The sequence below is a fragment of the Dermacentor silvarum genome, chromosome 8 (genome assembly GCF_013339745.2).
Source record: "Dermacentor silvarum isolate Dsil-2018 chromosome 8, BIME_Dsil_1.4, whole genome shotgun sequence".
NCBI classification, from domain to species: Eukaryota; Metazoa; Arthropoda; class Arachnida; order Ixodida; family Ixodidae; genus Dermacentor; species Dermacentor silvarum.
In genome coordinates, this window is record NC_051161.1 from 74,513,729 (window position 1) to 74,657,907 (window position 144,179).

At 45.7% G+C, this 144,179-nt stretch overlaps 6 protein-coding genes across 8 annotated transcripts in view; 3 read left to right on the forward strand and 3 right to left on the reverse strand.

The window, feature by feature from the left end:
* Positions 1 to 2,690: 2,690 nt before the first annotated feature.
* Positions 2,691 to 46,347, reverse strand: LOC119461461 (tyrosyl-DNA phosphodiesterase 2). Of its 3 annotated transcripts, XM_037722780.2 has the most exons (6): positions 45,958 to 46,344; positions 44,204 to 44,250; positions 36,418 to 36,576; positions 29,259 to 29,469; positions 22,865 to 23,035; positions 2,691 to 8,106 (listed from the first exon to the last, which is right to left on the reverse strand). In XM_037722780.2, exons 1-6 carry the CDS (start codon positions 46,150 to 46,152, stop codon positions 7,822 to 7,824), a joined length of 1,068 nt encoding a protein of 355 aa, XP_037578708.1. In that variant the 5' UTR covers positions 46,153 to 46,344; the 3' UTR covers positions 2,691 to 7,821. The 3 variants fall into 3 exon arrangements, with proteins under 3 accessions (XP_037578708.1, XP_049528622.1, XP_049528623.1); XM_049672665.1 differs by lacking the exon at positions 44,204 to 44,250 and having other exon boundaries at positions 45,958 to 46,347; XM_049672666.1 differs by lacking the exons at positions 44,204 to 44,250; positions 45,958 to 46,344 and adding an exon at positions 37,073 to 37,434.
* Positions 46,348 to 46,585: 238 nt separating this feature from the next.
* LOC125947587 (uncharacterized) lies at positions 46,586 to 54,466 on the forward strand. The gene is made up of 2 exons (XM_049672664.1): positions 46,586 to 47,869; positions 48,617 to 54,466. The coding sequence occupies exons 1-2, from the start codon at positions 46,735 to 46,737 to the stop codon at positions 48,664 to 48,666; spliced, it is 1,185 nt and encodes a 394-aa protein (XP_049528621.1). The 5' UTR covers positions 46,586 to 46,734; the 3' UTR covers positions 48,667 to 54,466.
* A 4,785-nt stretch (positions 54,467 to 59,251) lies between these two features.
* Positions 59,252 to 68,843, reverse strand: LOC125947588 (uncharacterized). The gene is made up of 5 exons (XM_049672667.1): positions 68,708 to 68,843; positions 68,399 to 68,579; positions 65,850 to 65,974; positions 64,505 to 64,640; positions 59,252 to 59,387 (listed from the first exon to the last, which is right to left on the reverse strand). The coding sequence occupies exons 1-4, from the start codon at positions 68,786 to 68,788 to the stop codon at positions 64,614 to 64,616; spliced, it is 414 nt and encodes a 137-aa protein (XP_049528624.1). The 5' UTR covers positions 68,789 to 68,843; the 3' UTR covers positions 59,252 to 59,387; positions 64,505 to 64,613.
* Positions 61,610 to 64,310, forward strand: LOC125947669 (uncharacterized). Its single transcript, XM_049672883.1, has 2 exons — positions 61,610 to 62,668; positions 64,230 to 64,310. The coding sequence occupies exons 1-2, from the start codon at positions 61,610 to 61,612 to the stop codon at positions 64,308 to 64,310; spliced, it is 1,140 nt and encodes a 379-aa protein (XP_049528840.1).
* Positions 68,844 to 89,599: 20,756 nt separating the features above from the next.
* LOC119462710 (uncharacterized) lies at positions 89,600 to 120,056 on the forward strand. Its single transcript, XM_037724005.2, has 8 exons — positions 89,600 to 89,727; positions 95,783 to 95,886; positions 101,007 to 101,214; positions 105,609 to 105,675; positions 111,514 to 111,611; positions 113,810 to 113,895; positions 114,687 to 114,912; positions 120,036 to 120,056. Exons 1-8 carry the CDS (start codon positions 89,632 to 89,634, stop codon positions 120,054 to 120,056), a joined length of 906 nt encoding a protein of 301 aa, XP_037579933.2. The 5' UTR covers positions 89,600 to 89,631.
* A 7,846-nt stretch (positions 120,057 to 127,902) lies between these two features.
* Positions 127,903 to 144,179, reverse strand: part of LOC119462211 (proto-oncogene tyrosine-protein kinase ROS-like) — a 187,641-nt gene continuing 171,364 nt past the window's right edge. Inside the window, 14 exon segments of the mRNA XM_049672884.1 lie at positions 127,903 to 130,045; positions 132,752 to 132,849; positions 134,360 to 134,425; positions 136,408 to 136,568; positions 136,953 to 137,087; positions 137,960 to 138,157; positions 138,725 to 138,822; positions 139,099 to 139,228; positions 139,386 to 139,450; positions 139,567 to 139,729; positions 140,144 to 140,285; positions 140,383 to 140,484; positions 141,710 to 141,933; positions 143,488 to 143,798. Coding sequence (XP_049528841.1) covers positions 129,281 to 130,045; positions 132,752 to 132,849; positions 134,360 to 134,425; positions 136,408 to 136,568; positions 136,953 to 137,087; positions 137,960 to 138,157; positions 138,725 to 138,822; positions 139,099 to 139,228; positions 139,386 to 139,450; positions 139,567 to 139,729; positions 140,144 to 140,285; positions 140,383 to 140,484; positions 141,710 to 141,933; positions 143,488 to 143,798 — 2,658 coding nt within the window. The 3' untranslated portion in view covers positions 127,903 to 129,280.

Genomic DNA, 144,179 nt, shown 5'->3' on the forward strand with positions numbered 1-144,179 from the left:
GGTTCATAGTTGCTATGGCAAAAAAGGATTCTAAATAAAATGAAGGAAAAGACGGGAAAGAGAGTCTCTTTCCTATGTTGTCCTTACTTGACCTTGTGTTGCATACTTTTACACCATAATAAGTCTGACTGATGTCTTCCGCACATGTAACTAGTATGTATATTTATTCATGGGTCTGTGCCCAAAATAAATATGTTGGAAGTGCTGCCTACATTTTGCAATTGTTACCATATCTGCCGACTCTCCTGAATATATCCTACGGTGCATAAATTTCGGCTCGTTCTGTGACTTTAGAATGTTTCAAGTTTTAGGAAAAATATCTTTTGTTTGCAAAATATGTTTTAAAGTTGCTGAAGGATGGGGCGGTGCAAGATTGCAGCATGGGCATACAAAGAAAAAAATTGTGATAACACCTTTGCCACCTTGAGGCCTCCGAGAATGGACGGTGCATGCCTTGCGCCGCCCAACAGATTGTTTTGTGCAAGTTTATTCAGGCATGTGCCTGTAAGTGGCAAAATTGGTAACAGCAATGTCACTGTGAAAGTCTTATCTAAATACAATGCGTTGCTTTTTGGCGTCTGCTGTTCCTAGCTTCCCACTAAACAATGTGCATATGTATACTACAAAAAGATGTGTGCTCAGAGTAAACTTAGAAAATGCGCGCTACGCCATACAAGCGGAGCACGAAGTTATTTTTTTTAAAACACCTTCTTTTCAAATAGAGGCCTCCTCCTCACCTATTTCGAAGCTGCAGGCAACTAGCATATGTCGTCATGTGCAAGAATACCATAAACGGCTATATTGGCCAATAGTTGACAGCAATCAAGAAGCGGGTTTGGATCAGTGCACTTCTTCCTGCTGTTACTAGCATGTATATTAATTGATGCAGCTAACTAAACAGGCTCAAGTAAGCACAAATTTGCATTTCAAATTTCGATAAGAATGATGCACTTCTGGAAGAACCATCATTATCGTCTGCTTACGCTCAGCTGCGCCCGCCCACATAGGAATGAAACTTTGGCCACTCCTTATCAGTGTTGTAGCCACTAGGTCTCACTAATTTCGATTAATTTGAACACTCAACTAGCCTCAAACTACATGAAACTTAAGCTCAAACTACGCCCCGTACACTTTGCCTGCTGCGCCTTACAAGGAATGGCGGTTAGCATCTACAAGTAAAGTGCGCCAGCACGCTCTCACACCTGGCTCCTACTGGCTAGATGCCTCGACAGACATTGCTTTGTATTGTGCTACTGATAGCGCTTCAAGATACGCAATCTGGATTTGCTACTATTTGTGCAAGAACAAAGCTGGTCTGCACCCTGTAGCACGGCCAGACTGGAGTGCACAAGCCAAAGTGCGCATTCCAGCCATGTCGTGCACAATGCAAACATTGTGCTTTACAGGCAATTTGTGCGCTGTTTTCCTGCCACAACTTTCTGCCATGGCTTTCTGATGACGGCGGGGTTGCACAATGAACCAAGTAATGCCCTCTCATTAAAAATGTGCACGTAAGCTTTCTGCTCAAATGAAATAGATGCAAGGTAACTTTTATATTTTATAATCGTTGATCATTGTGTTCCAAAGCAAATTCAGGGCTCCAACACACATTGTGTGTCATTTTCATTTGGTATCGACCACGCCAACGCATGCTACTGCACGAAAACAGCTGTGGAGGTCCCCCTAACAGCTTCCCCGTAAAGGTGTTCTGCATAAAAAATGTGGTTGATCCCTCTTATATAGGAATCGGTATAGAACACGAAAGTGAAACGTGTCTTCACAGAAGTAGTGTAATGTTTATTGCACATTGATATATAATGTCTATTGGTGTTTTGTGGCTAAAGCGCCCTTAGGCGTTGATGCACCCACGCTGACGCCTGGTGGCACGTCTCCTCCATCACGACTACCAACGTCGATGACCATGAGCAACCGTCGTGCATATGGAAGCTGCACTACGCTGCACACGCTAGCACAACGCGAAAGACGAAGCACGTAACTGACACACTAATACAACGCGCAAGACAAAGCACGTAACTGAATCGTCACCGAGTCAAATCAGCGCGTACAGCGCGTCGTAATTGCAGCCTCCGCGATCAACTTCAGAAACATTTTCAGAGCTAATTGCGGAGGCCACGCTCCGCTGTGCTGAGTACGGTGAACGCCACCTAGGTGGCGTTGGTAGTGCTTCTAGATGCCAGCATCCCTTCGAATGCTGGCATCGAGGCGTCGTAGTGCTGAGACCACCGAAGCGTTCACTGTCGGTGCGCGTTAGTGTCATAATGCAGTACTTCTCTTTTCTGCTCGTAGGCGGCGGCACCGCTCCGAGCAAGAGCGCGGGTACACGGAGGAGTGTTAGATATATAAGGCGCGTCTGTGTAGCTCTCTGCAAATGCGTTTGTGGCGCAATGGGTTAAACGCTCGGCGATCTATCGTCGCGGACCGAGAGGTCGTGGGTTCGATTTCCAAATTTGCATGTTTGTGGAACTTTTTCTTCTGGTTTCTTTCTTTGTATTATGTTCGTGTACATTGTAAGCTGACGTATTTCCGTGACGGAAATATGTCAGTGAAGTCTTGGTGGACCCCGGCATAAAACACTTTCGTGTTAAAAAAAACACCTGGTATAGTGAAGGACTGCGAAGGCTTAGGTTTCAGTTTCATAATTTTACACAAAAACTTTTGTGTTGGTTGCTCAAATATTTATTTTGACTATCCACCAAAAACAATATTTTCTCTTTTTTTGATGCAGCCGTGCTTCCACGGCGAGGTAGAGCACTGAATGTGCCATGTGCACCACGTAAAGTGAATGTTGGCATTGTAGCGCCTGTATTTGCGGGCATTCAACATGATCACTCATTGGGAATCCCCCTAAAGCTCATGAGCCATGTTTTGAGGCCCCAACAGCAACTTTCCTCATTGCACTAAGTTCATTTGCCCCTCGTTTCTGCCTCCTGGCTCCCCCCAAAACTTCAGCTTTTTGTTCACTTCAGCTTCGCTTTGCGTACCTCCATTTACGTTTATGATACTTGCTATATTTTTATTGGCTCAAAGCATCACTACAAGATGCTTGCCCAATGCTCTTTTTGAAAAAGAGGAAACGTGACCCTCAAAGTGTTAATGCTGGATTAGCACAGACAATTCAGTGAACCCGTACAGATTTTCTTTTCCCCTGTTCTTACGTTTTACCATGAGACCAGCCAATGTGATTATATTTTGACACGAAATGGCCATTTATGATACATGACCACGAGTTTAAGCACACAGCATAAACACTCATAGGAGTGACATCCTTATGCATTTGGTTCGCGCAAGTGAGCAACAAAATCGGCTCAGATTACGGGATCGTTAATTCAAAGGGCAGGGAGAAACTGAAGTACTTCCGAGTTCATCTACAGGTATAGATGGAAAAGGATGGTTGGAATCTTGCATCGTTGCAGCGTACACTTCTACGTTGACATTCGTCAACATTCACAGGCGCCGTAAGACGCTTGCCTGCTGGCCCTTGCATTCTTCTTGCACATCGAAAACTCGAGTGCTTCACCGCAGTTTTTCCCCTTTATTGACATTTCAGCACCTGAAAAACACTTTTCTTACGACTGTTGTCGACGTCAAACGCGAGCTGATGCAGGCGTACACATGGAAATGTACTAGGGTGTTTCCTATTGGCTGTGACGTGCGAGTTATACCCGGACCACTCTTCTGGTTGAGCTGGTGGCACTAACTTGCAGCACCTTCGAAAAAAAGCAGAGTGTCTAGCCATTCCAGCAATGCTCATACCGCTTATGCTTTCTGTCACCTGCTTTCGTCGGGAAGCGATAATACACTGGCCTACAATGCAGAAAAAAACAAGAACTACACAAAAACTACAGCTAAACCTTGACATCACAAACTTCAATATAGCAAAATTCTCTATATAACGAAGAATGCAACTTTTTATAACTTCCTGCTTATAAAAATTAAATTATGCGGTTTTATGTGCCAAAACCACAACCTGATTAAAAGGCACGCCGTAGTGGTAGACTCTGGAATTTTGACCACCTGGGATTCTTTTACGTTCACCTAAATCTAAGTATACGGGTGTTTTCGCATTTCGCCCCCATCGACATACGGCTGCTGTGGCCGGCATTTGATCCCACGACCTCGTACTTAGCAGCCCAACACCATAGCCATTAAGCAACCCCCACCGGGTTTCTTGTTTATAGAGCACCATGCAAACATTTAGAACCTCAATATAACAAACTGTGTGTATACACGATTTTAATGTACTAATGAAATTTCATTACCACCGTGAAGGAATACAGAGACAATAAATGGCAACTTTCGCGGATGCAGATGGTCAAATGCTTGAATTACAAGCGGCTGCTTGTGAAAGCAACTCTCAAACTGCGCACCGCGTGACGAAGAGTGAATGCCGAAGCCGAGCAGCGTCATGTTCTGTGTAAGGTCCAAGTGTGACAAGATCCCATTGTGCATCATGTGCTGCATGCTTTGGGTGTGAGTGAAAGCATGCGAGGGTGAGCCGAGAAGGATGGTGGCTTGGGATGGTGGAGCCGAGAAGGATGGGGAAGAAGCATGGGGAAAGGGGAGCGAGCTCGCAGTAGCGCAATCAAGTGCACATGACGGGAGAGAGGGGGCAGAAAGTGGGGGCAGGTAGGCACCCGTCTCATTTTCTCGCGCGGCCATGGCTGTGCATGGCTGTCACCGCGGCTGAGTGCATACACAGCCCACGTGCCCTGTTTTAGAGGTAATTTGTCGCTTGTGCAAAGAGGGGGCATGCCGGGATGGCGTGGCATCATGTCCGTTGTCTTCCCGTACATTTGGTACCGGAGGTTGCGTAATCTAAAGTTTCGCAGGTGCGTTAAAGCGAGAAGCAGACTAAGCATTAGCTCCTCGCTGGCGGCGCTTTTCATGATAGCATCGTTCCACTGCGAATGACACTATTAGCCACAGGGGCGGAGTGGACGCAAAAACGTGGCTGGCATTGCTTCGTAGCACTGATGTGAAGATATCGTCAACACGGCATGAAACCATATCCTTTGTCACCGCCTCAAATTCAACAAAATTCATATTTTTTAAATTCAAGTTTGGTTCTTCCAATTGCCCGATAGTTTAGAAAATTTTGTGGTCTGTTCCGTGTAAGAAAAATTAATTAGCCACTGTACTGCCTAAAGTCAAATTTCAATATAACAAAATTTCGATATTATGAAGCAAGTTGCCCACTTTACCGACTTGTTATATCGAGGTTTAACTGTAGAATGGTTATGAAGCTAAGGCAGCGATATGCCTTGACAAAGGATGCTGTGCTAAGGGCTAGGGAAGTTCATGCTGCTCAACGGGCGAGTTTATTATCGATTTGTAAAGAAAGCAGACAACATAAAGCATGGGAGTACGCACATTGCTGGAATGTCGAAAACCTCTTGAATTTTTTCTCGGTAGCGTTGCAATTTAGTGCCACCAGCTTGATTGCAAGAGTGTTCTAGCAACGGCTTGCGCACTGCAGTTCATCGTGAATGCGATAACACATGACGCGCTAGGAAATGCTGTAAAATAAGGTAACGTTGGCGCTGCCACCGCGGTATGCCATTCCCCCTTTAGGTGTTGCATGCTTACTATCGTGTTTGCCCAATTCTATTGCACCCCCGATTGTAAAGCGCAGTTATATATTACCGCGCAAATATTTTCAAAATTAACTTGGTGCCGATTCTACCGCACACATTAAGCAGCGAAACCTGAGTCGACGCGCACCATGTTGAAACACCTTATGGAAAATACAAAGCACACAGCTTAATTTCAGCGGCTAGTCGCTTTTGGAGTACAACGACACCTCCTTTTCGCTGTCTACCGGGGAAAGAAAGTCATCTTCAGTTCCACTCTACGCATTAAAAATGCCACACGCACAGCAAACAGGAAAATGGCGACCACGAACCAAAGCATAAGAAACAAAAAAGAAGCCCATTCGATGGCAGTCTGGCTATAGCTACCTTGCACTGAACCTTTATTTTTGTTAGTAAGAATCATTTCATTTTCGATTTTGAGAAGAATTAGTTACGATTGTAACGTGCATGCAAATTTTAATGCACTTTTTATTTTAAGAAGGAGAGCGTTAGAATCATGCAAATACAGTATATCCATCAAGGTGGAAGCTTGGGCAAGTTGCTGATTCAACATCGACATGTCTGCACAGCGCAAAAAACAAGGACTGAAGGAAGAACACAACACAGGTGCTGTGTTGCGTTCTTCCTTCAGTCCTCGTCTTTTGCATTGTGTAGACATGTCGATATCCAACAAGTTTCCCCTAAAATATTTGTTAATGCAAGGGCCATCATTACAACTCAGTTCATCAATGCAAACAAGAACTCCAACCAATTTCTTCTCGGTTATTATTTGGTGACAATATTCAGTCACCACTGCATACCGTAAAATCAATATCAAATGGTAAAACTTCTGCACACACATGGTGAAGCACACACATGGCTTCACACATAGTGAAGGAGCAAAAAACAAGAGCAACAGGAAACTATGAAACGTGAAACAAAAATTTCTGTGGCAATTTTTTTCATCCTAACACTCTTAATGCTAACTAACGTATTAAAAAATAACACAAACAGACAAGTACAAAGAACTTGGATATCTGAATCCTGTAAGAACTGTAGCTTTGAACTGCACTGGTAAAAATAAGGATGACGAAAGCCCACAATGCAATGGCTTACAAATATAAAGCCTAACACATACTATGTGTACAATGCTTGACCACAAATGCTTACTGCTGCCATCTTCCACAAGATACAACAGCAAAAGGACAATGACAAACGCTTCCGCATACTGGGGGTTGCAATGTCTACAAAAGATCATTTGCTTGCACAGGTAACATACACATTCAAAACGTTCATACAAGATCCCGTGCTGAAGTGCATCAGTCAAGCTAGACTTGCTTCACACGATACAAAGTTTGCCTGCCGCGGCAGTTAACACGCACTTGTGCTTATGGCAGTTTCTTGGTTTCTTTTACATTTATAAACAATCTTTCACAGATAGGCACCATTTTTGCCAATGTAACTGGCTTAATTATGCTCTGCCATACATTCACAGGACTTTTCTGCAAGAATATATAATTTTTTTGTCTGCCTTGCCTGTATAGTGAAACACTGTCTTGTCTTTCAATGTATGCCCTTTTCTTTTTGTGCACATCAGCTGCTGAACTTCACACAAGAGCACTGTTTAAGACTCTTCGTCGTAGTCATCACAACGAAAATATTGCAACATCGTAAAACTACGGGATATCAATTATTCATCAAGGACATGTCTAATGCACTGACTGCACACCCACATGCCTAGGCCAGGTACATGGGGTAGAATGTGACGAAAGTGGAGCCACTTGTCTACTTCCACAGAGTATGAAATTGTCAAGATGGACTTCATCATTTACAGCGAGGTACAAGGCTTTCTACTACAGCATGTTTTCTTTGATAAATTATTAACTACACCACCAGTAACAACCACAATGGTTCTCAACGTAAAATGCCAAAGACAGCCTCCTTCAGGACTGAGCTGCCTGAATTATTTTCTTTCTGCTTTTGTGTATCAGTGGTGTGCAAGAAACCCTGTGGAGCACTGGCTCGCTTTAAAAGGTAAGCATACATTGTTAAACAGCAGCCACAGCCACTTCGTGCCATACTTTGTTGCATGGTTCCTGGTGCTATACAATTGTGCTGGCAACTGCATGAGTGGCTTGTGTGAAAGTAAAAGGACCCTGGTGCTGGTAAAGCGTTTTTCTCACTGACTGTCCAGTAGATAAGGTATTTACAAAAAAAGAGCACGTCCGGGTCACAAACACCTAAACTGGACGGCAATACCCCAGTGGTCACTGGGGAAGCACTGTTCCGTTTCCAGTCTTTTCTGTCCGATAAGTTCGAACGAAACTGGCAATAAGTGAGCTGGCTCCGAGTGTCGAAGATATATGCGGTCAAAGCGTAGGCGGGCAGTGACCTTTTTACCAAAGTCTAAGTTGTCGTTGCATGTCATGTCCCACGTGTAGCACAAGCCTGGGTCTGAACCACACGCTGTCCACACATCCTGGATGTCTTCCGGTAAACCCCCACACGAGTGAACCTGAGAAGATTAAACAGTTTGAGGTTAACTCTTGAAAAGGGTCCCGAAATGCTTTTTAGCACGCTGCAAATACATTCTTAATCTGTAGACAGTGTTGCCATTAACACAGAAAAAAAAACACCGCTGATTCAGTTGGCAGGATTTGCCAGATTTTTGCATGCCCGCGAATCAAACACTCACCCGCTTTTGTTGTGTGCAAAGTACAAAACTAACTTAGAAGTGACATCAAAGTTCATAAACAGATTAGAAATCTAGCGTGCACCCAATTTCTTAGCACGAAAAATGGGCAAAGGTCTAAGGTTGCCAGCAGTCATGTCATGAAGTCAGCTCCACTACAATACAACCATCTTATGTGGTAAACATCGAACGCCACAAAACGGGGTTTTGGTTTGTATCCAGTTGCACCGTGCTGGGAATTTCCAGCCTCATTTCTCAGAAAAAAAAGGACAAGAAAAAAAAAAATCTTCCAGCCTCATTTCTCAGAAAAAAAAGGACAAGAAAAAAAAAAATCTCCTCTCTCCCATAACCCCACGGCCTTTTGCGCGATAGAAGTCGCGTTTGCTCTCCGCTGTGCGTTCGCTCTCCGTGAAGGCGCGCATCCCCCGCGCGCTTTCACTCGCACATACAGCGCGCGACGACGATTTAATCGCCCTTGGACTCATGCTCCATGTCTCATGCTCCTCCTCCGCATCGCCCTCGTTGATCTGCTCTCCCATTGGTGGGCACACCTCGTTGAGAAGCGTGTTAGCTACCGCCCTTGTCAGCGAGATTTTCCTGCAGAAGCCGATTATAACCGGTATTTCGTCTCACACGGCTGCACTGTATGCGGTATGCGTGTACATGGAGTGCTATGGGAAAATTAACGAGAATCTGAAAAGACCGTACTGTATCCGGTCCTGCACTAAAGCTGTTACGTTATAAGTGGTCTATACTGTATCTCCAAAGGATGGGTGCGCCGCCAATTTTTTGTCTTGCGCCTGCTTAAGCAACAGTGTCGCAGATGCAACGGCTCCTCTGTTTTATGTGGAATTAAGACCACTCTACTCCTACTGCTACAAACCCAGCCTGACAGATTTGGTATACTGACTGCTGTATTAATAGGATTGCCAGGTGTGCATGATTCTTCTTGCTAAACTGCTGGCCGATCTCCGCCCATATTTCACACAGAGGTACCAATTTGCGTAACATTTAGTTTATTACCACATTGGCAGGATTTGTATAACAGTTTCGTCTATAATAAATCCGAAGTGGGCGTTGTTTACAGCTATGCCATTCAAAAATTTTGAATTATGCTGCAACAAAACAGTGGCCTTATTTGTCACAGCTACGGCAATAACACGGTGCTCGCCATAGTCCTGACAGATGGCGTCAACATTCAATTGCAGTGCAATCAACATTTTCCGAGTGGCATCGCCACAGAAGACACCCAATTCAAATTTGTTGTGCATGGAGCTGTTGGATAATGCCAGAAAATGTAGTATTAAACTAAACTTCATGTAAAATGGCACCTCTGCGCAAAATATGAGTGGAGGTCAGCTAGCAGTTTAGGAGAAAGAGTTGTGTACATCTGGCAGTCCTATCCATGCAAAAGTCAGTATGACTGAATGGTATAGTATTCTACACCTCTGTCTTCTGATAGCTGTCAATGGCTGTGTGATTGATGCCTTCATGATGAATACGAGCAAGGATAACGATAAAGGTAACAGAGTGCTGGACACCAAGACATGATGACAAAACTAACCTTTCATTTTCCAGCAAAGTATGATATGGATGGCCCAGTGAGATCCCCCCAATGAAATGCCCACAAAAGGAAGTGTTCATACTTCCCTTGAAGTTTTATTAAAGCAAGGTTAAGCTGTATGTATGGTCAGGGTCAAGCTCTTAGACTGGGAAGGCTTAGAAGTGAGGATCAATGGCGAATATCTCAGCAACCTTCGGTTTGCAGGTGACATTGTTCTGTTCAGCAACAATGGGCACGAATTGCAACAAATGATTCAGGACCTTAACCAAGAAAGTGTAAGATTGGGGTTGAAGATTATTATGCAGAAGACAAAAATGCAAGGCAAAAAAAGAAGCAAGGGATAACGAATTCACAATCGCCAATCAGCCTCTAGAGTCTGTAAAGGAGTGCGTTTATCTCGGTCAATTACACACAGGGGACTCTGATCATGAGAAGGAAATTTGCAGAAGAATAATGCAGTGCGCACGGCAGGCATTGTCAAATCCTGACTGGGAGCTTACCACTGTCATTGAAAGAAAAAGTTGTCGCAGTTTCACCTGAAAGGCGAAGCATCAATTGCGATAGCAAATTTGTAGAGAGCTATACGGAGTAATGATATTAGCTTTATCAGCTGTATAAACTTGGACATGCAGCAGCACCGGCAACACGCAGAACTGTTGTCGACGCCGTCGGCATTTTGCCCGCGTTCGCTCAAAATGCGTGCGGCGTTGGTGACTGTTGCCGGAGCCTCTGATATAAATAGGCACTTGGTGCCGCAGCTAAACGTCGCCTCCCTCCCCCTCCCCTCCCCTCCCCTCCCCCACGGCCTCTCGCGTGTCGGAAGAAGGCGCGTTTGCTCTACATATATGGTGATTGTAAAGGAGGAAATAGACGCCTACTTCTGCAGCCCTTAAGGGAGCACGGCACAGAACGCGCGTTTGTTCTCCGCCGTGCGTTCACTCCCCGGGAAAGCGCGCGCGGCTACGATTTCATCTCCATTGACGTCATACGGAACCTCACGGCGACGGCGACGGCAGAAATCTGCTTTTGAGTGTCCATATAATTGCTATCGCAATAAAAGTGTACAATCATTGCATTCAGTGCTAACACATGACAGAAACTTGGAGGTTAACAAAGAAGCTCGAGAACAAGTTAAGGATCGCACAAAGAGTAATAGAACGGAAAATGTTAGGCCTAACGTTGACGGGAAGAGAGCGGTGTGGATCAGAGAGCTAACAGGGATAGCCGATATTCTAATAGACATTAAGAGAAAAAAATGGAGCTGGGCAGGCCATGTATAGTGTATGATGGATAACTGGTGGACCATAAGAGTTACAGAATGGTTACCAAGAGAAGGGAAGCGCAGCCAAGGACGGGAGAAAACTAGGTGGGGTGATGAAGGTAGGAAAGTTGCAGGCACAAGTTGGAATCAGCTAGCGCAAGACAGGGGCAATTGGAGATCGCAGGGAGAGGCCTTCGTCCTGCAGTGGACATAAAAATAGGCTGATAATGATGAAGCTGTATGTTTATAGAGAAATTAAATTGTTATATAATAAAAATTATGCGAATCCCATACACTGTGGGAATCAATGTTATGCGAAGACTTTTGCAGGTACCTGGCTATCCAGCATCATTTGGGGTTCTGGAAAGTGTTACCAGGTAGACCAAATTGTTTGTGTAAGGCGAGCACTCGTGTGTGACGCATAGATGTATGATGACAACAACAAGATGACTAAGGTGAGAACAATTGTATGCTGGTGACTGCATGATTTCTACTCTGGTCATTCAACAAAAGTTTACAAAATGCCTATTGTTGGGTTCAACACCAGTACTGGTCGGACGCAAGTGAGAGAAACACCAATTATGACGTAATTTGCGACTCAATGTTGTACAATCGTACGTACCGATGCCTATGCCATGCGGTCTATCATAAAAAGACAATGACATTTGTACCATGTAAACCCGTGTAAGGGCCACACCCGCAACTTGGCAGCTCCAAATTTGAAACAAAAATGCCAACTGAGAAGCAAGTGCATTCAGTGCACGCGTGCATCCGCATACTTTCACATGCCACTTCTAGATGCCGAGAGCTGCACTTTGACCTGTGACGCCCGGGACGCGGCCACGACCAGCTTCTGTGTTCCTCCATAGGAGTGATAGTGTGGCGACAATAGCAGGGGCAGTGATAGCGAAGACAAGTAGCCAAGTGTGCATCATGCATGAATCAATTAATAAATTCATTATGAAAAGGATAGCATTCGCTTTTGTGGTGGTGGGTGATCACGGAGGGTTACGGCATATTTCATACTCAATAGTCCGAAAAATTAACACAAAATGACCTGCTCCCATGCAAGGGCCTCACCTCGTTAAAATTGTGAAAAATATGTGTGGCCCTTACACGAGTCTATACGGTACTTCAGCGAGGAAATGGTAAAACCTGTTTAACCTGGACTGATTCGAAAGGTGGCAGAATATCGCACAGAATTAAGTTGCTATGAACAAAGGACTGGGGAATGTGGGCTGATCCCGAAGGCGATGCAGTCTAACACAGCATCTCAAAGTGCTAGCTGCCACTAGGGTGAATGCGAGAAACTGGCACGTGACAAACGCACCAAACGTCTCAAAAAGTTAGTTTGCTTTGGTGTGAGAGAAGTGACAGAGAAGGTGTCTAGTATTTAGGTAATGGCCAGGAAAGCTTGTGAATGCTGTGATGTATGGACATGCTCACATGCGATGACAGCAATCTGTATTTCGGCCGCTGTCATGCCGTTGCTATATAGGGTGTTCCAGCTGACAATATCCAAGCTTTTCAATGAAAAAAAAAAAAGACAGATTAAAGAAAAAGCACCGTGCGAGCAAGGTCCAAACACAGTGTTTGGTCGTCAGACCTCTGACGGCCAAGTTTGCACCAAATTTGCATCTCCTGGCAATTGCACATAGTTTGAACGCTTTCCACTTTCATTGTGTGGCACTCCTCTTGCTTCACCATGGCTCGGGTCAACAAAGACAGCGAGCGTAGAGCTAGGTGATGATTCTGGGTGACAAAATTCACGACAGAAGACAACAAAGTCGCGTAAGGCTGATTTACTATTTATTACAATAAGCAAGAAACGTCGGACGTGCAAGACATACACGCTTATGGCATACATGACGGTATACACGCTTATGTGCCAGCTCACCAGCCCCAGCATGGCTTGGCTTGTTCTGATGGCTCGGCCAGAAACTACTGTCATAGATTAGGCAATAGACCACACGCATTCTTTCCGTTTCAGGAAGTGCTGGCAACACAGCAAAACAAAAACATCGCTCTTTCTGCTTGTAGTGGCACCCGAGTTTTCATGGCGTCGTGTAGGCATAATCCATAAGCTCGAATGGTACGCTGTGTAGTGTCTGAAATATCGGTCATTGTTATATATTACAGATATGGAGACTGATGGTGGCATCGTGACTATGTCTGAATAGTCGAGCGCGTCTAAATTTTCGGCATCTGAAAAAACAATATTAGGCGATTGCAACTGACTCAAAAAGTTTAGTGTGTTCATAATCTAAAGAAAAAGAATAAAATAAGCTCATCCTACTAAACATTACAGTGGAACCTCATTGATACGACTCTGCATAATACGTTTTTTGGGATCAAATGTTTTTTTTTCTTTTCCTGATAATACGATTTCGTTGGATAATACGTTGGATGATATGATTTTCGGATGATACGCTTTATTTTCCCGTTCCCCTGAAGATCGTATCAGCGAGATTCCACTGTATCTTCTGGCATATTTCACAACTGATCTCTACCAGCTCATGTTCTATGAGCTGGTAGAGCGTTTTCGTCAAAGCACTCATCCTTGGAATGTCACACCAGGTACTGGATGCGTGGACGCGTGCCGTTTCGCACAAGCGCGAGGCATCGGAAACCAAGAGCGAGCATCACGATGGCGTCGTCGCGACAGTAGAACCCCACTGTTACGTTGCCGGGTGCTGCGTTTTCCCAGCTGTTCCGTCGTTTTCGGCCGGTCCCGGCACAGCTCCTATAGAACCCAATGCATTGGAAACCCCGCTGTTGCGTCGCAACTGTGGGGCCGTTCCCGCATCGTACGTTGCGAACTTCCACCCCACGCCGGCCCGAGTGGCCATTTTGACTTTTCATGTCGCTTGGCTTGGTGGCTTGGAGATGGCATTGGCCGCCCAAAGTGCAGGGGGCGACAACTATGACGTATTTTCGGTTTCTGCCAGCAAAAGTATGGCCCTTGAGATCCGTATTTGCTATCTAAAGATGGTGTCTATGACGCGTTGTGGCCCTAAAATTGGTTTTGGCTCATCGATGTTCCGCAAGGGCGATAACGCAGTCGCCGCGCGCCGTATGCTGTATGTGCGAGTGACGTGCGGGGGGAGCCGACGACCGCGTCCAAATCTCGCGCGCGCACGAAAGAAAAGCAGGGAGGAAGCGCGCCTTCTTCCGTTGCGCTCGAGGCACCGGCGAGGGAGCGGGGGTAGGGGGGGGGGGGGGTAGCGGGCGGCGTTGTACTGTCACGGCCGCCGGGTAGAAAAAAAAAAAAAAAAAAAGCGGCCGTGGTACTGTACTCCGGCATCAAATGCGTACTGCGCGGCGGCGGGCGGGCCTTATCTTGAAAGTGATCTGCGTTGGGGCAGAGTCTAGGCAGTGTAGGTGCGCCGGCGGCTCGTAGCTTTGTGCGTGCTGTGTTTTCTCGGCGCTCAGTTTGCGTTGAAGCGATAGACAACAGCGCAAAGGTCACTTCGCTCGCTTCTGCAGCGGCGCTTCCACACGCCGCCAGCGTTTGACAGCGCGTGTGCGCTCACTGAGTGTGATGTGTCGCAGCGTCTGCCAGCACGTCAGCAACATCAACTGGAAAAGGAGAGTACCGGCTCGGCGGGCTAGGCCAGCTGCAGCAAGCGGCAGGATCAGGTTTGAATGAAGGGAGGGGGAAAGGTCACACCCGCGGCGGCAAGATCGCCGGGTCGAGGGATGCAGGCCCGCCTCGCACACGCTGCACGCACACGTGCGCTCGCTTCGCACTCCGTCGCGGCGGAGAAGGTGCTTCCGGTTGCTGCTCGCGCAAAAATGACAAAATTTGGGGCGAAATCTCTAGGTTGTCGGCGGGGAAAATTCGTTATATCGAGGGGGTCTCCCGCTTCCACTTCGTTACGTAGAGGTCTCAAATACATGTGCTTCTATGGAGTAATGGCGGGGAATAGAAAAACTTCATTATATCCAGGAATTCGTTATATGGAGGTTCGTTATAAGCAGGTTTAACTGTATCCAGGTTTAACTGTATCTGCATTTTAATACGGTGCACCCGACAAACCAGAAAAGATCGGCGGTCGCCTCCCTTGTCGGCAGAACTAACCGCATCTGCACAACGCCACAAAGCCGGGCTGCTGACCTACAAGCGCACCAAAACCTCTCAGCATGCGGCTAACCTGAAGTCGTTTCTGAACTCGGTGGAACACCATCTGTCTCAGCCCCCAAGACCCCAGCCCCCATGGCAGAGCTGTTGTGAGAAAACTATAATAGTGGGGAGGCCAGTGCCCCTTCCCACCACCTTCCTCTATCCAGCTGCAGATTTAGTTGACTCGTTTACTGTAACTCTGCTTCCTGTGAGCTTTGATCGCACGCAACAAGCTATGGCTTTTGGCATTCAAGATTGGCACTGCTATTCACAATGCACATGGTCCTATAGGTGGCACGCAAGGTGATCCATGATGGCAGACAGAGAGAGTAACAGAATTCTCGACTGCGCTGCTTCATAGCACACCGAGTGTATTCTTATTTTTCAGACTTTATTCTCATCGGCTGCAGAATGCCGCTGCCTTTTACAAAGCAGCTATCTATAGGAGCGATTATGGGACACCTTGAAACCTATGAAAAAAGGATCCATTGTCTAATCGAAGGCGAAGAAGTTTTGAATGCTGGCCATCTAATTTGCTGCGATGTCAAGACGTGCAGTGCTCATGCTGTTACAATTCAAGGACTGTGTGTACAGACATCCCACGTCCAAACTTTTTGTTGTGTGTTGCAGCTGCAGTGGCCGCACATGTTGCCACGGCGTGTGCGCCTCGTAAATATCCTCTTCAGCGGCAGTGGCTACGTTTGTGTACACAAATTTGAATCGCCCGTGAGTTCAAGTGAAAGCCTCCGTGGGGAATTTGGATGCCTTCCGCAGTTTCGTAAACGCATCACACGTGAACACCTAGCGCCATCTCGCTTTGGATAGCGAAGCTCAAGCACAAACAATCATTCAAGATGGACGCCTCCGTGTTCTACGGGTCGGCACGTGAGTACCCCCAAAAAGTCTCTTATAGTGCCATTATACGGTTTTAATAGCAAATAATACTTATTGTAAGTTGCTCATTTAGGCTTCTGATGTTTGCTGATAATATTTATTTAGCTTAGCTGGAGCAAGTCTCGTGTTAAGAAGAGAAATATATAAGCATACACAAACGTGTACAACGCGCCTCAATGCCACAATCCTAATAAACATAAGGAGGTTGCTTACGCAACTTATGCGTGTTGTATTGATTCATAGCGCATGTTTTGCGTCTTGTAGGTCTCAAAGATCACTCCCGCTCAAGAAGAAGAGTAGTGAAGACATCAGCTGAGCAATTTTTACTAAACACTGCCAACGGAAATGTGTCGGATGGCGACTTCTCGGACGATGAGCTGGATGAGACTAAACATAACAGTAAGTGTCCGTTTCTCAAGAATTCTGCGTTTCTCGAAAATTCTGCAGCAATACCACTCATTGTGTAATTCTGGTTTGTTTGTTTTTGTAATCCGCCCTAACACAGCCTCAAAAGAGCTAACAACCGGCAACAGGTACTGCTGACAAGGACAGCGAGGACGAAAAGCCCGCGCCACCCCAGCCACCTCAAACTAAGCGCAGAAAGAAAGCATAAGTGAAGTGGATTGACAAGATTTTACACCTACAAGCACTGATTGCACATTCAGTCACCAAGAAGCGACTGCTTCGCTAGAGCCTCTTCAGTACTTTCTGAAGTATTTTAGACAAGAAATCTTTAGCGAGCTAGCCAAATTCACTAACATTTATGCTTTGCAACAAAACGAAGTTAAGCTGCAGACCACAGCTGATGAAATAAAGGTATTCTTCGGAATAATGATGCGAATGGCAGTCCTGAAGTACCCATGAATACGGATCTTTTGGCAAAAGGATGCAAAGGTTCCCACAATTGCTGACATGATGTCATGCAAGCGGTTTTTCAAACTCAGGGCCATGCTCTATGTGACGGATGTTAACAGTCCGAGGGACCCTACACCTGACAAATTTTGGAAAGTAAGACTTCGCTCAACGATGCAAGAACCATGGATGCACTTCGAGGTCCTGAGTTTGCTGTTTCAAGTGTAAAGTCTTTCTTTGCTTGTGTGCTGCAAACGACTGCTTTTACGAATTTCATACCAAAATCTGAAATCCTGCGTCGTAGGGCTCAACTCTTTCCAAAAAATGTTTTATTTGCACAAGCAAATTACCCGAAACAAGCAGTTTCGAACAGTATAAAGCCTTACTCCTAACAAAAGCTGAAAGGTTGCCATTGAGGCGCGATGTGCACAATTGTGCACGCAACAAAAGTTTTTTATATCAACAAAAAAACAATTGCAGGAAAGTTTTTTTTTCATTTCTAGGTGTTTAATAAAGCTCCTTTTGAAAACAATTATAATTTTCTTGCCAGTTTTTCTTAATTCGCACCTGAAGGGGATAAAATGAGCCTTGAATTCACGCCCCGCGTAAATATAGATGACTAGCGTGCATAACCAGAAGTGCGTGCATGCGTGCTTGTTATTTTATGGCGAATGACATCCTTAACCTTACCGAAGGAGGTATGCAACGCAAAGCGTATCTAGAATGAACGCTAAGGCTAGAGTGCAGGGTCATCGGTTTAAGCAAGAAAAAGTACGTCGATCTTGTTTTCAAATTCAGTTTTAATTGAAAAGGGTCAGTGGAAGCAAATATGGCAGACATCTAGCGATGGGCGCGCAGCTGCAAACTCCGATGCAACGAGCCTGACGAGGTCGAGGACGCACTTCAGCTTGCTGCCCAAATTTTGTGTTTGCTTCCTATTTTGCCTGCCACTGAGACAAAAGTGAACATTGGTGGCGGGGGGCATGGAGGGATTTGATGCGCACACTTCGATGATAAAGCAAGCACTGCAAACATTCATTGGCGGCACCTCAGGCTTGCCGATCCGGAGCTTAACCGCCGACTTCTTTTTAAGACACGTGTCCAGGGGAATCTAATGAAGCATTATCTCATCCTTCGCCGCTCGGTTGGTGCACTGAGGCATACAACACATCCCGTTGCTTTTTTTTCCATGGCGCAAATAGAAGCTGCTAACAAAACAGAAACGTGTCTGCGTATACATAGTCTCACAATAACACTGTGCAGATACTCTTTGCAATATTTCTCTTGGTGGCCACCCCACGGCGCGACCGTCTGTGTGCACTGAAAGCGGGGTCACGGACATCAAGTGACATGCGAGCTCCACTGAGGCATCGCTTTTGTGGCCTCAAAAGGGGCCTTTTAAAAAATGCGAGAAGCTTGCCGCGGCAGTCTCTCAGCTTGAGAAATCCAGAAGAAATGCTAGGGCGAGATCGCCACAAGCATCTCGCCACGTACTTCTCACAGGCTTGCCCGAGAAAGCCCCATGTTCGTCAGCCTTGCTTGCTTTAAGCGAAGCTTGCCAACATCCTTATCTCACGAAGGTCCTTCGCAAAAACGAACCCCCTGGAGGGACTGAATCACCTGCAGGATCTCCTGCGAGGACAACGTTGAGGCAGCCTGTCCTACCGCGTCATCGCTGCCTACCGCGCCGTCACTGTCGTCATCGCTATCCGATGCAAGAACGTTCGTGACAATCGCCTCATAGGTTAGAAGCACTTTGTTTCCATATCTATAGAAGTGCGCTTTCTTTTCACTGGCACTGTCATGCATTGCCGATGATCAGCGGGCAGAACGGCCATATTCCGTTTTGGCAGCGAGTCACACGAGCCTGCGAAACGGGCCCTGTGGCCCAGAACGATTTTGACGCAAGCAACAAAGACGAGCACGAGCAAACTTATTCGTCGGCAGAAATGCGCAGCAAGAGCAGCGCTTAGCGCTATCTTCTATCAGTGCAGCTGGCGCAGTCCATTCGTATTCGGAGGGGTGGAAGGGCGACGGGAGAGAGGTGCGTGAGGCTGGCGATGTGGAGAAGGCTGGCAAACAGCACACGGCGATGTGCAGTGGCTCGAATTTCTTTTTTTCTTTAAGGATTTCGCATTCCATTCTCTTTCGGCACGGACACCCAGTAGCCAGACTTCATTGTTATAACCGATAATGTGGCATGGGGGCATTGTAGTAAGTGGATTATTTCACCATAGAAAACGTACGAACGTTGACGGTGCAGCAGCTTCTCATTGTTATAACCAACATACTGTTAAAACCGGTATCGTTATAAGTGGGTTCGACTGTACAACGAAATTTTGATATAATAAAGCAAAAAGCCAATTTTACTGACTTCGTTATACTATTGAGCTTTATCTGTATATATATTCGGACAATTTTGTATTAATATATTTACACACGCTCTATGCAGGGACTGCACTGCTAAATGGCGCAGCGCGCGCTGTCCAGTGGGGAGCGAAAGAGAGCAGCCTGGCTAAATACACGCCTCATACGTGACGCATTTCAGCAGGTGCAATATGATGTGCCGATGCATTGCTTCAATGCTAATCCCATCAGCGTCGACATTCGTTGTGAGAAGGGTTCTGCTGGAATTTTTTATTTGCTACAATTTGCATTGTCGTCTAAAAACTGGATCGTTGGAAACATGGCACTGCTGTCGCCATACTTCCAGTAACTCAACCCATGAATCTCACATATAAGGCAGATAAAGACTTCAAGCGTAAAGATTCTGGAGAAAAATAACTGGCTCTCCCGTAATCGAGAGTAGATGTAAGCATGAAATGGCTACCATACAGCGTCTTTTGCTGCCTGTGGTGCCGCCGCCTTCAACTGCGTTTCTTCTTGCAAAAGTCCAACGCTCTCAGCGTCTGTCGCCACTTTTTCTTATCGCGTCGAAGTGATCGTCTGCAAATGTGCAGCCTTAGGTCCCCTCCTGTATCTGCCTTTTGGAAATGACAAATAAAACTTCAGCGTACTAGAAGTTACAGCTTAAATGATATTGTGAAGAAACATTAGGAAGAACTCGGAAGCAATATTTTTTAAAACTTGTTTGGAGAGTAACTAGCATATGTAATGCGGTCCTGTACAAAGGGTTGGGGGCCAGAACTGCATTTTCTTAAGTTTTTGACTGATGATCTCGTTTATTCTCGCAACTTGCCGGCATGTTCTCGTTTTGAGTGCCCAGATGAGATCGTTTGAGTGCCCAGATAACGGCTCTGGTTTTTTGGCTCAAGGTCTCTTGAAGGTGACCAACAACGGGAGCTAAAAGCATTTCATGCTAAATAAAAATGACTCTCATTAGTCGAATAAGTACAACAGTCCTAGGGGAAAAGAATGAAGTAATCTCACAAGTGCAAACACAGGTCTTACACTGTGACAATAATGATGCAGAGTATTTGAAGTTAACAATGGTTGCAGATAAGGTGGATTCAGCAAATGGCCATGATTCCATGTATTGTAGTAAATTGTAATGTGGCAAGCATTTTGCGCAGTTCAAGAGAACTGTGATAATTGAGAAGTCCTCACAATGTTTCTTGAAGAACATGTGCCTTATTTGCACAAAATACAGACAAGGAAAAACATTATGGTTTTCTAACAGTAGCAGGCTTCCAAAAGAAATAAAAAGTAAAATAAAAATGGAGCTCGTACATCCTGTCCTTGGGTTTCTATGATAACACACTGCATTACATATACCTAAAAGCACTAATGCTGAATTCCAATGGCAGATCTGGAGCACTCATGGATCAAAAGATTTTGCTCTTAGTGAAGCAAGTCTGTTCCAATGGCAGATTGGGAACCTGAATCGCCTATTCCAAAGGCAGATCGAGAGCAGACCTCGATCAGAGATTGCCCTTCGAAGCAGTCCAGACCACTCTACCGAAATCAGAGGATTCAACCAGAAGTCTACATGACATAGTCACTCCAGCAGGCACCGACTGGATCGTCTGGGTTGCAGACGGCATGATGAAGACTGAACTTCTTTATGTGTGAAACTGAACTTCTTCATGTGTTCTCGGACAATACAAAACACGTGTTTACACATGCAACTGCGTACAAGTTCATCTTCTCTGGGTTCCTGGACTTGCATAGAGAATTTTGTGATATTGCTGACTGACAGTTTTTGTGAGAGTTTTGTGCCACATTTTGTTTCACATTTTGTGACAATATTTTTCTTTGCCAAGCTACGAGGAGTAGCCGGTTCCCCCTAAAGGCACCAGCCTCTCCTATTACATCATGTCAAAAAAAAAAAAAAAGGACAGAGCAGGCAATACCAGAGAGCATGCAAGCGATTTCTTGTTCTGCAGTAGTGATCAACAGATGAAAAGGCAATTACGCTGCTTGGAACTTTTCCTTTTTGAGAACATTGCAGCTCACAAAGCGGCTTCTTGGTTTCAAGGGGTGTGGAAGTTGCTTCAGACGACAAAGTAGCACTTGGAAACAGACGTTAGAGGAGCTGTTCTGTTCACTGAATGAAGTCCAAACTACTGAACCTTATAGGGGAAACTACTGCTTAGACGAAAAGGTAGGAGAGACCATAGCTTTTAGTAAGCGCAATCATTCTCAGAGTTCGCATTTGCATATATTTATGCACCAAAATAGTGGCAGTTCCACATGCAAACATGCCACGAGACTGCGACAGCAACCTTTGTCAGTCACAAAACCAGGAAAGCGTCACTTCAGCACGAGCAATGCCGGTACTTCCGCATGTGCTTGTTGTTCCAAACGTTCGAAGTGTTCCAAATGCGGACTCAAAGCGAGTGCGCTCCGTCAGAGGACGGCGCTCTCTGGCAGAGCTTGCAGACTGTTCTGGATCGGCCATTGGAATTCAGCATACGAATTTGGTACTTCTTAAGAAAGGCATTAGGCAAGTAGCTGCAGATGCATACTCAGCTGTTGAGCATACTCAACAAAGTGAAAACAAGCCCACCATTAACTGGAAATTGTTGAGTTGAACAGCAAAGCAATGATGACTCGTTAAACACAAAATAGGTAACTTTAACCTCGACAGCCACTGCCATACTCTTCATGCAAACCCATCTTTGCCTCCAATGAGTCGCTTGCTATGAGAGAGGCCTACAATGCAACAAAGCTTACTTTGTATTCTCACGCACACAATGCCATCCTGCTATTTCCTGCGTTACAGGTGTACTACTTGATTCCGTAAGCTTAAACATTGTACCAATGTTTCTGCACAACAAATCAAGTTATCAAATGAGAATGAGAATTTACATGCATATTTCAAGTTGATTACTCCTCTCACGGTATAAATTATCGCGTCATGACAGCTGACCCAAAAACAAAAGGCATACACTCAAATTAAAACACTAAAATAAAATTATGCAGTTTAATATCCTTAGACTGCACAGTGAGATATGAGGGATGCTTCAGTGGAGGACTCTGAATGACCATATAGGAAGGGTAGAAATTCGGCTTTGTTGGTACCACATACCACAAGTGTACGTATGTATGTACACACATGTCAGTACCACAAGTGTAGGTAGGTACGACATACCACAAAAACCAGGAACCGACGGAGAGAACAACACATGTGCTATATACAGCGCTATGTGCTGTGCATGCGTTGTTCCCACTGTCTGTCCCTGTTTTTTGTGCCTCACTTGCAGTATGACCCAATGGGGTTCTTTAACGTGCACCCAAGGCTCGGTATGTCAGTGTGTTTGCATGCTACACTGATTGGAATCTGGCCAACACGGACAGTTATTGAACTTGCAACTGTGCCCAGCAGGACCCCAATTTAAAAGCAACACAATTGAGTACCTTACCTTAAAAAAATGCACCCGTTTTCCCTCAAAATGCATATTTTTTGAAAACCGATGAAACTCACTTCACTGTCCCTCAGATTCATGTCGCCTCCCAAGATTACTGTCTTTTCCAACGGTTCCTTTTTGCACTGACGAAAACACCTTCGAAGCTGCACTTGTCTGACTTCGCTGGAGTAGCCCATGCTCTCAAGGTGGGTGTTGAGGAGGACGAGATCCTTGTTGTTGAAGGTTGCCTAGGTGAGAATGATAAAAGAGAAGCACACTGAAGTGCTAAAAGGCAGTGGCAGTGAAGCAAAAGTATGACTAAATAAAAGGTAAATAAAAGGTTTTGCAGCACTTAAACACAGAGGCCAAATGGTGCCTGCAAATGTTGTGAACATGACGAAACAGTAGCCAGTACATTTCATAATCTTTTCTTCTACAGTTGAACCTCCTCATAAAAAAAGTCACGTCCAATATGAAAATACCTTCTTTAGATTCAATATCGGTTATAAGCATACATTCATTACACGGTGATATCGGCAACACACATTTTATATATGCTTTGTTAAATCCATGTTAGTCACATCGAGATTCGACTGTAGTAAAAAGTGTAAACAAATTTCACAAGCTGCAAAAGAAAACTGTCCCCCAGTCACCCACTTAAACAATGAAACAATAGGTGGAACACTACATACAATAAATAGACAGCAAGAAGTGCTGATGGAAAAAATGACAGCCAGAACAATAGACTTTCCACAAAACCTCTGGCATCTTCTAGGGCCTTCCTTTTCCTTCATCCAATTCCCTGCAGAGCAGCTTGTAGGCGAAAATACGCTGGCTAAGCATTCCGCTTTTTAAATAAAGAGCTTTCTCTGTCTCTCTGGCATCTAACTGAACAGTAGTAAGGAACATCTTAAGAATGTTGCAGAGGCAGCAGTCCTGTCAAATGCTGACTAAACTGACATTAATAAGAGTCATTATATTGATGGTGACAGCTGACCTCAATGAAGGCTGGTGTTTGCAGTTGACGGTCAAGCTGCTGGTTGGTCAACATGATTACTCCTAGTGATAGCAGTATGCAGTGATGTGTTCTGCGGCAACATGCGTTATGGTAGCCTTGTGTACACCAGGGTTGATCATACACACGAGAACAACAAATCACAAAATCTACATCAAAAACGCGAAATGTACAAATTAATGGTGCAAAGAAAAGCCACAAAGGCGACAGAATAACACTAAATTCAGATAGTGATTCGACTGTCTTCGCTTTTTCTTTACCCTTATTTTACGAGCCTACACTCGTTGAAAAAGTATGAGCAAAAGTTACTGCTTTAGGAGAATAAAGCGAAGTTACCTAGTAGAAAGATAGGAAAATTTCAATATACAGTTCAGACCACTTACAGGTAACCGCTTAGAGTGCAGCACCAGGTATAATGCGCTCTTAATTCATTAATTAATTTCAGGGGTTTTATATGCCAAAACTATGATAAGATTATGAGGCATGCCATAGTGGGGGACTCCGTATTAATTTTTGATCACCTGGGGTTCTCTATCGTGCACCCAATGCACAGTACACAAGCATTTTGCATTTAACCCCCCCCCCCCCACTTGAGATGTGGCCACTGTGGCTGGGATTTGATCCTGCGACCTCGAGTTTACCACTACAATGCCAAAGCCACTATACAACTAAGGCGGTTCTGTAACGCAGTCTCCTTGAATCCTGTTTACCCTCCCATAGAACTCCATGTATACGCATACCACTAATACTAGTCAAGATGAACAAGATGAAATACTGGTTATAATGCCATAAATGTCATAAATGACTGGCAAAACTTGTGTGAAAGAAGTGTGAAGATGTGAAGTAGATGACAATGACGGGCGGCGAAACGAAGAAAGTATAGAGAATATAATATAAGGTGAGAAAAACAAAAGGAAATGAGACCCGTGATGTGTGAAGCATGTGAAACCTGAGCAAGGACGTGAGCGAGGAGAGAAGATGAAGAAAAATATTGGGCTCCAATCCATGCTGTGAACGTGGTTGGCCAGCGAAGCTGTGGTATCACCTGATCCGATAGATCAATGTGATGTAGCCTTAACTGGGCCCTGCTGAGCCTGAGCACGACACCATTGAGCATACTGATATTGCTTCCTGCCGCTGTCATGGTGCTCATGCTGCTCTTTGGTATTCCTAACTATGCATGTGTGGCTTTTATATAGCGCTATCACGACACAAATGAAATCAGTTGCTAGGCAGGTTCTTCGTTTACATATGAAAGTGCTGTGATGTAACCCTGCTTTTTATGCTACAACTGCCACTTCCCAGCAGCTGTACCTATGCAACCGTAATCTTTACCGGGAACCACTTGTGGCAAACGCTATACGTGAAGGCGAGCTTCCTGGTTCTATCTCTTTTTTTTTTCTTTCCCCGCACGGTCGCCGCTGCCGTGGATGCGTGGAGGCGAGCGCCATCTGGTGGTGCTGCAAGGAACTCATCAGCACGCGCAGCACGTGTCTCCCGCTGTAATTAGTGGAGTTTTAGGCTACGGAGATGAAGAAATCCCAGGATCCTAGTCATATACAGCTTCGCTGTGAAAGAAGGCAAAGGCTGCTGAGGGGGGACGTTGCTGACGTGGACTCTGAATAGGGCAGACCTATCTCCTGCTGTGCCCTGGTGACAGGAAGGAGCAGCTTCGGTGACCCGGACCGGAGAGAGGCAACCTGGAGATGGCTGGCGGCGGATCCAAATCCTGAGCTCTGGCTATGTCGTCGTGGCCTTGCTCCCTGGACCCGGTCCAGCCACATGCTTCTGTCATCGGCCACTGTCCAGTGCCACAGGAGCGCAGGCCTGGCCACATATGCGGCATGACGCCCAACGGGCCAAGAGCACGCCACGCTGGTCTCAGACCCTGTCACTCCGATGGAGGTCGGCACCTATGCTGCCTCAGAACCACGGCGGCCGACGTCTTACGCAACGCCGGGCAAATGTCTGTCGCTACTGGTGACGGTCAGAATGTTCGATTCCTAGTAGCTACTTATTTGTTTAGTCGAACTGAAGAACAGTATACAGTTGAAGTCTAGTTTGTTTTATGTATATAGCTAGTTTTGGGAGGTTTTCGTGTGTGTATATGATTTATGGTGTGCGAGATTACTTTGTTGTTCGTGTTTCTTAGTTAGAACCATTTCTTGAGATAATATGTTTTTAATTATGTTTGCATCATGTCTTTATCTGTTTCTGTAATGCAGAAAGTCGTCACAGCGAGCCAGCTCCTCAACAAATTGAGCCGGCCGAGGGTAGACCCAATGAAGAAAACGCTTAGGCAATGCAGAGGAGGAGGAGGCATGAAGCAAACGAAAAAAAGAAAAAGCAAATGGTGGCTGCAGCAGCGTGCTTAAGGGGTGATGCAGGGCTAAAGTTGTGATTTTAGCCAGAAATACACATTTCCTGATTTTCTTCATTTTATATTCCTAAACATATAAAAAGCTCCTCACCAAGTTTGGTTACCATATTTACTCGCGTAAAGAATGCACTTGCATAATAAACGCACCCCCCACTTTAGTAGTCAAAAATTTTCTTTTTCTCCTGCGTAATAAACGCACCCTGAATTTCCTGAACTTGCTGCCGTGAAGTAGGAGAGACACGGTAAGATTCGGCGTCCGATATGGCATCCAGCAGGTACGATTGTATAGAACGCTCTATCAGATGCCAATTCGTACCATGTGTCTCTTACTTTTATTGCGATAGCAGTCATATTGACAATCCAGGCACGTTTTTGCCGTTGCCACCAACGATCGCGGCTCTATCTCCTGCGTTCGAGGAAGGAAAGCAGGGAGGACATGAACCGTATTTCGTCGCACGCATTGTTTTATTCTATGGGGAAGGGAGCAAGGGGGGCGGCGCATCAACTGCGCATTGCGCGGCCGCGCACGCCCTATCTTGAAAGCGAACTTCGCCGGAGGCTGAGTCTAGGTGCAACGGCGGCTTATATCTTTGTGTATGCTCCGTTATCGCCACTTAGTTTGCGTTGAAGCGATACACGGCACGAAGGTCACTTCACTCGCTGTTGCTGCCGCGCTTCCTCACGCCAGCGTTTTGACAGCGAGTGTCCGCGGTCATCGAGTGTGCTTTGTTCAGTTTGCCTGTGCACGCTGACACCATGCTGGTTAAATTGCTTTGCAAGTTTATACGGCCGATAAAACTACTATCCTTACTTCGTATAGCTGTCTACGCATTTGCTATCGTAATCTATTGTTCGCCTTTCGACCAAAACTGTGACATTTTTAGAGGTGGCTGTGGGGAAAAAAAAATCGCTGAAAAATTTACCGCGCATAATAAACGCACCCCCCCCCCAACTTGGCCCATTATTTTCAGGAAAAAAGAGTGCGTTCATTATGCGAGTTAATACGGTATTATCTGCGCAAAGAAAATTTTCTTTTTTTTTACTCGGCAGTGGCATGTGTTTCTAGTCAAAAGTGCCTACGAACGCCACTTCCAGGAAGTGGCCATAGAGTGGGAGAGGAGCCTAATGTGGAGTCAATTCACTCATTAGAAGGTTTGTTTTTCACACTTCTAGTGATCTTGAGAATATTAAAAAGTGCGCGAGAAAAAAAAAAATTCAGAGCCCCTTCCACTACTGTGAAGATGGAAGTCAGCGAAGCTGCGACTATGGTGGATCTGTTATAGTGGATACTGCTATAGTGAATATTGCTACAGTGAATTTATATATTATCATTATTGAATTAATGACTATATTGAGCGTCTTCGGCATGCTCGTCAAAGAGCAAGGACACCGGCGTCTTGTTTTTGCCCGGCGCAACGGCCAAGTAGTGTGTTTGCTGTGCCAAGTCCGCCCCATCGTCATAAGACTAGCACATGAGCCAAAGCGTTCATAGCCGTGGCTCACTGCACGGCATCGTCAGGATCCCGACGTCAGGATCCTGGAAGATGTGGTTAAATGTGCATCCGTCCTATAGCGAGTCCAAAGGGCAACTGCTTATAACAGCGCTAGCGAGACAAAGGCACACAACGTCACGTGGGATGTGCGTCACAGGCAACAGCATCAATCGTGCGCCTTTGTCACTAGACAAAGGCGCACAACTATTGGTGAGATGTGCCGTCGCTGAGTATCGCGACACTTGTGAAAGAAGCATTGGCGGTGGCGAGGGGTATAACAATGGGCCATCCATCATCAGTTTGGACACCTATGCTAAATCACAGCTGGCGGAAAACCGCCCCCCCGCATATGGAGCCAAACTGCCACGGACATGGAGCCCAAATTGTTGATCTACTTCCAGTCTATCTATCTACTTCCATTGGCGGACGTGATCTCCTGAAACCTAGCCCAGAACAGCTTCGGTGTAAAAAGCAACATATTTGGCCACGGTGATTCTGGATTGCTTGCCAAACTGAAACTGATGTTTGGATTGGTGGAAATGCAATGTGAAATTCCATTTTCCCCCCTGCAGGGCTTTTGCGGCCAGCCTTGTTTTTGCTACTAAGAAGACACATCCAAACGAGAGGACACATGAGCCAAGCGACACATAAAAGTGTTGGACAGCTTCAAAGCTGAAAAAAAAAAAAGAATAGAAAGCTTGGAGCAATTGCCGCTGCGCAGCTTTGAGTTAAAGGAGAGGGCCTGACCTATGCCGCAGTTGCCCAAAGAATAAAATGGCATGTTTTAAAATTTTTGAACCAATCTTTCTCAGTTTGAACGTTTTGGCCAATTTAAACTTCTATGAAAACTATAGTTCAGAAAGTGCAATGACAAAAACTGTTGGCTAGATCGTGTTCAGGCTGACAATTTGTGAAGAGCAAGACTATGGACGTCTTGAATTTCTAAACTGCTTCTATCAAAGAAAACGTATAGATTTCTGTTTCTCCGTTAGTGAGCTGTAAGCTACACAGCGGAGAAGCCAGGAGGGCTAAGCCCCGACCAGAAGTTGAGTGTCGCTGCAGCAAAAGGGCTTCTCAAGGCAACCCATTGCAGTCAAGGTAGACACAGCACGCCGCTGCCATCTCAGAGGCCACCCGCACCAGACGCAGCTTCGTGCAGTGCAAGAATTTAATAACTTTTTTCTCTTTTTGAGCTTGCAGACAGGTGTATTTTTCATTTATTTAACTCAAAATTAGAAATTACGTATCAATGAGAATGTTCTTACGCTCACAAAATCAGTCAATAGCGTTGGTCAGCCAAGTACTTTTGATCAGCTTTCGATAACAACATTGCAGATGCAAGAGCAAGCGTCTGTTCACTGCTTTTGATACAGCATTGTAAATTCCTTGCTGCATGCTTTGCAACATTTTTTTTTTACTACGTTCAAAAAGTGTTTTAGCGCCCCTTTAAATGATTTCGAAGTTCTCGTGACATGCACCGTGGTCGTTCATGATGAAGAAAGGTAGATGTTTCTCTGTGGTGTCCCTTCATATTATTGCTGAGGGTGATTGTGTAAAAAGAGAATAAGACCAGCGTCACTCACCTCAGCCTGCACAATGTGTCGTTCCATTTTGGTGGATGAGAATGGAGAAACGGTGTGAGTCTTGCACTTCACGGTGTCCTCCTTCAGCAGTGTCACAACGTAGTAGCCTTGTAAGTCACCAGGTATGTACCGATACCGCGCAAAACTGTCCCTGATCTTAGGCTCGATCTCAGGCACGACCTCTTGCAAATAGACCACATCCGGATCCAACCTGCAATGCAATGATGATCAGCCGTGATTCCTAAACATGTGATGACATCTCCATTGTCTGTTTCGGAGCCGTAGCGGTGAAATTGTGAGTAAAACGGTTTGATCTGGCGAAGGCCTACTATACTGCAACAAGCGTGCAATGCTGACCTATTAACTGCTTGCGAGATTTTCATCATTAATGTACCACACTGTCTGAAGCCACAGTCGGCGCCCACACCATGGCATTGCACAAAAGTGAGAGAGAAGGGGGGACATCGGTCTCTAGGCCTAAATATTACCAAAAAATCGAGCTTTGTAAGATTGCATTTTCGGATTCTGCATATATTCCCTTGATCTACCAAGTTTCTTATCTCGTATGTCAATATTTAAACCCTAATATATTAGTTTTAAAACTATAGCGTAGAAGATTAGTTTGTGTTCTTCATTTTCGCAAAATACTAATTTTGCACACCCAGCAATACATTTACTGTGATACATCAGTAGCTATCACAGATAGAATAATAATTCTTTTTGCAGCATGAAGCTAGATGTTTGGAGCACACAATATAGGAAGCACTTTTCAAGTTTTATTGTTTTAAAATTCGTCTTTTGTGTGACCAAATGTATGGCCATGTTCAAAATATTGACCCAATCATAAAGGTGCTTCCTATGTAGTGAGTCTCGTGCTTTCTGCTATTAATCCATATATCATTTGTATATTTTCGTGTTGCTGTTATTTGTCTATTGTAGTAAGAGCAAAAGACGTTGCTTTCTTAATTATGTAATGAAATAATGAACATACAGAAAAAATAACTGCATTTTTAGAATCAGGAGAAGAAACTAAACAAGCATGCCAACATTTATCAAGTTTGGTTTAAAAATAGGTAAGGATAGCTCTAATCACCATATCCCCCCGTAAAGGTACGGAGGTTTGCTGGCATGAAGTATTCACCTACACGCTACCCCGCAAGGATGGATATGAAGCCGACAGGAAATGAAGCTAAGGAAAGCATAGGGTAAATTATTTGCTGTTTTACTTGCAGTGTGGAAATGATAAGTTAAAGGGGAATGAAAGTGGAGGAAAAAACAACTTACTACGGGTGGAAGCGAACCCACAACCTCCGTGGTTGTGAAGAGGTTGTAGGTCCAGCTCCCACCAGCTTCCTTTATGTTTAAGTGGCTTCACAATGCTGTGACTAACAAAAATCGAGCCCCCCCCCCTCCCCCCTTTTATTTCTCTGCAAAGAAAGGGCAGAGAAAGGCCCTAGAAGAAGGGCAACATGAAAGTGAGCCTTGTGTACTGAAAAAGATGCAAGCAGTTGTGTGGGCACTGCCATTGCTTAGCAAAGTGTCTCGTGGTTTGGTTTCTGGCTTCAAGACCAACAAGGACTGTTGGTTTTCTACCTGTTTCTGTTGCTTGTACAAGTGTTATTAAATTTCTTCTTTGCAGTTGTATTAAGACGTATGTTGTACCCAAATGAAGTTAACAGCTGGAAAAATCTGGCAAATGTGCCCCATCTCATGGAAATGCCAGATCGATCTTGTCAACTAGTAGGCTTCACCAAGCGGAAAAAAATTTTACCTCCTTGGAATTGCACAAAAACTAAGGTTGTCAAGGTTGCAATAAGATTTGTGTGAGTGACAATGAATTTCAGTGTAATGATAGTGCATTGAAAGCACTTCTGGACACACGTACAAAAAAGAAGTGAGACTTGCCAGGTTTTGGAAGTGGCTCTCCTGAAGGTGACAAAAATTGCGACTTCAACACGCAAAGGATATCAATTATATGCTGGAACATTACACAAATCCTTATCTCTCATTACTCAGCCTTCAATTACAATCTGGGAAAACACAAAAACATTCCTCACAACAACAGGACGTAAAAGCATTAATCACTGTACGGCCTGCTGCCCTGCAGTACAATGCGATGACGAACTCTTGCTATGTGGGACATTACAAAAGCGACTAGACCTGCAGCATGGTCAGGGCACATGCCACTTTCATGAACATGGTCATAGTAGTATGTCTAAGGCACTGTGTTTTGTCAGAGTGAGGGACAGTACATTGTAATGACTTGTTTGGCTGGACTCGATCCCTTTTTGATTGATTGATTGATTGATTAGATGGCCAGCGATTTTAATTATAATAAAGGCCATGTGAGTGAGTATGCAGACCTATGTACTGCATTAATCGGGCGCCCGCCAAGAAATGGCACTCGGCGTCTTGCGCACCTCATGTCCCGTATTTCCGGGGATGAACATCCCAGTGCCACATGCCAGTCTTGTGGCCCTGGACCAAAAGTGAAAGCAACTACACACTTCCACGAGAAAAATAAAATCTTGTGCCCACGCAAGCACCTGTACAAGCATAGCATTCTCAATATGATCAGGAATAAGTGAACTTGATTGTTCTAGGCCTTGAATCTGGCCGAGCAGCATTGAAAACAAAGCAGTAATGACGCTGCTGCATGATATGAGATGCGAATATCATGAAGCAGCCATCAAAATGCCATTTATCTTCCACAAGGCAGCAGAACATATCAAATATCTTTTTCTTACTTACTTCCCAAGACTGGAACCGCGTTCCCGCCCTCATCGCTTTGATAACAGGTCACATTCAAGTCTACCATCGAAGAACATTTAAAATGTAACCCACAACTGCTGTACTCATGCCTGCCCCTCATATAATGCCATGCCTGACATCGAAGCATTTGAGGCATAATAAATAAATGAATGAAACCAAATATTGTAAGCAACACTTGACTCTTGCGTTCCCTCATGTTCATCTTCTCTGTACAACATACATGCAATGGTGGAAGAGCAGTGAGAGGAAGTTGCTTTCCTTCTCTGGCTACGGGATGTCGGCCTGTGCAGATGTGTTATGCGGATGGACAACACATTTATCAATGTGCTTTGCGGAAACTATCCCATGGAAGCTTCCTGCTTAGCTTCGAAGCACAGCACTCGCATGGGCAAACATTTGCTCGGTAGCCTTATGTGGACAGTCAAACATGCTCAATATCCTCAGCCTGTCTTATTGAGGAATTATTTCCTGTACCTATTTCTTGTACCAGTATCATAAGAGTACTATTCCTTTCATTGTATTCTATTCCTTCCTTACGATCCATCGATCACGAGTGGCCGATTGCGGTGATAATGTGAACACAGCGCACCTCAGCAAAATAGCAATGGAACAGAATTGTTACGCTATCGCAGCTAGGCTGGCATGACTGTACCCAATGAGCAATAAATGGCCTTGTTTGTATGCTTGCACTTTTGTGTTCTTGTTTCCTTTGTTTCCAAGGGCTTTTCAATGCTACAAGTTGGTCTGAGATAGCCATTCTAAGCAATCTGAGAGGGTCGACAGTCTATGTTAAGAAGGGAGACACTCAAAGTAATCACAAAAATGTGGAGGGATGAACTTGCCAAGAAAATAAAAAGGCAGTAAGGGCCTCCTATGTATTTTTAAGAAGTAATGAAGAAAATGAAGACAGATGCTCTGAATGCCAACTTGTAGGAGAGAGCTTAGTGCTGAAATCTGACTATGGCAACTCAACTCAATTGAGCACTCAGAGCCAGTGGCATGCAGCAGAAACATCGACTGCACTCTCAACCACATTGGACAAGCTAGCTCTGCCGAGCATTCCCAAAACTATTTTGGAAAACCTTAGCTTAGATTGCCTGACCCCTTCCTTTATACAGTATAGACCACTTATAACGTAACCGCTTATAGTGCAGGACCGGATATAGTGCGGTCTTTTCAGACTCCCGTTAATTTTCCCATAGCACTCCAGGTATACACGTATCGCTTATAGTGCAGTTGCGGGAAACGAAATACCGGTTACAGTGCGGCTGCCTGGGAGTACGGAAGTCGGCGGAGACGGCGAACGCTCCCCTCAAACGGGCGCCCCAAGGAGTGCTCGAGGAAGAAAGAGAGACGAAGTGGAGCAGAAGGGCACGTGGTGCGAACAAACAGCCAGTGAGGCTGAAACCAGAATCATTGAGTGCGAGTCGTGAAATATCACGGCGCGCATAGCGAGCGAGGGCCACGAAGCTGCCAATGCCGACCAACGCTCGCTTCACGATAACGGCAGTAAGCGAAACTTCAGGGAGCGGGCGGCGCCGGCACGGCACGGCGAAGGGCGCACGCAGAGACCGTGGAATGTGAGGGAGGCAGGGCAGCAGGTAAGCGGATTTCGCCTCAGCAACTCTGCCGCTTCGGTGGCTCCCCTAGCTCTCTCCCTCACTTTCGACTGTCACCGTACGCGCCCACCGCCGTGCAGGCGCCGCCGCTCCAGCCGGCCCGGCGCCAGCTCCCCGAAGTTTCATTTTCTGCCGTTATCGGGAAGCGGGCGTTTGCCGGGGTGGACAGTTTCGTTGGCTGGCCTGGGACACCGCCACTGCTTCCCTCTGCACCGTAGCCACAGCGTGCAAGGTCAACACGTGACTAGAAAGTAGAGGAAGCATAAAGGAGACAGAAGGGTTCACTGCCACTTTCTACGCGTGGCTACGGTAGCATGGCTGAGACGTCGGCACGTATACGCATGTTCCGGCGCAACGCAGAATTGGCGACCTTGCCATTTGAGAGAGAGTGAAATTTCCGCCACATTTTTTTTCTTTCTTTTTTTTGTTTTGTTCGTGCACGACATTGAGGGGTCTCTCCTAGGCTTTTACTCTATGGCGGTGCCAGAGCAATGCCGGTCGGAGGCGCCGCCGCGTGAATTATTTCGAATTAACGAGATTCGACTGTAAATTGAATGCAAACGTTCTAGCCGCATTCCTCGACTGTCGCATACGCATGGCGGCTCGGTGCACATGTTTTGCATATGTGCGGGCCTTGAAAATTGTTGCTTTGGTTATAGTGCGGTACCGCTTATAGTGCTGATATTTGCGACTCCGGCAACTTATGCTATAAGCGGTCTACACTGTATATAACTTTATACTTTTCTTCTGGAGAACCAATGTAGCTGCGGAATCTTTGTAGATATTTGCGAAGATATTCACGTATGCCTCATGTACTCCTTGATTGTGCGGTGCCTCCATGACTGCTGGTATCTCTACTGCATTAAATGCCTTTTCATAATCTATGAAAGCCATATAGAGAGACTGATTGTACTCCACAGATTTATCAATTACCTTATTGATGACATGGATGCGAACCATTCTAGAATATTATTTCCTGAAGCCAGCCTGTTATCTCAGTTAATAGAAGTTGTGTTGCCCTGATTTTGTTGGAAATTATCTTAGTGAATATTTTACACAATACTGGAAGGAAGCTAATGGATCTATAATTCTTGAATTCTTTAACGTCTCCCTTATTATGGATTAGTATAATGTTGGCATTCCTTCAGCTCTATGGTACACTGAAGTCGTCAGGTGCTGCGTATAAAGGGCCACAAGCTTTTTGAGCATATCTCCTCCATCTTTGATTAAATTGACTATTATTCCATCTTCTCCTGCCGTCTTCCCGGGACACATCTTGCAAGGGGCTTCTAACTTCATTGCTAGTTAGAGAAGAAGCCTCTGTATCCTGTTCATCACTACTTCCAATGAAGGATGTGTGGCTGCTCTGGATACTGTGCAGGTCAGTATAGAATTCTTCTGCAGCTTTTACTATGTCATCGAAATTGATGATGACATTGCCCTGCTCATCTTTCACAGCGTACATCTTGCCCTGTCCTACTAATTTTATGCTGCCGCCATATTTTTTACTGCTTCCTCAATCTTTCTGACGTTATAATGCTGAACATCGCTTACTTTCCTCTTGTTTATCAGCTTTGGCAGTTCGGCGAATAGGTATCTGATCTTTTGAGTTAGACACTCTCATGCTTTGTCATTTCTTCATTAGGTCCTTTGTTACTTGGGATAGCTTACCTACAGGTTGTCCTGGTGCCTTACCTCCCACTTCAATTGCTGCTTCTAAATCAGCCTAGTTACCGTTTGATTCATCACCTCCATGTTATCTTCATCTTCTTGTTCTAAAGCTGCATATTTGTTTGCGACCACCAGCCTGAATTAGTCTGCTTTTACCTTTACTGCATCTAGGTTGGTCTGTTTCTTCTTGACTAATTTTGCTCTTTCCCTCTTCAAATTGAGAGTAATCCTAGACTTCAGTAACATATGATCACTGCCCTTTATCATACCTAAAGTATGTCTGCACTAGTGATAAAAATGCGCTTGGGCAAGTTCACAATCACGTTTTGCGGGGCGCAACATTTGGTTTTGCCGTCCTTGCCACGAGCTCGACTTTTGCGGGCCGTCTTTTTTTCGAGCGCTATGTTGAGCCAGCGGTCATGAAAGCTCTTAAGTTTGGCCGCTGCCTGCTCGCCTGCATGGCATGTATAATCACATTCACCTGCTGGCACATGTTCCTGCAACATGCACAACGTGCAGAAGGCTTCACCAATTTACTCGCCTGTCCTGCCAAACTGTTGTCCTATATAATGTGCCATCGGTTTGCGCTTAACTCCTTGTCCTTGAAATCAACGTTTGATGTGTCATACGAATAGGCATACGCAGACTGTCTCTAAAAAGGCTTCCATTGTGAAGCTACTTCTTTCTCGGCATCTCGGCAGCGGTATGGGAAGGCTTAACGAAAATGGCCTATTGCCTGGACACGGCCTCCGAGAAAGGTGGCGCCACAACTGTGCAGCTCACTTCTGATTGGTGCTCGTTTTGCGGCTGCCACGAAAAATGGGTCTCGTACCCGTTTGAGCAGCTGCCGTGCATTGCTGCTGCTAGTGCGGATGCACCTTAACACTTCTAAACATCAGATATAGAAGGAAAGAAAAAAAAATTTCTTGCGACCCTGATTGGCTAGCACCTGTGCTTCCCTTTCAAAGATATGTACTACCAACAACACATAACTTCATGTTCTGGCACAGCTTATCACATGGTTAATGTCAAATAAAGACAAACAAAGTCGAATAAAGGAGACAGTGAAAGATATCAATGTTGTAAAAGTAAGTTACCTCAAGATTTGATCACAAAGAGCTCTGATTCGCTGATGCAGATATTTCTGGTTCAGTCCATCAACGTTCCAGCTAACCAGTGTCATCATTTCACGTCTTGCTTGAGGTGCCTGAGCTGATACTTCTGCAGCAACCGATGAGGGTATACTCACGCGTCTCCTGAAACACAAATAGAAACAGTTTTTGTCAAATAGGCTTTAGTCTATAAAAAAGTGCTACCTAAAACAACAGCCAGTCATTTTGTTGTGCTATTCTATGTGCTAAAGAACTGCAGCATGCTTGAAAATTTGTTGTGTATCCACTGTGTATATATATCATACACACACACACCCCACGCACAACTTGCAGTGTTTCTGTATGTTCAAACCACACTATATAACATATTTTTTTCATTATTTGATCATGAATTTGTTATGTGCTGTGAATTATGAAGCTAAAGCAAGAGAAAAACTGAGAAATGAAGAGTTAAGCATCTTCGTTTGGCAAAATTGTGCCCAGAAAGGCAAGCAACACTCGTATTATAATAGTGGTGAGCACAGTCATTAAATCTGAACTCACAGGTCAAGTCCATCTCTTATTTATACTAGAGCATTGCACAGGTCATGTTTTCTGGCTGGGGCATGGCCCGTGCCAGAAAGTGTCAGGCGCAGCCCACCTGATCCTGGCCCGATGCTTTGCAAAATTCGGCCTGGTTCGGCCCATTTGCCTTTCAGCCAAAAAGAACCATGGTCCAGTCCTCAGTTATTGTGAAGATACCAGCCAAACAGAGATTATTTGCTAGAGACAGATTTGACTGTGTCAGGTTTTCCACTGGTGTTGTTGCTGAAAAATTAACAGGTAAAAGAAGGATAAGATTATATCCTCTGTTCAGTATACTGTAACAGTATATTGTAATAGTTCACTGTTACAGCATTACTGTAACATTCAAACGTCTGGACCACATTTGTCAAATAGCTGCATAGCAACATAGTTGAACTGGATATAGTATTGATTCTGAAGGGGATCACAAAAAAGTTCGATATATAGGTTGTTCGATATATAAATAAAAATTTTATACTGAAATTTGCATGGGGACTTTACAGCTGCTCCATATACACAATAATTCGTTATATGTGGGTTCGATATATCTGGATTCGACTGTACATATATATACAAAAGAGAAGAAAGGGAACTGAGGGGCTCATTTATCCTACGTCACAACCCCTTAAAGCCAACATACAATGACAAGGAAAGCAAAGGGAAAAATTACTTGTTTAGTTATTTGAAATTTAGAAAGTATAAATCGTGGCAAATGAAAGTGGATGAAAAAAAAACTGGCCGTAGGTGGAATGTGAACCCACGTCTTCGCATTACGCATGTGATGCTCTTACCAATTGAGCTACTGCGGTGTTGTTTTCCCGCCCACTTTCTTGGCTATTTATTTATGTGTACTAGAGTTAACCCTGAAAGCATCGTACGCGTAATGCAAATAAGTGGCTTCGTATCCCACTGCCAGCCAGGTTTTAATGCGTTCACATTCTTAGGGTACCTCACCCACTTTCCAGGGGCTATGTATATCTATCTATGTTTGTATCTAACCATTTTCCCGCCTAGCTGGGCACGCTGGATAGGCAGTGGTCAAGTGGGTAGCACATCAGGATGCTGGCTGAGGTAGCAGAGTTCGAAACCAGGGGCTACGCATATTTATCAATGTTTCTATCTAACCATTTTCCCGCCTAGCTGGGCACGCTGGGTAGTCAGCGGTCAAGTGGGTAGCACATCAGGATGCTGTGCTGAGGTAGCAGGGTTCGAAACCAACCATTGGACCAACTTGGGTAACTGAGCACGTGGCAATGTGTAAATATGTGCCGCTATTCAACGAACTTCTCTCACACCAACATGGGTCATTGTAGATGTGGGACTGGGTAGGTACCGCTGCTCGAAGAAACCCTTTGATGCCGACTTGGAGTAGCGGGTATGTGCCACTCGGCCTGTGCTGGTCTCCAATGCACCTTCTTTTTGATGCCAACTTGGGTCACAGGGTAGGTGCCAGTAGGTGTGCGGCCGCTCTTCAGTGAACTCTTTGATGCCAACTTAGGCAACTAGCTATGAAAGATCCCCTAAATTTCTCCGATGCTGAGCAGAACTGAACCGACGTCACAGGGTTCCTCAAGGGCAGCAACCCGATGGATTAACAGGCTGCGCCACAAATGCACAGCGTATGTGCCGTTTTTCAATGCAGTTTTCGGGCCAGAACTTTAGCGATCTGCGCCAAGAATGCACTGGGTATTTGCCACTCTTCTATAAACCTCTCACCAACATGGGTCACTATGTGCTACTGAGCGTGTAGCAAGGGAGGGAACAATTCTCAGTGATTGCAAGCACTGGCGCGCCACTCTTCGCGTCTCGGAGGCCATGCACGGACTTCACAGCGGTGCCACTAGATGTCACAGTGTGTCCAGAAAGAAGGGCAAGAGAGGAGCCCGGAGGCTGCACGACACATTTTTCAGTGTTCACACGCATTGGCGCGCCATGCATTTCGGAGGCCACAGATGTAATTTTCGGATGTATTTCTCGGGAGCCATTTCGTGAGGCAAAGTCCCCAAAATTGCGTCTACGAAAATGGCGAAGAGTGAAACTGGTATAAACTACCACAACTCCTAGAGCTATAGAACTTTTCAACCAGAGCACCCTCGGCGTCACCATAATGCTTTCGGGGCTGTGGTAATTGCACGTCAAGCCCCTTGCAAAATCACTGCAGACGCAGCCGCGTGTGGCTTTGTACTTCCGCGGCACAGTCCAAAAAGGAGGTTCTCTCTCCTCCCCGATGAAAACGCATATACTTCAGGGGAGGCATGGAGACATGGAGGAAGAAATGTGAAGCACGTCCATTTGTGGATGAAGATGGTAATTCTCTCTTACATTCAAAGGAGCATGGATAAGCTGCATGTATGCGACATGTGAAGCACAGATTATTCTCAATAAAATTTAGGTTTGTGTCTCTCAAGATAGAAGCCAGCATTACATGAAAACCGCTAAAAAACATACTGCCCATAAGGGTAAAATTTTCCTGCTAGGTTGTGCAAAAAAAAAACCACTAAATTTAGCTGCAAGATTGCTAAATTGACAACACTGTCCCACCTACACGCCACTTTTTCCGTCTTGGGACCTTGGCAGAGTCTAGTCAGTGTAGTTCATAGGTTACTAAGACCTCGGATTCCTTGAGGTGAGCTTCGTGCTCACATGACAAACTGACAACCTGACTTTCAAATGCAGCTGGCAAGACGAGTGGCAGCAGCCTCGTCAGACAAGGGGAAGTGGCTGCGATGGACGAATTCAAGAACGGCAAAACATACGTCAGTTGGGACAAAATCATGACGAGTTAATTGTTTGCATTTTGATAGCATTAAAGAGATGGGACACCCGTTTGTATAGTGCAATACTCACAGCCAAAAAAAAGCTCTAGGCTGTCTTCAGTTGCAAAAGGTATTCTTATAGTAGTCACACAGGCAGCGAAATAAATTTTAGTGCCACGGGTTAAATTTTTCAAGAGCAGAAGACTGTGCTTAAAGAGTCAATTTTGCTGCTGCACAAAAATATGTAGACTTTGCAGCAGTGAATAATTTGCTGTCTTACATTGCCTTACCTGTGATTATAGTAATGAAAGAACAAAAAGGAGACAGATTTTAAATGCCTTATTAAAGCAACGAAATAATTCATTAATGCAGTAGCAAATAAATTCTGGAATGTATGTTATCAAATTGTGTTGCGTGCTAAGGGGCATAGTGCAAATCGCTGGTTTTCATTTAATTTCTTCATTCTTTGTTCAAGCAAGTTGAATACTGTGCCAAAGTATAATGCATAATTAGTCCAAAATAGTCTAATTCAGACTTTCAAGTGTTCTTAGATACATACTTAAAACCAATGTGGATGCTGCAACATCTTGCAACATTCATGAACTGGATGTCGAAAATAAAAGAGAATGCAGAAAAATTCAATTTCTCAATGCATTTTTCGTTGACTTTATCGACCTTACCAAGATGGAATAGACATTTTTCTTTGATTCTCTAATATTCAGTCGCACAAAAAAAAACAATTATTTAAGTTAAATTATTGTGTAAGGAAGTTAAATCTTCCACTCCATTATGAAAAAACAAAAATTTTTTTTTTGTTCAGGTTAGTTTTTTTTTACAACTGTATTTTACATAGAGGCAATAAAAAAATGCGGGGTAGCTTGCACTAGTGGCGCAAGGCTAAAGACACAGCGGAGCTGATCGGTTCCTAGCTGGTTGTGGCTATACGAAGTGATGCTAAGTTATACGAAGTGTATAAGCACTTCCTCGTGGTCCGTGGCATCAGCCAACGCCTTGCGAAGCACTTGCAGTCCGAGCACACGTAGGGGAAGTGGGGCGAAAGCTATGCACAGTGTATGGGCAGCGTGCAGCAGATGACACGCCGGGATGATGTCACGGCGCATGCGCAGTAGCTCGCAGCTGGCGAGAGCTCAGCGGAGCCGTGTCTGTGTCCGGCGAAGTGAGATCATCGCTACTGCATCGGCGCATGCGCGACTAGGCGAGCTTGGGCCAGGTGGTGCACAGCTGTGGCTTGGTTGTTGCTAGGCAACGACGCGGAGTTTTCTGCGGACTTGGACATTTCTCCTCCAGCTTTAACAGCTTCACTGTTAAAATAGTCTGAACATGGTTGTGATTGTTGTCAGCATTTAGCCAGTTGTTAGAATATTTTGGGTGCTTGTATCGCGGGTTTTAGAGTTTCTTGGGGTTTTGACTAGTTGTGTTTTTCTTTCTAGTTGGCAACATTGAGGAGGGCACGGGTAGTATCACTTTGACAGAGATCGAGGCATGCCTGTGCTGCCTGCCCGTGCTTTTCCATAGGCTGACAGGCCCTAGCCCAGCCTGGCCCTGCATCAGAACTTACCCAGTCCAAGCTCGTGCAGTACTTTAATTTATACAAGTATCGCTGCACAGTTCCAAAATAATCACTCGTGCTCGTGTACGTTCGAAATATGTACAACACCATTGAACTATGCACACAAAGACAAGTCTCCTTGGCTATGCAATAGACAAAAAATATGCAAGAAATTTCGAATACAGTAGGCACATCTCAAGATGAGCAATAACTTCCAAAGAGCAATAACCCGGTGCACAGTCACCAGCGAAAAACAAAGCAATGTATATATGTCAATATCGATTCATATGAAACTAAAAGAATGAAAAATTGTACTTTGTTATATCTGACCTTGACATTTGTTGATAAAGCCAGATATACAATCCTCGTTTTTGTGCAGTACCATTTCCTTCATTGATAATAGAGTTCAAGTGAGACAAAGCACCTAAGACCTAACATTTAGATATTATCGCAGGGCTTGGTAACAATATCAAAATACAAGCATGACATTATCGGTTGGTGTGAATGCTTTGCCCTAAAGGGCCCAGAGGTGGCCTCTGTGGAAGTACTGGTGGCATTACACTTTCCCTGTCTTGAGCATGTTGAGCGTGCTTGTCTAGGGTTGTACAGGTGGCCATGAAGTTGCGCACTGTTGATGGCCTATTAGCCGCGATGGTGGCAATGACATGTGGCTCTTGAAGATCTCGTAGTAGGTAATCAATTTTCTGGACATCAATAAGGATGACAGGGTAGCTTTCAATCACGCGCAACTTTGCGTAAGCATACTGTTCTCGGCTCTCGTCTGGGCTCTGTCTAATGTTTATGACACGTTCCTGCCACTCGATGAGGGTCAGCTCTGACAAAATTATCTTGTCCAAGGCGGCGCTCCACGTTTTTCAGGTTTTATGATGATTTCCAAAAGCGGGGTGCCAGTACTGAGCTGCGCCTTTCAGTTTACTTGCGGCAATGAGACGGATAGTAGCGTCATCCCATGCGGCATGCTGCTGTACAACACGACAGACACCACTAAGCCAGACATTAACATTCTGTGTTGGAGACATGTCAAAGTAGGCAATCGATGGTGACAAGCCTGGCTGTGTGGTAACTGTAGTCGAGGGACATGGCAGCTATTGAAACAGAAGTGCCAGATTTTCTAGCGTCACGGGATCCAGGGTCAAACTTCAGTTGTCAGTAGTACCCACCTTCTCCCTGCATGACCGCGGCGTTGCCTCAAAACGTTGATGAATTCTGACTTTGAGGGCTGAATGAGCTCTTTTTTTGGAGCCGGTGCTTTCTAACTTGCGTCGGGCCAATTATTCGCGGATAAGGTCAATTCCGAACCGTGACGTTGTCGTTGAGTCAAGCTTACCCCAAATAATTCCTGGCATGATGCACCACAAAGCAACGCTAACGCACAGGAGACTAGGCAAGTGAGCGCTAAGCGCGGGATTCAAGTTAGTTCTGGGCTAGCTGTCAACACTCTTCGAATAATGGCCGTGCTTTTTTTCTGACGTGAACACAGACGAGCAGTAAATGAGAGGAATATCTTCAGGCATGAGTCATTGGCGGCGTGACGGCGTGGGTACAATGACGAATGTGGTTGAAAAGGTGTACGTTCTTGCGCTGATGTGGCTGAGTGGTTTGAGTGATTGCGCCAGATGTGAGGCTTGGGCTGAAGGAAGGCTCGCAATGTACAAAAACAGTTTAATGAGGGTTAAGGTTGCACATTATTGCAAAATGCCGGCTGAACACGCCATAGGCTACGGCTTGAATGACATGTCCATCATGAGGACAGCCAAACAATACGAGGCTCCCAGAAACGGAAGTAGAAGAGTAGCTGACGATGTCAGCACGGCTACTTGCCTGTGCAGGGAACGTTGCACCACCTGCAGCAGACCATACCAACTGGGCGAACCTCACATTACTAACAGTGGCATCAAAAACAGATCCAAGCAACACACACAACATTTGTCACTTGCCGCACTGATTTTGGGGCCTGGCATTGCCGTGAATGAAAATTGCGCAGGCGTGGCAGTCGTATTCGCCAAGTTGATACTTGGCCCATTGACAACATGCTGTCCCACTGTAATCTTCGGAATCCAAAGTGTCTGAGCATAGGCTGCATAGTTTGGTGAGATCGCTTTCCCTTCATGAAGTCAAGTTCACTTCTTGTTTGTCTGAACACAGAGAAATGGTCAAGAAACAATGTTTCTGGCCTCTTTCGCAGTCAGAATTCTCGTCAGAAAAACAACTGCCAGACAACGACGTCATTTTAGAAAGCGGGTTGCCAGTACAATAACATGCTGCTATCAAAATTAGGCATATTGGTCGATGTATCAATTTTATTGTGGTGTCACCTGTCATGCAACATGGGAAAAACATCCAGTGAAGCAGAACTTCTGTTTGCAGGTTTTACTATGGACAAGCCCAGCTTGTCCTCGGTAGGAGCGGTACAAACTTCAACGACTAGCCTGCTTCATCCTCGGTAGGGAAAGGGTAAAATTACTTGACGACGTCTTCAAAGAACATGTGCACAAATCGCAAACGGCCACACTGTGGCATTTCAAAGCCTACTTTGGCCAATGTGGGTGAAGTCTCTGGAGGGCCTCACTGGGCACTTACTGAGTGCTTTGAAGACCATCTACTCAAGGCACCTTCGTAAAGTCTTTGAATTGACAAGCATAGATAGTGAGGCGACTTAAGCTACAAGGTGAACGTGTACATTGTACAGAAATGGGAAAACAAATCAGCTGCCATTGAACAGGCAATGCCACTATAATATTTTAACCAATTTTCGTATTCAGGTGCGATTAGTGTGCCGAAAAAAAGTTCCTCTACAAATTTTGTAGTGCACTGTAAACAGACCAATTAGACATATAAAAATTTCACGAACTACACTTACATGGACGTCACAATGCCTGACAGCTGTGTGTTCCCTGGTTCTTCATCCTATGTGGAATAAAAAGGCTGTTTTTACAAGTCCGAAGGAAAATGCAAATGTACTTTTGTGGTGAAGGTTGCATGCTCGAGGTGTGCATTTAACATGCATGTGCATGGATCTAGGATACAGGTTATAAATTTTCTAATAGCAACACAGAGTATCAAAACAATCTACTCACCTCATTTCTTTAGCCCACTAGAAAATCAGTGGAGCACTTAACCCATTAGCACCCACTGTATTAGAACTAGTACACTTGGTTTCGCATCTCTACCTGTTGAAGAGCTGAATATTTCCTTTTAGTTATTTCTGTTTCTTGTACCCGGAGGGTGCGTATACACAACCTAACACAGGGTAGAATCTATTGTTTCATCCATATGTAATAACTGCGAGCCAATTCCAGCAAAACTGCACTCATGACGAACTGGGGTAAGTACTCGCTTTTCATTTATTTCTGCTCACCTGCTTTATATATTTGCATTGTCCTTTTTACGGTGTTTACTACATAAGTTGAGAGTGTTAGAAACAAACAGTCGAATCTGCGGCTTTATTTCAACGAACAAAACAAGCATTCAAAGTTTGGTGCACTAGATATAGTACACCGGGTGATAGCAATTACAAATCAGCACTTTTTTTTTCAATAGTGTTCCAGCATGAATACAGAGTTTTTCTTCAAAACAAATACATTTTGGCGCTTGAGCGATGTTCTGGACGCAGTTGAACGTGCAGAAAACATAGAAGAAGACATTGATATTGTGATTGTGTCGCTAGAACCTGCTGGAGATACGGATGAGCAGGAAGGCAACGACGACAACACTGATACTTTCACCGTGAAAGATGTCTGCAGTTATTGTAGGTTAGCAAAGTCTGCAACAATATTCCGCCAAAATGGCTTTATCGCAATAACATTATTGAGGACACCTTAGCCGCACTCGCGATGTCGGGGTGGTCGTTGCCGTGCTTGCTGGGTGGTACTATATGTGTGCTTGGACGCTCATGGCGGATAGTCACGGTTCCTACCCCGTAAAATAGCAAAGCAGCTGCGATGCAGCTCTTGTCACGCCCGAGCATCACGGAGATGTGAGAAGTGCATGGTCACTTTGTGCCACGAAAAAGGGTGCTTCCAAAGATTTCTGACAAGGAGGTAGGAGCGCAATGACAAGTGCATTGGCCATTGAAACCTCATGCACCCAGTGTAGCACACCATTGTAACTTGAGAACCAATGGATATTTCTCAAAGATTCTGTTTGCAGACGTGATACTTGTGTCATTTTTTCACAATTTATAAATTTTGATGAAAATCGCACCGGTAGTTTTATTATGGGTCATAATGGGTTAAACACCACGTCATTACTATCAACACAACTTTTCAAAGAGCCGGGGACTCTTGCTTTTTGGACTGTGGCAGCCGCGTGGTCCTTCCCCATTCAGCTTATCTTAGTTCAATCAGCAGATACCCGCCAAAGTTAAATAACACGGCTGCGCCCATGGAACTTTTGCTTTGCTTGCGATAGGAAGGAGGCAGCGCGGCGTCATGTGCGCGTCCAAGAACATGGCGGCGCCTGACATGAGCAAGGAGTCCCCCGAGCAAAAAATGTGTAACGGCAGACCACGCTGTAAGTTCACTAAAAAACGACAAGGCAAGTTTCCAGCTTGTCAAAAACGGGGTGAACAGACGCTGCACTTCACAAACGGAAAAGGCAACACATGTTACTCACGGAGTCCACAATCTCCAGGACAGAGGGATCATTGGCAATAGCAGATGAGTCGTCGATAAGGACTGAAGATTCATCAGCACCATCGGAACACTCGGAGTCACTATCGTGCACTTCGTACACAACGATGTCACCGACCGGATGCTCAGGTTTTCGTTGCATAACTTCAATGATGTCCGGATCCTCGTCAGCCTCCATCACGACACCTGACAGAACTATACTAATATTTCTAGTATAACCGCAGCGGATATAAATAAAGGTTCAAAGGTAGTCGAACTAAAGTTTAAAAGGTTTGAACTGGTGCTATCCTAACCACGGTCGCATACACAAGGCACAAAACCCAAAAGAACGACAGCAAATCCTTGACATGGCTTGGATCGTAACTTGCTCACGCTTGGCTTGCTGCCTCTGCTGAGAGCCAGTTTCCCCCTGGTATCCCGAAAATAATACAAGTGTGCTCCTGAGTTAAGTACTTGAAGTGGTAGACCGCTACTTTTGTAAATGTCACAGTTACACATTTTGAAATCTATGCGAAGAGAAGCTTTCACATAAAGGAAATTGACGCGCGGATACCCGTGTTACGCAATGTGACAACTTTCTTGTGTTATTTATTTTAAATCTACCGTTGCTTCTTGGCCGATACACCGTTAGGTTGGCTTGTACCATAGAGTTAATATAACTATTAACTCTATGTAACGTGTCCTCTAGAGTCAGAGTCAGTATAGTAACTGTATAATTAGAACATCCCGTCGTGGGAGCACGACCTACTCAAATCGTGGGATGGAGCATGGAGATCATCATCGAAATCAACACTCTAGAGATAATTTCCGGTCTCGAAACATGAGCTCCGTACGCTCCAAAGTTAGCGTTCCGTTTTCACCATGGTTTTCACTGAGTTACGAGGTTGTGTTGCCACCTCTGCCTACAGGAAGAGCATTCATAAACTCAGTGTTTCTGCACTGTGGCGTAGAACGAGTACCGTATCGTACTGACGACTTCGCCAAAGAATTCAAGAGTGTCGGCGTTCTCCATGAGATCCGCGAGCTGAAGGCCTGTGGACTGTTTCAGTACAGACACGTCTGGCTTGCTACTCTTAGTTCGCTGCAAATGAAGCAAAGGTTGGTAGACACACGGGAACTATATATCAAAGAAGAACCTTGCTTGGTAATCGACCCTAACGAGACGATAGTGATCAGGCTTAACTGGGTCCCCGGTTGTGTGCCCAATGAAGCGATTTGCAGATCGCTCGGAAGATACGGGATCGTGCATGACATTTCAGGCGGCATGTGGTCTCATGAAAATTGCCTTAGTGTTCAGTCTACAAGTAGGTCTGTACGTATGATCCTACATCCTGGCTGTACGGTGGACACTCTACCTCGCCGAATCAGAGTTGGTTCCAGCGTAGCCCTCCTTGCAGTGCCCGGCCGAGCTCCTCTGCTCAAATTAGCAGGACACATCTGCCAGGAGCGCAAGGTTCCCCGTTGCGAAGTATGTGGAAAATGCGGGCACGCAACAGAAGACTGTGTTAAAACGTACGCAGCTATCACGAACACCTACGCTGTCGCCGAAGATAGTCCGATCGAGGATGACCATTCGCCGTATGCGACGCAAGCTCAGCCCATAGAAACGAAAGGTGAAGTGACTTCTGAGCCTCCCAAAAAGAAACAGATGCTACTTTCTAGTGCTGGACAGGAAGGAGCGCTCGGAGGAGACGGCGGCGTTCAAGCCTCAATAACAATTTCCTTACCAGAGTCATCGGAAGAGGAGGATTCTTTCAGGCAATCTCATCAGCAAGCCAGAAACCTTGTACCAAACATAAGGGATCAGACTCACATCCTAGGAAAGCGACTTCGTGAATGCAGTATCCGAGATCCTGAAGAAAGATCCGAAGAGACAAGAAGGCGTTGGTATCAAGGTATCAAACGTTATTTTTGCCCTAGCCGGCACTGAACCAAAATGTAGCAATTTTTTTCACTCCGGAGCGAAACCAAAAAGAAGGAAGTTTTAATTCAGGTTGGCCACCTTTTGTGGAGCTTTTCATTCATGCATCGCCTGCACTTGTGGCTCAAGTATGCCACCCCATTTGTAAATACACACCATCTACCAGTGATTTTAGAAGTAGCAGCACCGTTAGTATGGGTTTCAGCATATCGCATCGGGGGCAAACTAGATGTTGCACTTACGCTACAGGTTCGCCAGACAGTGTAGCAGATACTTGTTGCTTGCCCCAGTGTAACTGTGAGCGGCATGCATTGACCTCTCTGTTATTGCTAATTAGGAACAGGCCATTGAGTGAAAAAGGGTTACTAGGTCCTTGGCCAGACATGTCAATGAGGGAAGCCATCAAGGCTCTCTTAGAATGTTAAGTTAACACAGGGCTAGATTCCGGGCTGTGAATGCACCCTTCGAACATGAACGTGTATATAACCGCACCCTACTGTCTGTCGATTCTCATCATCACTCCTCACTCTCCAATCTTCCTTCTATTGCCTTTCCTTCTGAGCAGATTAGCAGGCTAGTCTGTCGATTCTCATCACTTCTCACTCTGATTTTCCTTCTATTCCCTTTCCTTCTGAGCAGAGTAGCAGTCCAGAGGACTCACTGCACTTCAATAAATTGTCCTCCCTCCCACTCTCATTAAAGCTCTTCACATTCATTCCAGCATTGGTGCTGTATCTCCATAATCTGTGGCCTGAAGAGCAACACACATAATCTTTATGTGCAGCTTGGCAGCAGCATCAAGGTTTTGTACAAAATAAATTTATGCTATTTTCCTGTAATTATTCTTTGGTTATGCACATGAACTTGATTCAAATCATTATTTTCTTGCTCTGGAGTTTAACCATAACTGGACCGTTTTAGTTAAACATTATGGTTAGTATACAGCCAAGAGGAAAACTTGCGCCTTGTCTAGAGACAAGGATTGCCGTGAATCAGACTGATAACTCTTGCTGTTGGAGCCATGGCTACCCGAAAGATCGCCACGTGCCCATCTCACTTCAGGAGGTGCCACAGATGCAAGAAGTGTTAGCACAAATGCCGGAGAAACACCCTCATTTAGATGCCCCATGTTGCCCTGAAACACATGTTACAGGCTCAACTTGACCGCAAGCACCTCGATGGCATCGCATGTGTGAATACACTGGGCTTCGCGTTGCTACATTTAATTTTTCTTCTTTTTTTGTGGAATTGGAGAGAGGCTAAGCAGCTTGAACATGTTCAGTTGATGCATTACTGAATGAAAATTGTACCAATTTATTTCTATTTACGCACCAAGTGAACCAACCAAACAAAAGAAAATCTTTTCGAGACTCCAACAGTACCTAGACTTGTGAATAAGAATAACTTAAGCAGGATACTTTAGCTGCGTTCTAAATTAAAAAGATTGCTCATTGACTTTGGGACAAGATTGCAGCAAAGTTGAACCGAGAAAGTTGCTTCCTGTGATCTCATCAATGTCGTCGATTTTGCTTGCTCCCCTTCTCCTGGTTACACACTAGACAGAGTATGTGTCCAGCAATCTCGAAGATGAAAAGGCAGCATACGACATCATCCCTGTTGCCTTTTCAGATCACAGTTTTGTTACAACCAAAATTGGTTGTAAGAAGCCAAATCGTGCATCAGATACCAGGAAGAAATGGAAGCTGTATGACAGCATACTAGGCGAAGGCTTTGCTCTAGAATTTCATGGTGAAATTGAAAATGTCGGAAAGAGCGGAGCAATCTCTGCAGTGAAATGGGAAACTTCAAACAGACTTTTAGTTACTGCTTCAATGCCACAGGCAAAATAAAGCTACAGAAAGAACGAACAAGCAAAGAAATCTCATGAAATGCCTACGCCAGCTGATCATTGAGGAGTGTATTGTATGTGCCTGGTTCTCTTTGCAGGTGAAATAAAAAACTGCAAAGGATGCTTGTCTATACTCGTGGAAGGAAAATACCGTGGAGCTTTGGTATGAAGCAGAATACCGGCACTAGAAAGAGAGAAAGAACCATGTGAAACAAAAGTATATGTGCAAGCTAAGCATACCTTGATCTCAGTTTACTGCAAGGACGAAACAACTGTGACTTATCAGCGTAAAATTGAAAACAGCCTGCTGGAAGGGTTTAAAGGGTTCTGTAATTAAAAATCAATTGTTAACGAAACACCGCTAAAGCAAATGTGTACTAATGTGCCAAAAGTCCCTGCAGGTGCCCGTAAAATGATCACTAGACAAATTGGTATGGACAGAATTGGATCAACAGGAAATGTAGCATGAAGTGTTTCGGGACGTGCCTAGAAGAGGGCTGCTGCCTTCCTCCATGTGGCCAGCTTTGACAGTGGGAATACCAAAAAAATGCAAGCGACAGAATCCATGTTTGACATGCTCAACCTATAAGCCTGCTCACCACAGATTACAAAATTTTCGCCAAGATGCTGGTCACAGAAGATTGGAACTTGCACTTAATTATGTAGTAGGACAGCGTCGCTTGTATGTCTGAAAAAGAGATCTGTCGTCGGGTTCGACTTTAAATGATGCAGTGAAGCAGCTGAGATGACAGAACATGCACTGGCAGTCGTGCAGGTAGATCGTAGCCGAGCGTTTGAACCGTGTTTCCCATTAATTTTTTTTTTTTTCTCGCTTTTAGAATATGTTAGCATTGAACACCGCATCACCAAGCGGATAAGAATCTGTTCTAATGATACTAACACGCAATTATTATTTCATGGCCCAGTCAGTGCAGCTGTTCCGGTGTGCTCTTCAGTCCTACAGCAAAGTCCCCATGTTCCTGGTGCTGTACGCACTTCTGGGACCAGTGCTTAGGCTTATTCTAAACGACACCACCATATGAGGAATACCAATTGCAGGGACAAAGATAATGGCATTGGCTTATGCTGATGATGTTACTGTAATCTGCTCATCAGCTGCTGAAATCCACAAAGTTATAAGCCAGCTGCAGGTTTTCTGTGATGTGTCTGGGGCAAGTGCCAATTTTTCCAAATCTTATTGGGCCTGGCTTGAAGCATCGTCACACACACTTCGGAAGTGTTTCTTGGAATACTGTGGGCCGGTGTCAATTGATAAGCACTTAGTAGTGTCACTTTGGAAATTTCACTTCGCTACAGGTCAAGATGGAGTTACGTTAAGTAATCTCTGAGCCAAATATTGCCCATGGCATAGCAGGAGTTTGTATTTCTAGTCGTAAATAGGAGTTTCGTTTGCAACGCAGTGTTCTTTCCCAGCGTATGGTATGCAGTGCGAGTAGTCCCATGCATGGCAAGACGTTGCGAAGGTAAACAGGGTTGTTGCCATATTCCTTGAGGCTCCTGTTTTGAGAAAATGAGGTGCACTAACTTGTTTCTTAGTCCTGCTAAATGCGGTGCTGGACCTGTGGAGGTTTTCGTTTTTCCTTGATCAGCAAAACCAATTTGTAAGGGTGTGCGAATAAAGAATTGAATAGCGTCCTATTCTATTCTGTCTTCGAATCGAAGAGTCAAATATCTTTCAAATACTTCAAGATGTCCACTGCACCCAATAAACATAAATTTGAAGCAAAAGTACTGTAAGTTTTCACGCTATAGTACAGACATAAAACATGAGAACTTGCATAGTGGAGAAGGCCACGTCGCTTAAGTAGCCATACTTTACAGGCTATACAGCGATCACTCACACTCTGAAGATTCCTGTGCCTGCGAAGAAACTACTTCTTACTCCTAATGCTCCATCTGTGCTTTTAATTAACAATACTTCATAGCATACTATGTAATGACAGATGACAGAAACTTGCTAACTTTAAGAATACTAGGATGTGAACATCATTTTATATTGTAATAACGGCTGTTCAGTATACGAAAAGTATTCAATATTTTATTGGCTTCTGGCACTATTCAATTTGTATTTGAATCGGTCTCAAAAATCACTATTCGCACACCCCCTACCCATTTGTTATAGAATCTCTTTCGCGCATGGGAAGACTTGTCTGCCCCTGACGAGAATAGCCCCTCGCAGTAAATTCCGATTTTAGAAGGAACTAGCAGAGGTGCTTCAATTTGTTCGCGATAAGTTCTCTTGGGAATACCTAAGCAAGGTAAAATGGAAGCAGCTCCATTGGTATACTGTGGATATGCTATACCCCCACCCCTGTATCACATCAGGGCGTTTATATGAATGCGGCAGAATTTGGTCGAGTCGACTTCTACGTCGCTGGAACCGGCCCGGCGACAGAGGCCGGCGTCGGTTGTCTCTCTCCAACCCGCGCCGTGGTCACCGTCGTATGGCCACTTCGGGACTCCGATGCCAGCCGCGTTGCTCGCTGATACATATCGGAGGTGCGTAAAGAATGGCTTCGCTTCAGAAATTCTTGCCAAGTCGAGCTCGGAAGTGTCGAGTCGGACTGAGTGCATGGGGTAGGTTGACCCGGCCCGACTCGTTTGCACCGTGCATGTAACTCGGACGGGTCGGCCCAGCCAGCGCCGAGACTTGCGCGGTACTACTGAGACGTCGCGATTTATGCGCCAGGAGCGGGATTGATATGACAAGCACTGTGCAGTGCAACCCCGAATCATGAAAAAATCAAGCGTTACGCGATTGTAAAACGTTGGGGCGAAAGCCTGATTGTACTCCTGGCACACTTTTTGTCACGATTAAGATACGTTTATTAAGAATTGTGGCAAGTGTGTGCCAAGTGTGCAATCACGCTTTCGCCTTCACGCTTTACGAACGTCTAACACTTTTTTTTTCTTTTTTTTTTTGTACCGTCTCCGTCGAAGGTTCGTCCATCGGAGCGCGCGGCAGAACACTGAAATCGCTGCACCTACCGCCGGTAGTCGGCAAGTGCCGTGAGCGCCTTCGCAAAGGGAGGGGCAGTAGGGGAACGCTGGCATGATAAGCGGCATCGGAGCCAGCTGTGAAAGAAGACGACGAACGCGCGAGCAGTGACACGTGCGTCTCTGTGACGTGTGCAATCACGCACGCACTAGGCTCACCTTTAGTAAGCTAGAACCGCGGGGTAGTCGTGGCTTCAGGGAAGCCGGCTCGTCTCGCGCCTCGGAGGCCCGGGTTCGAATCCCACCCAGACTCAAATGTACCGAATTTGCGTTTCAAAGCCACGAAGTTACTTTGTTTACAGAACGCTCCCTGAGAAATGTGACGTCAATCGATCCTAGTGTTACGTGTTTCTTTTTTTTTTTTAACTCTTTGCGACGTCGGCCATTTTTCGTTACGGCGCTGGTTCGCCAAGGTCGCTGCCAACATAGACACCTAAGGCTTTCGCCTTAATAGAGATGTTGCAGATGGCTACGGGAACCGGAAGCCTAGTTCCAACGCGTTGATGTCTCGGCTGGACGCTGGGTGCCGTCGTTGCCCGGACTATCTGAGAAGCGAGTTCAAACGCGGTCATGTCAGGCTCGGTCAGCCCGATTTCTGACTCGAACCGCTCGTGTCGGGTTCCTGTAAACGTAGCCAATGTGGACAACGCTGGCGTTGCTTCAGGCGTTTTCAAGCGCTTGCGTAGATGCTCCATTTCGACCCACATTAAAATTTATTTTTCATGTTTCATGCAGAAGTTCTCTCTGTTTAGCCATGTACCGTGGTGAGTGCATTATTGTGGTCTGTGCCCTGTATCGGAAAAGCTACAACATGTGTTCTTTGACTGTACTAGTGCTTGCTTGTTCTTGTCCAGTGTGCGCGCGGTCCTGAGAAATTGGTTTGTTGACACGCGTTCTCGTTTATCTTTAGCCTGCATGTGATTGTATTTCACCGGCTAACAAATGTTAAATGTTATCGCGCCGCGCAAGACGCGCCTTTCCTGTATCGGAACTTTATTGAACGTTGTAGCCGATTGTATCTGTTGTCAATGTTGTCGCCGAACCTTGTGTGAGATTGCATGTACAATGCGAATAGTGCTTGTAGTACATTCTAGAACGCACGCGAGTACCAGTGGTTACGCTGGAATGTATACGACGAGTCACGGTGGTTTAATTAGCGGCTGTGGTGTCGCGCTGCTAAGCACGAGGTCGCGGGATCAAGTCCCGGCTGCGGCGGCCGCATCGACGACTGTGCTCGCCGCTATCGTTGTGCTTTCCAGTGTCACATGTGTTTCTTTAGTACAAGTTCGCCCAATAAACAGTTCGTCTACGTTACCCGCAGTTTTGTTGCTGATTCTTCACCGTTAGTACAATGTGACATTATACCCTGAGTGGATAACGGCTAAATTTTTAAATTGTGGCAATGATTCCGAAAGTCGCTGCCGGGAAGTAATAATTATGTTAGGCCGTCATGTTCTATTGAGGGCTAGGTCGGATTGTGTCATGGCTAATCCGGTTGCGAAGGCCGCGCATAGAAGAGAGTTTAACTTTCACCCGCACAGGATCAGTAATCGAAGCGACCAAGCAAAATCTTATGGCAGGATGACCTGCTTTCTAGAGTAGATTGCTTATATGCACCAAGGAGTCAAGGACCAGGTGAATGCACATCGCACATTATAGACCAAGATCCGGGAAGCTACGTAATCCTTTTTATGGTCTGGCATTTATACCTCTACTGTGAATATTTAACTGTAAGCTGAAAATAAAAAAGTGGCCTGGCATTATGTGGTGTTGGTATAATTGTGTCATTGCGTCTGTAATAATGAGTATCAATAAAAAGTGCGCGGTCTTCGAAACCGGTGCTTGGGGGTGTTCGGCGTGCGGAGCCGAAAAGCGCAAGTGTGCGCGTGATTGTTGCGCGGGTCACGCGAGATTGGCGCGAGGCTACGGGCTGATTGGAGCGGTACAGTACGGGGAGCTCTCGCCGGGCACTGCGGATCGAGCGCCGGGCCACGTCCCGGCTTCACCGGTCCCGACCCAGCGCGACCGGGCTTCGTTCGCCCCGGCTTCCTGCGCTGTCCTCGGAAACTGTGCTACCTGTCGGAGCCTTTCAAGCGACCCGGAGGTTGAAGAAGGTGAGTGTTTGTGCGTAGCGGGCCTCTCCGAAAGGTGCAGTCACTTGTGCGCGGAGTTGCTCCTCTGCGACGGGTAAGCCACTTGACTGTTTTCAAGGTCTGTTTTTCTTTTTGGGACTTGTGCCTGGCGGAATCACGACGATTTGAGAATTACGAGGCAGCTTTGCAGCGCATGCCGTAAAGAGAACCTCTTTCGCTTCAAGCCTGGACACCGCTTCCGAGATTGCACGCGCTGGCAGCTTTGCTCCTGCCGTCCCATTCCAAGTTCTGTGGTGGGCATGGCACGCTCCTCCGCACCGCGGCGCTCGCAACTGAGGGCTTTTCATGCATCGAGGAGAGAGAGATGAACACTTTATTTAAAGTGGAGCTGGTGGAGGCCCCCAGTCCAAGGCCTCGCAGGTGCAATCTTTCAACGCAGCGTTGATGAACTCCACTAGGAACTCGCGTGCCGGTAACCAGGTGGCTTGTGTCATCTGCGTAGCCGATGTGGTAAAGGGGTGGAGTGCACAAGGAAGGATTGGATGAAGAAACAGCTGGGGGACAGTGCCACATGTGTTGCGAGTTATAGGGTAACCTCCACAAGAAGGGCAGACAGGTAGAGGTTCATCTGCGAAAGCACGGATAATGTGTGGGCGGGTTGGAGAGAGCAGAGTTGGACTGGCGCCTGCCGCAGTCGAACGCCATGAGCACGCGGGAGTGCCGGATGGAGAGGGGGAAATACGCGCCTGAGACGATTGGGTTCAAGGCTGTACGGTTTGTAGAGTGAAGTGTGCGGAGTTGGTTCGGGGATGACGGGAGCCTGGCGTAAAGCTTCAAGGCGAGCTGGTTAGCCCGTTCATTCCCCAACAATCCCGCATGACCAGGAATCCACAGAACCTCCGCAGGTATGAGTAAAGAATGTGCTTATGAGAGAGGCAAGGTGGGGAGGAAGTTTGCGACAAGCGTCCATCGAATCGGTAAATATGATTGGAGGTGGATGGCGCAAATCTGCAGCCAGGGCATGCAGCTCTGCTATCGTAGGATCAGTAGTAGGAAGCAGTTCGCGCTGAACTCTAGCTATAGGGGACTGTGAAAGTACGACAACGTAACCGTGGGTGGATGTGCTGGCGTCGGTAATAGCGCTGGTAATGTAAAACGCGGGCTACACGGCGCATAACGTCCAGTTGGGAGTGCACGCGTTGTGTGGAAGAGGGGCATGTCATTGTAAATCACGACCGACGACGTCTTCAAAGCCAGCTGGGCGGAAACCACGCGAATGTTAACGTAGGCAATAGTGATGGAGATCCTGTAAATGAAATGACCAGCAAAATGGCCTGTACGTAAACGAAGGATTGAGTCCCGGCCGAATTAAGTCCCATCTTTCAAATAAATTGTGAACGCCTCTACTACGAAGACCACTACAACGAACTTACCTGTACAGCGAAGAAATTTAGGCGTCCCCTCCGGCTGATTTGTTGCTTTACAACGAACGCCACGTAGTGGTGCCGCCAATGCCCTCCGCAGACGTCACCAAGGTAAATTCTGCGCTAGCGCTAACGACGGCACCAGCGAAGCACTTGAAGTGTGTGCCAATGTCGGAAGCATTTACTGCTGCACTGCTCCACAGGAACCGCTCAATTCGTATGCTGCTCGTTCTGGCGCATCAGCGTGTGCGACGGCTGACGAATACGTCGCAGTTGTTTACGGCGTGATGTAACACTCCGATACCGAAATTGGGCGCACGAAAGGCTGCCCAGGTGTGCTTCCCGCCATAGTTTCATACAATAATCACTAGAGGCAACTGTGGCGCTAGTGTCGACGGGAGCTGCAAGCACGGCAGTTCAGCCAAGCATGGGGATGGTGGGGGGGTGCGACTGTTTTCACAACAAATCCGTGTAGTGGCGGGACCTCGCCTCGATGACGTATCATCATTCTTTCCCTCTCTGTTTGGCGGCGCGGTTGGTTGTGCCCCGGTGCCGCGGCGGACGCCGCGGTGCTGGTCGCCGACGCGAAGCGGCGGTCGTTGGGGTGTTGCGCAGCGCAGCCTAGCACCACCCCAAATAAAGAAAATACTGCTCCATTCAGGTAGACTGCTCCCTCCCTGATAGTGAGATTATACAATGGTGGGTAGTACACGGATTTGCCTAAGCTTCGTCCTTTTGGCTTTAAATGGCTTCGTGACTTTGCAAGCGGATGATTTTTTAAAGAAAATACTGCGTTGCAAATAATTCAATAAACATTATTAAAATTGTCCGACAGCTGGATTCGAACAGAAGACCTCTAGCATAAAAAGCCCGATATGGAAACCATTACGCCACGGACGCATGGACGAGGGCAACCACTGCAATTAGCAGCGATTGTGCTGCTTGCAAAGTATTATTAGCTTCTGCATTAAGAAAAGTATAAATTCCTTTGACATTTAATCCAATTATGGCGCAGATAATGCCTAACAAACGAAGCCACAAGATCAACTGAATCCCCAAACGAAGATCAGACAAATCCATACGTACTTCCCATCATTCCCATGGTGGCTGAACGATCGCAGTGCCAGAGGTCCCTCTAGTGGTTATTGTAGGAAACTGTTCGCTTCCCGCTTCTTTTGGTTTCCTTACGTCAACTGGTTGACCGCCTGTGCGCGCCACTTATCTCGCGAAGATTATGTCTCGGCGACCTACCGTCGCTTGCAGTACAAACGCTCGACGTTTCTCGTCCTGTTTCGGTATCGGAGGTGTCAACTTTTCGTCGACGAATATCTCGACAATGGATGGCGTTCTTAAAATCAAGTAAATTGATTTTGCATCCTGCGGTGTCCTCCTCCAATACTGTCATTGCAGCATGGGCGTTAAAACCAGTACTTAAACCTTTCATTAGTGAATATGTGTTAATTATGAACGGAGAGCGATGGCTACTCGACCATATAGTGTCCGCCATGCTGAAAGAATGAACAGCGAAGAAATCATCATTACATCGATTAAAACCTATTTTAAAAAATCTGTTTTCATTAGAAAATATCACACGTATTCTTTACACGTATAGATACTGTCGTGACAATGTTATATATGCTTATTTGTATCTGACATTTCGTTGTATCAGCGTTCGTTATATAAAAGTTTGACTGGCAGCCCGGGTGTTCCCAGAACTGCAGATAACCTGTCCGAAAAAAATACTTAATATGCAGCTAGCTCTGCACGGGCAGATTTTTTCAGCCCGGGCCCGTTTTTACGTTGGGCTGCCCGCCCGAGCCTGACGAAAAGTTTTATGGCGAGACCCGGGCCCGAGAAATAATCTACGTTAACCTTTACCTTAGGCCCAAGCCCGGCCCGAACCCGGCCCGAGACTGAAAAAGATCACCGAGTGGCATTAAAAAAAAATAATAAAGAGAATGAAAGGAATTTATTCTCAAAGCATAAATACGTGTTATATGCAAGTATGAACACCATTTGAGCGGTCTTTACACAAATACTAGCGCGCGAAGTATATAGTACGAATGACCCTGACGAGCAGTATTGCCAGCAGTTTCCAACGGCGCGACCTTGATGCAGCCCAATCCACTTATATCGCAGTGCCGCCACAGTATTTTTCCACGTCGGGCGCCTCACTGCAAAGCATGCGCCGCCTCAGCCGCTCGTCCCATTCAACCGTATTCTAGTACACTCTAGCCGAAGCGCAGCCACGACCGGTCGTTAGCGCAGCGCATGGATGGAGTAAATGGAGAAAGAAAGTTTCTCGTTCTTCCATGGTGCAGCGTAATGCGCTGCTTCTATAGGCGACCGGTTGAGAACATGCGTGCAATCATGGATGGACGCAGTGCCATATTTCAGCCGCGTGACGAATTATCTTATCAGTCATCGTTTTACCAATTCGCCTTTGAAGAATCAGCAAGTCGCGAACGCGCTTACACCGCGCTGAAAGCATTAATTACACTGATTTAGGTAAGGAATATAATGGCATCATTTGGTTTGAGCGACTTCGGTATTTCTGGACTTTGATATTCTCTTCAAACAGCGCAAAATACGACGGAAGAAGAAACGGGAAGTACACAGGGGCAGCACTGCTAGCTTGCAGCTGCGCCGGGGCAACAGGTTTTTCAGAGTCGTGACGCGCGAGGATAACTTGCTGCACGTTACATGCACACCACCAGAAAGTCCGAGCCCGGCCCGCGTCAAAAAACCCAAGCCCGACCCGGGCCCGGGTCAAAAAGCAAATGCCGTGCCCGGCCTGAGTCAGGCCCGAGCGCGGCCCGAGTCCGGCCCGAGCCCGTGAAAGAACTGCCCTACCAGGCCCGGCCCGTGGGCCGGGCTGGGCCCGGGCAAGCCCGAGCCCGTGCAGTGCTCTAATATGCACTATATATGCACGATGCTTCATAAAGTAACATTATAAATTTATTAGTGCTTGCTTTTGGGATTGTGCTGCGCACTCGGAAACCACAGTAGACCTTTGCGCACAATAATGTCTTAGTAGGTGGCACCTTCATCCGAGTTGTCCTCACTAAGGGCATCATCATCATAATAGTTATGAACATAGTCCGTGGCCTAGAAAACAAAAGGAGTGTGCAATATAGCATCACGAACATAATAGTCTGCAAAGTTTCAAACACAGAGAAGATGAGCCACATTAGCAGGTACAGTACAGTCTACCTTTTACTACTAATTCCGGCTAAATTAAAGCATGAATGCTTGCACATTGCTTCTTAATGCGTAGATGTCAGCCTATTGCACCCTATCGGCCATGCTTATTTTCGATCAGCGTGGAAGAGCTTTATTTGCATTGGTGTTATTGTAGACATTGGCTTATTGTAGACATTCAGTCTATAGCGCAGTGCACATTTCATTAGAAGATGTAACTTAGTCTTTGCATTTAGGAGCTGAAAATATTACTTATTTGCCTAGATTTTGCAACAGTTATGATGCTTTTTTTTTTTTAATGCGTAAGCATTCTTTGGCGAGTACCCCAGCAAAATCTGTCTGTAACGCGAAAAGTGTCACACCCTTTATCTGCAAAATAAATGCATAATTGTCGAACTTCAGACATTTAATCGGTATAATAGCGTAAATGTAGATGATTTGTAGGCTTTGAATCGATAAGTACGTAATGGGGGGAAAAAAAAAAAAAGGAAAGAGAGAACCATTTTCGTCATGCGCCTTGAAAGCTTACTTCCCCGCATCACTGGCGCGCGTGCAAAGAAGCCTGCTTTGGGATTGCGGAGTATAAAAATTAGAATATAATAGTTGGGATAGAATATAACAGATGTGATAATAGTGTAATACTAGATGATTGGTCGCCTTAAAAGAAAAAAAAGAAAAACAATGGCTAACGCCACCGCGCTCACGTCGTAACATATAAAGAAAATAAATAAAAAGGCAATACTGTGTACTCGAATTAGCACAGATGACAAGGAAATAAGATGACGGAGATGAAGAACAAGCGGCTACGGCGACACGGAAACAGCGATACATTCAAAGTGAAGGAGAAGCAGGTTGCCAGCCTCCACAGAAGAAATTCAGCTTGTCTGATTCACAAAAATAAAATTGTACAGTAGGCAGCAATAAAAGAAGACTGTCATCACGGGATTATATGGAATGTAATTGTGTTTGGGACGGCTCTTTCTTTCCTCGCCTCCTTCCTGTCTTTCATTTCTATGTTTGTCTCCTCCTTTCTGAAGAGTAGGCAGGCGTTGTGCCCCTTCTGCTGGCAGTTGCCAGCCCTGCTTCTCGCTTTCTCTTTCCTGTGTATATGTTTACAAATCAAATAATAATAATAATAATAATAATAATAATAATAATAATAATAATAATAATAATAATAATAATAATAAGGAAGAAGATGCGGTCACTGACCAAGTCAAAGTAATACACAGAGACGTTTCGGGACCCGTACGGGTTCCTTGTTCACACTAAGCAGGCAAGAGCCGTAAGTCGCTTTTTATACTAAAATGTGACGTAATTAGCGGGTGTAGCTGGCAGGGAGATTGCCATCTGTCCTGTTGATAGTGTCCTCCGTGGTCTGAATAAACACTGATTCTAATAGTAGTCTTGTGGCCGGATTCTTCTCCTTGGCTATTATAGTGGCGTTATCCCAATTGATGCAATGACCGTGATTATTGGCGTGCTCTGCCAGTGCGTTCGACGCTTTCTTGTTGTTGCAGACGTCCCTCCGATGTTCCTTTAATCTTCTGGTGAAGTTGCCAGTTTCGCCGATGTAACTGCAGCTGCAGTCTGCGCATGGTATATTGTAGACAACACCAGGGTAGCTCTTGCTGGCTAATCGATCTTTCACGTTAACAAGCTGATTTCTCAGTTTGTTGGAGGGCATGTGCGCAACGCGAAGGTCATACCTTGAAAAGATACGGCTTAGAGCTTGCTGACCCCAGGAACATATGGAACGCCGGCGCGTCTTCGGAACGACTTGCCCTGGGATGGCCTGGGATGGAGGACACGATCTTCATTAGTCTTAATAAATTTCTTTGGCAGCAATAAAAGAAGACTGTCATCACGGATGACAGTCTTCGCAAGGCGTCAGCTCGAACACGTCATTGCTACGGACTTCCCCGACGTACAGCTTCACGCCAATTTCATGGCGACGCTAAGGGAACGCAATTGCAGACAGTCGCAAAAAAGCAAATTGGACGCACTCAGGCCGCAGCAGCCCGCCCAAACTAAAGCTGCCCTTCTCAACTTGTCCTCGTACAAGCTTACTGCTTCTGAAGCTGCCGTTCTACGCAAGGGATTCTGGTGCCTCACCCAACCCGACGAGAATGGTCTGCGCCGTGGAGCGAGCCGTCGCACAGCTTCCTTCCGAAGTAAGAGACGAAGCTCGTACCCGCGCTATCGGTGTTCTGTCCAAGTGGCGGACACGCGACCCTCAAGCCCGGCCTTCACCGGCTGAGAAAGACGTCGTCAAGGGCCTCCGAAACAACCTCTCCATTGCCATACTTCCTGCGGACAAGGGAAATGCCGTCGTAATACTCAACAGAAGTGAGTACGATCAGAAGATGACGGATTTGCTTTTGGACGGGGATACTTACGTAACCATACAAAAAGATCCCACGGCAAGCCTTCAAACGAAACTGCAGAAGCTACTCTCCAATGTTTTTAAGTTCGTGCCGCCGCAGCACAAGCACCTTTACTATAGCCTCCTGTGTACCAATGGGTCTGCACCTGCAATTTACGGCCTGCCCAAAGTACACAAGCCAGGCGTTCCGCTACGGCCCATCGTCGACTTCACAAGGTCGCCGCTGCACCGACTTTCGGGTTACCTACACCAAGTGTTGGGCCCACTCGCCGGAAAAACAGCAACGCACATTGCCAATTCGTCAGCTTTCGTGGAAAAAGTGCGCGACATTTCCCTGGATGAAGAAGACGTGATGGTTTCCTTCGACGTCAGAGCGCTCTTCACTTCCGTGCCTGTCGACTTGGCCGTAGCGGCGTGCACGAAGGTCCTGCTGGCGGACGAAACGCTCGCAGAGCGCACACCTTTGGAGGTACAGGACGTCTGCGAGCTGCTACAATTTTGCCTAAGCAACACGTATTTCACCTACCGCAAGCAGTGTTATAAGCAGATCCACGGAACTGCCATGGGGGCTTCCATCTCCGTTACTACGGCCAATTTGGTCATGGAGCTAGTTGAACAGAAGGCCCTTGCCGACTTCGCTCCCGCGCCCAAGATATTCGTCCGCTACGTGGACGACTGCTTCTGCATCCTAAATAAGAATGATGCCCCACGGCTCCTGCGTGTTCTCAACTCGATAGAGGCAGCAATACAGTTTACCGCAGAATACAAGTGCGACAGCAGCCTTTCCTTCCTCGACGTCCAGGTGGGCCGAACCGGAAATAAGCTCTCGTTTGCTGTGCACAGGAAAGCGACGCATACCGGACACTACCTAAATTTTAATTCGTGCCACCCAGCTTGTCACAAGCAATCCGTTGTTTCTTCTCTGGTGACGCGGGCAACACGCATCTGTTCAAGTGACGACGAAATCAGGAAAGAACTTCAGACAATCCATCGCGAATTAATGACGAACGGGTACCCAAAGAAATTTATTAAGACTAATGAAGATCGTGTCCTCCATCCCAGGCCATCCCAGGGCAAGTCGTTCCGAAGACGCGCCGGCGTTCCATATGTTCCTGGGGTCAGCGAAGCTCTAAGCCGTATCTTTTCAAGGTATGACCTTCGCGTTGCGCACATGCCCTCCAACAAACTGAGAAATCAGCTTGTTAACTTGAAAGATCGATTAGCCAGCAAGAGCTACCCTGGTGTTGTCTACAATATACCATGCGCAGACTGCAGCTGCAGTTACATCGGCGAAACTGGCAACTTCACCAGAAGATTAAAGGAACATCGGAGGGACGTCTGCAACAACAAGAAAGCGTCGAACGCACTGGCAGAGCACGCCGATAATCACGGTCACTGCATCAATTGGGATAACGCCACTATAATAGCCAAGGAGAAGAATCCGGCCACAAGACTACTATTAGAATCAGTGTTTATTCAGACCACGGAGGACACTATCAACAGGACAGATGGCAATCTCCCTGCCAGCTACACCCGCTCATTACGTCACATTTTAGTATATAAAGCGACTTACGGCTCTTGCCTGCTTAGTGTGAACAAGGAACCCGTACGGGTCCCGAAACGTCTCTGTGTATTACTTTGACTTGGTCAGTGACCGCATCTTCTTCCTCATCATGTTACCTGACCAGACGAACTTTCGTCGAATTCTTGACTACAATAATAATAATAATAATAATAATAATAATAATAATAATAATAATAATAATAATAATAATAATAATAATAATAATAATAATAATAATAACGTCATGATATGGTCTAAGCAGGATAGTTATAATAAGCAAAAAATTCTTCAGGAATTCTGAGAATTGTCTACTAATGAGTAAGCATCCTTTGACACCGGAAAAGCGATGGGTAGATAGGCATAAGCAAAGAAAAGCAAGTAAGCAAAAGCGAAGTAACAGCTGAAACCAGAAATGCTTACGCATTTGTATACAAATCTCAGGATTTTTGTTCCATTTTAATCTAGCTGTCTTCCCTTTGTCGCTAGTTTGAATTCCACCACGACAAGTGTAGCTAATCGTGCCGCATCAGCATCAGCCCCGTAACAGCATGAATGGCAGCGACATAGACAATCATCTATGGTAAGAGAGCAAAGCAACAAATCAGTACGTACGGATGTAGCACTGCCAGAATGTGTGCTGACGCTGACTCTGAAGAGAAGCAACAACACTTTACCTCATTCGTATAGATAGCTTACACTTGACGTCATGGACCCCGCCTCACTTTGATAGTTCTCCAATATGGCGCCTCGGATGGCGCAAGTGTATCATATGCACTGCCGCGGGTAACCTGTTTCCAAGGAAGAAGGAACGCTTAGGAGAAACTCCTGGCCCCACCGGAGAGTGTTGGAGCACCGCGAGACCCCAACGGACGAAGCTTAATTCTCACCGTGATAGTTTTCCAATATTGCGCCTAGTTCGCCAATATTGCGTCAGTGCAAGCCATCTATAAAAAGTCAAGCTGATTGGCAGTGTTTGATAACTTCCTGTAGCACAACACAGATGTGTAACAAAGAGAATGGCAAAGAGTAGCCATTGCTATACTGTTCTGTTGTAGGCAGTTATGAATACCCTACCTCATCCAGCTCCGCTTCCTCATCCGAATCATCTTCCTCCTCAATGTCATCCTCATCTTCTTTGCTCTTCTGTTCAAACGCTTCGTCTTCCTCCTCATCATCATTATCACTACATTAGCTCTCTCTCTTTCTGAGCCTGTAACGAACCGCACACAAATAAACTAGGACATTTTGATGTCAACATAACACATACAGGGTGTCCCAGCTACCTTTAGCCAGAGTTTAAAAATATGTCGATGCACTCTAAGACGACGCGACCAAATGCTTGTTGCTGACTGTTGTATGGAGTAAGTCACGCTATTTTTTTATATTCTGCTTAATTGCGTAATTAGTCAAGATTAGTGAACCAACTTCTGAAGCAACGAAGTTAGGCAAAAAAATTCAATGAGAAATTGTAGAGCGGTTTGCAAAACGTTCGACTGAACAGTTTCTAACTGTCTATCTAATAAGTATTAGTTTGTTTCCGCTTACTGCAGATGCTCGCGAAATAAAATAAAAAATACCGCGTGACATGTCCGCTTACGAGGCGTGATTACAGCGTTCCCAAACGTTCCGCGTACAAACGAACATAGCATTTGGTAGGCTCTGCGATTTACGCCAGCAACCGTCATCGCTGTTAACTCTATTGATCAAATTTAATGACACGGTCCCAGGGCCATTTAATATCTTCGCGGCAAGATGACACAGCGTTCACTCTTTTCAATGTTGCGCATTCAAGCAGTGTTTGGTTCGTCCGAGCCATGACCTCGATGTGCTCCCTGTCATCCGCCATTTTCCACTCAACTCTGCTCCAATTAAGGATGGCCAAGGTGACTAGAAATTACCGCGCGCCTTTCACACGGTGAGGGACGCTGTGACGAGTACTCTTTTCCAATATATGGGCCTTCCGTTATTTTTTATGGCTATACCTGTGCAGTGGAATAGCACAGCGGGCCGTTGTCACCGCAAAACAAAGAGAGGACCATAGTCACTTTTGCGATGAGGCCACCAGAAGGATGCCAAGAGCAACAGGTGTGCCGAGCGCGCAATTTAAATTTGTATTACCTACTTAGGTTCATTTTAACACACTTGCTGTTCGTCTAAACAATGTCATTGTTCACTATGTCACTATCCTGGAGATTTAGACGAAATTTGCAATTCAACAAAGCCTCCTATCAACACTGCTGTAACTGATTATCCCAGCTGTTGCATGCTCAATGACCCAGGACAAAAGTGCAACACGCTCATCTTAGGAAAGTTTAGCGTTACTCACGCGCCGGTCGAGGCACGTAAAGGCAAGTATTTATGCTACTTGAGTATTGTCAAATTTGATCAGAAATAATATGAAGAGCCCGTTGCGACATACCTGCAGTTCTTTCTGTATGTCAATTTCAGTGGCAAGGGCATCAGAAACCCTGGTACCTTTGCGCGTCTTTCTGGTCTTCTTTGCTATTTTAGAAACATGTAGGTCGGTCGGAAAGTAGGAGAGATCTGCGCGGAAATTTCATAGCGATGTAAGCGACAGTTCACAGGTCAGCTTCGACATGTAGTCAAGAGTGTAACCAGCTGGCAGTACAGCACCGCAAAAAAAAAAAAAAAATGAAGGAAGTGAACTAGCAGTACACTAGATGACATACGTTATCAATTGCTACTGTAGCTAATAAATAACACGTAAGCGCAACACCGTCTAATCACGGCCGGTACTGTCTAATCGTGGCACTTATTGCAGGTATTTAGCTTTAATATAACTTATTACGGACTCCTAAGGGCAATGTATAAAGGGATGTATTAGGAAATCTGTACGAACAACATTTGCATGCAAGCCCCCTAGTGTGTTTACAGCAATGCAGAGACTATGACAATACAAAACGCATAAAACAGCAATAATTGCAACAACAGAGAATGATAAAGTTATATGCTCCTCTACATTAAATATTCCTGCTCAAACAAGATGAATTACTCGAAATCCAACAACCTATGGTACTGGCCCAGCCAGCACCATCTTCCGATGCACTGGCAGTCATGGCAATCATATATAGCATGGTCGACTGCCGACGCGTTTACATGGCGTGGTATCGTAAGAATGCTTTTCATTTTTCTCCTTGCGATCGCTGTCGGGATCGGATAGCCATTTGATTGGCCATTTGGCCATTTGACCCAACGGATAATGAATGTATAAAATGGCATGAAAGGAATTTAGGCCTAAATGTGTACGGCACCCGCTGGACCTATGCCTGACCTGTGGCACAGCGGCGAATTGGCTGCGCCGCGTTGGCGCAGGCGTCCTCCGACGCGCAGGCACGCAGGCCTATGCGTCACGTGGCGTGGCGTCACTTCGGAAGGTTGACGCCAGCGTTGCAAATTTAGCGGTTCTTCCTCCAAATTTAACGGTTTTTTTGTCCTGCCTGGCGGGAAAAGGTTCTTTTTTTCACATCTTTTTTTTTTCAGATCATCACCTCTAAAAGAAATTTTAAAAATTTCGTTTTAAAGGTGATGATCTCTATGTTTCAAGGTCGCGTTGTGAGGTACAGAAAGTTACGCGACCCAAGAAAGCCCAGAAGCGAACCAGAGCATGTCCAGCCATGCATAAGATATTATTAATGATTATAAAAGTTAAATAATTATTGATTAGTAATGAGATTAAGGTGGATTAAGGAAGATTAAGGTGGATTAGCAAGGTTAAGGTGTATTAAAGTGGATTAAGGTCGATTAAGGTGGATTAAGGAGTATTAGGGTGGTATAAAGTCGATTAAGGTGGATGAAGGAGGATTAAGGTTGATGAGGGTGGATTAGGGTGAGTTACAGTAGGCTTTACAATGCCTTCGCGAAATGCAAAAACGCCTGTGTGCTTGCGTTGTAGTGCACGTTAAAGAAACCCAGGTGATCAAAATTAATCCGGAGCCCTCCACTACGGCGTGCCTCATAATCAGAACTGGTTTTTGCACGTAAAACCCCAGAAAGAAGAAGAATAAGAAGCCTTCGAGTCTCTTAGGCGATAGCTATAGACACCTGGAAGTTCTTTTTAGCGGTTTTCTTGTAATGGTGGCTTTTTTTGTGGTACAAAAACAAAATTTTCAATAATTTGCGCTTCACGTGTCTCAAACATGCAGCTTATGCATGCCCCTTTGGAAGTAAGCGGAAATTATTAACATCACCCACATACAGTGTGCTTCGCATTTCTACTTCGTCTTTCTTCCATCCCTACTGTGCGGGCTGGTCTCCGAAGTAACGATAAGTGCTGCTTCAGTTACACGCTGCCTGAACACGTTGTTCACAAGATCGGCATGATGAAGGTCAACAAGGTCAGCGATGGCACCCCCCCTAGACCCAGCCACGCCAGCGAACAAATACACAGAGGATGCGTGAACATACCAAGATGAAAGAGTATTTTTTCTGTATTTTGATAACTATGCGATAGTTAATTCTGTATTCTGGCCAGTGATTGTAGTTCACGGAAACATATTTTTTTAGTTTCATTTCGCAATACGTTTCCGCATTTAACAGTCACACAAAAAAGCGCTCAATAGCATAGTTTATTTATATCTTTTGTTCTATTTTCGTTGAAAAGAAACGTGTTTCTGTCCAAGGTAATTTTTTAACAGTGTTTTACGTAGACGCAAGAAAACATATTTTGAACGTGGCTCTGATTGTTGTCTGTCTTTAGCACGTTTTTAGCGAATTTTGCTAGCTGGTATCACGGGTAATAGAGATTTTTGGGGTCTCAATTAGCGTTTATTTTTCCCAGTTGGCAACACTGGCTGACGCTTCAATTGAACGCGAGCATTGGGCATATAGTTTTGTTCTTTCCGTCAAGAAAATGGACACGGTAAGCGTAGCCGATATACGGGATTGAGCTGTCGGCCCTTCTGTACATAAATGCCGTCAAGTCACGTACGTGACACGAAGCGAGCTCACCATAGTTGACGTCAGGCACCTTGTCGACTTGGCGATGGTACCTATCATCAAATCTTGAATCCTCGGGCGGAGTAACGTTGAAACAGGACCCGCTTAAGTTTCTGCGCTGCTCACAAAGGCCGGAGGCCAAGCGTTTGTTCTTCTCCGAATTCACCGAAGGGGCCGGAGAAAAGTCCGGGGGCTGCGAAAACGATGAACCGTGCAAAAGGTTATAGTACCTGTAGACATGTCAGAACTCAGGCACTGCCTGAGTTCGGCGCGCAGTAGTGCTAGCGAAGACGGGACATGGTGATGGTATGCAGTGCAAACCGGGTATCTAGGTGGCGGCTCCGAATGTTCTGCCTCCCATAGTTGTTTTTTTGTCAAGCCCAGCTGCTCCGCACCAGCCATTCTACCGCCACAATACACCGAATCACATTATAGCCAAAGCCACGCCTCGTTCCCTGTTGCTGCTGCTATCGACTTGAAAGCATGCCTCATACCCACGATGGGGTTGTACAAACCGAAGGAGATGAAAACTGAAAACAGTGTTTGCCTGAGTTCGTTGGTTGCACATACGTAGCAAGAAAGGTTTCCAGCTGAAGGCACTGACAAGGGCAGAAGGGACGACGACGCTCCGCTGGTCTAATAACTGAATCAGCTACCCAGCCGCTAGACCAGTGGTGTGACGTTGTCCCTTCTGCCGTTGACAGTGCTTTCAGCTGGGAACCTTTCTTGGCAGATGAAAACTATACACGTCGTAAACGAAAAAAAAAATCAAGCAATCTAAAAGAAAACAATGGGTGACGCCATGGAGGAAAAACAAGAACCAAGAGGGAGCATTGCGCAACATGAATGAAGCTAAACGAGTCGGCCCAACACGTTATCGTCACGTCAGAGCGCGCGGTATGTAGGTTTTAGTGTTCGCGTTCTGCGTGCAGAGTCGCGGTACAGGGCAGCCGAACAAGTGCTCATCGAATAAAAACTACCGGGAAGCCAAACGTTCGTGGCCAATACGTTAAGTCTCAGAGGTAACGTGTTGGGCCGATACTGAGAGGGAAAAAAGCGAAGGGAATGGCTTCACGGAGAGTTCAACCATCGCCCCCGAGAGTTGCGCGCGCCGGCTTCAACCAGTGCTCGCGAATCTCGGAGGGCATGGTTCAACGCTAGCTGCGTTGGAGGAGTCGCACCTCCTTTCGACGGGAAACGATCATGCGTTAGTCAGCACTCAGTGATATAATCGACTACGTTAACTTGACACTGGTCTTATACTATCGGTTCAGACCACTGCATACACATGACATCTCAGCAGGAATGCCTATAGTATGGGCACAACGCTCATACCAGCGGCGGGAGGCTTAACGCTGTTCTCGCTCCTTCTCCGCACTAGTCTATATAGCGACTATAACCGAGTTGATTGAGCGGAGAACTAGTTGACGGTGCTTCCGCTTCACTTCGTCGCTTTTGCAGCCAAACGCACTCCGCGTCTCTGGAGACCCTCAACACTTCTCGTGCAATCGAGGCATGCACCGTCGATAGCGGGACATCACGACGACGACGGGAACGCAAATGGTGGTTCTAGCGGTGACAGCACGAATGCGCCTTGAGCGCCCGTGTAATTCCTATATATATATAAAAAAAAAAAAACATCACCGCGCAAGCACTCCGCACAGATGGTTAACCAGCGAAGCTGAAATGTGCGGCCCCTGTGTTTATCACTGGGTTAATCCCGACGGTTCATTAAAGTCTTTCTCATTTATTGCATTGGTTATTGGTTACGTCTTTGGTTCTTTTTTTTTAATGAGTTTACACACACGTTCGGCTGCGACGGAGAGAACGACGTCACTGACGGTATGTGCCCGACGGTTGGCGCTTGCGTTCGATGTCTCGTAGGGAGCCTACATGCAACGCCGTTTTAAAACCGCGCTTGCATGTAGGCTCCCTAATGTCTCGAGTTAGCTCGGCGGCGTGGTTAGCCGCACCCGCCCGCCATTGCCGCTTGCGATTCATCAAAATTAAATTGCTTGGAAATAAGTCTGTCCGTTAAGTAAGACAATGAATGGCTCATACCCCGTTAAGCAATGGCTCATACCCCCGGAAACGCGGCCTCCGCATTATGGCGACAGAAGAGAAGTGAAATTCCACGCTGTAATGATAAGCGCCAACGGAGCCAGCTGTGGAAGAAGACGACGAACGCGGGTGCAGTGGCACGAGCGCGTTCATGCGGTTGCGCCGACGGGCGCCAACGAGCCAGCTGTGAAAGAAGACGATGCTCGAGCCATTGCTGATAGTGAGGATAGTTTCTGCGCACATCGGACGAATTGATTTTGGTTTCGCCTAGCCTTATGCAGCTTCGCTGTAAAAGCCCCTTCCCCCCCCCCCCCTCCCGGTTGCCATTCCAGCACTGCAACCTTCGAGGTGCATCATTGAACTTATGGAGCTGCTATGCTGGTCCCGTGGGGGGGCACCCAACTGACATACAACTAATAATAAAAACAATCGCCAGCCCTTCCCCTGTCGAGGAAATGGCGGTAAGCGAAGTCTGTGGCAAGACGACGCTGTCGCAGGCGTTCGGCTTCGTTTGCCCTAAGCTCAGGGTCGGTGGCTCTTCGCTGACGTTTCGCCTGGGCTTTGGAAGCCCTAATGCTAAAATCGGCACGTTGACGAGAAACCCTTTCCAGAGCAAGTTCGCGGCGCCGTTGCTGTCACTAAAGCTTCACCTGGTTGACTATAGTTGAGAAATACGATGGACATTCTGCGGAGGGAGAAGTGGCGGCGATAGGGGGGAAAATGTGGTTGATCCCTCTTATATAGGAATCGGTATAGAACACGAAAGTGAAACGTGTCTTCACAGAAGTAGTGTAATGTTTATTGCACATTGATATATAATGTCTATTGGTGTTTTGTGGCTAAAGCGCCCTTAGGCGTTGATGCACCCACGCTGACGCCTGGTGGCACGTCTCCTCCATCACGACTACCAACGTCGATGACCATGAGCAACCGTCGTGCATATGGAAGCTGCACTACGCTGCACACGCTAGCACAACGCGAAAGACGAAGCACGTAACTGACACACTAATACAACGCGCAAGACAAAGCACGTAACTGAATCGTCACCGAGTCAAATCAGCGCGTACAGCGCGTCGTAATTGCAGCCTCCGCGATCAACTTCAGAAACATTTTCAGAGCTAATTGCGGAGGCCACGCTCCGCTGTGCTGAGTACGGTGAACGCCACCTAGGTGGCGTTGGTAGTGCTTCTTGATGCCAGCGTCCCTTCGAATGCTGGCATCGAGGCGTCGTAGTGCTGAGACCACCGAAGCGTTCACTGTCGGTGCGCGTTAGTGTCATAATGCAGTACTTCTCTTTTCTGCTCGTAGGCGGCGGCACCGCCCCGAGCAAGAGCGCGGGTACACGGAGGAGTGTTAGATATATAAGGCGCGTCTGTGTAGCTCTCTGCAAATGCGTTTGTGGCGCAATGGGTTAAACGCTCGGCGATCTATCGTCGCGGACCGAGAGGTCGTGGGTTCGAATTCCAAATTTTGCATGTTTGTGGAACTTTTTCTTCTGGTTTCTTTCTTTGTATTATGTTCTATGACGTATTTCCGTGACGGAAATACGTCAGTGAAGTCTTGGTGGACCCCGGCATAAAACACTTTCGTGTTAAAAAAATGAAAGCTAAATTTATTTCAGGCCCATCCCGTTCAATGGTAAAAAGGAATCTCGACTGAATAAACTTGATGACAGTTTGTGAGACTTCATGTTAGGGTTTTACCACGGAGCCAGTGGTTCGAAATCGAACGTTGCCACCACATGGTGAGCACATATACGCAGCTGCATGAGGTCGTGTAGCACAGAGTGACGTCAAGACTACTTTGTAGCAGACTGATTTGCACGTATACTTATTCGCGCGAAAACGTACGAGCATGAATTCATACATTTTGTATAGCTTGATATAAATTGTATAGTTAGTAAAATGTGTTGTTCTTGACTTTATGTTTTAATATTCCTGTCTGTGCACGTGATTATTCATGGCGTGATATAAATGCTTTATTTCGCCTTATCTACAAGTATGTGTTCTTTTTTTCTGTTCACATAGTTGTGTAAACGTTTGTTATTTGCCACAATTTATGTCAGAAATTTTTCGATATGTGCAAGGTAGTGTACATTGTTTAGAATGTTTAGAGATGCAATGTTTGTGTTGTTTTGTGATTTTCTTTCATTTGGCCTATGCTCCAGAGAAACAGACCATTCGTAGCCTTCAGCTTCTGCTACCTCTTCAGTCCGAAGGTAGGACAAAAAAACTGCAGCGATTATACAATTTATAACTATTAAAATAGTCATTAACACTTTAATCAAAACTCTCATTACACGTACGTGCATGTACGCGTCATGGCATTTACGCGATGACGCTGGCGGCTGATCTCTAATCGTGGCAAATCATGGATGTGCGGCAGTCGGTGTTAGTAGTTTTGCGTAAAATACATTGAATTATGAGAATTTGGCAAATATCGCCTTCATTCGCGGCGGAACATATAACACGGCCACTTATTTATATTATATAATTAAATGATGTATGGTCTATGAAGTTGCTTATGACATAGAGAAAAATGTAAGAAAAAAATCAGAGCCAGCGAAGCTGTGACTATATAGTGGGTCTGCTGTAGGGAATATTGCCCCCACGATTAGAATGGGCGTATGCGTTGGGCATCACCCAACCGAACATGTCTATCATGAACGTTCCGGTTGAGAAACTCGCGTTGAAACCTGGCCGTCGCACCGGCGAAGTTGGCGCTAGCGTTGCCGAGGCGTGCACCACCGTTGTCGGGTTCCTGGAGGGCTAGACGACGCTGACGTTTGGACTCAACATCGCGCTCCCTCAACTCGGGGTCCGCGGCTTTTCACTGACGTTTCGCCTGGGCTACCGTATCCCTCACACTAGAATCGGCACGTCTACGACCAGGCCTTTCCCGAGCGCGTTCGCGGCGGCGTTAGGATACGTCGTCAGTTGCTCATGAATGGCTCATACCCCCCTTAAGCAATGGCTCATTACCCCGTAAACGCGGCCTCCCCATTACGACGACAGAAAAGAAAAGAAATTCTACGCTGGAATGATTAGCGGCAACGCAGCCAGCTGTGGAAACCGAGGTGCACCAACGAGCCAGCTGCGAAAGAAGACGACGACGCTCGAGCCAATGTTGATGATGGTAGTTTTTTTTCTACACGGGGACACGATCCTGGGGGAACTAGCCCTTAACAACTTCGCTGTAAAATCATGCACTAATCATGCTGATGATGATAGTTTTTTTCTACACGCGGACACGATCCTGGGAAGAGAGACTACGACCGACGCCACGGAGTGCGCGATCTGCCCGAGCTGACCGAAGGAACAGACGTATGGATCGTAGACCTCCAAAGAGAAGGAGTCGTTCGAGGAAGCACCGACCAGCCCAGATCGTACTGGGTCGACTCCGGGGAAACTTCTCTACGCAGAAATCGCACTTATCGCGTCCCGCTGCCTCCGACCAGTTTAGAAGACGGCCGAGGAACAACGCAACTGACAGCGGAATCGCCAGAAATATGCAACGATGAAAGAAGCAGAGCGCAACAGTGTAACGATCCCTGTCACAATCACACACGAAGCGGAAGCTGTGTGGTTCCTCCAGAACGATTTCGAGCTTCGTAGGCTTCAAAAAAAAAAAAAAAAAGGAAAACGGAGATGTGTGATAAGATAGCTCGCCAGCTTAGGCAGCGTCAGCAGTTACAGCGCCGCCGTGGCACTAGCGATGCGTGTATAAAAGCCGCTGCTTCCTGATAATAAATGTTCTTTTGGTTGCTGGCTTGTTGAAGGTGAAGGACGCGCATTTCTTTCCGTCTCGTGGCGACGCAAACAGGAAATAGCCCTTAACAGTTTCGCTGTAAAATCATGCACTGATCTCAGGCAGTGTGGGAATCTGTCAAAGCGAAGCATTTGTAAACAGTCAAGACAAAATGGCGTACCTCGACGACAGACGCGCCGTGGACTTCAGCGACAAAGGCACCCCTCTACCATCAGCCAAGGTGGCGGAGAAACGCGTTACAGCGCCGCCACCGCAGCAGCATAAACCTTCGAACAGCGCAAAGCTCTCGCGTGAGAGCATGTGCGTATAATAGATACTGGCACGCGCTCGTGCTCTCACATGCACGTGCTACGAGACAGCAGTATGCGCCATTCGTCTCAAAGTGCTAGCCGGCGTTGACATGGGAGAAGTATGCGTGAGTTCGTAGCCTCACTAGGGAAAAATGACTCGCCATCTCGGTCCTGCGAAAGTGGATGTTCAGCGGAGCTGTGGAAAACCGCCACTACAACTGCTGCTAAGGGGGGTATTCTTTTTAAATGCGAAAACATTGTATGATTCATAAAGCGAACGTTTGACATATTAACATATGTAACATATTTGACATATGTAACGTGATTGCGTCATCATACCAAACATTGCGTGGTGACGTCACCACAACAAAGGTTGCGTGATGACATCATCAGATAAAACATCGCGTTACGTGATAACGTCATTGTCACGAGAGAAATAGCCTGATGACGTCATCAGGCTATTCATCAGCAGCACACTGTGCGCTTCCCGCTTCTTTGCACTGTCTCCGGGATCGGCCCACATTTTGTAGCGCTACATTGGCCGCATTCTCGCCATTTCGCTGGGGCGAATAGCCGCACCGCGAGCTGAGCCGTTAGCAACCGCCGCAGCTGGCAGCGCCGCTCGCCGCGTCAAGTGGCGTCGTCTGTTCGAGTTACCACGGCGCAGCGATGGTCGAAACGTTGACTCCTGCTTTCAACTGCCGCTTTCCCCGTGCTTTCGATGTTAAATGAGTCGTTTAAAGTGTACGTACTCTTTTAGCGCCCCATGACCCTCGGAAAAATCACGAACGTTACAGTTGAAGAAACAGATAAAAGATGAATTCCTACTCTTCATTATTAAAGCATTATATATCACATCACCTAGGAAGGCCCACTAAGCTTTAACAAAGGCACTCCTTCACCAGAACCGGAAATGCCTCCCTGGTGCAGTATTCGGCCACTACCTCCCTCATGACCGCTGCAACCCATGGCCCTCAGTCCCCAGCGGCTGCGGAACACCTGACCAAGGCGGCGCTCAGTCCTGCGACGCAGCAGAGGGTGCTAAGAATATCTGGATCCGGACAGGCCGCCACTGGAAACTGAACCTGGCAACGTTCAACACGCGAACCTTCGTGAGTGAGGCTAGCTTAGCTGTTTGATGAATTATCAGGCATTGCCTGGGTTATTATTGGCCTTAGTGAGGTTAGAAGAACTGGTGAGGCTTATACAGTGCTGACTAACCGCCACGTCCTCTGCTACAGAGGTCTTCCAGATAACAGAGAATACGGGGTAGGATTTCTAACTTATAAGGACATAGCGGGCAACATTGACGAATTCTACACCAATAATGAAAGGGCAGCAGTCGTCGTAATAAAGCTGAATAGGAGGTATAGAATAAAGGTAACAACAAGCCTACGCCCCGACCTCTAGTCAAGATGATGAAGAAATAGAAAAGTTTTGTGAAGATGTTGAATTAGCCATGAGAAAGGTGCAAACTCGGTATACTGTAGTCATGGGTGACTTCAATGCAAAAGTGGGGAATAAGCAGGCTGGTGAACAAGAAATTGGCAACTATGGCATCGATTCTAGGAACACTAGAGGGGAGATGTTGGTAGAATTCGCGGAAAGGAATAGGTGCCGAATTATGAATACCTTCTTCATAGCAACAAAAAGTGAACCTGGAAAAGCCCTAATAAACAAACAAGAATTGAAATAGATTTCATACTCTCTGCCGATCCCAGCATAGTGCAGGATGTAGAAGTGTTAGGTAAGGTAAAGTGCAGTGACCATAGGTTATTGAGGTCTAATATGTCTCTCAATTTGAAGAAAGAAAGAGTAAAATTACTCAAGAAATGACACGCCAACTTAGACGCAGTACAAGTAAAGCCGACCAATTTAGGCTGGTGCTTGCAAAAAAATATGCCGCTTTTTAAAAGAAAGGTCAAGATAACATAGAGGTAATGAATGAAACCGTAACCAGGGTGATCTCACAGAAGTAGCAATTGAAGTGGGAGGTAAGAAACCAAGGCAACCAGTAGGTAAGCTCTCCCAAGTAATAAAGGACCTAATAAAGAAACGACAAAGCATGAATGTGTCCAACTCAAGAGATCAGATAGCATTCGCTGAACTGTCAAAACTGATCAACAAGAAGAAAGTAAGAGATATTCGAAATTATAACGTGAAAAAGATTGTGGAAGTCGAAAAAATGGACGCAGCATGAAATCAGTGAGAAGAGAACTTGGCAAAGGAAAAGGACAGATGTATGCACTGAAAGATAAGCAGGGAAATATCATCAGCAATTTCGATGACATAGTAAAAGCAGCGAAAGAATTATATACTGACCTGTACAGTTCCCAGAGTAGCCAAGCTACTTTCATTCGAAGTAGAGGTGAACAGGATACAGAGGCTCCTTCTATAACTAGCGATGAAGTTAGAAGGGCCTTGCAAGACATGACCCGGGGAAAAGTGGCTGGAGAAGATGAAACAGTCGACCTAATAAAAGACGGAGAAGATATCATGCTTGAAAAGCTTGCGGCCCTTTATACGCAATGCCTCACGGCTTCAAGTGTGCCAGAGAACTGGAAGAATTCCAACATCATAATAATCCATAAGAAGGGAGACATCAGAAAATTGAAAAATTATAGGCCCATTAGCTAGCTTTCAGTATTGAAAAAAATATTCACCAAGATAATTTCCAATACACTCAGAGGAACACGTGACTTCAATAGACCAAGGAACAGGCTGGCTTCAAGAAGGGATATACTAGGATCACATCCATGTCATCCATCAGGTAATCGAGAAATCTGTGGAGTACAATGAATCCCTCTATATGGCTTTCATAGATTATGAAAAGGCATTTGATTCAGTAGAGATACCAGCAGTCATAGAGGCATTACGTAACCAAGGAGTACAGGATGCATACGTGAATATATTGGCAAATATCTACAAGGATTGCACTGCAACCTTGGTTCTCCACAAGAAAAGTAGAAAGATACCTATCAAGAAAGGGGTCATGCAAGGAGACAGAATCGCTCCAATGCTATTCACTGCATGCTTAGAAGAAGTATTCAAGCTCTTAGTCTGGGAAGGCTTAAGAGTGAGGATCAAAGGCGAATATCTCAGCAACCTTCGGTTCGCAGAAGACATTGTACTGTTCAGCAACAATGGAGATGAATTAGAACAAATGATTGAGGATCTTAACCAAGAAAGTGTAAGAATAGGGTTAAAGATTAATATGCAGAAGACAAAGATTTTAATTGCCTGGCAAGAGAACTAGAATTCAGGATCGCCAGTCAGCCTCCAGAGCCTGTAAAGGCGTACGCTTATATACGTCAATTACTCACAGGGGACCCTGATCATGAGAAAAAAATTTACAGAAGAATAAAATCGTGTTGGAGTGCATACGGCAGGCATTGCCAAATCCTGACTCGGAGCTTACCACTGTCATTGAAAAGAAAAGGATACAATCATTGCATTCTACCGGTGCTAACATATGGGGCAGAAACTTCGACGTTAACAAAGAAGCTCGAGAACAAGTTAAGGACCGCACAAAGAGCGATGGAACGAAAAATGTTAGACCTAACGTTAAGAGACAGGAAGAAATGGTGTGGATCAGAGAATAAATGGCGATAGCCGATATTCAAATTGATATTAAGAGCAAAAAATTACTCCATCTCCCGCAAACGAGAACCATGTGTGGATGCGAAGCAGCGGGGAGATGGTTAGCTTGAGCGGGAGATGGTTTCGCGGCAGCGGCACGAGCGCTCATCGCGGTGCTGCACAGGAGAGAGAATGAGGCGTGCGCGATCCGTCATTTTCATACCGCAGAACTACCGTGGCGCCCCAGTGGAGTATGCAGCTGTCGCACCACCTGTCGAGCGCGCCGCTCCGGATTCCTAGAGGAGAGAAAGGGGGGAGCGTAGGAGAGAAAAGAGAGGGGGGGGGACGCGCATGCGCTGTGGGAGTGTGGGATGCGGGCGCCGCTCCGTACAGGATTCCAAGAGGAGAGAAGGGGGGCGGGGACGTGCATTCTCTGTGGGGGTGTGATACGCGGGACAACAGACAGAGCCGCCGGCAAGAAATGCTTCTCATTTTAAAAAAATGGAGCTTGGCAGACAATGTAGTGCGCAGGGTGGATAACCGGTGGACAGTTAGGGTCAGGGGCGCAGCCAGAAAATTTTTTCGGGGGGCGGGGAGTTCACCGGCCCGACCGGGGGGGGGGGGGGGGGGGCAAGCGTCTGCTTTCCTCTACGTGACGTGCTCGATAATAAATATCGGTAGTTTGAGCAGACTCTATACATGTATATCAAAGACATGGGACCCCCCTCCCCCTCGCGTGTGCTTGTGAAAAATTAAGTAAAAAGTAAAGTAAGCTCAGTAAAATACAGTAAGTACGACAGGTACAGTGGGCGTTTGGAGCAACGGTCTCTCATCGCGCCACTGAATGGACCAGTCTTCGAAAACGCATCATTGAGACGACCCGCCCGATCGGAGAAGACATCATTAATTGTTGATCTCCGTTAAGCGTAGATGGCGTCGTCCTCGTCGGGGCGAAGTGCGTTTCACAAGTCAAGGACGGCTATACACGTGAAAATGCACGTGTGACCAGGCTATACCTACTACCATAGCAATAGCTTGTTCGCTGCGTCTTTGGGCTAGCAAACTTAAATACGCGCAAGAACGCGTAATGCTTTTTTTTTTTCGAAGCTTTCGTCGCCCTGCTCCCTCATACGAGAGGGTTGCATTTCCTGCGGCAAGTGCATGGGCCGCTGTCTTCCGCTGTGTGCGAGCGTGCAGCCGTCATTTGCCTTCACGTCAACAGATCCAGAATTGTACAGAATATTTCACCGCACAGCATAGGTATGGCATGTGTATACGCATTTTAAGTAGTGCGTGCAACTCATTTCCGCTTCACTTACGCCGGTGCAAACAGGAAGCGGCCTTGTACCTCACAGAATATCGACTGATTGGTGTACTAGGGATGCAGGAATGAACTCCGGTCTTGTTCAGTGCATAGTGCACGTAATCAATTTCTCAGGACGCGGGAACTCCGACGAGAACTGTCAGCGCCTGCAACAAGAGTTTACTTACGCTGTACTGCGCACAGCAGTAATCCATGCTTGTCGGCTGTCTGTTTCGTGCATTCTGTTGCGAGTCGGTGGAATTTCACTGCTGGCATCAACCCCTTCGTGTGTACGTTGCTGGTTTGGGATTCCACAACACAACAGCAACTACCAGCCTTCCGTAATTGCTGGTTTGGGATTCAACAACACAACAGTAACTACCAGCCTTCCGTAGGGGCGCAATCGCATACAAGAGACGTTTCAAGCGCAGACTAACCTGCGCGAGCGCGGCCTAACCGGCACCTGAAGGGAAGCGGCTGAAATGTATACCGGAAATTTAGACCACCTATATAGGGTCTTTAACGTGCACCTAAATCTAAACGGGCCTCGAGCGTTTTCGCCTTCATCTAAAATGCGGCGGCCGCATTTGTTGCTTCAGAATTCGGCCGCCGCAATACGGCCCGCCACATTCTCGCCCAAAACCTCACAGAGTGTCAAAGCCTTGACAAACACCGCGAGTTTTTCCATATGCAGACATGATTCGCTGTAAATTACCAACCCAAACGGAAGCGCCCAGGAATAAAATTGATAGTAGCACCGGTTTCTTGAATTATGTCAGCGCGAAGCGACGAGAACAAAGGGTGGGTAAGGGGGGGGGGTTGAACCCCCCCCCCCTCCTCCCCCTGGCTACGCCCCTGGTTAGGGTCACAGAATGGGTACCAAGAGAAGGGAAGCGCAGTCGAGGACGGCAGAAATCTAGGTGGGGTGATGAAGTTGAGCAATTTGCGCGCGCAAGTTGGAATCCGCTAGCGCATGAACGGGGGTAATTGGAGGTCACAGGGAGAGGCCTTCGTCCTGCAGTGGACATAAAAATAGACTGATGACGATGACGACGTCACCTCACATCACTTCAATTCCTTAACGACCCTTCTTGGGGGTATTACCTAAGGGGTGGGATTACAATATTCCCACAAGATGTCAGACAGTCAAAAAAGTTATCTGTTACTTTATGGAGAAAACTTGATGAACAGGGGATTGAAGCGACTTCGTGGGAAAGATCGTTCCAATGTAATGCTGCGCGTGGGGAAAAAAAAAACCGCGTGGTGAAAACGTTGCGCGCGGAAGCACGTGGGCGTGACACATGAAGTTCATGGACGGTGCGATGAAATATGCGTGCCGGGTGTAAGGTCGGTGACCGAGAGAGCTTGCTAAACTTGCTAAACCTGATTCAGCCTTTAATGATGATACGGTAGTGGAGTGTTGGTAAGTGCAATGAGTGAATCTAGCGGCGCGCTTTTGCACTGCTTATAGAGCTCCGGTGAGCACATAACGAGCATTGTGAGCACATCTGGACGGTTGACCTCACAGAAGGAGGTTGACGATGAGTGTGCTGTGTTATGAGCTCTCTCTCTCTCCTCCTTATCTTTCATTCCCCCTCATCCCGCTCCCATGTGTAGGATAGCAAACCGGTTGTGCTGAACTGGTTAACCTCCCTGCCTTTCCTTCTCCACTCTTTCCTTCCTTCCTGGACGGTTGAGTTACAATCAGCTGAAACGTTTGTTTATTTATTTGTCATATCCTCTGGGCGAGAGGCATTATAGAGGGAAGTGGTACAAAATATGATACATAGTAAGCAAACAAAGCCGAGTGATTAAAAAAAAAAAACAAGAACAAGAAGAAGATTTCAAAGTTTCTTGCTATACAATATTAGCTGTGGTGTCATAAAAACAAAAAGAAACAGAAAAATGCAAGGGTTTCTGGTTATATTATGTTAGCCAAAGTTTCACGAAAAACGGTGTTATCGATAATGGCTACAGTATCAGTGGGATGGTTCTTCAGATCTATATACGTACGTGTGTGAATTACGAGGCAAGAAAGATTGGGATAAAATGCTTTGCACGACGTAGATTTGTCCCAACCTTGTGATATTGGTCAACATGGTACGATAGTTGATGTGGTCTTTTTACTAAGTGCGCGTGCAGTGTATGACGATGATAAAACCTGCGAAAAAGCCCTAAATGTGCAACCTTGCGTCGAAAGACAGCAAAGGAAGGCCAAAGTTAGATTTCATTGAGGTAATTCTCGTAATTCCGTTGTAATTTGTAAAGATAAAACGAACTTAGTTCTTTTCGACAAACTCTAAGGCAATAGTTGGATTATCTTCTCCGGAATCAGCTCGGACCCAGAACAGCAACAAGCCCTGGTCAACCGAGCCCGGACGGCGGCAAAAGCCAATGGTCTTCCGGACTAGGAGGTCCGACCACAAAACGGCTATTAATTTTCAATAATAAATGTTTTATTCTCTCTCTCTCCGGAATCACATACAGGCGTAGCATATTCAAATTGAAGACGTATTAGAGTTATATAGAGCATGTGCTTCAACTCAGATGGAGTGCTAGGAAAGTTACGGCGCAGATAGACTAACATCCGGTTAGCGTTGTTAATATATGTGAATTTACCATCACATGTTTTTAGTTATATGGACACTTGGATATTTGTAAGAGTGAACTGTTTCAAGAGGAACGTTGTTTAGGTGGTAAACGGTTTGGTGACGATATAGCCGGGACACAAGTAACACTTCACATCTGTTATTATTTAGTTTCAATAAACATATTTAGTTGTATTAAAATAATGTTATTCTCGACGCACGTCCCCCTGATTGATTATGCTTCAAATAGGGAAATAAGAAATATATCGGAGAATCAGAGTAAAAGATCCTGAAAAGATCAATGAAATGCACGACAGAATCTGAACTTTCAGTGCTTATGCAGATCAAAGGGGAAAAAAAGAAGGAAAAATATTCTGAGTCATTCTATAGCGCAGCATTTTTATTGTGTTATACTGTATCTCATAGCGATCTTCTTTAGCTGGTAAGAAGGCTAAGTGCATATTTTGGCTCCTATATACCTAAAATAATAACTTAAATCAGAAAAAGATATTTCACGAAAGCCTATAGCGCGCATGTATAGCTGTAATAAGTTATCTCTTCCGACGTGTAAATCATGGCATTGGAATTACTCTCTCAGTGCTCCGAATCCTGCCCATTGTTCCGGGCGAAAAATAGCGGCGTGCCATTATTTCATAGAGCTTAACACTGACATTTGAAAGAGCTATAGACATGCCCGAAATCATACCGACAGTTGCCGATTTTGACAGCAATCGTACGTTTGGAGCTCGTCAAGCTGTACACAATAGTATCGCTAGGTGTAAAGTGCACGAGGAAACGTAGGTCGAGCAGATTACATCAGCGAGTCATACGTTTAGGCCGCCGAGCAACGACACCAAGTTTTTGGACATTTGGCCCATTTGTGTACCCACGACTGACACAGACGCGCATTTCTCAGACAGCTCTGAACGAGGTAAGCCATAGAAGCGCGCTAAGCAATGAATAATTTTCCACACTTCCTCTGGTTTCCTATCAAGATGAAGAAATAGAACGTTTGGCGAAGTTCAAAGACCACCCACAAAGTAGATATGGGACGTGAACTTCGCGACATCTTACGGTGGTATTCTACACCTTGCCTTCTGTCTGTTTCTCGAGCAGCTGGCCCTGCGGCATTGAGGTGCATTTAGATTAAAGCGTGGAGTCGCCCTCTTCGTGTACAAACATCAGTAGTAGCTTGGCGAACTTGTAGTCCATCGGCCAACTATTTGTTTGATCCGTTCATAGTTTGGCAGTTCTTAATATGGCAGTTCTACTCGGCAGTTCCCGAGTAGCCCCCGTTCCTGAGACACGGGAAATGTAGGCATAAACAACAGTGCCACTCGTGGCAACTTGCAACGGTACGTTCAAGAGAAGGGCGCGCAATTCTTGGGACAGTCATGTGATCGTCTTCTGCTCGCCGGCTTATGTGCAGAGGTCGGCGGGTACTTAAAGGCCCCTTAACTAGGCCCAATTGAAAATTTTCCTTATGCTCTGGAAGTTGTAAATAGCTGTCTGAGGAACGCTTTACCGAAATATATTTTTTTTCAAATCGGTTCATAATTGGAGGAGATAGAAAAAAAAACTGTCTGATTATCTTACTGCCAGGAGGCGAGCGTCACTGCCAATGGACAAACTTTATCTATTTTCCTCGAGAAGTGGCTACAAGGAGGGGGTAGAACCGCAACTGAACCGCAAGTCCAAAAAACCGGGAAAAAACGCTATTTTTGCTCGAACCGGAACTGAACCCAAATGCTAACACTATATATATTTTTTCCACTCCCGAGCGAAAACTCAACGCAAGAAAAAAAAAAAAATAGCGGTTCCCGAATCAGATTGGCCACCTTTTCTGGAGCTTTTCATACATGCATCGCCTGCGCTTGTGACTCAGCAGTGTTAACGCATTTGCAAATACATAAAATCTTCCCAAGAGTTAAATTACAGAGCGCCGTTGGTACGGTTTCCAGCGCATGGCGTTGGGGGTCAGTCTATAGGCGCCTGACCTTTAGGGTATATAAAAAAAGACGAAAAAAAAAACCCCAACATAAATGACCCATCCACGCGATTAAAACAAAACTATATATCGTAGGGGGTTAACGCATGTATAGTTGTGGTGAGAAAATCAAACAAACTACAGCGGCTGGAATTCCTCTCCCAACTACTTCGAAACAATATTAGCACACAAGGCCTCACTGTATGTGGCGCCAATACTGGCGAGACACAGTAGAAATAATCATCACAGTGCTCCAACCTTGCAGTTTGACCCAAGTGAAATATTTTTATCTATCTGTTCCGTTCTAAATATCAGAAGCATACGCAACACGGAAAGTGGTATCCTGAACTCAACAGGCGGCCATGTCATCACGGGTATATTGGGGAACTTTCAGTGGTCGATCCCCCCCCCCCCCCCCCGTGATGATGATGATGATGATTTATTGGCATCCCCTTTGAAACGGGGTGGCGACGAATAGTCACCTAGCCTGCTTGATTTAATCAGGTATACTACACATGTTCTTTATCTCGCATTTTTGTATACCTTTTTCAAAAATTTAGCTTGTACCGCTGCCTATGATTTTAAAAGATCAGGTCGTATCCATCTTTTCCCTGCTTTTTTTCCACCAGTACTCTAATCGTCTCTTGCTGATCTCTACGGCTGATCTGTTTATGTTTCCTTCCACTTTAAACCCAAGCGTTTCTGGGAGTTGCACGTTACCTACGGTTCTCGCTGGGTGGATCCCGTCGCATTCCATTAGGATGTGCTGAGTGGTCTCTGGATCTTTACTGCAGCATACACATGTCTCATCTAGTTCCGAATATTTGTTCCGATATGTTTTCGTCCTTAGGCAACCGGCTCGAGCCTCAAATAGCAAGGCACTGCCCTTTGTGTTATCGTACAGATTTTCCCTTCTAATTTCTTTCTTCTCATTCTTGTAAATCTCCATTGTCCTTTTCGTTTCCATTCTTTGCATCCAATTCACGGTCTCTATTTCTCTCACTTTCTTTCTGATGACCCCTGGTTGTCTATTTACAGTTTCGATTATCCTGTACTTGGTTGCCAACTTCCTTGACCTCTTCCTCCATTCTGTGTCCACGCTTTTCATGTAGAGATACTTGTGCACTTTAGCCGCCCATTTATTTTCATCCATGTTCCTGAGCCTTTCTTCAAAACTAATTTTGCTTTGTGCTTCTCTGACTTCAAAAGAGGCCCAACCCATGTCTCCATGCACTGCCTCATTTGTCGTATTACCGTGTGCTCCCAAAGCCAACCGGCGTACTGATCTTTGGTTAACTTCTAAACCCGCCAATATATCCGATTTTAAGCATATAATGGCATTTGCGAATGTTAGCGCTGGCACCATTACTCCTTTCCAGATTCCACGCACCACCTCATACTTATTGTGGCCCCACAGTGCTCTGTGTTTCATTAATGCTGCATTCCGCTTCCCCTTTATTTTCAGATTATCTTGGTGGTTGCTTGAGTAATTCTTTCCTTCGTTTATGTGTACGCCGAGGTACTTATATTGCTTCACTATGGGTATTACTTGCTGTTGAATTGACACCACGAAGTTACTCGTGTGTTCATTAAAGATCATAATCCCTGATTTCTCTGTGCTAAACTTAAGGCCTAGATTTGTCGCTGCGTTCCCACAGATATTCGCAAGTATCTGTAAATCTTTTTTATTGTCCGCTAGTAGCACAATGTCGTCTGCGTACATCAATCCAGGGATCTTCTGTTGCACCATTTGTCCATTACGCATGTAGGATAAATCAAAACCTAATTCGCTGTTTTCCAGTCGTCTTTCTATGGCCTTGACGTAAAGCGTGAACAACAATGGTGACAGAGGGCATCCTTGCTTCAATCCTTGGTGAATTCCCACCATTTCATTTCCTTTTCGACCTTCCCATGCCACTTGTACTTGGTTGTCTCGATATATCTCCCTCAGCAGCTCCACGAAATCGTCATCTATGCCTTCGTATTGAAGAATATCCCACAACAATTCCCTGTCTACGTTGTCATAAGCTCCTTTAATATCTAGAAATGCTACCCATAAAGGTCTTTTCTGAGCTACTGAAATCTCTATGCACTGAGTTAGTACAAACATATTGTCTTCTAAGCGTCTGCCTGGCCTGAACCCATTCTGTAGTTCCCCCAATACACCGTTTTCCTCCACCCACTTCGACAGTTCTACTTTTATGGCTTGCATTGCCATTCTATATATCACCGACGTTACTGTAACTGGCCTGTACGAGCTCGTCTTATCCTTATCTCCTTTGCCTTTGTAGATGAGATTCATCTTGCTTTCACGCCAGCCAACGGGAATATTCTTTGTTCTAATCACTTGCTCTATGGCATTAGTCAGCAGTGCCTTGCTTTTTGGACCGAGGTTTTTGATTAGCTGTATTGGGATTTCATCGGGTCCTGCTGCCGTGTTGTTAGGGACATTTTCTGCTGCCTTTTTCTAATAGAAGCTTTCTATGCTGAATTTTGATCTCTCAAGCCTCTCTGTTGTTGCTGGATCTGTTGTCTGAACTACACTTTTTCTCGTACCGAAGTTATGCCTGATAACGTCTGTGATGTACCGCAGCGCATCATCGCCTTCATAGATGTTACCGTCTTCATCCCTTATAGCCGTTTGCGAGTTTCTAGTTGGAGCTCCGAGGGCTTTTATATGGTTCCAGAATCTTTTTGGGGCGCCTTTGTCTCTTTTGTGAATGTTATGCACCCAACGTTCACTTGCGCATTTAATTTTCTCTTGCACGAGCTCACTCGCAACCCTTTTCTTTTCTCTGTATGTATTCCATCTAAGGAGCACCTCTTCTTCTTGTAATCCCAACTTTTTGGCTTCTCGATGAACCCTAGATGCCTCTTTACGCTCTTCTATAGCTTGTTTAATTTCCTTGTTCCACCACTTACGTGGTTTCCTCTTTCCAATCCAACAGTTGTATTGCCGTGTCCGCCTTATTTCATGCTGCATAACCTCCACCAGTTCCTTATATTCCCAGACTGCTGTAGGAAAAGCCTCAATTTTCTTCTCTATGTTGTTTGCGATCTCTGTTATTTGCTCGTCATTCATTTTTAAAAACTCTGAGGCTATTGGTTCATGTTCTGCGCTGGTATCTCTCCCAAACTTTAATGCTAAACGTCTATGATCGCTTCCCAGGCTATTTTTTCCATTTTCGTCTATTATCATTTCTTCCAGTTGTTCGTAGACCATTTCTGAGACTAAGGCGTAGTCGATACCTGACTGCCTGTTTCCGCATTGCCACGTTACCTGTCCATGACACTTATTTTCCCTGTTAACTACTATAAGGTTCTGTTCATCACACAAATCCAGCACTAGAGAGCCGTTGTAATCAGTATATCCGTCTAAATCGTCCATGTGCGCGTTCATATCTCCCACTAATATGACCTGGCCCGAGTTACTGAACTCATTAATATCGCTTCTAATGCAATCGACCAATTCCTTATTTTTTTCCCTGCTATCACTACCTGTCCATAGGTAAGCTACTCCCAGCCACGTCTTTTTACCTTGCCATGTACCACTAATCCATAAATGCTCTTTACATGTCTCGTTTACCCTTCGCCACTTCAGACCTCGCCTAATTAGTACGCCTACGCCTCCGCCTTTCCTTGACCCGGTCATTCTGTTGCACCCTTCCCATACAAAGTTGTCAATAACAGGCGGCTGCTCCAAATCTCGTAGATGCGTTTCGGTCAAGGCGTACACGCTTATCGCTTCATCATTCAGTTGCGTTTGAATTTCCAGCCATTTTTCCTGCTTACGACCACCCTGCATGTTAATGTAGCAAATTTTACCTTCTCTATTCTTATCCTTTCTGCGTCTTTTCCTGACTCCTGGTCGCCTAATTCTGCCCTTTACTGGTGTTTCGCTATGTTCAATACTCAATCCTGCTTCCTGATTGCCTGGGGCCCGCCTAAAAAAGCTACAGCTCGTGCCGCGAATCGACTTCCGACCGGTGTTGCTACACTTTCACTAAAATGTATCCCGTCACGCACGAAAGCGCCCGTCTCTATGTCGACAGCGCCCTCCATCGTCCTTGCTCCAAAATGGCGCCTTCATGCGCTTCTCGCTGTTTGCGGTCTTGCGCATTGCTTGCGGGCACAATTTTCAATTTCTCAACAAAAATAAGCCTGCCTTAAAGGGACGCTAAATAGAAACAGTGAATCAGTTTAGATTTATTAATTACTCTTCAGCAACTCCACTTCTGTTTATTTTGTTGTGCTAGGCTGATTATCAGAAGAAGAAAATCGCGGTCAATGTTTCATTTTTGAATTTGGCACCAAAATACCCTAGAACCGGTACGTCAGTGTGACGTCATGGATTCGAAAAGCATTTTTTCGCATTTCGACCATTCTCTTTTAGTAAAAGTTACTGAAACTTTACCATTTCAGTCTCTGGGTTCTTTTAGAATACGACGTAGTCCATTTTTACCGTTAAAAATTTAACTAGACCCGTGCAGACGGCGTCGAGATTCGTTTGGTCCCGGCTAGCTGGTTCGTGAAATTCAAGATGGCGTCGTCACCGGATTTTGACTTTTGCGTCGTTTCTGGCTTGCTAGGCGTCTTCTCGCGGTAAGAGTGGACTTCCTAGCGTTGAGGAAGGGTAATTATTTGTGAATACAGTTAAAATCTTATTCCCCCATTATGGTCCCTTTAAGAAAGAGATGGTCCGTAGTACCGTATTTGTACGTAAATAACGCGACCACGAATATCAGACGAAAACAGACGGTGGGGTCCCGCGTGAAGGGGGGGGGGGGGGGGTCCATTTACTAACAACTGCCGTGGCAAAATAAAGTCAGAGGACGAGTGCAGACATCTTTGTCACGATGTCAGAGAACCGCGTCATCCTCCGTGAGACCCAATTAGGTCTCAGACACTTCATAAAAACTTCAAAAAACACCCGGGACGCAGTCGAACACGGCAAATTATTTCGCGGATAGCACCTAGATAGCACAAGGCCTGTTCACTCCGCTCCATGACGTCATGCTTCCTGGCCCGAAATGTCCATTGCAAAGCCTGTCGTGACGAAAGCGGTGACGTCGAAACCACCGCTGCTCACTCGCGAGCATCCCCATTAGATTCTATGGCAGTCGGGCCAGGTAGCGTGACATCATGGATCGGAGTGAACAGGCCTTGTGCTGTTTAGGTGGTGTTATGATAGCGCGGGGATGCACCGCGTGGCTTCGAAGACCACTCGCTTGACACGCCTGCGCAACAGCGCCGACGGTCTTGCTCAAGGTTGCGAATAATACGCCGTAACTACATTCACGCGGCACTAACCGCCTAATAAATCAAGAGAATAAGGACGGCGCAAAGTGGTCAGCGGCTACAGCCTGTCGCTCTTGCGCGAGGTGAAGTGGAGCGGGCGGAGAGCACAGTGAGCAGTCGAAAAAAAAAAAAAGCACACGCATTATATTCGTGGTAATACAGTATGTAATATACGAATGCGTGAATGAATGATGTTTACTTCAGTTTGCGGGGGACACAATCACAATTGTCATCGTTGACAATAATGTCCTAACGCGAAATGCATGCGTCATTCTTTCGTTTTTGTTTCTGCGACGTTAAGACCCCCTAATGCCTTTACTTTTATTTTCTTCTTTAGAGGATAAATAGTCGCATCTTACTGAAACCCCACAATGAGCATCTTCAATCCGCACAAAGCACTGCCGGAGAACATGTTGAAATATCGGCTAAAACTGCTGGAAAACAATGGGTACCACCTCTACTATCCTGTAAGTAGAGCTTTACCTGGCTCAACAACATGCAACCCGACCTGATGATACTAGAGCAACTCGCATGTTCCCGCAGGTCTTAAATAGCCCATAAACGCCTCTACGTCCTTGCTTGCGATCAATTTTTTTAAGACTCGTCTGAGTTGCGTACTACAACCCATGTATACATACATAATTAAAAGAAAAATACATCGCCTGTGACAGATGGCTCAATTCTAATGCTTGAACTGGATTGCTCAAAGACGTGGACATTACTAAGTCCAAATTAATATTGAATAATATGCAAAATTTCTACTTTATTTATTTATGTAGTTATTTACTGAAGTTAATCGTAGAGGCCCTCTAGTTGAAGGTTTTGCGTAGGTCGGACAAATACTAATAAAATGAGCAGTACTGCAAATATATGATTCCAAATAAAGCGATCATTCGTGAGTTAACAGTGCAAGCATAACAAAATTCATAAAAAAAGAAGGAAAAATGCAGTAGAATAAATTCAGAGTAATGTAACAATCGTATATGTATACAAACAAACAAACAACGAAACAAACAAGCAAGTAAGCAAATACATTAGCCCAGGCCAATATCAAACGTACTAAACGAGAATCATTAAAGAACAAAGTCAATAAAGTTACAATGTAAGAAAAAAAAATGCACCGTACAAAAATATAAATTACAGTAAAGTGAATAAGTAGCCAAAACATTCAAGTAAACATAAATATAAGCAAAAATAGCTATGAAGAATCCCACTGTGCCAACATAAAACAGTGGAACAATTAACAGGGGGCGGTTGCCTATAGGCGTCATGATGAGGGAGGTCTTCGAATTTGCTGTTGTTAGATTCGGTAGCGATGTACGATGGTAACTGGTTCCAGTCCCTTAGTGTGCGCGGTATGAAATATTCGGCGTAACGTCTCGGACGGTACATTATCTGTTTTACTTTGTTAAAATGGTCCCGGCGTGGAAATATAGCCGCTGGTTGCTGGAGGAAGTCATGGCGGAGAGATGTGTGATAACAAAGTTTTTGGAAGAGGGATAAGTTGGCAAGTTGGCAGCGATGCGAGAGATCTGGAAATTGTGCGCGATGTCTTAAAGGTGTCACACTAGCGAAACGTGAATATTCAAAGTATATACGTGAAGCGAACAGCACAGTCTTGAAGGACTTCGATGGACTTTATACGAATCCCAAATGGCAGATGCATATTCAATTTTAGGTCGGATTATCGTCGTGTAAACAAGTTTACGTGGGCGCCTGGCGCTTGTCTAATGTCACCTTTAGGACGGCCAATGTATAACGATTAGTGGAAGCAAGGGTTGTGTTAATTTGGTGCTCCCATGATAAGCCGGATTGTAATCGAAGTCCCAGGCGCTTGTAAGATGATGTGAGTTCAATGTAACTATCGTTTAATTTCTAAAGCGGGACGAGTTCACGGCAAACACGGTTAGTAGCTTACATAATCTTTGTTTTGGTGTGGTCAAGGAGCATTAGCCAGGCTGAGCACTGTTCACTTATCACGTCAAGGTCTGACTGTAATGATGGCTGGTCAGTGTCGCAGGATATCGTACGATACATAACGCAATCATCAGCAAATAGTCTAATGCTAGATGACAACCAAGATGGAAGATCATTATTATAAATTAGAAGTAGTAATGGCCCAATCACGCTGCTGTGTTGGACGCAAGAAGTCATGTGTCGGAATGATGAGTCAGAGTCATCATTAGAGGTAAATTTACGCGTTTCACGTGAGATGAAAAGAAATCTTTATATTCATGGTACAGTACATTAGGGTGAATGTTAAGCCGTTTCAATTCGGACAGAAGTCGCTGGTGTGCAAGGCGGTCGAAAGCCTTCGAGGGGTCTACAAAAATTAGATCCACTTGAAAACCCGCATCAATTGAGAAATGAATGTCATGGATGAAGCCGGCGGGTTTCGTATCACAAGAATATCCTCTTCAAAAATCGTGCTGGTACCTAAAGATAATGTTATGTTCTTCAAGGCAGTTAATGACCTGACAATGTCTAATATGCTCTAGAAGTTTGCAGACTGTACTGGTCAAATAAATGAGACGATAGCTGAGGGGTGAACACCGATCGTCGGATTTGAACGTAGGGATAATTTTAGCTATCTTGCAGTCTTTAGGAACGGAACCATTTGCTAATCATTGTAGAAAAAGGGCAGAGAACAATGGAGAGACATTAAAGGATATGGTCTTGAGTATTTTATTGTTGAGACCAATGTGATCCGAAGCAGAAGAAATTCTGAGTTTCATTAAGAGCGAGAAAATTCCAAATTCACTGATCGTTATTTCCGGCATATATATGTCAGTGAAAATAATTAAGCTAGGGCATGAACTGAAGTCTTCGTTAGTAAAAACTGATACAAAAGTGTCGTGAAAAATTTGTGCGCACTCTGCTTCAGAAAGCAGAGCGTCATTATCACCTGTGATGTTTATATAACTGTTTATACCAACATTGCCTTCCGCCTTTTTTTTTTTTACTAAATACTTTACGCCACGTATTGAAATTTACGTATCGCAGCCCGATGCGTTTTGCAAGGCGTATCCACTTGAGACTAGTTCAAAGAATAGCGCTGGTCGTGAGATATGTGACGTCATAGCGGTCGTAAAAAATCACTCTTGCTCCACATGCTCGTTTTTTTTTTTAAAGGAACAAAACGCAAATATAACTGCCGAGCCAATGCATCTCATCGCACACTCTGGGAAGGAATATCTCGAAACTGGTGGCGAACTACATGGTGGTGACAAGTGCAAAGGAAATGCGCTTGGAGGTTCCGCATAATTGTTACTGTAATAAAACAACATGGCGCCGGTGGGAGTCGAGCCCACAACTTCAACATTATGCGTGCAATATTCATCCGAGTGAGCTGCACCTACGAATGTCATCATGCCCACTTGATTGGGTATTTGTGTATATGTACAAGATCTTGTATTGGGAGTGTTGCCAGCGCCACTCGTCGCCATGAGTGGAGAAACTGGTGTGAACGACAAGATACCCGAAAAGCGCCTGGCTGTATCGTCCTAGTCTTCAGTGAACTTAGGCCTTGTTCATATTTTTATGTTTTTTTTATTCTCTGAAGTTCTTGTTCTCTATTTTGTAGGTTATCCTGCGAAATTGGATTTGGTGACGTATCGTGTTTTTCTTGTGGAATTTAAACGCTGTGCGATAGCTCCATTGTCCCTCGTTCTTCGTTTGTTTAACCTACTGACAACATTAAAGAAAATGTAGGCAAGCAAACGAGTAACTGTGTTGAAAAAAAAAATACACAGCACTATTTCAGGAGCTCACAGAAAAAAAGTCGATGACATAAAAGGCATTTTGAAGCCATAACGCCGTGTCTACCACAAGTTGCGAAAACATCTAGGGAGCAGCTCGAAGACATTTATTTTTTATTTTATTTTTTTACGGCTGTGGCAGCCCAGATATTGGGTCCTCTTTTTGAAGATGAGTAAACCATGCATCTCCAGGCTGAGAAAGGCGCGCAGTTTTAATGCCACTCAAGTTTTCGCTCAGGAGTACTTGGCTTTAAAAAAAGTGTCCACACTGGTAGCGAATAGGTTTAAATGACTATATATGAAGGGTTTAGGAAATGATTGTGAATACTGGTGGACGGTTTTCTACAGTCTATACGTCAGACTATGAGAAATTAGGTAAATACAACTAAATAAATAAATAAATAAATGGAATCCCTGGTCTTCTCATTAGCTTTATTTCTCGCTAAAGGGGCACTCCCTCCAACAAATGACTGCTTGACTATAGTTACGCAGGTAACTAAATTTAGCTAAATTTAGAGAAGCTTTAAAAATATGTGGGTGCGCTGTATAAAGACGCGGCTGAAGGAAACATGCCTTTAATTTGGGAGCAGATCACGCAGCTTTTGCATTCTCTTTATTTGTATAATTAGTCAAGATTATTTAACAGACTTCGCAAATCGCACGTTAAAAAACCATTCAATGCGGACGCATTGTACAGCGTTCTAGGAAACATCTGATGCGGCAGTGTTTAAATTCGCACCTATTGGGCAATGATTTGTTTCTGCGTCATATAGAAAGCCCGTGAAATACGAAAGTTCCCACGTGACTACACATTTGCGCATCGCAATTTCAGTGCTCTTAATATCGCGGCTTATTAATGAATGAACAACACTTTCAAGCGTATGCGCTGCCTTAGAGAAAGTGACAGGGCAGCGAAGATTTGAGAGAGAGAGAAACAAGCTTTAATGACATGCTGGAGATGTTAGCTTGGCTGCTCGCCTGACATGTTACTCAAACTGCTGGGTGATGATTATGATATATACAGTGATAAACACTTAACAGCGCACGCACGCACGCACGCACGCACGCACGCACGCACGCACGCACGCACGCACGCACACACACACACACACACACACACACACACACACACACACACACACACACACACACACACACACACACACACACACACACACACACACACACACACACACACACACACACACACACACACACACACACACACACGCTTTATATATCTATAGCTATATTTACAAAGTTTCGTTAAGGCTCGTGGCCTGCTAGAACGTTAGCAGCACTTGCGTGGCGCGTAAGGCGCAGGTGGTCTTTGATGACTTCGGGTCTCTGATGACGGAGCAAATTATGACAAATCCATGACCAGCAACTGGCGGCGATCATGTGATAAGATCAGGCGGAGCACTATCTCAGCCGTTATTTCGACCAATTTCCGCAGTAACCGGCAAGAGATGGCTGTCACGTAGAATCGCTGTAAAATCTTATCTATACAGAGTAAAATAATTCACACCTTTAAAAGTGAAAAAGTTCAGCAGGTGTTTCACATTTGTAAATGTTTAAGGCGAAAGACAGTTATGCGTTTGTTGCGTAGCATACTTCCTAGGCCTACCGCGCAATCAGCTAAGCCCCGGGTGGGCGTCCTCCATTACCGTCCCTCCGCAATCACCTGAGCCGCTAGCGCCGCCGCCGCCGCCGCTTGAACGTCAGCGACGCAACATCTGTTGTTTCTATCTGTGCGCGCCGCTTGTTCCCTCTCAACACGCTTCTCGCTAGGAGAAGGTCACGTGGATCTTTTTATACTCACTCGAGCATCGACAACGCTTTTACAGCCTAAGCTGTTATGGGCTCATTCCAATAGCCGTTTTGGTTCGCGATGGGGCCGCCGTAACCGCTATTGCCGAAAACGCGAAAAAAGTACCCGATTCCCGTCGGGATCGAACCCGCGCCCGCTGCGTGGGAGCCAGATACTCTACCAATGAGCCACGCATCCTTGCTATCGGGCAACGGAAAAATGCCCTAAAACGCTCCAAAGCGCGCAGGGGCAGACGACCCGAGCCTCCGCCAGTATGGTGGCGCCATCTAGGTAAGGCGCCTGCAAACGCAGTGTGCGCAGGCACAAACGACGAGGTGCGATTCAGATGAGGCGCGCAATCAACGCGATCCCGAGCTGCCCGAGCTGCCGAGCCTCCGCCAGTATGGTGGCGCCATCTAGTTAAGGTGCATGCAAACGCAGCGTGCCCGACATATAAGTTGCAGTTGTAAGGCTTGATCGGGCTCAGCAGACTGCTGTGCAGAGAGCATTACAAGCCGCAGCTCGCCGTCGACGCCGGGCGGACAGTTGAGATCGTTCTCGTCAAAACGAGGCGAACAGACTGCCGCGAAGACCCTGTTGTGCGTGGTGCCCAAATTGGAGCTACTCTTGAGCCGCTCCACCAGCTTAGGCTGTGACGGTGCTGCGTTTGCCGCGCAGCCTGTGACATTTTTTGCCAGGTCAGGCGCACGATGAGACATATAAGGCTTTCGGCTTAATAAAAGTGTAAATGTGTCAATAATTCACACGCTTTTTGGGTGTAAGGTGTGAGTTATGGACAGCTTAACACCATTATATATTTACTTTTTAGGGTGTAAATTATTACACATTGCATAGCGCACTACAGAAAGGTTTTTACACTTTGGCTGTAAATAGGATGGGACATCCTGTATATCAATGCACACATGCGTTATTTCTCATTCTCTCTCCTTCTAGTATGGCAGGAGCCTCTCAGATGCGTCGGAACACATATCCGGAACGCTTAGGGAGCCCTTGTACGATGGATGGACGTTCAGGGTGTTTTTATACGCCGAGAGAATGTGAGTACACGTTTTGTTGCGTTGCTCTGTTCTTTTTACCGTGCAAGTCACCTGACTAGGAATATCATCTCAGCCGACTGCCCCCAAGGTTCCAGAATCTGGATATGTTTATTACTGGCGAGCGCCAAGAGGAAAACGCGATTAAAAGCATGTTATCGGCCGCACTATTAAACGAATTACACAGTCTTATTTTCGGCATTCCGTTCTTTTTTTGCTATATAGTCAGGATTAGTTAGTGAACTCTGCAAGTCCTAAATACGGAGACAAATAATTATTCAGTTTCAACGCACACATTAGAATCTGTGAGAAGCGATAATTAAATGCTACACAGATAACGGTGATGCGTGCAAGTGTGTCATTGTGTTTGCTAACTCCGCTCATTGCCTGAATCGGTGAATAGGCTGGTCACTGCGATGGGCGGCGATCGCCATGCGGAACGGCAGCTTGCGATAAGCGGAAGCCAACGTGGGCAGCTTGCCTCTACCAGATGGTTTCCGAGTCGGGCAATGAGCGGAGTCGGTCCCTTCAAATCACTTTTGAGCGTCAGATGGCCCATTGAGCGAGAAAGCCGGCGGCTTCTGTAGCAGCGAAACTTCCCATTGGCTGCGACGCCACGTCACGAGCGTGACTCACGTGCTCGTGATGCTGGCTCTCGCTTGCTGGCTCGGGCCTCGACGGAGAAGAGCGGGTGCGAGGGAACACCTGCTGCCGCGGTATTGCGCGAGGGAAGAGGGCATCACCGCGACGACCACGTCACCCTCGCTTTCGGAAGCCTGTGTTATCCGCTCGCGCTCGCTTGCCCGCGAGGAGCCATAACTCGAAGGACTGCTCGGCGGCGTCCAATTGGACATTAATGCTTTCACATTCACAACTCTTAAGAAGTGCGTAGGTGTACTTTGATTTTAAAAAAGTTATTTCTTTGCATCATTCCAGGCACTTTGCGGTAAGTAGGTATAGGTGCTCGCGGCAGCTCGCGCTTCGAGTCGCCGGGTTAGACTGCAGCCCCCGTCTCCGGGATCGACCCACATTCTCCAGTATTTTCCTCGTAGCAGCGAACGCTACATAGAAACTATACGGGTGACGATCTACAGCCTTTATGGTTGGCCCAGGTCGAACAAGTATTAGCGTCTCATCGCCGGTGTGCAAAGGCCACCGCATGACATCCAGTCATAGGTACTTACGATTGTATAACACGTGGTCGCTGATGACGTCACAATCCGCGTTTCTCTCGCTTACGCTCGTCCAGTATACTACTTACAGAACCCAACACTAGCCATGTCGTAAGCCAACACCACCTAGATAGCACAAGGCTTACGCACTCCGATCCATGACGTCATGCTACCTGGCCCGACTGCCATAGAATCTAATGGGGATGCTCCCGCTTAAGCAACAGTGATTTTGACGTCACCGCTTTTGTCACGCCAGCCTTGGCAATGGAAATTTCGGGCCAGGTAGCATGACGTCATAGATCAGAGTGCGTAGGACTGTGCTATCTAGGTCGTGTTGCGAAAGCTCGCGTCGAGCGGTCGGAGTAGAAATCATGCCGTCGTCGGTACACGATCGTCGTCATCGTCGTCTCCCTGCTCTTATTGCGCACGCGCTTGTGTCAGACACGTAGCTGTGCGTCTTACACAAATACGTTGGTCCACCTGGGTAGCTCTCTACGTTATCCCAAACGATACGCTAGGTATAGACAGCTACAAGCAAAATGCTTGGCATAACGTTGATTCCCACAGTGCGGGAAATGAGCTTCATTTTTTTTTTCGCCCACAGTTAGGCTAATGTTAGCTGGGACACCCTGTATGTAATTTCCTTACTATACCATGCATGTTTGACGAGATGTTCGAAGCACCTTATTTCGTCAGCAATTGGGGGAGGAATACCGTTTCCTTCCGCTTAATTCATGCAGCCAATATTAACTTGTACATATATGGTTCGGGCTAATGAATCAAATCATTTGGTAGCAACAAAAAAAGAAAGTTAAAAAATAATAAAACAGCGAGACGTGATGTAGGCTTGCGCCGGATAGAAATTTATTTACTTTGTAATTACGAGGACTGACTAGCGAGTGCACAAATGTTCATTCTGCAATCGTGTCTTTCTATCAGTGGAGTATACGACACCTTGGAGAATAAAACAACGTAACCTTATTACATCACATTTATTGACAGTGATTCACAATTTGGCACTGAAAGGGCCATTCACAAAATTAGCGGCACTTTTTGTATGACGCTATGCTGCAACGTCACTACACACTGTAATATAATTTACAGGTCATTATACACTGCAATATAATTTACACCCTTATTGACTTTTAGGGGTGTAAATTATTTTACAGTGGATACACCGTTTCATATTTAGCAGGCAACGCCGCGGAAGATATACGCAACTACTATGCATATAGGGTGGCCTATGCATATAAATAGCTGGCCGACTCCGCGCGTTTAGCAGTGAGGTTGTTTTTGACCTGCGATGCCTTCTATACGGAATAACTACTTCATGTCTACATTACAACTGTATTTCACTGCCGTAAGGTAATGCGAAGGGCCCTGGTTATGCTAAGGAACGCATTATTTGTGCACATTTGACTTCTAGTATGCGATGTACTATATGCTTTGGTCGCAAGCAACGAGCAGTGCGCTGCAGGGTGTCGGAACGAAATGTTTTTCGTTCTGGTTTTATCTTCATTCCGCTGAAAAAAGTTCCGTTCCCGTTCTGCTCTGGGGCGAAGAAGAAAATGATCCGTAGCGGTTCATAGCGGTTTTGGTTCGCATGCAAAAATTTTTGAAGCAATGTAACGATAAAACCACAGTTTTAATTTCTCTCAAAGAGTGAATTCTGAGATCATGCTCAGTGCCTTCAGTAAACGCGCCAATCATGGTCTCAGAAGCAGGCCGTCATCGAGTGTACTCGCCGTAATTCGAGACCACTATTCCGATAAAACCAATTTAAACGAATACACACGAAGGAGAAAACTTTGGTAACAAAGCGTTGTACCCGTAGAAAACGAAGCGATAAGCTCTTAGCGCGCAAGCCCTGAGTTTTGCTACGATGCCGATCTGTTAGTGAACTGAGTGGCAGGATTATATTAGTGGAGTGCTCGCACTATGTCCGCCTGAGGTATACGCGCTTAAGCGGACACCGTGAGTACCTGTATTCAAATCCCGCATCTCTTTCTCTCTTATCTCTTTCTTTCTCTCGCTCTCATTTTCTCTTTCTCTCGACCATAGCAAGTTGTGTTACTATCGTCAGTACAATGCAATCATATGGTTCCCAGAAATGCATGTTCTGCAAGCGTGGTAATGTGTACTGCTTATAACGCTCGCCTTCGGACCGTGGGTACCCGGGTTAGAGTCCCGCATCGCCGAGAAAGTTTATTTTATTTATTTATTTCTCTCGCGCTCTGTCTGCCTCTCTTTATTTTTCTTTCTGCACCTCCTCTCCTCATTTCACACTCTCTCCACTTCGCTCTAAACTGCGAACACTATCGATACGTAGGGAGCAACCTCGACCTTAAACAGCTCCGCTGTAAAAACAAAGTTCCCACTAGGGGTTCAGAAAGTTTGGTGAGGGAAGTTCTTCGCGTTCTTTTTTTTAATATAGGTAGGACATTATAATATAAAGAGCTTTGTGGCACAACCCACCGCCCCGTTCCAAAGGGGACAATCCATTTCATTCCATCCCATCTCATCCATCCAAAAAAGGGCACTTTCGTCCGTCAAGGGTCTAACTGCAGGAGTGTGCGTGGCGTGTGCAAATTTCGGAGAGTAAGTGTATGATCCCTGGTCGGAAAGAGAGTAACGGGGAGGACGAACGGCCACAGTTACTCCCCAAGCACTCCGCGGTTTTCGTCCGTATCGTGAAGTGATGCGGCGAATTGTGAATAGTTCGAAGTTCATGCACCGTCTATTGAACCACATGCAAAACAGCACTTTGCCTCTTGGTGAGAAAGTGAGAAAAGTGCGTGAAATTTAAACGCTGGAATGTGAAGAGCCATGCACTTCGTGTGCGTGCACACCATAAGTGAACGATACACATCAAACGCGCAAGTCATTGATGGAATGCCAGATTTTCTTGGCCAATAGTACCTAACTTCCTTTCATTCGAAGGAGATTATAAACCTAACTGAAGCGATGTGTAGCTCAAAAGGGGCACGCTAAGCGATAGAGATGTTGTCCTCTGTCGTCTTGCGTGCCCCGTTTGCGCTCACTACACAAACATCACGTAATGTCTCAGTTTAAATCGTTGTAAGAATAATCGGGCAGCTTTCTTTATGTAGTCGCTTATGGTTGTAAGTATGAGCAACGTTAGACTTTCCCCGCATAGCATACACCAAATGCCGAGTCTCCTGTATTGCCGCATCTGCGTTCAGGGGGTTGACCTTGTCTCAGCAACCTGTCTTGCCAACTGAGCTGCTATGGTAAAGTGGTTAGAGTACCTGACTTGTTAGCGTGAGGACGTGAGCTCGTATCGTAACTTGCAGGTACGTTTTTTTTTTAACGGCAAAATTTTGTTAATTCCATCTTCGAGGAACATCGGAAAGAATGGCCGTTGCTCCCTTGAGGAACATCGGAAAAGAGCAGCTGTTAGTCCTCGGAGGATTAACTGCAAGATGAGTAACAGTTCATTTCCTCTCACTTGTCCCATAATGGGAGGAATGGTTGCGGCAAATAAGTTCCTCCCCTAAATGAGTAACCTCAACACCCCCTTTCCTCCTTTTCTTCTTAGAGTGTATTAGCAAGTAAAAGAGGCGTAAAAAAAAAGAAGAAGAAACCGAACTTGCTGCCGGTGGGAGCGGAACCCACACCCTCCGCATGACGCGTGCGTTACCAATTGAGCTACGGTGACGGCTGTTGCTCTCTTCATCATCAACATCATCATCAGCCCATATTTATGTCCACTGCAGGACGAAGGCCTCTCCCTGTGATCTCCATTACCCCTTTCTTGCGCTTTAATAGGGGAGCCACTACTTTGTAGTCGTGGATGCGAACAGCGGCAGACGTCGTTTTTTCTAGCTTTCGTATACCGTTGCCTGTTATCTGTGAAACGGGGTATGACTTCTCTTTGTTTCCATGATCGACAATTGACAAACATCAAATTTATTTCCGGTGCAATTTCAGGTCGCACGAGACGGAACTTAAGCTAGGATGGGATAGCGTAAACCCCGATAAATGGCACATTAGAATATGGATAAGCAAGCAAGGCATGGTAACCACCAACGGCAATGACAGCACCGGCGCGTTCACGGCTCCTTTGGGGGTGCCGGCCGTTCGAGAGGGGGACTACTACACGCTGGGCATTCGGCACGAGTTGCCCGAATCTTTCAGGGTAAGTACCGTGTTTTGCAGGGAAGCCGGTGTAGAGATTACATGCGACGGAGAACTTTCGCTGCAAGAAGTCTGCTCCCTACGATCGACTCACGTAGACGTGCAGAATGAAATAACATAGAACGGGAGAACATCGCCTAGCTACTTGATTACGATGATGCATGGCATGGTATGGCAAGAACTTTATTTTGGTCCAGAGAAACTAGGGCCCGAGGGCAAAAGCCCCCAGGCTAAGTCGGTGGCTCCGGCCACGTAGGCACCGGTAGGCCAAAGGCTTTCCCGATGTGCGATACGATGATGCACTTGGTTAAAAATATATGGTAGACGAACGTTACGACGACACAAAGCTAGATCCGGCAATGCGCACGTTAATATGTTATGACATGTTTATTACTGGAGACGGGATCTTTAGGCACTAGAAATGCTGTTATAGACGCCTATAATAAGGCACTAGAAGGTGCGGTTTAGGCATACATAGGCACTGATATTGATTGCTTCCCGAGTAGCTCTTACGCTGCGTTGCGCATTCATAATAGAAACATAGGTTGGTACGCCACGTTTCTTGGCTATACTTAATTTCTTTTTTTTTCTTTTTTAAGAAACGAAGAATGTATACTGCGAAAGCGCATACGTGCCAGGTTACTGCATTGCTACAGGGAGTCTGGACACAAGAAAATTATGCAAGTAGTACCAAACGAGCGCCATCTCGAGGTTTTCTTGCCTAAAGTTCATAATTCGTTCATTTATTACTACTGTTAGCTCCATTACTAAGGCTATTATTGGAGTGGGAAAAAATATAGAAAAACACACAATAAAGGGAGAAAACATATTATTGGAGTGGGAAAAATATAGAAAAACACACAATAAAGCGAGAAAAAAGCCGGCAGATCCCACGCCCTGTGGGAATCGATGTTATGCGAAGCAGTGTGCAGGGAGCCTACTAAGTTAACCAAAAGACCACGAGAGCACCAAGACGTAGGCGGCTGTTTTATGACCTACATGGCACGCATGGCATGATATTCATGTCACGATCTATCGTTTAGGTTCGTCTTACGCTCTTGTTATACTATGCCAATTTTGGTACATACCAAGTTAACCAAAGGACCATGAGAGCACCAAGACGTAGGTGGCTGTTTCATGATCTACATGACACGCATGCCATGATCGACCTATCATTTATGTTCGTCATACGCGCTTGTCATACTATGACAATGGTACATACCAAGTTAACGAAACGACCATGAGAGAGAGCACCGAGACGTAGGCGGCTAGAGACATACATACATACATACATACATACATACATACATACATACATACATACATACATACATACATATAGCTCGTACTGAACAACAGAAAGCTGTATCGGGATTTTCTCATGCTGCTCTATAATTTTCTCATTGACACCTTTCATCTAATTATAATATTTGAGAAGTTGATCAATTAATGAAGACTAATTACCTAATTAGGTGGTATGCAAAAAATAATCTGAATATCTTCAAGCGACGGCAAACAACATTACATTGGTATGGTCCAGCTACGTGGCATTTGCATATTTTTAAAGTTTGGCCCAAGTTACGTGAAACAGCCTGTATATAAGGTGCTGCATTGGCGTACAGTAGAAAAAAAAAAAACACCTTTCTGTCATCTATTTCAGATGGAGACAGCGACTTCAGCGAAGTGTTGATAATGTACCCCATCGGCTTACTATTTTTTTTCCGAAATATTTCGACCTCATCAGTAAACGTTCTGTTTCCTCGCACATTAATACTCGCCTTATAAAGCCCCTAAAACTCGGGAGAAAACAAATGTCGCAGTTTCACCCGAAAGGCGAAGCATCAATTGCGATAGCAAATGAGTAGAGAGCTATACGGAATAAGGATAATAGTTTTATCAGCTGTATAAACTTGGACATGCAGGCAGCACCAGCAACACGCAGAACTGTTGTCGACGCCGTCGGCGTTTTGCCCGCGTTGGCACTGAGCGCGCGCGGCGTTAGTGACTGTTGCCGGTGCCTCTGGAGCCGGCTCGGAGGTTTTCGACGAGATAGGAGCGGGTCACTCATCGAGCAGCGTCGGAAGTCTTTACCACATTCTCGCCTCGCGACATTTTTCTATAAATACGCATTTGGTGCCGCAGCTAAACGTCGCCTCCCCTCCCTCCCTCCCGTCCCCCCACGGCCCTTCACGCGACGGAAGAAATCGCGTTTGCTCTACGCCGTGCGTTCGCTCCCCGTGAAAGCGCGCGAGGGAGGCGCGCTTTCACTCGCACATACATCATACGGCGCAAGGGCTGCAGAAGATAGCGCCAACCTTTCCCTTTCCCTCAAGAACCACTTATCTATCGGCGACGATTACATCGCCGTTGGACTCTATACGTAACCTGACGGCGACGGCGACGCCGACGGCACAAATCCGCTTGGAGGGTCCATATAATTGCTATCGCAATAAAAAGCGTTTTTATGCACTTAAAAGCAAATTGGCTGCGAACGTTGTAATAGGCATTTGTAGGCAGGATTAAACCGCGTTTAGAGGGATTAAGAAAAGTTGTCGCAGTTTCACCTGAAAGGCGAAGCATCAATTGCGATAGCAAATTTGTAGAGAGCTATACGGAGTAATGATATTAGGTTTATCAGCTGTATAAACTTGGACATGCAGCAGCACCGGCAACACGCAGAACTGTTGTCGACGCCATCGGCGTTTTGCCCGCGTTCGCAAAATGCGTGCGGCGTTGGTGACTGTTGCCGGAGCCTTCGATATAAATACGTACTTGGTGCCGCAGCTAAACGACGCCTCCCTTCCCTCCCCCCCTCCCCCACAGCCTCTCGCGCGTCGGAAGAAGGCGCGTTTGCTGCACTTCGACATATATGGTAAGGATTGTAAAGGAAGGAAAGAGACACCTACTTCTGCAGCCCTTAAGGGAGCTGATACGGCGCAGAACGCCTGCGTTTGTTCTCCGCCGTGCGTTCTTACCCCTCCCCGTTGAAAGAGCGCCGCCCCTCGCGCCCCTTTCACTAGCACATACAGCGTTCGGCGCGCGGCGACGATTTCATCTCCATTGACGTCATTCGGAACCTCACGGCGACGGCGACGGTGACGCCGACGCCGACGACAGAAATCTGCTTTTGAGTGTCCATATAATTGCTATCGCAATAAAAGACCTAGCTAACTCGTGCTTATATACCAAATAGGCGCTGTAGTGACAGAGAAGAGATCGACACCCGGTTTGTCCTGATCGAGCGCTTTTTTTATATTTTTTTATTGCGTGTTCACGAGTGGCCCCGCTGACCGCCCCGTTTCGGCCTCGTCTTGCCTGGTTGTCTCGTGCGACGCGTGGCGTTTCCGGTCACTCCTTTCCCTCGGTAGACTCAACAGGCGCTATAGAAACGTACGGGGAAAAATAAGCATTTTGCCTGAAAATCCGGTGTCTGCGAATTACCACTAGCGCATCGCAGCACTAAATAACTGTTATGTATGGGACCGGGCTAGTTGGTAATCCATTATAAGTACAGCGCAACAGCGAACCAAGGATAGAAAGAAGGAATCGATGAACACAACTACCAGGTTTACCTTAGCCTTTTTTTTCTTCTAATCATTTGGTTAATGCCATACGGCATATCATTGAAATAAATGCGTGAACTCCTTCTCCGTGAAGCAGCTGTATAAGTGGTCTGTCGAACTTGTTGGCCATGATTAACTGTTCATAGCACGCCCGCTGGCCTGTCCGTATCCTGGCATCCCTGCACTTTTTCTCTTGTGGCCATTGTCCCTCGACAGTCACAGAAGATGTCGAGCTTCCGCTGCAGACGCAGTGACGTAGCACTTTGAGCAAGTCTCAGGGTTTTAAGGTTCTGGAGCCCGGGCCCGCGTTACGGATTGGGTAAGGGTGACCAGCCCGGTCTCCAAAGCCCGGTCTCCAAAGAGAGATTTGCACCACACGAGTTACATTACGAGGTAAGGAGCAGTCACGCCCAGGAGGGGTTAGAGTACGTGAATGTAGAATATTTTCGTGCTACGAATATGGAATGGGGGTCAAAGGCCGAAGCGGCATTCAGAACGGCGTGCTTGCATCATTTAGAGAATAGCCGAAATTGTATTCTAAACATGACGCATTAAGCAGGATTTCTGGCTTCCAACACCGCAAATCAGAACTGCACCTGCGAAACTCACGTGGTTCATATTTAAGTAGCTCTGATTGGTTGTGTTCGAAGTCATCAATGGCTAATCGAAGTCGTCATCGGGCTAGTAATGCCCGATGCTCGACAAGAACTCAACGTGCATGCACTGGTCACGTCTGATTTCCCTGTGCATTACGCAGAAAGTTTCAAATTGTAAGTGTTGTTGTCGTCTACCTGCAGTAAGCTGTTCTCTCTCTTCTTTTTTCTCCTCACAGGTACTTTTCAATGCGGAACGTGGAAGCAAAAACGCTGACAAGAAACGTAATATGGGAAGTGTAAAGGGTGAGTGCAACAGCTTCTTCACTTTTTAGGAGCGAAGCTCCTTATAGCGGCACCCGTTCCGTCCCCGTCGTCGTAGTAGTAGTGTGTAACCAGTCTGAGAAAAATGAGAAAAAAAATTCCGAAGTTGTGTCCGTAGCGCGGAATCGAACCAGGGGCCCCTCGCTTCCGAGCGCGCGGCGCTAGCCCACTACGCCACGAAGCGCACATAGACACACGCACCACGATGGCAATAAATACCCAACATTAACGAAAGGCCGCGTTTCTAGCGCGTTTCTAGCGCGTTTCTAACGCGTTTGTGCTAGCGCGTTACGGTCCGTGTAAGAAGCTGGTGTAAGACGCTGTGGCCTCTCCGCCTTACCTTCAACGCGTTTCGAACGCGGTGCCCAAGGCGGTGGCAAGTCAAGTTCAAGTCGAGGAGCGTTTATGAATACGGGGGGGTATACTCTCTCAGCAGTCATGTGATGGCGTCGGCAAACGCGGTGCACGTTCCGGCATGTGTAAATGGCTGCGTAAGACGCTGTGGCTACAGTGTACTAGAAGTGGCCGCTCCCCCTTACTAGAGAGTACTGCACGTTTCTAACGCGTTTGTGCTAGCGTCCCCTTAAGCGGGAGATCCGATGATTCCCTCCGGAGCTTCGCCCACTCATCATCATTCACCCCGTGGATATGCTGTGATTTTTGAAGACAAGGTTCCTTTTTTTTCTTTTTTTTTCTTTTTATTGACATGATATAAGGAAATGTTGGCGCCCAAGTTAGGCGCCGGCTACCCCTTGGCTCCTGAATATGCGGTACATGCAAAGTACATTTGCAACATAAATCATATAAGGCTCAAGCAGCACTGGAGGAAATAAAAGTTGTCGCAGTTTCACCCGAAAGGCGAAGCATCAATGGCGATAGCAAATTTGTAGGGAGCTATACGGAGTAATGATAGTAGCTTTATCAGCTGTATAAACTTGGACATGCAGTAGCACCGGCAACACACAGAACTGTTGTCGACGCCGTCGGCATTTTGCCCGCGTTCGCACAAAACGCGTGCGGCGTTGGTGACTGTTGCCGGAGTCTCTGAGGGCGGCTCGGAGGTTTTCGACGACATCAGAACGGGACACTCGTCGAGCAGCGTCGGATGTCTTTACCACCTTCTCGCATCACAACGCGTTTTATTGCGATAGCAATTATATGGACACTCCAAAGCAGATTTCTGCCGTCGGCGTCGCCGTCGCCGTTGCCGTCGCCGTCGCCGTGAGGTTCCGTATGACGTCAACGGCGATGAAATCGTCGCCGCGCTCCGGGAGCTGTATGTGAGAGTGAAAGGGCGCGAGGGACGCGCGCTTTCACGGGGAGCGAACGCATGTCGGACAGCATAAATGTTTTAACCACCACCACCAGCAAACGCGCGTTCTGCGCCGTGCTCCCTGAAGGGCTGCAGAAGTAGGCGTCTCTTTCCTCCTTTACAATCACCATATATGTAGCGCAAACGCGCCTTCTTCCGACGCGCTAAAGGCGGTGGGGGGGGGGGGGGGGGGGAAGGGAGGCGACGTTTAGCGGCGGCACCAAGTGCGTATTTATGTAAAAAAATGTCACAGTTTCGCCCTAAGGGCGAAGCAATGAATGCGATAGCAACACAGCAATGTCATACGAAGTAAGGTGAGCGGCTTTGGTAGCAATATGCATTGTAGTAAACGTGACCTGATTAAGTAAGCAGGTGTGCTGCGGCGTAAGTAGACCGACATGAAGAGAGACTCGATGGCCACGAGAAGGCGCGTGTGAAACGGTGGTTTTGATGAGAAGCGCTGCCCGTGGGCAGCGCGTGCGAAGAGACACACCTGTAGCGCTGCACTGCCGATCCGGGCAGCATTGCATGTGTAGCGTGCGTTGGAAAATGTGGCCCGACTATTACTAACTGTGGTGTGAGCGCGCACAAATAAACATGAATAGATCACACTGAATGACTGCAGACAACGACTGTCAAAACGCTGGCAGCAAGCGCATATACGCCGCAGCGGGCGAAGGTACGTGCGGTCTATCGCTTCAACGGAAACTGAGCGGCGAATGCACAGTACATAAAGGTCAGAGCCGTGTGGAGATAAGAGACGGTGCGAGCGAGCGACGAGCGCGGTTGTTGGTAGAGTAGAAGTGCGCCCCCCCCCCCCCCCCCCGCTCCCTCCGGCGCTGGCTTCCCGCTTCCTTGCTTGCGCGTGGGAAGATTGAGTGCGTTCGCTCTCCGTGACAGCGTGCGTCCCCGCACGCTTCCGCTCGGGCATACGGCGCGCGGCGAAGATTTTATCTATGCGGAACCTCACGCGACGGCGACGGCGACGCCGACGGCAGAAATCCGGTGGAAGTGTCCATATAATTGCTATCGCAATAAAAAGTTGTGAGGCGAGAAGGTGGTAAAGACTTCCGACGCAGCTCGACGAGTGTCCCGTTCTGATGTCGTCGAAAACCGAGCCGCCCCCAGAGGCTCCGGCAACAGTCACCAACGCCGCACGCGTTTTGTGCGAACGCGGGCATAACGCCGACGGCGTCGACAACAGTTCTGCGTGTTGCCGGTGCTGCTGCATGTCCAAGTTTATACAGCTGATAAAGCTACTATCATTACTCCGTATAGCTCTCTACAAATTTGCTATCGCAATTGATGCTTCGCCTTTCGGGTGAAACTGCGACAACTTTTTTATAAAGATAGGAACTTGGTGCCGCAGCTAAACGGCGCCTCCCCCCCACGGCCTTTCGCGGGTCGGAAGAAGGCGCGTTTGCTCTACAAATATGGTGATAGTAAAGGAGGAAAGAGACGCCTACTACTGCAGCTCTTAAGGAAGCATGGCGAATAACGCGCGTGTGTTCTCCGCTGTGGGTTCACTCCCCGTGAAAGCGCGCGTCCCTCGCGCCCTTTCACTCACACATACAACGTTCGGCGCGCAGCGACGATTTCATCTGCATTGACGTCATACGGAACCTCACGGCGACGGCGACGACGACGCCGACGGCAGAAATCTGCTTTGGAGTGTCCATATAATTGCTATCGCAATAAAACGCACGCGGCACATCGCCGCATAAAACGCTACTGCGGCAGTGCAGCTGCACCAAAGCGGTTATAAAAAAACCTCCTTGGGCTACACCAACTGGCGTGCCCCAGGGCGACAGTCACGTGACAGCATGAAAATCTCGCCTTCTCTCTTGCACTCCGCGTGTAGGTGCGAGATTTCCCTTCGCCTGCTGACAGGTCGCCGCTCTCTTCACGTTCTTCGGCCTTGGTTCTTAACGCGAGTCATGCCAGATGATGATTATGACGTCGTTGCCACTGTGATCCTAATCACGTTGGTGCGCTCCCTTCTGTTGTGGCGTCGGCGCGTTCAAGAGACAAGGAGAATGAGGCACTGGCTGTCGCCTCCACGTCTTCGTATTCAGGGTCCATCTTGTCGTACAGAATCGTATATGGAGCACTGTCTCCAAACAAAACTTTACATCGGGGCGTCTCGGTTTAGACTCATCATTGTAAAAACAATTGTAAATCACGACAATCAAAACAAGCTCCAAGGGGACCAAACCGAGGCAACCAACACAAGAGAGAGATGACGTGTGCAGATGATACTGCTAAACGACTGCGAGTTGAGCGGTCGTAGGTCCGCATGGCACCAGTTTCTCGCGCGCACGTCACTGAAGGGGAAGCTCTCATTGGTCTCCTCCGTCCGGGGCACGCGACACGATAAAGTTGCCGCGAGAAAGGCAGCTTCCGCGTCGCGCAAGGCGCGTTTTTCCTCTACAGCGTAGTTGGGGCTTCACGATATACAACATATATTTACAACAAAGTTATGTTGTCACGTACAAGTCAAAATAACAAGGCGAGATTACAAATACGCACACATAGGCAACGATGCTAACCGATATGCTCGCACATACACCTTGACAAGAAAAATAAAGAATTCTCTTATAAACAATTTTTTTGCTCGTAAATAACGGCGAATAGTACCGCTGTCTTCAAGGAATTCTTTCATAGCCTTAAAGCGCACTTCTGCACTGCTCTTGTTGGCCACGGCGTTAGCCCTTTAACTGGCGGCTCAACAATATTGTTGACCTAACAAACGCATCTGCAAAACCTAGACAAATCCAAATATTAGTCTGTGCCTTTCAATTTACCTTTATTTGTGTACCTGCTCACCAGTGGTATTCAATAAAATGTCGAGCGTGAGCAGCAGCAGCAGATGTATTCGGTCACAAAACCTGAAGGCTTCGTCGTTATCGTCTTCGCGCACGTGTGGGTCATATTCATAAAGGTACATCTCAAGAACACACACAAATCTTGCCAAAGCAAGTGCCAGAGAACAGTTTTTAGCCATACATTTACCTGTCACCACCTGGTCAACAATAATTTTGACCTACTGTATCTCGCTTAATTTTTAGCGAAACTGCTTAATATTTCAATTGGTATATATTTGAGCAAAGTAAAGACGAACAAAAGCAATAAAATTATTCTAAGTCAAGTCTTTCTTATCTTGCCAGTTAAAGCGTTAATAATTCCTTCAGACTGAGAGGTCTACGGTTTAATGCAATTAATGATGATTTAAGTCGGCGTAATTCTCGAAGAAAGTGATATGAGTGTTCATGAACGAAGCCAGAATCACACTATGGAATTTCAGTGCGTCCAATTAAGTGTAAAAGGTGCTTTGTGTAGGCGGTGCCAAGTCATAAGCTATGAATAAGGGTTTATATGTTTCTATCTGAATGTAATAAAATGTTGTATTAAATGAGCGGATCAAAGTCTTCTTTACTGACTTCACGAGGATTTGTGAACTTGTGAGGGTTGCAGATGCACTTAAGTCATCGACATGATTAGACGGGAAGAGAGTACTGCTTACGTTAACGCTCAAATATTTGTAACCACTGACCTCTCTTATTGGTGAAAAATTAATAGTGTAGGTGAAGTGAAAAGGAAATTGTTGTTGGTGACACGTAGTAGTACAGTTCTCTCTGAATTAAATTTGATCGACCATTCTGAACACCATTCGTAAATATCTGCAAAACCGTTATTCAAACGGGCGTGATCTTCTTCGCACACCACCTTTCGAAATATGACGCAGTAATAACCGAATGTGAACACTGGGATCTATAGCTGAACTAATGCCAAATGACATACGTCAAGAATATAAGGGTGCCGAGTACACTACCCAGGGGCCTGAGGTAACAGCTAACAATGTAGAGCAGAAGCCACTGATATCTACTAATTGAGTTGCGCTAGTGAAATACGATATTAAAGAGTTAACTATGCAATTTGAAAGATTGGGGATCAATTATTATCTACTTGACGCAACGACCTTTCAGCAACATTTATAAAATATTTATAACATAAAAATTTATTTTTGTCAGATGCAGAGTTATTTGAATTACTGGGTTTCTTCTGCTAGGCGGCGTGAGGTGGCCGTAAGCCCTTGACTTTCGGTGACCTCCAAAGCCCAGTTGATGGTCCGCAGCTGGACCGCGGGATCCGAGCCGGACACCGCTACCTCCCCGTCTGAAGTGTTATTAAGTTCGAGTTCCGCCCTAGGTTTGAGCCCGGGGCAGTCGCTTAATATATGTGTCAGGTCCGCTTTATGGGCGTCGGAGTTCTTGCATTTAGGTGAGAAGCAACCTAAGAAAAATAAATTCTGGCAAGTGTTACAGTGCCCTAAATAATTTACTCTAATACTTGTTTCTCAGTTTCCGTATTAGCACCCAGGAGACGGGAGCGTCACGACGCCATTTTACGTTATTAGAGAGAGCCACGCGATTAGTGACGTGTCTGGTTTTCTTTTTCTGGAGCGCACGACGCATTCAGTCATTCTCGTGTTATGTTCGTCTTTCCAGAAGTGGACAAATGGCACTTCAAAATATCCCCTGGGGCCCACAAGCTGTTAGCCGTTGACGTTAGCGATGAAATGGCGAAATTTCCGAAAGATGGCCTGGTACGTAAGACTTTATACATTCATATCTGTGTAAATCTTATTTCAATCAATATACAATCATACCTTATACAATCATATCTCTGTGTAAAAAAACGCACGCATGACAGGCAGACATATATGTCTGCCTGTCATGCGTGCGTTCATGCGTGTGTGTACGTGACTGCACACACACACACACACACACACACACACACACACACCACACACATATATATATATATATATATATATATATATATATATATATATATATATATATATATATATATATATAGAACAATTCCGAGGACACCTAAGCACTGCTTCCGAGTTGTGAATGCGAAAGCAGTACTGTCCAATTAAACGCCGTTGAGCAGTCCTTGTAGCTAAGAACTCCTCGCGGGCGAGCGAGCACGTTGGGACGGTTGGCGCGTTTTGATTTGGCCTTACCGAGGCGCAGTTAGGACGCAGGCGAGAGCTTGCGCGGTTAACACAGGCTTCCTAGAGCAAGAGCGAGAGTGACGTGGCGTCGCGGCATGCCCTCTCCCTTCACGCAACACCTGGTACGCTGCTGCGGCAGCAGGTGTTCGCTGTCGACCGCTCTGCTCCGTCGAGGCGTGCTCGTGACGTGGCGTCGCAGCCAGTGGGACCTTTAGGTGCCGTTCCGCCGCTGCCCACTACATACGCCGGCTTTTTCATTCAATGGGCCATTTGACGCATTTCGGATCAATAAAATATTTCACGTAATTTCAAAGTCACAGGCCGTTAAACAGCTGGTATTTCATGAAGTTCCAAGCCACATGTTGGGGCTACCTGAGGGGATCGAGTGGAGATAAAGAAATATACGTCTAAGAAGGCAATCCCGAAGTCGATAGCATTGGTCTCATGACCTTGCTAAGATATGCATGAATAATGATCAAGTGGAAAATAAAGGAATGAGGTTTATCAGCTAAGGAAAATTAAATACAACGTCAGGCCCACGCGGTAGCTTGAAAACAATTCAAAAGCAATGGTTACGTGTGAAAACAATCCTTAATTCTTATTGTCAATGTGTACGGCAACGAGACAGACGGATATCTGCCCATCCCATAACCTTCATCGTTCTCTACCAGCCCGCTTTTTCTCGGAGTTCAGACCTTTGGGCAGGTAATCGTGTGCTCCCGTCTGCCAAACGCTCTTAAAAAAAGCGATAAAAAATCAATGTACTTCGTGGATTCCTGCGGATCGTAAATCTTAAAATACTAACGGCAGTTGAAACATATAAATGTCCATTCTTCAACACATTGCGTTCAGACGCATCTCTCTATGTTTTAGAGTTTAGATCATGGTCACGTGCGAGTACACACTCCAGGTTCTATGCGCAAAGACATTCCTGTTAGGTTTGCTGCTCTTTAGTGTAACGTACAGAATAAAACACTGGCTTGGCTTATCACGGTTGTTCGTCTAGCCAGAGAACAGTCATTACAGTCCGTGTTTAGGCGTGTTTCATTTCGCTCTTTAAACTTTATGTCGTTATGTGCGAACTCACGCGCAATGACATTCAGATAAAGTTATGATCAAGAACGAGCCACCAAGGCGACTTGTCCTTGCCAGGGCAACGCTTGCTTTGTTTTTGTTTTTGGTAAAGTTATGTGCTTTTTATTAGATTAAACACATATTTTTAAGCATTACCGCTGTCAGCTAGATCGCATAATTATTCTTCAACTGCATTGCTCGCAGAGGTCACTTGCGCAATAAAAGAAAATGCATAATGAACTAAATAACAAAATTTCTTTTTAACTAATTACTTTACAGCACATATTGCGATTACAAATTGTAGCCGGTGAGTTCGCGAGGTATATTCACTTCGAACTACAGGTGGGCGAATATGAAATTTTTTAAAGTTTTACGGAATAAAAAAAATTGCCTGTGGCAGATAGCATAATTCTTGTCCTTCAGCTCGATTATTCGAAGTGGCGGACATTACTATCCCGACAAATCGAAACATATTCAACTAATTAACGAAAATTCACAAATTAACTTTTAATTAATTACTTCGCGACCTATACTGCAATTTACGAATTGTAGCCGGTGAGCTTGCAAGACGTATCCATTTGAAATGAATTTCCAGGATCTACTTTATCACTGTGCCAAACCTGACACATCGTACATATTCTGTGTGAGGTATACCATAGGGTTCTTCGTTTACAGCGTCAACCACGCTGATTTTCTTTTTTCAGAATCAAAAATACTATCATGATGGCTTTCCAATGGACGTCGGATCTTTCGGCATCTTTGAAATGACGTACACAGGGACCGACGGAATGTAAGTGTCGTATTTCACATTGCGTTCGTGAGCCTCAGGTGAATGTTATCAGGCCCGAAATCGTTTCCTGCATGCTGAAAGTTGTAAAAGCTTGCTTTTCAGCATTTAATTGGGGCCATTAGCTTGATTTGCGGACATGAATTCACTGCAGGCATGCCCAGAAACTGAAGCTGTATTAGCTCCATATATCTCTTTAGGGGTACATAGTAAGGGCCATTTATGTTAACTTTGACCTAAGTAAAGACTTTGATGTAGTTTGGCATGAGCTCGTCATTACAAAGGTTACGCTAATGGACATACCTTCTTACATCGCTGCCTCGTTATCTAATTACGTAAGCAGTAGATACTGCTTCGTGAGCATTAATAGACAGAGCTCTGTTAGCTATGAGGTTACTGGCAGAGTTTCTCAACAATCCGTTCTTGGCCCTCTCCTCTCCTGTTTATAAATAACATTTCCTCAGCAATTCAAAACTCTTCATTTCTTTTATATGCTGACGAATTAAAGTTATTTAAGTCTCTCGACAATGCAGTCGCGAGATGATACAGTGACCATCCCGGTAAGGCGCTGGTCCCGGGTTCAAATCCCGGAACAGGATGAATTGCCCTTCAACTTCGAAGCTCTCTTCCCTAGAAACCCGCAGGGGTTTCCTTCGTAGCTATACGGTTGACAATATTCCCTTGCATGAACTTTCCTTCACCTCACGGGCTTCCACAGAAACGATTTTCCGTATTTAGCTCTGTTAACCACCTTCCGTTCTTTTGTTCCATTTTGTTTCTTTTCCTAATTCTAGGCTACAGGTCGCCTTCAGCCAGCCGAGCGGTAACGATAGGTTTACGACTTTCAAGAAAACTTTCTTGAAAGTGGGCGAAACTTTCTTAGTGTACATCCGCGTCACGCCGACGGGCTGGCTGGTGCAGGCGAGTTTCCAGGATCAGGCGGCGCTTGTGCTGCGCCCGAAGGACGACAGAAACGTCGCGCCCAAGTTCTCTAGCGCCAACATAATGCGAATGTACCTGGTAAGTGACGTCACAGCAACTTTGTCTCTCTGCTCACAGGCAATGCGTCGGTACGTGCCCTCGTTAGGCTTCAGACATGAATGTGCGCGAACGCCTGATCGACTCCAGAACAAAAAGAGCACAGCGCGCGACAGTTAGTCACAAGAACGTTCTACACAGAAGATATGTAGACGGTTATGAGTCCAGTTTTGTGATGTTTGACAACTTTCTGAGGACAACTATCATGTAAGAGAAGAGGAGTAGCCGGTGCCACATATAGGCACCAACCTCTCAGATATATTTATTAAAAAAAAAGAACAATAAATTACATCCCTGTGAGATAAAGTATTTCGATGCTCACTATTGAGTGGAGTTTTGTTGCCTTTACATTTTTCTGCGGTCTTTTTTTTCTTTCTGACCATGTGTTTGTTAGAATATATATTTGTGTGGTTTCATTAGAAACCTCAGTTTATAGTCAGCACTGTGCCTGTCATCCTTCCTGCCGTATTAAATTTCTTTTAGCGACGTTTGCCGTGTAGAATGAAATAGCAACTCGCCCAACAAACCATCCTTATGCTGTTGAATTAAGGCCTCAATGCAAATTATGCAGCTGTCCCATCGGGATATGAAAGGGAATAAAGAAATTTCTTTAAAAAAGAACGTAGTGTGTAAAAGTGCATGCCTTGCATGAAAGTGTTCAATGAGAATGCATGATTGATTGATTGATTCAAGAGGTTCATCGTTTTAAAGGAACATTGGAGCTATTAGAGACGCCGTATTATAGAGGGCTCACATTTAGGTTAGACCATCCGGGCTTTGTTAACGTGCACTTAAATCTATGTTCACGAGTGTCTTTATTTTCCACCGTCGTGGCTGGCAATCAAACACTCGTGCTAAGCAAAAGAACGCCATAGCAACTGCGGTGGGTCGAGAATAAATGTTGGACGAAAGCCCTACTGTATATATTAACAGGCGTCATAAATTCGTCACAAGTCTCACACATACAAAAATTCGTTGTTCCCTGTCATTTTGTTCAGAATTATGCATGGTATGAAGACTGCGCAATATAATCTCGCAACATCCATCACTACAACAAATACAACAATCTTCCCGCACAGCACTATAACTAAATTGACATGCTGCATCGAGTTAGGAAAGGTCGATATATATATATATATATCAACTCAAACATATACATATCAACTCAAATGACAGAATATATACTTAAAAAAGCTACTTGGCAATATGCCCGCGTCATTGCTGATTGAAGATTCCGAAGGTTGCTGCTGATCATTGCTGGTCATTGCTGAGGGTTCAAATATTGCATTGGTAGTATAGGCCTGAATTTTTACTCGTGAATCTTTTTTACATACTAAGAAAATACACACGATTTGAATGCATGTAGGCTTAAGTGCCCACACATCGCTCCATCAAAATATAACATAAGGGAGTGCAGAAAGGTGGACAGATGAGCGTGATGCTTATGAAGCACATGTTGTCTACAGCGCAATAAGAAACAGAAAAAAAATGCATCAAAAACTGTGTTGGTCTCTTGTATTTATTGTTTGTTCTTCTCAATAACATCTGCGCTTGTCCCGTGTCCTACTTTGTGTCAACGCTTCCTTTTTTATTTTTTTCTCTGCACTGCAATCAATATGAATGTGCAAGGAAGATTTAGAGAACACGGAGACGCATGTGTATACGTAACTCAAAATCAGACGACGTAACAGTCTTAGCGGGCTATTTCGCGACTAGTAACAAATGTCGACGCATAGCTACGGCACTAGTAACGCAAATTTGCTAATGCGGTCACAACACCTGAACCTTTGCTTCCTCGACTTCGTTACTCTTCCTTTGACATTCATCCATTCCGTCTCACTGATAGACTATACACAGTACATGACCTGCACAGCTACACTTCCGCCTCTTCGTCTCATTACTAGAACATCAGTCACAGCCGTTCGCGCTCTAATCTACACTTAACGGCTAAAAAGCGACTTCCGGTGCGTGATAACGGAGCGCGCTCTACGCGCTCCACCCTGGAAACGGTGCGCGAGAGCGCGCGCTGCTACGGCTTCCGGAAAAATGACGTGTTTCCGACTCTTTCCACTAATGCAAGTCCGTGCTCCTGCCCACTCGTTCCTGCCGCCGCTGCGCAGCCGGGCGTCTGCATCGGGAACTTCGCGTGTTGGCGCGGTTTGAGCTTATCACGAACCGAAAATGGCGGCCCGATCATTACTTGCCAGCCGCTCAGGTACGTAACCGAACAGTCGCAATTTGGCGCCTTCTCGTCGCTACGTTCATATGTATGACTTCTTCAGGTCCTCATGTTATCATGGAAGATGTTGGGGCACTGCTCTTTGAATTGTGTGTCCGTGTCTCTGGGCACAAGGTTGATCACATAATCCTGGATGCCTCAAATCATAAGGCTTTCTGTCCTCTTGCGATCGGCAATGAGTCATCGTCAGCATACCACGGAGCAGAAATAAATCCTCTGACAGGGTACCTCTGAGAACAGCACGAACAGCTTGCATCGCATACATAAGCCGCTGCTGCTGCGTCCGTCGCCGCGCATGAAGTTCTAGCTCTTCATCGTCTATCAAGAACTGCAGGTGGGTGTTTATCGGCGGCGCCATCTTCAAAAAAATGTCACAGTTTCGCCCTAAGGGCGAAGCAATGAATGCGATAGCAACACAGCAATGTCATACGAAGTAAGGTAAGCGGCTTTGGTAGCAATATGAATTGTAGTAAACATGAGCTGATTAAGTAAGCAGGTGTGCTGCGGCGTAAGTAGACCGATATGAAGAGAGACTCGATGACCACGAGAAGGCGCGTGTGAAACGGTGGTGTTGATGAGAAGCGCTTCCCGTGGGCAGCGCGTGCGAAGGGACACACCTGTAGCGCTGCACTGCCGATCCGGGCGGCATTGCATGTGTAGCGTGCGTTGGAAAATGTGACCCGACTATTATTAACTGAATAAACAAGCGTGGTGTGAGCGCACACAAACAAACATGAATAGATCACACTGAATGACTGCAGACAACGACTGTCAAAACGCTGGCAGAAAGAGCATACGCCGCAGCGGGCGAAGGTACGTGCGGTCTATCGCTTCAACGGAAACTGAGCGGCGAATGCACAGCGCATAAAGGTCAGAGTCGTGTGGAGATAAGAGACGGTGCGGGCGAGCGACGAGCGCGGTGTTCGCGCTCTAATCTACACTCTGTTATCTTCCGATGTCTCAACGTTACGTGTTTAAACGTTTTCCGTTCCGTCTCTCATCGAAGACTCCTTAGCGTTTTCTCGAGTTTCTTCTTATTCTTCGTTTCAGCCCTATATGAACCCCTATAATTTCTATGAAGCCCTTAATGAATCCCGCAGGAATAAATACACTTACTGAGGGTGGAAACCTGTTTAGTTATTTCTTTAAGTATAAACATCTCAACAATACCCAATAAAATGGTACTTGTAGGAGTCACTGAATGTATGTTTCTTTTTTCTCAATAATATTGAGCTGCCATTATGAGTCGAGAGTGCTCTCCCTATGCGCCTTAACTTACTTTTATACGGCTGGAAACTTCCTTTTCGTGATTCGGCTCCCCACGTGACTGCTTGGCCCAGATAACGCCGTGTTGCGCACCTTACAGTCACTGACTACCATTCATGGACCATTTGCAGAACTTGTTCTTGCACTAGTCGGCTCATACTTAAAGCAATAATTGCAATGACATCCCGACTAGCACAAGAAAGCTAGGTTACAGGACGTAGCGTCCGTGCTGTCACCTTTATTATGAGTGTCCGTCGATTTAACTTAACGCTACCGTCATTGCTTTAAACTTTTGTCCCTCGTCAGGCTTTCGCACATAACTTTTTTTGCATTATAATGATCGAAACTACGTTAAGTATTTACCGGTTCGAGCCGTCCCAATCGTTTATTGCAAATCATCTCCGGTGTTTCCTACACAGGAAAATGTTCGGCGTTGCTCTTTGAAGAGCTGGGGGGGGGGGGGGGGGGTATACTGTAAGAGTCCATCCCTTCCTGCACATCAAGCAGCAGCCAATCAGCGACAGCCGAAATGGACAGTCCACTAGGTAGACTCTTACAGAATACTGCCCCAGATCCTTGCACCTAGTCCTTCCAAACGTGGTGCCTCGAACAAGTTTTGCAGGCTTGCAGTGGATAACTTCCGAGAGACTGTCCCCATACGTGATGCTCTTCTTAACAAGCGCGGTTGTTACGATGTACCGTCCCAAGATATATCTTTCCGCGTTTCTTGTGGTCACCTATAGTAGCTGTGGAGTCTCTCTGGGTCTTTCCTGGGATATTTATGTATGCTTCCTCTGCTCCTTCATTATGCAATGCCTCCATGACTGCTGGTATCTTTATGGAATCGAACGGCTTTCCGTAATCTATCGAGGCCACACAAAGGGGTTGTTTATATTGTGCTAAGTTCTCCATTACCTCGTTATTCTTATCTATAGTCATGCATTGCCTCTCTTAAGCCGGCCGGCTCTGTCAGTTGATTTAAGTCACGTGCTAACCCAATCCTAGTCTGGTGAACGCATGAATTATATTAAGACACATCATTACCAGTAGATATGTGCCTGCCCTAATCATTACTTCTTTATGGTGACCTTGTCGGAAGTCAAAAATCACTGCGCGCTGACACCGTGTCCAAGGTTGTACGCTCATGTAAAAGGTACATCTAAGAAGTTTAATATTTTCATTTTTACTGAAATTATATATATTGAACCCTCCGTAGATTTCGTAACTTTCTCTTGTTATCTCTGACATCATGCCTGTTTTGGTTTCTTATGGTACTCCAACAACTATTTATATCAGCTGATGTTCTGTGAACACATGCTTCACATAATTTTTTCTTACGACTCAGATCGTTGTTGTTTTTTTCTACGTAATTATAAATTTCCGCTTGCCCTGCTGAAAAATTGCATCTTGTTTTACCTTAAACTCAAAGCAAATTCAACGGTTACGAAGCTAACGCAAATTGGTTTCGCGGATTTTTCGAATGTGTGCTTGCGGCAAGCAGAAATATTGAGTTGGTAATTTGTGCCCTATCATTTTGAATAAGCTTATTGCGCCAGCAAAAACTCGAAACTTGATTGTCACTTGTTTTCCTTTTTTCCAGGAGCCTGCCCCGTTAATATAATTCAGCATCATCGAACATATATACAGATTCTAATAAACGTTTCTCCTCGAGAGAATTGAATTGCCTTTTTTTTTAAATGCACGACCATGTGTTTCTTTTTGTTTCACTGGCTACTGAAATTAAGCTGTCAGTCTGTTTTATTTATTTTTTATTTTTCACTGCGTCCTTCGAGAAAATTAGCGAGAGCTCCTTCTCATGCTTCAAGGAGAAACCAGAAATCGATCTCTGTGGAAAATCCAGGCACTACTAAGCATAACGCTCAGAGCGACTAAAAAAAAAAGCCTCAAATCACTTCTGCAAAAATTCGCAAAGTGAAGGAAGTTGTACGAAAGCGAAAAACTGCCATCCACCCGCCAATAGAGCTAAGCTACGAAGGAAATCCATACGGGTTTCTCAGAAAAACAAAAGAAAGTTGAACGGCTGAAGAAACATTTGTTCCGGTCTACAAAATAAAGTACTACAACTGGAACTGCCTCTCGACGCTTCGTTTGTGGTGGCGTACACCCTCTATGAATTGAACAAATCCATTGTGTTGACATTCCACCAACATGTGGTCGCTCAAAAACCTCTGCAATACGGAATTGGAAACTCTAGCTTGCATGCGAAAGAAGAACCTAAATCTGAAGAAGCGCTTAAACGTGATGTTTCCACGGATGACGGCAGCGAAAGCGACGACTGAGATCTTGAAAGGCCCCCAATCACCGAAAGCCGTCACGCGAAGGCAGCGCCACCTTTTTTTACTCGCAACTACCGAAGGTTTAGCAGCGAATTGTAAGTTCAAAAACACTTATGCTAAAAAAAGAGTGTATTGCATTTCAATACTAAAACAAGGTCCAGGAGTCGCGTTAACTAATGGAAGGTCACGTGATAGGGCATCCTATTCATTGTCACGTTTTAGCCATGCGGAGCGCCAAACGTCATTTTTCGCAACTTCTTTTGCGAAGAATTAAAAATATAAATTGTCGTTTAATGAGGAAAACGGGGTTCTTTTCAGCCAAAACGAGACGCGATCTTTCCATGGGTGGGGCTGAATCTCACGATTCATGTTCTGAACGGTTGTCTGTCCCTTGGATAATGTCCCAGAAGAACATGGCACCCCTACAGTCTACGAAACAGTGATGAAACGTTTGAGCACGTGGACACACGGCAGTTTGTAGACCACGGCATGAAGCAGCCCCTTTTCTCCAACCAAGTTTTGACAGGAAGGGTTGCCGAATGTAACTTAAAGAGAAAAAAAAAATGAACGCTGGAGGAACGACCAACCAACGGACACGCCTATCTACATCTAGCTCTTCGTGCACCTGACTTGGTGGGCTAATCAGGAGATGTCACTTGGAGAGATTACGCGGACATCGGGTTTCAATGTGGCGCGATGTTTGCACCAGAATGACCCTGAAACCCAACAGGCTAACAGGCGGGGCCCTTCTGAGAATAGTTTATATGGTCACACTGAAACACTGTGGAAATCTGCGCCAGCCAGAGAGAGCGCATCAAAAGGAACCTGAAATTTTGAAGTGGTAAGGAGCAAGTTGTGACATACTAGTCTGGTACGCTTGGGTTTTGATTCCCTCTGAAAATTAAATTCTGGAATTTTACTTGCCAAAACCACGATCTCATTATGAGGCACGCCGTATATTGAGGGACTCAGGATTAATTTTGACTACCCGAAGTTCTTTAACGTGCACCCAATGCACTGTGCAGGGTCGTTTTTTGCATTTCGCCCCCATCGGAATGCCGCTGCCGCAGACGGGATTTGATCCCGCCATCTCGGGCTTAGCAGCGCAACTCCCCATAGCCAGTAGGCCACCACGTGGGTTGGTTTCCCTCTTGATGGGAGCATACTCACTAGGTGGCTGTGGCAAACGCAGCTTTTCTTTTTTCTCCTTCCCAAGCTTTCAATCCCTACAATTTAATTTCGTTCCACAGGAGTTCCACTAAGTAAGTGAAACAATTTTGCAAATATGTTCCACCTAAATTGTGGAACCTACAGGGTGTTTCAGCGGTAACTTTCGAAAATTTCAATTTGAATTCAGCGATCGCTTTCAAAGCAGATTGGCGTTCCAGTTTCTTTCTTAACAAAACGTCGCTTTATGCATTGAAGCACAAAATTAACTGGAACGCCGATGCATTTCTCCGCAAAGTTCGGGAATTAATATCTCGAAACTGGTGTCATCCTGAGAATTAATTCCAAGTGGGTCCGCCTTGCGAACTCCGCGGCTGCAATTTGTAAATTGCAATATGGGCCATCAGGTATTTAGTTAAAAACCTAATTATTGAATTTTTGTTAATTAGTCGATTATGCATTGCAATATTTTGTGCAAGCAATGTCCGCCTCTTCGAGTAGACCAGCTCATTAACTAGAATGGGGCTATCTGCCACAGACAACCTTTAATAAATATTGAAAGTGTTCGCTGAAACACCCTGTATATGAAACAAGAATAGTGCGTGCATACCCATAACTTACTGGATGAGCGTACGGGAACACAAGTGCGTATATTTGTCCTTTGTACAAGCTGATATATCATGTAAACAGTATACAAACATTTCTTTACTTACCTTCATTGATAACTGACGAAGGGACATGATTGCGCGAAAAAATTCAAAAATACCACAAACAGAAGATAGCGTGCTATCACCTGCAGGTATGAAAACGAAACTATATGAAGGAGTGTCACGGGATAAAATTGTTGGCCATGGAAGAAGGAAAAAGACGACGAGGGAGTGTCACGTGACATTCTGAAGCCAAAGAATATAAAGGCTCATGGGAAATAGTTCCCCAACAAGTGATTCGGCAAGCGGTAACCATAGCCGCCAACCGCGCGGAGGATATGGGTGAAAGTAGAGTTGATGGGCGAGGGCCGATGGTGTTGGGGGCGTCACGAATAGCTACCACGAAACTAGAGTCACTCTAACGAAACCAACCAGTACGTTAAAGTCCGGCAACCTTGCAGGACCCTTCCCAATAGCCTTCGCGCTTATTGGCTCCTAAGGCAGAGAGGGCTGGCGTCAGAGGAGGTTGCCTTGCCGAGGATAGCGGCCTGATGTGACGCTTGCTCCACATACGTAGTCTTTTTTTTCCCTTCCTCTATGTTGAAGGCCATCAAAGTCAGCCTAACACGTCGACTGGTCGATTGTAGTGTGCTCAAGGCCGTAGCCGTGCGCGCGCTCTTCTCAGCAGATTGAATAGGCGTGGCAGCCACGTGCAGCTGCCTGCATTCTCACGTATAGCAACGAGGAAGATAAATAGAAGTTGCGATAAATTATCAAATTTACGTTGCACAACCATACCCCGAGAAAAAGTCCCAGTTTCACCCGAGAGGCGAAGCATTGATTGCGATAGCAAATTATTAGACAGCTATATGAAGTAAGGCTATTCGTTTTATCAGCTGCATAAACTGTCGTAAACATTCGCTGACTAAGTAAATTATTATGCACGATGTTACGCGCACAGAGGCAAACACGAACACATCTCACTCGATGACCTCGACATTCGCTGTCCGATCGCTGTCGTGACGAAGAGCGCCAGCAGCGGCGAGTGAATTCCATTTCATGCTACCTCTTGCTTCAACGCGAACTAGGCTCGCTAGAACACAGCGCACACGGAGAAGTCAGCTATATCTGGCCGGCTAGCCTTCGATCCCAGCGCGGATTGCCTAAGATAGGACGCGCGCGGCCGCGCTCATCTGACGCAGCTGGAGTAGAAGAGGAGATGCGAACTAACCACCCCCACCCTCCCCCTCCCCCTCCCCCAACACACATACACACACTTCCTAGCGCGTGCACATCTACCCGCTCCTCCGCTTGTGCGATTGAGAAGACGGCGTGCACATTTCTCGAGAAGGCACCGCCGCATCAAGCCACCATATGTCTCGGCTCTCCTCGCAAGCTTTCGGTCGTATACCTACGGCATGCGGCATCGCACTTGGACTTTAAGCGGAACATCACGGCGACGGTGATGACGATGGCGTAAATTCGCCTGGAGAGTCCATCTAATTGCTATCGCAATAAAAATATACACAGGTCGATGTGGCAAAACGCGAGAATAAGTGAGCGTCGAAAAAAAAAAAAAACCTACCGGCAACCAAACAGTCTGGGGTGAGCCTGCGCGCAGATTGAGGGGTCACCTGGTGAGCCGACTTTTGGACGCGCGGGAGAGAGAAGAAGAGCGATGGGGACGGCTTCACAGAGATTTGGCTGGCTTGCGAAGGCTGGCTGCGAGACATCGTGTTCGATCCTCTACTCATGTCGCCGATGAGGCACAGCACACCACGATCCACGGTTGCGAACTCAATGCAAAAGCGGTTGGCTGGGTTGGCCGTTCAGCGCATGTACTAACGCGCTCAATTTGAGCTACAATGCGAAAGCACGTGGAAAAGTGGACGCGCGTAGTAGCTCACACTAGCGCGATAGTGCAGGCACCTTGCGCTGAAGCTCTCCGGAGTTGACAGCAACGCTACGGTGCACTAGAATGTTTACTATAGCAGCGCTAGAACACACAGCCTATAGCGAGTGGTGGAAGCAAAGTGGGACATATGCGATAAGCATTCGCCGTGACCCTTCCGATCACTTATCACGGAACAAGAGTGTCCGAGATGTGAAAATGTTGATGTGCGCATGCTCTGCATGTGACTTGCCGCTTATTTGCGATAAAGACGAGAAGCATGAAGACTCGGTGCCTATGAAACTCGGGACGACCGGTGAAGCATGAATCGTCGTCGTTTGGAATGGCGCCTCACTGTTTCGCATCCTTAGCGGCCAGTGTCGGCAATGCTGGGGTACAGCAACGAACGCCTTTTACGAGTAATTACATGAAAGTGCAGCGTGTAATTATTTTGTTGCCGGTTTCTAAGCATGTAGTAGGCCAAAGAGTGTGTTTTGTAGTCTGAATTAAGTGCTGGTGAACCTGGAAGCAAAACAACGCATTTGAGCGGTTTCAACGTTGTTCGCGTTTCAATTTGTCACCACTCTACAGAAACGGAGTGTGCAAATTGTATGTTGCGCCGACAATGTTCACACGCCGCTAACCCTAATCAACCCTTGCGCAATAGTATCTCGGTCTGGGTGCACTGCGCCTTCAAATACACTATTTTGTGAACTGCTAGCCGAGGGCTCCTTCTAAACACTTTGAACCATAGAGTATCTTACAATATGCTTTGGACAATTTTTCGGCACACATCACGCAGTAATTATCACGGTCGACAAGCTTGTTTTGAACACTGTGGCTGATACCTTTCCCAATACATTCTTTGGAGCATTGCGGCTCAAATATTTTTACAGCGAATCTGTATGTGGCTAGGTTCTGGCGGATTGCGTCAGCGGACAAAACGACGCGTAGAACAACAATTTTCGGCGTCGGAAACTCGCGTCTCGTTCACTTGGTATATACCAAAATTGGCATGGAAGGGTACGAATGAATGACTAACATGACTGATAGGTCATGACATCAATAACGTCACATGCTCCTCAGTTACGTCACGATTAACGATAAAAAAATTCGTCGGCCCTTCCACTCCGTGGACATGTTTAAGCAGCAAAGCTGAAACGTGCGGCCCCGCGGTGTTTATCCCTGGGTTAAAACCCGAGGGTTCATCAAATTATTTCTCAATTATGAGGTACACACACACGTTCGGCTGCGACGGAGAGAACGACGAATCTGACGGTATGCCCGCAGTCCGCCATTGTCGCTTGCGTTCGATGTCTCGAGTTTGCTCGGCGGCGTGGTTAGCAGCATTCGCCCGCCATTGCCGCTGCGATTCTTCGAAATTAAATTACTTCAAAATTAAATCTGTCCGTCGCGTAAGGAAATGAATGGCTTATACTCCCCTAAGCAATGGCTCATACCTCCGTAAACGCAGCCTACCCATTACGATGACGGAGGAGAAGTGACATTCTACGCTGGAATGATGAGCGGCAACGCAGCCAGCTGTGGAAGAAGAGGATGATGAACGCGGGAACCGTGGCACGAGCGCGTGCCGAGCACGAGCGCAACTCGAGGGGCGCCAACGAGCCAGCTGCGGAAGAAGACGACGACGACGATCGAGCCAGTGCTGATGATGATGGTTTTCCGATTTCGCCTACCCATATACGATTTCGCTTAGACATTTAAAGCTCCGGTTTAACCGTTTAACTGGCAAGATAAGAAACACTTGACCTAGAATGGTTTTTATTTCTTTAGTTCTTTACTTTGCTCAAATACATACCGATTGAAACGGTTTCTCTAAAAACTAAGCGAGATACAGGTGGTCAAAATTATTGTTGACCAGGTGGTGAAAGGTATGGTCAAAAAATGTGAGATCCAAAACTGGTCTCTGGCACTTGTTATGGCAAGGTCAAGGTGTGTTCTGGAGATGTACCTTTATGGAGTTAAGAAATAAGAGCTTGCTTAAAAAAGGGGAAAAATCGAATTGGTAAAAATATGACCCCCCCCCCCCCCCCTCCCGTGCGCTAAGAAGATAACGACGAAGCTTTCAGGATTTGTGACCAATACATCTGCTGCTGCTCAGGCTCGACATTTTAGTGAATACCACTGTTGAGCAGGTACTAATGACCAAAGAAGTTTACGGATCACAGAAAACGCTAAATATCAGAGCAGCCTTTAAAAGTAGCCAGTAAGACCATAAATCACAATGTTGTTCGCATATACCAGTAGAGGCTGGAAATCGGAATATCAGGCTGCATTTTGAGGCTGCGGAGATATACAGCTTTTTGTCAGATTCCTTGGTCCGTAAACTTTTTTGGTCGATAGTACATAAATAAAGGTAAATTGAAAGGCGCAGACTAATATTTGGATTTGTCTAGTTTTTGCAGATCTTTTTGTCAGGTGAACAATATTGTTGGCATATTGTTAAAGGGTTAATAAAATCACGTGCAGCGCATACCCGCATTGGATACGCGGGTATGAGCCAGGGGTATGCGGGTATGAGCCAGGGTTCACTCTATAGGATTGCTCTAACCACTGTTTCATAAAAGCCTAACGAAAAGGAAGTTGGTGGAGAGTCGAAGTAATGCAGCAGGTAGCTAAGCATGGGTTTACAATCTATAGAAATGTGGACATTGTGCATACACCATTGGCGCTTGTTAGTTATTCGAAGATCGAGGTACTAGGTGCATGCCGCAGGCAACGGAGGCGCATCATTAAGATATTGGTGCCGAGAGTTCATGTGATGACACGATTGTGACTTTAGATTTTTCGTTATGGACATTCATACACCATTGCGAACACCACTGTGGCTTTGTTTGACATCGTACCACTGCTGATTATACTAAAATGTAGGAGTACCGCAGGAATGACTTGCTTGTTAATTTGGTTAAATACAAGCCTTAAATAGGAGTGAATAGGATGAAAAAGGACGATCATGCCGAAGACGCTCAATATAGTCAATAATGATAATATATAAATTCACTATAGCAATATTCACTACAACAGACCCACCATAGTCACAGCTTTGCGGGCTTCCATCTTCACAGTAGTGGAAGGGCTCTGAATTCTTTTTTTTTTTTCATTAGACCACGCGGTGACCAGCAGCAAACGATGGTTGGCTGGTTGGTTGGCTGGGGTTGTTTGGTTAGTTTTTTAAAAGCGTTTCTCACTTGCAGGGCTAGTTTTGCCGTCTGGCCCAGCAATCCCTCGACCTGTGCGCCTATTGCACTGTTCAGTAATTTCATCACATTTCAATGACTCCATTTTCTCGTAGATATGGGAGTAGAAGACGTGAGACCTCCAGGAAGTTACTAATCACTGGCCATCGGTCACTTGTGCATGTCTCGAAAATTATTTCATTCATTCATTCATTCATTCATGACATGCACCTGTCACTGAAGGAAGCTCAAATCACAACAACAGAAAGCTTCTGGGACCTCTTTAATTTAGGAACTGGAACAAACAAATAAAACAGCGACATATATCCGACGCCTATGATTTTACTAACTTTACACTCTTACGTAAGGCGCGCATATTACACGCAAAATTGGCCAAATATATTTGTGCGGTTAAAATATTGTCACGCTGCAAAAATAAAAAATAAATGTGACCTATAATATACTCAGAGGCTTCAAAAATAAAGAGACATGCAAGGTTTCTATACAGATAAAAAGGCGATTCACACAACATACGTATGTACATACACAGATAAGTTCATTTGTTCATATCTATAGTTTGATTTTACGCACCATCTTAATCTTCGTATCTATATTATTTACAGAGAACGTACATTTCCCAAGGCCACTCCTGAAACACACCCACAGTACGCGGGGCACTGTACAGAAACATGACACAAGTATCAGTTAAAGGGTGACAATGTTGTGATAAAAAATATGATGCGTGTAATGTGCCCATGGAGTGGCAGGAGCGATAGGCTTATTAAATATATTTTGTACACAGGCAAGACTCATAAGAGTTCACCAAGCACCATAGGTTCCTATATACGTATTTGACTTTGGCATTAAAACATTCAAATTTATAGTCAAAACTGTGACCGAAACACGACGGCGTCGTCATACGAGAGTGCCCCGCACAGAGGTAGAATAAAGGACAGCAAAAAAAAAAAAGTAAAAGTGGTTCAGAACGGTGTCTTTGTCCGTTCGTGTAACTTTGGCGTAGACACTTCATTTCCGGCTTTCACTGCTAATGCACCGGCATTTGTTAGCGGCAAGATATTTCAGCAGTGAAGCATTGCAATGCAGTGGACTTTCCATTGCCCCCCAAGAATCACTGCATCGTGTAAAGCAAACATAGAACAGCGTTCATTAAGATCTACAGGTTGAACCCAGCAGAAGTCACCGATCTCAAAACGCCCCACAATTGGTCCGCTCATAAGGGGTATCGCGCATTACTGTTGAACAAAGTCACACCACGTTTCGCACATGTAAAAGAGAGTTCATTTGAACCGTAGTCGTTGCTCTTCTCGAATTCCATCCGTCCATTCCAGTCTCACGGGGTAATCGCTCGTTGCACTTGCCAGTCAACTGTGACGGAAACCACTGATGTGCAAGTGCTCCGTGCACTTGTTCACAAGTTCCGCAAGACGGATCCCAAAAGAAAAGAAAAAAAGAAACAAGTTTTCACCAGTTTTTCACCGTGGCAGGCAAGAAACACTACACTGGTCCGTTACTTTTAGGCCGGTGCATCTCGCAAGTAGTCTTCCACTGCGGCCCAGCTTGGTCACTCGAGTCTGCCGCAGCTTCAAGCTCGAAGTTCGTACGCACGCGCGCACACACACGGGCTCTCAGCACCACGACGACTTGGGCATGTAGTCCAACTCCATGGCCGACGTGGCCGAGAGGGACGAGATTCCGCTGCCGCTGTTGCGGTGACTCGCCGGCGCGGAGTCGTCTCCGCTCGTCGTGCAAGGCGTACAGGGCGCCGTCGAGGACGTGGACAACGACCAGCCCTGCGCGTCCGCCGTCTCCCTGCCTCGACCGCCGCCGCGCGTGAAGATCTCCTTGAGGGTCTCGATCGGATCGTACGCCGCCGCCGCCCCTTCCACCGAGTCCGACTCGGAGCAGCTGCTCTTGGGCGACTTGAGCAGCGCCGATGTGACGGTCGGCGACCGCCGGCCGCAGTCGTTGCTCCCGTCGCCATCGCTGTGGCGTTGGTCGGCGTCCAGGAGCGACTCGCTGCTCCTGCTCTGTTCCTTGCTGGAGTTCATGTTGTTCGCTCTCGGAACTGCCGGCGGCGACACGTTGGGAAGCGACAGCGCGGGCGGCGGTGTTGCCTTCAGGCGCGAGGACCGCGTGGCCGCAATAGGAAGAGGGGCCCTCGGCTTCGAAGTGAGCCTCAGAGAAGACGTTTCCATGCCGACGCTGCCGTCGCCTCCGGCTTGCCGGAAGGGCTGAACGTGATTTGGTGGCAGCGGCAGCGGCACTTCATAGCCGTCGGCGTCAACCGCCGGCTCGCTGTCGCAGAGCAGCTGCAGGTACCGCGTCGTGTTGTCGGTCATTTCGGGCGTCAAAAGCGTCGCGTTGTACCGACTGTGCTGCAGCAATGGCAACTGCTCGCGATGAAAGAAAAAAAAGGAAAAAAAAAGAACACACATTCTATGATCGGACAAACAGTAGGCACGAGAATTATGGTCACACTGGCAGCAGCAACAAACACCGAGCGCTCTACGACGAAATGCAATGCCATTTACGTAGAGCCTTAAAGTGGCATGTACTGCTAAAATTGCTGTCATAATGACAGTGATATCCGTGCGGAAAAATCCCACAGCTCATGAATTGGAAAGGGAGACCATAGTTAGTGACACAAAAATTAAAGTAATAAGTACAGGTTATCTAGAAGGAATGTGTCTTAGTAGTACCCCGCGATGTACACACAGAAATTATTTAAAAAAACAAAAAAAAAACTGGAAAATGGCATTCAGCAGAAATGGCATTAGGCAAGCTCTACCGCACGCTTATTGCACGTGAAATAACGTCACTTCACAAATAAAAGGTTCGGGAACACCTTAATACTAAAGCCGGTCTCTGAACGTCGGACCCCTGGCTTCATCGAACGTTTCGGGACGTCATGACACAGAGCATAGTTTGTTAACGTCGTGTGATAAGGCTAAGTATGATGACGTTGCTAGTAAAAAAAATGAGCGAGAGTTTCTTCTGGACGTGCGCTTACATGCGGCAGCCACAGCGATTGCCGGCATAGAGTGCGCTGATGTATCATGACGTCATGACTCAACCACCACCACTGTTATCGAGACCAAAATTGAAGTGTTGAAGCAATGCGTTATAGTAAATTATTTATAGGGCGCTCTGACAGTCGCCAGCATTTTTCCGGGGGATATCGAGGTCTTGCGCCTTTGCTTACCGCGAGAAAATGAAACATAAAAAATCTCACGTCAGCACGCTTAGTATATTATAAGATACAAGTGGTTTCGTACTTTACTGTGCGATTTCCTGCAGAACACATTTAAAAGAAGTTACTAATGCCGAAAAAATACAGCAACATCTATCACTACTGCTGTTATCTTGTTTGCGATACTTTAACAGGATTTTTGTATTGCTCCGCAAGCGCCCTCACACAAACGTTCATTATACCATTCATAAAGAACAATGTTCAGGCTCACTGTTTGCACAGTGCGGAAAGAAAAACGAAAGAAGACTTAAGAGGAAGCTTTAGCTCGGGAGCTCCAATCTAAATACATGGCAACGGAGAAGTCGTTTTATTGCGATAGTAATTATATGGACACTCCAGGCGAATTTTCGCCACCGGCGTCTAAGTGCGATATGACCCTGTCGCACCCCACGCGTCGTATGCTGTGTGCACGAGGAAAAACGTGCAAGAGTAAGCAGAGAAGGATGGTGGCTTGATGCGCGCCCAGTGTTTGAGGTCACGTGAAAAAAGCACGTGCAAGGCCACGACGGAGGATCAGGCGAGCTCACGTTTCCTGTCCACGCGGCTGTCCACACGCAACTGACCGCGTCCGCCAACCGCGCGCTATCTTGGAGGTAATCAGTGGTGGGTGCAAAGTTTGGGCGAGCCTAGATGGCTCGTGGCTGCATGTGCGCTGCATTTCCGCGCACCTAGTGCCTGGAGGTCACATACTATCAAGTTTCAGAGACGCGTTGAAGAGAGAGGCAGAAGAAGCGTCCACTCCACCTCTGTTCGTGCTTTTACTCGTCAACGTTGTGGCAGTGAGAGTTTACGGTCATCAGTTGCAATATGTTGATGTTTGCCTGTGGGCGTATGATACCATGATTATTAATTCATAAGCAAGTGAATGTTCACTGCAGTTTATTTGGCCGATAAATCTACTAGCCTTACTTCATGCAGTTGTCTAATGCTTTGCTATCGCCATCAATGTTTCGCCTATCGGGAGAAATTATTACATTTTTCTCGTCAACCACAGCACCGAGTTTGATGAGGTTTGTGGGGTTTAAAATAAAAAGTTATAATCTAGTAACTGTAGAGCTCAAATTTTTCATTTAGGCCTTTATATTTTTTTACAAAAATTGTTGACATTTGCAAAACTGAAAAATTTAAGTATGATGTTTTCATTGTCAACCATGTAACTCCGTAATGAATTACGATATCATAATTCTGTCAACTGCATCTATTAGGACAACTAAAGCGGGCGAAATTGGTGCATTATAAACCACTTTGAAATACACCACTAATATGTGAGTAGGAGATTTACAAAATCTTCGTAATAAATGTAGCAATAGGTTGTAAATTCATATATCAAATGTGTCCACATTATATGGCCTAACAGATGCAGTTGACAGAACTGCGAGATCTATTTTGGTACAGAGTTACTAATTTGTAAAATTCATGCTTAAATTTTTCCTAACATGGCAGTTTTTGGGGACTTCTATAAAAGTTCCCTGTCCTAAATCAATATTCTGCTTCTTAGAGTCACTAGAATTTTACAATTTCTACCAAATGCAATAAATCTCATTCAAGTCGGTCCAGCGGTTGTATCATTAAAGCATTTCTCTTCTGCTTTACATCTATTTGAATAAGAAAATCACAGTCATCCCCGAGCTAAAGTTCTCTCTTGAGTTTAAAAACCATTTTGTTACTGAAAAAAAAAAGAAAAACAAGCTCGAGCATTGCCTTTGTTTTGAATGTCGCACAGCTTTAAAGAGACGTGACGCCATTGTAAAATTTACGCTGTGTAGAAACGTCACAACGTTCTCAAGCTAGCGACGAGGTCTTCCAAAACAATTTCCACCTGCATGGTGCCCGAATAAAAGCTTACCTGTGTTGTTGCTGGATCGCTGGAAATGCTCAAGCAGTCCGATTCTTGAGCCAGGAGCAGTGAATTCTGCTCAGGAGTGCTCAGAACTTTGCTAGGACCTGATGAAAAAAGGCAGAGCGAAGAATGTCTTCATATAAAACGTGATACGGCAAATTATTAACGCACTGAACTTTCAGTTGCGCCTGATAAAAAATTATGATTCACTTTGTTGTATAGCTTCTTTGTAAGGGTCGATAGATTGCGTGTTTCTGAAGGCTTATTTCTGATAATTAGAAATTTCAACGACAAACTTTTATGATGACCAATAGGCTGTTGCTGCTCTGTGAACATATTCTCTAGAAAAGCGTGCACTGGGTATTCAATAAATAGGCATATATTACAGTGACTCGTCAGCACTACCACAGGCGGTAATGTTTCGGCGAGCAGTCAGTGAAGGCTGACACTTCGTTATTTAGTAATTTCGGATTTAACTGCTAGCAATGCCTGACACATTCAAAACCAAATTTCTAACCACAGTACGTAATTAAGTGTCACTTGTTTCTTAGGAAGCGTAAAAACGTAGTTATTCATCATCCTATTGCCTATGTTAGAAACAGTCATCCAAAATTGAACAATATTCTTTACCTATGCCTTCTTTAGAATAACTTAACTATGAATAACTAACTATATTAACTAGACCTTATTGGTTTGTTAGAGTGCTTTTAGGGGAAAAACGAATGAATTATCTCAAAGCTCTAAAGGAATAGTAAAAAATCGGGTGGAATAGTTTTATAGCACAAAAACACAGTTGGCAGAAAATGAATATAAAAGCGTCCTTTTATTACCTCCACCACCATCTATCCATCACCTAAATGCGTTAAGCAATAAGCGTTTGCGATGAAAGGAATAAAACATTAGATCACAAATAAGTCGTAAGCAAATCATGACCAGCAAAACATGCCACATTGTTTATATATACCATGCAGTTGCACCTACTAGATTTATACTTTAAAAGTGAAATACACTTAGTTAACCAGAAACACTTCTCAACATATTATGAGCTTATTACGGGCTGTGGACGGCCCTTTTCTAGCTTATTCTAAACCTTTATTGAATAGTAATCAGACATCCTAGTTATTGCGAAATTCATGCATTGATGCTTACTGTTCATCCAATGCTATTTTAAGTTTTCACATAAACACTGTTTCAAGCAGTAAACAACAACATGAGCATTCAGGCCACACCATTGAGCGTTACGCCTGCTTGAAACCATCAGCGACAAAAACAAGGATATTAAGTAGCTCTAGTTGCTAGATTCCGTATAGAGAACGCTCCGAGAGCCGTTACACTAACATTTATACACGTCCCAAAGTGGTCTACTGTGAACTTGCTGTTCCAGAAGTTTCGTTAAAATCTCACACACTTCGTCTATTGTCATGCACTTCGTCTAGTGCAGAAGAAACAGAATGAAGACATGCAAGAAGAAAAGTGACAGGAGCAGTGCAAGGGTGCGTAGCGGCAGCCTGGTCGTCATCGGCATCATGCGGGGTGCGGGAGTGCGGCATGCACGCGGTGGTGCGTGTCGTGTGCAGCATACACAGCAGTGCGGGAATTGAAGCAAAGCGCTACCTGGTTGCGGTGACCTGACCGGTGGTGGGTAACGCTCTCCCTGGTAACCCAAATTGTCAATGCCACCTACAACGGCGGCGGGAGACACACACACGAGACGTTCACTCGAAGGTTCGAACGCGCTTGAAAACACACAAGGTGTCACATTCGCGCATAATAGGGCAAACGTGAGTAGAGAGTTTGGAGCTACATTCGAACAAACATAAGCCGTTTCTGTAAGGGTGCTTTGATATAAGGTATAGTTCAGTGCATAAATTACCAAAACGGCGAAGGCGCCGTTGGTTTCAGTGGAAGGGGGGCTTAGTTTAAACCGAACAAATATGACAAGTTTTTTATACATGAGCTCTGGCAAATGAAGTACAATGCTTCAAGTGCACAAATGAGATGCATGCTACTTCTTTTGTGTTATACTTAATACTCGCGTGATAGATCATAAGACGCAGGTATAGGCAGTGATGTGCCAGGAACGTTTGACAAGATTGTATATTTTTGAACTGCTATTTTTAAGGCACGACAGACTCGTAAGAATCAGATAATGAGGTAACCTTTACACTACTTTGCAAGGACTGACGAGAAAGGCACTGTGTGGGCTAGGCGTTGGTAAATTTAGAGACCCACCCAACTGAACACCGCATACTGCCGATTTCGGCTTTGGGAAAAGGTGCATCGCATTCTCTTTGCAGGTGCGCAAGAATTCCCTATTCCAGTGCGGTGGTGCTTCGCTAAGGATGTGTGCTGGTTGCCTGGAGACCATTTAGAGAATTTGTTAAGTTACAAGACTCCCACGGCGACTAGCAGTGTTTGAAGAAGTACTGACGGAAAATGTTTGTCTTGTTATCTTTTGCATTTACAGTAGGTACAGCTGACATGAAAATCATGAACTCGAGGCTCAATCTCTCCAATGGTTGACAAATTATTGTTCCAATATATGCGCATATAGCAAGGAAAGTTCTGGCTTCCGTTAAAACAGGCGTCAAGTCCTTTCATGACGTCAAAGGGGCAGATAACGCCACAGTGATCACGGAATGCGATAACGCGGGCTTGTGAACTTGTGACATCCACGAAGCGCGCCAGTTTCCAAAGGTTTCCAAATCATCTGAGTGCTTTGTGATCGTTGAGCAGTCTTCGCTGAGTATTACGCAACCGCCGGTGTCGCGACATTTTCTATGACTTTCGTCATGCCCCACAGTGTGTTCCTTCTTAACCTGATCCGCTTGCACATGGTGTTTAAGACCAGGTTGTTTCAGCGTTGGTACTTGGCCGAAGGTAGCCAACGTGCTCACAGATAACGATCCACACAAATACTTGGAAATTGGTGTCCAGTGTGAGTACTTCTTTCTAGTGCAATAATGTGGCACTTGGGAAGCATTCAAGACATTGACAACGCAATAGTGTAAGTGCTGGTTGTGGCAAGTGCACCGTTTCCCCGTTTGGGTGCGACCATAGTGCTCCATCTTTGTTTCAAGGACCGAAAGCGTGAACAGTGAGAAGAAACGAACACAGAGGAACACTGCCCAGTAAACCGTGCTGACCCACTGTTAAAGGGAACACACAAACATGGCAAATAAACAAATTTACAGCAGTCGATGATGTTGATCATCATCGCCTACGCAGTAAGTCGATGCTGCTTTATTGATAACTGCTGCTGAAGTGTCTTCGTAGTGTGAGCTTCACACTTACGTGTCCTCTTTAATAGTTGACTACACTTCACGTAAATAAATATACAATAAGTGGTAGACAAGAAAGCTCGACTCCCTAATCTTTGAATGCGAGCAAAAAAATATTCCTGCACATTTTTAGCAACTTGGATTCGAGATTGGGTTTGCTTGTAAAAAAACAAGTGGTGAGCATAAAAACGTAAAAATCACAGCTCATTCATGACGCTGACAGTTCATCGCACCACTGTCCTTCATCCGCTCAATGTTCGAATGCGGATACTTTTTTTAAAGAAAATGCATTAGTAAACAATAACCACCGGTTTATACTCAAATATTACGCTCGTGAAAATAGATAATCATTGAATGTGAAACGAAAAAGAAAACACTCACCCATGAAGGACTGTCCAAGATAGTTGTGATTGTGGACAGCCGTAGCGATGCTTACGAGAGCCTGGTATTTCTCTCGCAGAAACTCCAGGGTCTCCAAGCAAAACGCGAAATCGGGCCTGCCTTCCGGATTGTACGACCAGCACCTAAGCATGAGGTCATGGCTGCGGACAAAAAGCAAGGGAAAACTTATTCGCATCCTCACAGCGAGTAGATACTTCAAGTCTAACTGACGATGCCTATATGAGTTCTTTTGAATACATGTTTTCATGGTAAGCCTGAAGGTTAGCGATGGAGTGAGGCTATACCTCTCGAAAAACGTGTCAAGATATCTACATGATTACAATATTTCCAAGAGTATTATTGTCACTAATATTACTTGTTTATCTACACATAAATTTGATCACCTTGATTCTTTAGCAATGCACTTGCTCTTATAAAACAAAGCAATTAGCGCCTGGGTTAAATAACGGGCAGTTACAGCTGGCTTATTAATTTTTTATTGCTGACACAGCGCAAGTGGCACACGATGTACTCTGGATGCTTACAGGTCGTCGGGGCAGTTGTCCGGATTGTCAAGACGTCCTCCTTCGCGGACGTAGTGGAGAACTTCGAGGTTATTTCTAGCCGGGTAAGGCTGCTGGCCCATAGTCATGACTTCCCACAGAAGGACGCCAAATGCCCTGCATGGAGTACACGTATAATGTGACCTCAGTAAAAAGACGCATGATCAGCACTGCGCCAAATGTGCTCAATATGAATGAGCGTTGGCAATGGTTGTTTCGGTAGCTAAATCACTGAATTTGTGTAGCAGTTCAGTATATTCAAGGAAGGATCTGAAATGGAGTTGAGGTAAGTTTTCTCAACAGCAGGTTAATAGGAGCTGTGGTCGAAACTATTAATAATTTGCATTATATTGTGACACACCCTCTGGAATGAACCAGAATTAATAATAGCATGGCCCACGAGAATGGGCATCGGCGAAGCCACTGTCATGCAGCGCTCAGAATTGACTACAAAAACGTACACATATGTTGTTGTAAGCAGTTCTGAGTTCCTCGCAACATTATTCTTATCATTTGCATATCATCACTGTCACTACTTTCCTTATCATCACTTGTTTATTCATTCAAAGATTTAATAACAACGATTCTTCAACAATGAACTTGCACTTAGAAACGAACCACCACCCTGGTATGATATAATAGTGCAAAATGTCAAGTAGTTTCAGGCACCTTAAGAATGCCTGGTGGAAAGCAGCGGAGAGTCTTTAAGGTGGCGAACTCTTCTCTGCCCCAGAAACAGCGATAAGAGAGAGAGAGAGCGGCACACAGGGCTCAAACCCGACTGCACATTCCTAAAAGTCAAGAGGTCTGAACAAGCCCCAATATACTGACTTCTACAACGTATCTGGCGGCAATATGAGTTTTACATTTTGTGAAACAAGAGTTGTTCTCACTGAAAATAGCGCTGGTTAGCCGTCAATGATCGTGAAATGCGTTTACAGAAACACGTTCCGTGCACACACGCGACGGCGTTGAGGGCCGAGACTGACCAGACGTCCGAGTGGTTGGTGAAGACGCCGTCGACGAGTGACTCCGGCGGCATCCAGCGCACGGGAAGCAATCCTTCGCCCTCCTTGCGGTAGTAGTCGTGCTTGTAGATGTCGCGCGCCAGGCCGAAGTCGCCGATCTTCACGACGCGCTCAGCCGGGTCCGTGCTCGACACGAGACAGTTCCTCGCCGCAAGGTCTCTGCAACAACGGCCGCATTGTCGGTCCAATCTCTCGTTTCTCGGGAGTCACAGCGATCGCTTATTGATAAGACCACGACAAATTGCGAATGAAATCTTCAACAAATAGAATGGGATCAGCCTAATTTGAACACGAGCAAAAACATTGGCAAATGAAGTTACATCACCACACTGTAAGCACGATCTCGGAAATTGCTCGAATTGCAAGCGCAGTAGACGGGGCCAACGAAAGAAGGGACAGACAGGACAAGCGCAATTGTTTTCCCCCACAAAGGAATGATGTATCGTACGTCCAACTTCGAATCAGCTACACTGTTATATGTCTCCTATGCATTTAAAGAATAAAGAATGAAAAAAAAAGAAATCAAATGATGCAACAATAGTTCGATCTTGCAGTTGAGCTGAATTTTCCCGTTCGGCTTTCATTTGTAAACGCTAGTACATCGCGGCACAAAAGAAACATTGTTATCGGCAATGTCTTATTCAGATCCCACAGATCCGTCACAAAGGTTAAAAAACAGTGCAACCGAATTGGTGCAAGTCAGAGTAAGAGGCGTGGGAAACTCACCTGTGCACGAAGTGCATGTCTTCGAGGTACTTGCAACCCTTGGCTACATCAACGCATATGCTGAGAAGATCGTTTAGTGTCAGCGGGGACCTCTCTCCCTAAATAGTAAAAGAGAATGCAACAAAATACACGTGAAAATCAACACCACACGTTTTTGTGCCACACGAATCTGAATACCCTTTGAAACAAACTATATATATATGAGCAAATATAGGCTCGAGTGAATTATCAAGTAAAATATAAATATTATTCATACACTGGTGGATAGTAGCATCTGGTGGATAGTAGCACATTATAAAAACACTGGTGGATAGTAGCATTGCATATGCCAACATTACGTTCCGTAAACACAATAGGCAAAAGCAAGCGCTTACTGCTACTGGTCGATTGCTTCGCAGGTAGGACAAGAGGTCTCCGCCCTCCATGAGTTCAAGTATAATAAAATGCAGGCTGTTGTCCAGGGAGATTCCGAGTAACCTCAGGATGTGTTCGTGCTTGAAGTTGCTGAAAAATGAAATGGCATCTGGGGTGATGAATTTCCATCGAGCCATTAAATGGCGAACATAAGGTCTTCATCAGGTAAGAAATAAATGGCGGTTTCAAAATATTTGTTGCAACTTGATCGCAACAAGTTCAAAGAAAGCTCTTGCGTTCAACATACCTCATTAGCTTTGCCTCCTTTAAGAATTCAGCTTTCTCCTGCTCAGTGGCGCCTTTGCGAAGGTTCTGTGAGAGAGAAAAATATATTGTCAAGAAAATATGGTTTTAGCTTTACACTCTCCATGTATCAGCGCGTATTCTCACATAAAGCATAGGTTAAAATGAAATCGTGTGGCACGCACCTTGACAGCAACTTTGGCTGGTGGCAATCCTTCTCCTCCAAGGTTGTGGGCAATTCCTTCGTAGACTTCGCCAAAGGCTCCGCTTCCCAAGAACTTTGTGAGTATTATCTGGTCTCTCTCGATAAGGGGCACAGAAGCGAGTTCTTCGTCTAAAGGTAGGTCTCTGCAGATTAGAAAGATAAGAAAGAAGGACGCACTTTTCAGACTTTTCTCAATGTTTGCACATGATTTGGGATGCTTGGTAAGTATCTGAAAGGTAAGTCACCAGCCGCCAATATGCGTGACAAGAAAAACGCTCATCACAGTATGCCAGGACTCGGTTGTCATAAATTTAGCGTCATCGTGGACAGATAACGTTAAAACATATTTTCACGGCAAGTGACATCGATGCCTATAAGCTGTCGTGGGCAGCTATCCCCGTCTTCGGTGTTCCACAACCACAAAGGAAGCACGTCACTTCGAGAGAACAAGTTGCTCCACAAGTTTCGTGTTGGACGTATAGGCAGTTTGTCATATATCTGAATCGACTTGAATGCAGAATTGGAACTTTTCCGATATGGTATACGTGGTCTCTTACCCGAGGGCGTACAGGGCGTTGTTCTGCTGAATAAAATTTCCATTTCGAGGCAGTTCACTCAGTGTCGCCAACTCGAGGTCCGGCCGGAGGTCGCGAACGTTGTCTTGGAGAACTTTCTTTTCCTTCTGCCTCCTCTTGTAGACTAAACGAAAGAAAAAACGCGAGAAAAGATGCGATACTCGCATCACTTACGTGTGAACGAGAAGCACTCCTGAGGAGAGCCTTCAACAAATTCTTACCGATGTAGAGAGATAGTACAAGCACGCTGGCGAACAGCAGGATGCCCAGGAACGCAAAGACAATGATTTTCCGGACAGGGTTGTATTCAAGGCCGATAACGGCTGAAAAGGAGCAGGAAATGAAAGTAGAGACAAACGTCTATCGTGGCTAGACAACCTAATCACAACAATAATTGAATTTTGCACCCTTTCTTTTTTTATTTACAGTGGCAGACAGAAAATAGGTTAAATTCTTACGTTCCTCTCCCCTCACATTTTATCCCGGCGCATATTTCGCACTATCGGCAAGCGTTTGTCTCCACACACGCGAACAGATGCCAACGCCCCATTCTACCTATAGTCACGTCCCAAACGGAGTAAGATTTTGTAGAGCTGGCCCTTTTCGGGCTGATCACTTTATGCACATGTCGCTGCGTTCACGCTTCGTGATTGATTCAGGGTTATACCATATATATATATATATATATATATATAACACTGCAATGACACGTTTTTATTCTAGCCAGCTTTAAGACATTTTGAACTCCTTGCTGCTGCATCTCTAAAATTTGGCTGCAAGGTTGCACTTTTTCTTTGGTCAGCATTGCTCAACCAGGCCACGAATCTGCGGCAGCTCGCTTCTCAAATGACGAGGTGCGCATACGACGGCTTTTAATCCCCCCCCCCCCCCTCCTTTTCGGACGGACAGGGCAAGCAAATTGGCGAAGTGGTGTAGTGGGAGACGAAGGCTCATAAATTGATATTGTTGCGAAATCTGAACGAAAACAAACCAATCGGTAACCAAATAAACAAATAAACTTAAATATTAAAATGGCGGTATAGTAACAACGTAGTGCACTGTAAAAGCTGTTTCGAGGTACTTTTGTATGGACTGCAATAAGAGCAGTGGACATGAATAAATACCCTGCAGTCGGCATGTAATAAGGCAACACCGGCTATACAGAAAATGGGTTTATCTTGAAATACTGTGGTGCTCACGTTAAATAGCGCTTTCGTCTAAGACATGATTAAGAAGTTTTCTCGACTGGACTGGGACACAAGAAAATATGAGCACTGATTAAGGGCTGGTTAACTGTGCAGCGGCACTGTTGTCAACATTTTAACGAGTGACGTCACCATTGCTGATAATAAGTAGAAATTAGAGAACTAAACTTGATCGCGACGCTTCCATGCAATGAATACAGTTTGAGCTCAACCTGAAGTCACACCGTTGTGAGTTGCTACTCTTGAGCTAACCACGCAATCCACGTTAAAGATCAGCTGTGCGTTCCAAGCTCTGTGTGTGAGGAACGTGTTAGTAGTTTGACATGCACGAAACGTGACGAACCTCCAGGCTCCGGTAGTGTGAACGGCTCGCTAGGGTCGCTGAATTCCCCTTCGCCGTACTCGTTCAGAGCCCGAACCCGAAACACGTATTGATGTTGAACCTGCAGATCGCGAATGATCCAGTGGTTGGCGCTGCTGTTGTAAGCGGTGACCCAGGCGGATTCGCTGGGGACGGTCGGCGTGTTGCCGTCGTCCGTTCGCTGTTCGGTGACAAGGTCCACAGTCCTAGAAACGTGTGAAAGCATGGTGATGTCATTTGCTGCTTCAGTACGACAGCGCATTGGCCTATAGATGGTGATCTTCGTAACCAAACATTGGACAGAACAAAACAACGGAGACAGACAAAACAACTGTGTTTGTTCTTTGTAATGTTCCCTTAGCGCTACACATGTTTTATGACGAAGGCTATTTGCTGCTTATCCTCTCTCCAGCTGCACAACGTCTACTTCATGTTCTGCTTTGCAGCCGTACACCGTGCCTCGCTACTCTACACTGCTTGGTCCTATAGTTAACTTTTTATCACTAAAGAGTGACTACAATATTCTCTAAAAGAACCAAAGGAACTGAACTCGGTAAGTTTCTGAAACTTTCACTGAGCAAAAGTAACTGGAATAAAAAAAAGAACGATACGGGAAATGCATGACATTGCACTGACATATCGGCATACACATTCCAGCGAAAAGAAAAAAGAATAGTAAACTTTGGTCTTTGTTTGCTTTTCTAATACTCATCCTCCTACCGCGAAGTTAACAAAAATAGGGTTCTGAAAAATGCTTTGTAAGAATAAAATGATCTAGTTCTTCTCTTAGGTGTCCCTTTAATCGTTTCTCGTAAAAAAAAAATCGTTTCTCGTATTTTATGTTAAGGAAACTCGCAGAAAAAGAAACGACGTCGATTTATTCGCCTAAAGCCATAGTCGCTCTTGCTGTTAGTGGTGGTCGGCTATACGTGTTTCTGGCTCAGCTATCAAGCAAGTGTTAGAAGCCTGCCATAAGATTCTTCACGACGCTCTCAGGTGATCTCGAAGGATCACAATGCGGACTATTTCAGAGCGTACCGCAACGGGGTATAGATAGCGTCAGAAACAGCGGGTCGGTTGTATGGCATCCAGGATCGCAACATCTCAAAGCGCAGCTTAGCTCAGCCGCCACTAACTCAAGTTTCTAGTTTGAGAGGACAAGATATCGCCACACTTTTTTAACTGTATAGTGGCCGAATTTCACGGCAATAGAGTCCCCAAGTCGCATGGAAAGAAAGTGTATCTCAACACGTGGCAACAAGAAACAAAGATGAAAATCATAACAGGACAACGCAGAAGAATTTCACTTCTGGTACAGATGTGTCTCGGTTACAGAAGAGAAATGTTTTATTTTAGCAAACCCTCTCCGTAGGTTATGATATGATAGCGGGTGAGTTTGTTGGCCATCTATGATTAGGGGCTACAGCAAGATTCGATAGGGGACACGCACACAAAGAGCAGACATTTATAAAACGAACCCCCCCTCCAGATTGCACAACTTGTTGCAGTCGCAATTTGGCGCAACCGCGGTTTCTTTCTTTGTCCATTGTCTCAGGCTGACACGCGGTAGGCTGCCGGACGAAGAGGTGCCATCGCTTCGACATTTAGGGTACGTGGCTCAAAGCCTCTCATCTATCAAAACGCGAGACTAGCGGCAGGGGCCACGGTACTGCGCATGCGCAGTACCGTGGCCCTAGTTCTTGCTTATGCAAGCGGTTCGCGTCCCCTAATCTAAAATTCTTTTTTGACTCTGTGCGTACCTGACTTGCAGCTCGTAGAGGAGCAGCTCCCCGCCGTTGCGGGGCACGTCGTCCCACCGGACCTGGAAGAGGTCCTTTCCCAGGAGCGACACCTCGGGTGGCGCCGCCTTGCCGGGGCTGTCGGCCAGCGTCTGGAAGGCGAAGTGTCCCGTCGGAGGCCACGGGAAGCTGTCGTTGAGCGAGCTGCGGTAGGTGAGCACCATGCGCAGCGAGTAGCGGGTCCTCGGCAGGAGCTTGCGCAGCGGGTAGATGTACGTTCGGTTCGCCTGCGTCGCCTCGCTCGTGAAGTAGCGCCACTCGGAGGTGCTCGGCTGTACGCGTCGTAGGGTGGGTGGTCAGAACGGATAGAAGAGGAATACGTGGGCTTAGAAGCACGATAATTGTGCGTGAAGAACACAGAGAAAGAATTCAGATAAACGCTTGCTTAGTATCGCGTGTCAGAAGAAAGCGTATGCCCACATGGAAGGCCTATGAACGAGCTATAACTGCAGTGTCTGTGCGTGTGAGCTCACACTACTTTAGAAGAGTACAGTTTATGGATTATCGCTAAGAAATTTTCATACTAATCATTTTAATGTGTCCTGGTGCACGGCCACTAAATGTTCATTCACGCTTTTTAGTGCGTTTCCTTGTTTTCAACATTCCCGTGCTCTTTTTCACAGCTAAAATGTACTTTTCAATGTATGCATATT

Excerpts from the sequence above, each read along its gene's own strand:
- LOC119461461 (XM_037722780.2), bottom strand. The coding sequence starts at position 46,152 with ATGGAGGCTGACGAGGATCCGGACATCATTGAAGTTATGCAACGAAAA. Across the intron at positions 36,577-44,203 it reads TCAGGCATTGTGACGTCCAT|GAGACGCGTGAGTATACCCT; the intron begins GTAAGTGTAGTT and ends TTTGTGTTTCAG. Across the intron at positions 8,107-22,864 it reads TGAATCTGAGGGACAGTGAA|GTTCACTCGTGTGGGGGTTT; the intron begins GTGAGTTTCATC and ends TAATCTTCTCAG.
- LOC125947587 (XM_049672664.1), top strand. The coding sequence starts at position 46,735 with ATGGAGCATGGAGATCATCATCGAAATCAACACTCTAGAGATAATTTC. Across the intron at positions 47,870-48,616 it reads AAGAAGGCGTTGGTATCAAG|CATTGGTGCTGTATCTCCAT; the intron begins GTATCAAACGTT and ends CATTCATTCCAG.
- LOC125947669 (XM_049672883.1), top strand. The coding sequence starts at position 61,610 with ATGGTCTGCGCCGTGGAGCGAGCCGTCGCACAGCTTCCTTCCGAAGTA. Across the intron at positions 62,669-64,229 it reads TTTCCTTCCTCGACGTCCAG|GAAGAAGGAACGCTTAGGAG; the intron begins GTGGGCCGAACC and ends CCTGTTTCCAAG.
- LOC125947588 (XM_049672667.1), bottom strand. The coding sequence starts at position 68,788 with ATGGCTGGTGCGGAGCAGCTGGGCTTGACAAAAAAACAACTATGGGAG. Across the intron at positions 68,580-68,707 it reads AGCCGCCACCTAGATACCCG|CCCCCGGACTTTTCTCCGGC; the intron begins GTTTGCACTGCA and ends TCGTTTTCGCAG. Across the intron at positions 64,641-65,849 it reads ACATACAGAAAGAACTGCAG|GCTCAGAAAGAGAGAGAGCT; the intron begins GTATGTCGCAAC and ends GGTTCGTTACAG.
- LOC119462710 (XM_037724005.2), top strand. The coding sequence starts at position 89,632 with ATGAGCATCTTCAATCCGCACAAAGCACTGCCGGAGAACATGTTGAAA. Across the intron at positions 111,612-113,809 it reads AATTTCCGAAAGATGGCCTG|AATCAAAAATACTATCATGA; the intron begins GTACGTAAGACT and ends TTCTTTTTTCAG. Across the intron at positions 114,913-120,035 it reads ACATAATGCGAATGTACCTG|GAGCCTGCCCCGTTAATATA; the intron begins GTAAGTGACGTC and ends CCTTTTTTCCAG.